This window comes from Cuculus canorus, chromosome Z (genome assembly GCF_017976375.1).
Source record: "Cuculus canorus isolate bCucCan1 chromosome Z, bCucCan1.pri, whole genome shotgun sequence".
NCBI lineage: Eukaryota > Metazoa > Chordata > Aves > Cuculiformes > Cuculidae > Cuculus > Cuculus canorus.
This window is the reverse complement of record NC_071441.1, coordinates 55,441,760-55,563,655: the sequence shown is the minus strand read 5'-3', so window position 1 is coordinate 55,563,655 and position 121,896 is coordinate 55,441,760. Positions and strand designations below refer to the sequence as shown.

Here is a 121,896-nt window from a genome sequence, read left to right as displayed (position 1 = left end):
CCAGCTTTCTTGAAACTATCACAGAGGAATCTGCTCAATAAAGCTTCAGGTTAAGTTTGGGCTACAAGCATGTCTGAGGGCCCTACACAATGGCTGGGTACCCAGTGGGGCACCCCCTACCTCAAAGGAGTAGTACTGAAGAAACACAGAATTGCCACTACTGTCCCACAGCAGCACTCCATGCAGTCTGCTGGGAGGGAAGGTGGCGTGACAGTAGTGCCACGAGTCCCTCACAGCTACAGTCTGCAGGAATCAGCAGCTCTGAGCCCTCCCTGGCCATGGTTTGCTCTCTACAACTACCTCAAAGGAGGCTGTAGAGACATGAGTGCAGGTCTCTTCTCCCAAGTGACAGGAGACAGGACAAGGGGGAATGGCCTCAAGCTGTGCCAGGGGAGGTTCAGATTGGATATCAGGAAAAATTTTTTCACAGAAAGAGTCATTGGGCACTGGCAGAGGCTGCCCAGGGAGGTGGTGGAGTCACCATCCCTGGAGGTATTGAAAAGAGAGGTAGACGAGCTGCTCAGGGACATGGTTTAGTGGCAGATAGGAATGGTTGGACTCAGTGATCCAAGAGGTCTTGTCCAACCTGGTGAGTCTGATTCTATGAAAAGGGACACGTGCACTGGACAGGGAGGGGTTTGAGCAAAACACGGCAGGGGAAGACTTAGCAACACACCCTTCGAAGCAGGAAATCATCTCGGCGTCATCTCTTCACTGTTCCTCTCTGTTTCGAAGGCTCGTTGCTACAGGCTGAACTGGAACGAGGCTCATTGCTCAATTTGTAATAAAACCGAGCCGTTGTTCTTTACCACCAAACAACTAAGATTAGCCCCTCAACAGCAGCACAACAAAACCCGGACTCCACACCCCTCCCATCCCCTCTGCCCCTCCCGTGGAGTGGTGGCTGCGGCACTTGCGGGCGGGGAAAAAGGCGGGGCGACGCCAAGCTACGCCCCCTCGTCCAGTTGCACCGTCTGATTGGGCAGAATTTGGCCCCGCCTCTCTCGTCACCTGGCACTCCTTACAGGGTGCTGTGGAGGGGGCGGGGCGATGCCGAGCCAGGTCCGTGTGTCCCGTCCCCCCCCCTTCCCTCGACAGTCTGATTGGGCGGTGCTAGAGGCGGGGCGAGGGCAAGCCACCCCCCCCAGAGTGCCCTTGTCCTGTGGCACCGTCTGATTGGTCAGTATAGGGGAAAAGGGCGGGGCGATGTCAGGCCGCGTCCCCTCCAGCGCAGTTGTGCCACCATATTGTCTGGTGGGGTGGGGCAATGCAAGTCACGCCTCCTCCCGGCGCCCTTGTCCCGCAGCATTGCCTGATTGGGTAGGGCTGGCGATAGGGGCGGGGCAGTCCCAAGCCACGCCCCCACATACTCGTCCTGCTGCATATCCTGATTGGTCTGCACGGGTCACGTGCGGGAGGTGGGGCTGTGCGTCACGCTTGTGCGTCACGCTTGTGCGTCGGTCGCCGCCTCTGCGTCTCGGGCGCGCGGGGCCGCGTGCAGAGCTGCCGCCGCTGCCCTCCCCCACCATGGCAGCAGGTGCGGGCCCGGTCCGGCTCGGCCCGTGGGGCGCGGCCTGGAGGTGCTCGGCTTCGCCCCGCTCGGCTCGGCCCGGCTCGGCGGGGCCCGGCGGCCGCGCAGGCGCTCCGGGCTCCCCGGCGCGGTTCGGCCGCCCCGCGGGGCTGACCTTGGGTGGAGCCGCCTGGAGCGGCGTGCGGGGAGGGTGGGCGCCGTCGCCGTTCTGCCGCTTCCCTGACCCGTGCCGTTCGCTTGCAGGTCGCCCGGTGCCGAGCCCCGGCGGGGCGACGATCACTCCCGAGCGGCCCTGAGGCCTCCTGGCCCCGCCGGACCCGTGGTTTGCCCCAGCGACTGCGGGGCGGGTAGCCCAAGCCCAGGATGCGGTGAGTCGTGAGCGACGGGCCTTTCCCGTGGAGCTGAGGCCGGAAACAGGGCGTGTGTCGCGGCGGCGGGCGGGGACGAACGGGGCAGTCTAAACCCGCCCTGTCAGCCGGGACAGCCCTGTGCCCTCGGAACTCGCTGGCTGTTTGGGAAGAGCGCATCCTGTAGCTGGTGGTCAACAGGTGTGGGTTTGCGGTATGGCTCTGCTCTACCGGTTGAGTGAACATCCAGTTACCAGAATAATCTTAAACTGTGTCTGGCCCAGTCTTGGAATCGTGAAATCATTGGGGTGGGAAAAGATCTATCAGTTCATCCAGTCCAACCATCATCCCAGCATCACCGTACCTACTAAACCATGTACTGAAGCACCACAGCCACATGTTCTGGGAACCCCTCCAGGGATGGAAACTCCACCATTGCCTTGGGCATCGTCTTCCAATGTTTCACTACTCTTTCAGCAAAGGCATTTTTTCTAATAACCAGTGTATACCTCCCCTGATGGAACTGGAAGCAATTTCCTCTTGTCCTATTACTTGTTCCTTGGGAGAAGAAACCAGTACCCACTTCATAACCTTTTTGCTGGGAGCTGTAGAGAGCGATAAGGTCTACCCTCAGCCTCCTCCAGGCTAGACAGCCCCACGTCCCTCAGCCACTTCCAGAAACCCTGGGCTCCAGACCTGTCCTTCCCTAGCTCTGCTGCTCTTCTCCAGATGTGCTCCAATCCCTCCATGTCTGTCTTGTAGTGAGGGGCCCAAAACTGAACACAGGATTCGAGGTGCAGCCTCACCAGCACTGAGTCCAAGTGAATGATACCTGCCCTGCTCCTGCTGGCCACACCATAGCTGATCCAAGCTAGGATGCTGTTGGCCTTCTTAACCACCTGGGCCACTGCTGGCTCGTGTTCAGAGCTGTTGACCAGCATCCCCAGGTCCTTCTCTGCCAAGCTGCTTTCCAGCCACCTGGAGCATTGCATAGGGTTGTTTTGTGCCAAATGCGGGACCCAGGACTTGGCCTTATTCAACTTCATAGAGTTTAACTGTGCCTGTTGATCCAGCCCATCCTGGTCCCTCTGCAGAGCCTTCCTGCCCTCCAGCAGATCAAGACACCCACCCAACACTGTGTCACTGCAAACTGACTGAGGGAGCACTTGATCCCTTTGTCCAGATCATTGGTCTCTTCTCCCAAGTGACAAGCAATACGGCAACAGGAAATGGCCTCCAGTTTGGGAGGTTTAGATTGAATATTAGGAAAAAATCCTTCATGGAAGGGGTTGTCAAACACTGGAAGAGGCAGCCGTCACTGGAGGGATTTAAAAGCTGACTGGATGTGGCTCCTAGGGACATGGTTTAGTGGTGGGTCTGGCAGTGTTAAGTTTACAGTTTGGCACTCTGATCTTAAAGGTCTTCTCCACCCTCAACAACTCTGTGATTCTGTGTTTGACTCCGTAGGTAGCACATTTCATGCAACAGCAGTCAAGGATGACAGCAAATGCTGGTCTCTCACCAGTGTTACAAATACCGAGATGTCACAGAACCCAGAGAATCACTAACTGTTGAGGGTGGAAAAACAACCCAGGACAGTTCATTTCAAATGAAAGTGTCAATGTCAGATAACAAACGTCCTTGTCTTCACTCTGTCTGTGATGTTTTTTCTCACCCAGTGGGTTGTGTGCCAGCGTTTTGAAGGCCTTTGTGGTGTCTGTAGGTCAATGGGCTGAAGTCCTCAGGAAGCGCTGGCTGTGCATGCCGGGAGATGGAGGACGTGAGAGTCCCTGAGGTACAGACCTGTCGCCAGGGAACACGGTGTCCAAAAGGATCGCCAAAAGGAGCAGGCAGCTTCTGCAACTGAACTGAAGGTCTCACTTTCTCCTTTTCTTTTTTTTTTTTTTTTTTTTATTTACTACAAGTTTCATTTGAGAGAAAAATATGTTTTGGCTGCAGGCAGTTACCGCCCATGTGAACAGTGAGTTGTCAAGGCTTTCTGAATCATCTCCTGAAGGGTGTTGGCCCTGGTGAGGCTCTGCCACACTCTCTTAGTGGAATTGGCATGACCCACTGTCCCATGTCTGAGAAGAGTCCTCTGCAGTTGTGGCTTTTTTAGTACACGCAAGTAGAGCTGCAGCAATCAGAATAGAACTCCAAACTGGAGCATACGCGCAGTGATGTGTGAGCCATCAAATATGAATCTCCATCTGATGTTGCTTCATCTTTGTAAGTTATTGAGGTGGTGTTTGCACTTGCCAGACGTGGAGGGATTAGATACTGTATAACTGTAGGGCAGAAGCCAGCCCAGGTATGTACAGGCTTTAAAAGTAAATTGTGCACTAGGTCACAAAGAGTTGTTGAGTTACATTGAGCAGTCTGAGTTTTTTCTGTACAGCTTCTGCCCTGCATTCTGCACCGGGCAGGAGTTTGGATCAGCTATAAAGACAGCTTTCTATTGCTGTGGAGTAAGTAATCACATTTTAAGTGACAAACAAGTGTTACTGAGTAATGGTTGCTTCAGAATTTCTCTGCATGACCTGGTAGAACTGTGGATGCGTCCTGCAGGACCTAAGATCCAGGCAGACGTCAGGTATGGCAGTTACCTGCAGCACAGGAGAACACAGTGTGGGTTCAAGATGCTGTCTTTGGCTGCAGATCAGGCTGGTACTGCCAGAAATCTTCAAACTGTGTTAGAAGTATTCCTGTAGTTCAGTTCAAGCCTGTGATGACAATTGTGTGCTGGTTTTGGTTGGATAGAGTTGATTTTCTTCAGAGTGGCTTGTATGGGGCTGCATTTTTAGATTGGTGCTGCAGAGTGTTGATAGCACAGGGATGTTTTTGTCATTGCTAAGCAGCGCATGCACAGTGCCAAGGCCTTTTCTGCCCCTTGCAATCCCCAGCAGCAAGGAGGCTGGGATGCACACAGATTTGCGGGAGGTACACATCCAGAAGAGCGGACCCCACTGACCCAGGGATTTCCCACACCAAATGGCATCCATTCAGCAGTAAAACTGGGGAGAGGTTGAGGGGCTGCTGCTTGGGACTTGCTGGGTACTGGCCAGTTGTTAGGAATGACTGATTTCGTTGGCATCGCGTGCGTGGAGTTTGTTTTCCTCTCTTTTACATTTTTTTCCCTTACTAAATATTTTTTAAAAACGCCGTTTTCATTATTGAACTGTTTGTCTCAACCCACAAGTTTTCCTTACTTTGACCCTTCCTGGTCTCTCCACCAGGGCAGGAGGGTGAGTGAGTGCTACATGTCACTCAGCTGCTGACTGGGTTAAGCCACGACAAACTGTTATTTAAATACCTACTGCTTTCCGCCACAGGGAAAGGCAGAGTGGAATGATTGGAATTTGCGATACTACTGTGTTTCATTGCCTTTTTTTCTTAGACTCCCCTGTCCCCACCACCATCATCCTGGTGATGTGTGTTCTATTAGTGTAAGAGCAGACCTTCCGGTCTTTGAACTCCTTAGTGCAGGGAACAGGGGAGTCTAATGCAGAAGCTTCCTCTGGTCAGCTGTGCTGTAGCACTTGTGGAGTTTATATCTCAATTTTCTTCCCAATTTATTACTATTGTCATTTGAAAATGTACAGAGGGAGAAGCTGCTACTTGTTCAGGCCTCTGAGACTTGAATAGAAAATAGCAATATCCATCATATCTGGCCTTTGTTGCTTTCTCCCTTCAAATTTTAAGGGCTTTCCTCAAGTGTAGGATTCCAGGTGCTGTTTGAATGATCCACAAGTGTGAAAAACGCTGGACTTGGAGTTCTGCTCACATTGGCCCTTTTCTTTTTTTGATGCAGGGGAGGGGAACTAAGGCATACTGCAGTATGAAGCACGGTGTAATGGATTCAGAAGGTTCTGCCCTGAGGAATTCAAAGGAGTATCTAAGGAATGACGTAATGGCTACCTCTGGTAAACATTATCTCTGTGGCTACTGTGCGGCCTTCACAAACATAGCAGTCACTTTTCCCATCCAGAAAGTCCTCTTTCGACAACAGCTGTATGGTTTGAAAACAAAGGACGCAGTGCATCAGCTGCAGAAGGACGGCATTCGCAATCTCTATCGCGGCATCCTTCCTCCATTAATGCAGAAAACAACCACACTGGCTCTGATGTTTGGCTTGTATGAAGATTTCTCCTCCCTGCTCCTTAGGCATGTGAGTGCTCCAGAACTCCTGACTCGCAGCATGGCAGCAGTGCTTGCAGGGACCACAGAAGCTGTTCTGACACCCTTTGAGCGCGTTCAGACTTTGCTTCAGGACTACAAACACCATGATAAATTTACAAACACTTACCAGGCATTCAAGGTACTGAAAGCCTATGGGGTAAGAGAATATTATCGGGGATTGGTGCCTATTCTGCTCCGGAATGGGCCCAGTAACGTACTCTTCTTTGGGCTGCGGGGACCTATCAAACAGTGTCTGCCTGAGGCAACCTCTTACAGCGCTCATCTGGTCAATGACTTCATCTGTGGAGGGCTGCTGGGTGCCATGCTGGGGTTCTTGTTTTTCCCAGTGAATGTTGTGAAGACTCGCATGCAGGCTCAAATTGGTGGTGGATTTCAGTCCTTCTCTGAAGTCTTTGTGAAGATCTGGGTGGAACGTGATAGAAAACTGATCCACCTTTTCAGAGGAGCCCATCTGAATTACCACCGTTCTCTCCTGTCTTGGGGCATAATCAATGCAACATATGAGTTCTTGCTAAAGCTGTTGTGAAACCACTGCCTTCCGCCAGCGTTCTGTTCATCTAGGCATTGGCACAGGCGATATCGCTCAGTCCCAGGGAACAGGGCCTGCATATCATGAGAGGTAATTAGTCTTAGCCTTCAATATTTATGGAGTGAATGGTGATGCATCTGAACCTCAGTGCAATTAAGATGAACTTCTAAAAGTATTTATATGCTGGCAGGTGAGTTTACCCATAATGGAGCTACTCGAGAAATACAAGGTTTTTTAAAAAAAACCAAACTTACATTAGTCCAGCGGCTTATTCTGTATCACTCCCAAAGTCTCATAACGCTCCATGGTGGAATGTGCTCTCCTGTCCACATTGTACAACATGAAAATAAAAAAAGAGCTGATGAAAATTGATTCCTTTGACTGATAAGCTTCGAAATCTCAATTTAAGAACTGCATTTTCAGATGTTTTGGGGTCGTAAGTACTCCTTATTGTCTAAAGCTAAAAGGACTGATGCAGATGAGGATGACTGAAGTTTAGAACTTCAAGCTTACAGTAAGCCTGCACAAACTCTTCTGCCAGCTATTCTCATGCTCGGCTTTAAGGTGAACGTTTCATTCAGCAGTGTAAGAGCGGTTACTGAATGTTTCACTTCGGTCTAAGTGGACTCCAATTCTAAGTGGGAATCTGTGTGTGTATACGTGTGTGTGTGCCTTCATGGGAAAAGGGAAGAGTGGAAGGAATTAAACTGTAAATGTACTAGAGCTTTAAAGTGTCCTTCCTTGTTGAAAAAACCTTCTACTTGTAAACATGGAATTTGGCCTGCCTTTTTTTCTGTGTGCATTGTGTATTTTTCTGTTGCATACAGCTGTGGGGCCAGAAAGAAGACGGCCCTTTCCGTAATGATAACGGCTTCACGCTATTATGAAGTAGTTCACAAACACATCTTTTTCACACTGAGGTATCTTGTCTTCTGCAAATTAGTTCTTTTCTGTTTGTGCTGTGGAATAATGGATCACAAGGAGACAAGGAGATATTTTTTACCTGAAACTTGGAGTTCTGCCAACTTGATGTGTACTCTTGACAGCTCTGTCAAACAGAACTGTACAGCAGCACAGACACAATGCGTCTCGGGGTGTTGCCGGGGGTCTGTACGCGTAGCAGAGATGAGAGCCAAAGATGACAGAAGCAGCTGGGTGGGAAAGACGCAGCATTTGGAGACGTGTGCAAGGACTTCTGTGGGTGAGTATTGAAAAAGACTTGCAGAAATACAAAGTGTTCTGTCTTACAGACTTGGGAACTGAGAGATGTAAGGCTTCAGGCCTTAGAGAAAGGGACAGAAGAGCAAGCATGACCATAAACCAGGTGAGGGTCTTAGCAGAAAGCACTTGATTCTCCCGAGGGAGTTTATTTTATGAAACTACATTAAAAAAATATTTTGGACGATGAGGAGCAAAAAAAGCTTTCCAAAACTGGTCTGAGTGGGTCTTTTCACAAGTTTTTGAGTGGATATTACTTTTTTGAGTTTTCCATTTGCTAAACTGCCCTCAAATGTTGATTCTAATCAGTGTTAATGATTATAATCATTATATAGTCCCTAGCTTCACAGTAAAAAATTGGCCAGGCACAAGTGGGCGTTCTTATATCCCAATATTGTGATTTTTTGCATTTCAATAAAATGTTCACTCAATGTTTGTTACTGGCAGAATCTGATTTTTACTGGTGTTTTGGTTTTTGTAATCAGTCCTTGATGGAATAAAGAAATTTGCATCCTGTTCCTCTGTGGAAAATACTATGTACTCCTCTGTTGTTGGGAGATCTGATGCGTTGTGGGTTGGCGTTTAACTGGTGAGGGCACTGCTGTAGCAAAAAGAAGGGAGTGCAGTTCTGATCTCTGTTTCTGTAGCTCAGCCAGACGGAGTGCGCTGCAGGTCTGTTGTGGCAGAGCTGTGCTGTGCCCTGTGACCACTGACAGCTCTGCCGCGCAGTGAAAGGAGCTGTGTGCAGGTATTTGATGTATAAGAGAACAGAGACTAGGAACTGGTGGAAAGGTTATGCGGCGATTGTGGGACACGGGTTACTATGAGGGAATGTCACTAAGCAGGATGCGTCTCCAGTGCAGGCAGAGCACACAGAAGGCATTGCAATGCTCCAGCTGACATGAAAACCACTCTGCTCGTGAGTTTCAAGGTAGTTTCCAGTCCTAATAGACTGACTCAAACTAGGCTGACTTGGTTCCATCCTTACTGAAGACAGCTAAGAGTTTACAGACTGACCTAAGTTGAAAGGGACCCACAAGGAACCCACAAGGATCTCAGAGTCCAACTCCTGTCCCTCCCTGCACAGGACACCCCAACAGTCGCACCATGTATGTGAGGCTGTTGCCCAAACACTTCTGGAATATTGACAGACTTGGCACTGTGACTGCTTCCCTGGGAGCTGTTCCAATGCTCCACCACCCTCTGGGTAAAGAACTTTTCTATCCCCTGGTATCTTCCTCCCATTCCCTTGGGTCCAGAGAGGAGAGCTCAATGCCTGCTCCTCCACGTGTAAGGAAGCTGCAGAGTGCAATAAGGTCTCCCCTTAGTCTCCTCCAGGCTGAACAGATGAAGTGACTTCAGCCCTCCTCACCCACCTCCCCTCCAAACCCTTCACAAACTGCACTCCTTGGGACCCTTTCCAGTAGCTTTGGATCCTTTTTATACTGCAGAACCCAAAACCGCGCACAATACTCAAGGTGGGGCTGCACCAGTGTGGACCAGAGAAGGATGATGGCCTCCTTCCCTGGCTAGCAATACCGTGCTTAATGCACCCCAGGACACAGTTGGCCCTCCTGGCTGCCAGGGCACTGGTGTCTCATGTTCAACTCGTTGCTGACCAGAACCCCCAGATCCTTTTCTGCAGGGCTGCTCCCCCACCTCGCGTTTCCCTGGCTGTCCGTCCACCCAGAGCTGCTGCGTCTCAGGTGCGAACCTGTCACTTGTGCTTGTTAAATTTCGTGTGGTTGGCAATTGCCCAGCTCTCCAGAGGGCCTCTTTGCCCTCAAGAGTGTCAATAGCTCCTCCCAGTTCTGTGTCATCAGCAAACTTGGTCAGTAAACCTTTGAGTCCTGCATCCAGGTCATTTATGAAGACAGTTAAAGAGCACTGGCCCTAAGATGGATCCCTATGGAACCTTGCTAGGGACTGGTTGCCAGCCCAATGTAATCCCATTCATTACAACACTTTGAGCCCAGCCCATCAGCCAATTGTTCACCACTGCATTGTGTGCTTATCCAGCTGGGTGCTGGACATTGTGTTCAGGAGGATCCTGTGAGGGACAGGATCAAACAACTTGCTGAAATCCAGAAAGATTACATCAACTGGTTTTCCTTGGTCAACCAGGTGAGTAACTTTTTCACAGAATAAGTTTGTCAGGCAGGACCTTCTCCTTATAAACCTGTGTTGGCTGGGACTGATGACTGTGTTCTTTCAGGCATTTTCCACTATCTCCCAGAATAATCTTCATAATCTTGCCAGGCACTGGAGTGAGACTGACAGGCCTGCAGTTACCAAGGTCACCCCCTCTGCCCTTCTTGAAGACTGGGATATTTGCTAGCTTCCAGTCAAATGGTACCTCTCTAGGTTCTCAAGAACAATTGAAAACCATTGCGAGAGGTCTTGCTATGACCTCAGCCAGCTCTCTATGTACCCTCAGACAAATCCCATCAGCCCCCATCAGCATATGAAGAGCCAGCTGGAGCAGTAAATCCCACGCAAGTTCAGGGTTGATTGGGACTTTATCATTTGCACCATCTTGGTCCTCCAGCCCAGGGCTCTGGGAGGAGGACCCAAGCCCATCATCAGTATTGAAGACAGAGGCGAAAGCATTATGTGCCTCTGCTTTGAACATATTGCTGCTTATAGGGTGTCCATGCTTATCAAGTAGTGGGCTGATGTTATTTTTGGCCTGTCTTTTGTTATTAACATATTTTAAAAAGCCCTTTTTATTGTCCTCCACAGTGCTGGCCAGCTGCAACTCTAATTGAGTTTTGGCCACGTAAGGGATACTTGGCAAGACTCAGGAAAGATGGGATTTTCAGACTAAGCCCAGGGATCCTCATTGTTTCCCTTGTGCCGTCTCATCGCTGTGTTGTGACAAATGCAAGGGGAACTAAACCTGGACACTGCCTGGACAGCCCCTTCTCAGCTGCTGCCTCCCGAAAATGTGCAGCTGGAGCTCTGCTGTGTCCGGCCAGCCTCTAAAGCAAAATGTTAACAGTCATTGCTGCAGCCTCGGTTGCTGTTCTTAGTGGACCACAATAATCGCTTCCAGCTAAAGAAGGGAGGAGTTCCACCAGCAACGGTAACAAGAGAACTGCCAAGAGAAAGACTTCGGGTAATGAGTGCTTTAGAAGGCAATACTAAGAAACACTGCACTAACCCTTAAGGCACAGCCATTCCAAAGACCTTATATACGGGTTTTATGCTAATCAGGAAATCAAGTCTGGCCAGATCTTAGCTGGTTGTCTGTGGGGAGAGAAGGCAAGGGGCAGAGAACACAGGGTTTTGCAGTGGAAAGTAAACAAATATGAAGGTGACAGCACTCGGCAGTTCTGAAATTACTGAAAAAGCAAGAGGGTCTGGTTAACAGCTTCGAGAAATGAACATCAGGTGTCAGTTGGGCTGTGATAGTCCAGTTAGGATTTTCTTACAGAAACTAATGCCATCACATTGCTTAACAACTGGAGGGACAGCTTCCCCGTTATTTATTGTGCACTGTATAATGAGCAGACAAGAAAAAGCCAGAAATGCTGATGAGCCCAAATGGCATTTTTGCAATATGAAGGCAGGTAAAACGGATGTAGTGTACAATTTACCACTGCCTGTGCCAGTGGTTGGCATCAGACAGGGCTGTCGCACTGTAAGAGGTTCAGTTGAATTCTGACTCCTCCTGTCTCCTTCAGATGAAAACTTGATGCAAAAGCACTACAGCAGGGTCTATGACCCACAAGCTTGAAAAGTGGCCACGGCAGCTCTGTATGACTGCCTTTATAGCAAAGCAGGGTGTGTGCCCCTCTCCTCTACTGCTTGGTGTGTATTCCTCTGCCCCAACTCAGACACACCTTCTGATTTAAACCCAGGTGTGATGCTTTCCTGTGTGCGTCAAGGCCTCCTTAAACAGGAAACACAAAAGCAGATAAACAGGAGATGTGTGCAGCGTGCCCCAAGCATGCAGAGCCTCACATGTGCCTTTGGTCCTGCATGACACCGCAATATCCATCTGCTCCTCAGTGACGATGAGGAAAGGTGGTTTTGTGCAGATGCTGCTTCTGTGGTGCCCAAGGGTAAGTGGTTTTCCTGGGGCCAAACCTCCCCACGCCAGGGTGTAACAGGGAAGTGCGTCAAGTCTTGGCACAGCAACCCACGGCCCTGGACTGCAGACACCCAGCAGCACACAGGGCTGTTCCCTCTGTGCAGTCACCTGCTCAACACTGCCTTCAAGGGTTGGTGGTTTGAACAAAAGAAGCTCCATACCCCTCAGGCAATGGAGTGGTTAATTACACTTAGTTTGTAATTATCATACCAGCCTCAGCATATGTCCTGCTCTCCAGGCCCCTTGCTGAGGACAAAAAGAAACCTCTGGGGGGAGAGCGAGATGAACAGAAGTTGTTTTGCTCTAAACACTGGGGTTTTTTCCTCCAAAGCTGTAGGGAGCAGGCAAGAACCAGTGGGTGTTACAGAACAGAGCTCAGTGTAAGATGAATACAGTAAAATAGATTTTAATTCATTGAATTATTAAATGTTTAATTTATTATGCAAGCAAGAGAAACTGTCCACAAACAGTAAGTTACTGTACGGCTGTAAGTACAATATTTTCAGAGCAGTTCTGATATTTCTATATTGTATTAAAAGGCTACAATTTTTCCTATGAAATCTCAGGTATTTCAAAATATTCTACATGCACAATTTGTTCTTGTATTAAAAACCTTATACTTAACTGAAGATACTTAGTGCTTTAGAAAATGCACCTTTGACTAAGATCAGGAAATGAGAAGTTTCATTTTTTTTCCTGCAGGACAAAAATATTATGGGCTGTTGACTTTTTCCTTTTACTCCAACTTTTAAGAATCTTCTAAACTATATTTTTTTATAAGCTTTCATTTGGCAAGTCTATTTCCTTTTCCCAGGAGTTCACATTCCATAGAGCAACAGACCCATTTTTTATGGTATCAGGATCTTCTCCACATGTGTTACCCAAATTTAAAAACAAAAACACACCAACGAACCAAGCAAATATCCCCATCAAAATCAACCACCCCCCCAGAACCCAAGAAAACCTGATGTTTACATTCTAATTCTGGTAGAAGTAGGCAACTAAAGCGTCCTTCCCAAGACTCCAAGAGTGCAAAGAAAAGCATGAGTGTGTGTGTCTGCCTGCACCACTTGTCCTCCTATCCCCAAAAGTTGTGTGTGGAGGTGACATGTTTCCCTGAACTTAAATACACTGAAATACACACACCCTCACACAAAGACAGCACACGCACACACAAGTGCCACTGGACAGTCCCGTTAATGTCCTTCTCCCCTCCCCACAAGCGTCGAACTGCACTGCAGTGACTTACAAACTGATCTCTAATAGAATACTCAGAAAATGCATTTACTCCCACAACACATGTTCTCCGGACTGTTATGAAAGGATTACTGGCTTCAAACACTAGTTTGGTTCCTGTAGGTGCTGTTATACATCGACAATCCTACAGACACCTTAACCACACAATTTACCTGCTTCTGCTGATCTGCCATGCTGTGAACGGAAGAGTTGTATGCCTACAGAAGTTAATGAATATGAAACCATGCATTTAAAAAACACACTGCATGCTTCACAGTCCAACAGAGCTCTGCCCTCAGCAGATACACTGCAAAATTTATCAAGTGATGCAACGCTTGAGTGGTTGAAAGCAAACCTGTTTAGAGAAACCTCCACTATACGCAGCTCTACTGTTAGCACAGTCTTTCACCTACCACTTGAAATATTTTCTTATATTTGTCTCAACTTGATATAATTCTGGAAGGTTAAGAGTTAATATTTTCAAACATAACAGGAAGATAAACTTTTTTTTCACTAGCTAGAAATAATTCAAAGTTCACCAACAAATTACTTCATTATTTCAATAAGGCATGGTAATATTATTCAGAAAGACAACTGAAAACCACTCCTTCCACCAACACGCAACTGCAAGGCGTATCAGTTATAAACTACCAAATAGTGTTTCAGTATTATGTGAACATCATAGGTAAAATAGGTTTACGTTGATGGAAAATGTCCAAGTATTGTCAAAAAGGAGTAAACAAATAAAATCTAGGACAACCTACTTATTCTAATTCAAACTTACTACAACCATAATCAGAAGAACTATGTAACACTTCTACAGCGTCCACGGACAGAATCCATCCTAACATGCATCTGTGGGACAGGCAACAAAAGCACCAACAGTTCATCAGAGCCTTACCCAGGTCAGACTGCAGCACCAGCCCACGCTCCTGCTCGGCGTTGGGTGCTGCGGCAGCATCTGGATGTGAACATACGTCACGCTTTGGAGCGATGGCTTGTTACGCAGAAAAGTCAGCGTCCAGCGTTTCAGCACAAAGCTCTTGTGAAAAACAGCACATTGTGAGGTAGAATCAAAAAAGTAACACTCAGTGCATATTAACAGGCATAGAATTAAAATCATGAGTCATCTACCAGCTCAAGGAATTTCTGATGGGGAAAACCACAACCACCCACGGAAACAAACATACAAACACACAGCCCCATGCACAGCTTTGATTTCATGGGTGCTTCTTCATCACACTGGGAAGAGATGCTGCATTGCGACAGCCTCCAAACTAAACACAGCTCAAGTTTGCAAGAAAAGTGTTTAAGGTTTCCAGATGTTACTGTAGTCCTTTCAGTGATGTTCAGTAGAACACTAAAGGTGGGAAAATAGCTGCCTGGAGCAGGAAGAGTGAGTACTTGCGGGAAGAGCCATCGTGGCCTGGTGCCGGGACATGGAGAGCCTGTTTGTGCATTACTAATAGCCCATAACTTCTAACAGAAGGGAGTGCAGGGAAACATGAGAGTTCATACAGACATGCTGCACTCAGATTCACAAAAATCCAGGAACAGGAAACTTAGCATTTCCACTGGACTTATATCAAAAAACACAGAATCCCCAAGTTTTGCCACACGCTGCTGCGGTTCTTTTGCAAACAGCATGGCCAGTTAAAATCCCCTTGTAGCTTAGCTCCTTCTTTGCTCCTTATTTGTCCCCAAGTTTCCTGCATGTTTCATTTCCACCACTTTCAGTCCCAGTCCAAGCCCCCCACAGCTGTTTAACACCTAATCAACCCGAGCTGCTCCAGGGGCAGGGGCACGGTCACAGCCCATCACACCCATGCACCAGGAGCTGGGTGCGAATGACAGAGATGTTTTTCTGACAGGTCCCTGGTATGCCTGCAGTCTTCATTTATTTACTCATTAGCCCCCATTTTTCACAGCTTAGGCCACATAAAGTGAAAAAATTCCTTTTTATGAATTGTGTTCCATGCATACAGTTCCAAAAGCATTCAAAAGGTACAAGTGTTTGAATTCAAGAGTCAGTGTTTTAGAAACAGGGGACAGCCATTCATTTACGATTTCATCAGTCTGCTTTTCAGTTCAAGACAACAGTTCCAGCAACAACAGAACTACTCAGAAGATACTAAAGAACGCTTTAGTCTGTGAGCTGCTCTCTGAGATGACTGTGGCCACTTATTTGCATTTTATGTTAACTGAATACATCTATTTAAAAAAATATTCTTTCTCTTCCAGCTGGGATGATGTTCTACTGAGAGGCCCTCAACCAAATAATTCTGTTAAACACCCATGAGAAGAGAGAGTTTAGGACTTGAACCAAAGAGCAGTAAGTCTTTCAGCTGCGCATTCCTGACTACTAGAATACAACACAATATTGAAGGCTCGTATTACTAACAAAGTTCTTCAAGAAAGGAAACTCGGGATTCTTTCTCTCATAATGTAGAAAAGCTCTAAGTTTCAACGTCTTCTCCACCAACACCCAGAGCATGCTACCTACAAGAAATCCAAAACTACAGGAGGATCATCAGGCTCCTGCACTTCCAGCTATCTCATCTTCACAGATGTCGTTTTTTTCCCCAAACACATATTTTTGCAAAAGGCTTTATAAGAGTCAACATTACAAAGCATGTTCTGTTGAGCCAGAGACAGTGAATCTGAACACCAAAATACAGCAGTCCTTTTCAGATAAAGTCTCCTGTTGAATTCGGTGTGTGATTTGTCAGCAAGGCCTTAATGAAACACTGGAGGAAAAAAAAAAGATCTGAATGTGTAAGAGATGAGAATGTTTTAAATCGATATGGATGCACAAGACTGAATTAGCTGCATTTACAAGGTTACCTATATTAACTAGAGAGGTAAATGGTGGCAATCATAATGAACACGTGATTTTTTTTTTTTTGGTGAACATTAATGTGTTTCAAATCTTACAATAAGCCCAGTTTAAATGCAACGAGATCTTACTGCAGACAGGCATGCTTCTAGTCTGTTCCCACGCTGACAGTACATTTAAAGAGAGGCTCATGTGCTGACACTACAAACACATCCTATACTAGCTGGTGGCTGAAGAGTCAAAGCTGCCCAAGAAAGTCCGACCCAGGACACTGTCATCGTATGGACATTAAAACTGTTGGCCTGCAGTAGTTACTGGGGAATGTCTTTGCCCATTCAGCTTCTGCTTCCCTAGACCCAGTCTTTTCCTATTAAATTCTCTGGGGGAAAAAATGCAGCTATGTCTCCATCCACAATCTCTTCCTTCTGGCACTGAACACAAGGTATGCAATCTTAGAAAATGAGGTGTTCTAACTACAGCAAAACACTGAGAAGTTGACTCATTTTTCTCGACAGTCACAAACAACCAAATTAATATAAATGAAAACCACCATAGAGCAGTTCCAGCAACAAAAAAGGCCAAGGAAGCATATGCGAAAAAGTCTAGCTCCTTTGGAATAAGGAGGTGCTGTACCCAGGCAGCCAGGGTGAGCCTGGGATGAACTGCTACCCCTGCCCCCCTTCTATGTTTGTTTCAAATAGCCCACTTCAAGCTGCACTGAAGGAAATTATGGTACAAACAAACCAGAACAACAACTCAGTGGCACAGGATCAGCAGGAGCAGAGGTCTGCTTGGAAGGCTGAAAACACAGCGCAGGGAAGCAGACTTGTGGATGCGGCACGAGAACACATACAGTGCTGTGCCAGAAACCTGTTCCACTGCTGTGTTGAGAGATCATAGTAACTATGACCTTATCAGAGACTTCCAAAAGAACACACTTCAACTAAACTGAAGTAAAAACCACAAACATCTGAAGGTCCTGTTGATGAAAGATGTGCCTAGAACTTTGGCTGATAGAGAGAAACGCGTCCACTAAGGCACCCCGAGGCAATCTGACAGTGTGTTGGAGAAAACTTGGTTGTCAGTACCACGTCGTTGTGAGAGTACAGGGAACGGATTTCTTTCAGGGGACTGGCTTCTTTGGGCAAACAGTCAACGAGTTCGCTGCAGTGTGCATCGAATCCCAGCAAGCGGATCCCAAAGCCATGCGGGGATGAAATCATCCGGCCATCGGGACTGAAGCAGAGTTCTTTGATGTAGCCCCGGCCCACATTGGCTTCTTCAATGCAATGAGTCAATCGCAGGGAACAACGTGGTGAGACCGGGCGCACAGGGGCTCCTTCCTGGAATTCATACACACAAGTCCACTGGAGAAGAGGCAGAGAAAGAAACACTGAAATAAAAGTAAAGCATTCATTCCCACTGTATGCTGAGTAACACAGGAACGACCACTGCTGTTCTCATCTACTCTTCGATAAGCATCTGCTGTGAAACACTGAACAGGCCAGCTCCTTGGCCTCTCCTCCTCTTTGAACTGTGCAAGCAAAACAGCTGTCTAGCATCAAAGCCGCTTTTTTAATGAAATGGATGTGAGATACAATCTAGTTTTAAACCTAGTTTTTATCTGGAGAGAGCAAAGCCTAATCCTTTGGCCAGGCATCTGCTCTAATTTAGTAACCATTTAAATGAGATCTACAGTGAAGTACGACTCAGTCTACTGTAATTTATAACTGACCATTGGCATTTTTTGCCTTGAACTTCAAAAGGAAGGAAATCTTAAAAGAAAAGCGACGTAGCTTTGGAGGAGGTGTTATGAACAGCTCCACAGCCAACTTGTTACTTGTGAGACAGCCAGCAGTTTTGATGTGTAATCTAATTCTCTAATCTCAAACCAAATGCAAAAACAGCTCCGTGACAAAGTCTATGTCATGTCGAAAGATTCAATTTCTTCCACAATACAAAAAAAGTGCTCTTAGTTCTGTTCCATATATCCTACTGAAATAAACATGAAGAAAACAATACTAATGAGCATTAATACAAGATACTAAGGTGGATACTAGGACTATGGAAAATTAAACCCAGGTCAATCATCAGTAGCAATTAATCCAATATCACATTAGCATTTTCAAAAAATTGTGTTTGACATTACAATTACAGAACTACTGTTAAAATTTGTAACAAGTCTGCTAAGCTTCCATTCAGTCCTCTGCACATCTCTAAGAGGCTACCACTACAGAGTGGCTTTCTTAAAAAAAAAAAACAAAAAAACCCAAACAAAACCCCCAAACTAAATGAATCCAAATTTCCATCAGCTATCAAACTAATTAAACTGTTCACTATTGGTCAAGTATACAAAGAATTCTTTGTGGTTTTGGAAAACAAATATAAAACCTCTGTGTCTTAAAAACAGTGTGGTCTGCACAAATATCACAGCACTAATTTTGAAACAACCCTAGGGAAAAAAGCGCTTTCAAGAGGACTATCTGGAGGTATCCAGATGTACCGAAGGCTGTGGCTGGCCTTTCAGTGAACTTGAGTTAACCTGGAAGTTATTTCTTCAAAAGCAAGCGCTCCCAAACACAACCTACAGGCTCTTGCTGTTTGTGTATAGTCCAGGGAGAAGTTTTTCGTTATTCCCAAGTGCACTACAGACGTCTGGTTGTCCTAAACCAGGGTTCCAGTACAATACAGCAGCTATTGTCTGTGATTTTACAAAAAAAGATCTGCCAAAACATCATCCAGCTCCAGCCTTAAAGTCAACCGTTACTTCTTTAAAGTAGTGTTTAGGGAGGGAAATCTGCAAGATCCAGGTGAGCTGTAGCTGGTCTTACAGCTTAATACTTCAAAGAAAAGCTTGAAATGTATTCTGCCAAGGAGATCACCGATACCTCCTTTATATTTGAGCTGCAGAGCTTTAGGATAAGAGCTGAGACCAAGGCACTTTGAAGTTAGATAAACATCCCTGGAGCTCATTATATTCAGACCTACAGCATGGCAGTTTTAAGCACATGCAGATACGCCATGAGCATTTTTTTCATGGCAGTGTACGATGAGAAGGAACCTCCGGAAAGTGTTCATCAGCACAGCAGGAACTCTTTATCCTGGGAGCACCAAAGGAGGAAGAAAACATTCCAAAGGTGCTTGGGAAATTCAGATAGCTTCCCTGCTCAACTTAAACCACGTTCACCAGTACACAACTCTAGTTCTCTACCTTTTCCTAGTTCACACTTCTGGTATTTTAGCAGGTACATATTTCTAAGTCTTGTATTTGGCAGCACAACTACTGTTTGAAAACTTTTAACGGGGCCATGAACTATGAAACCTATCCTGTGAAAGAGCTGGGCAACAGGAGTACTCAATGTTGGATATGAAGTCATAATGAGGTCATTGAAACATAAAAGGAAAAAAAATTCATAATCTAGATGTAAAATCAATGCATTTGTAAGCTAAAATAACTTTTTTCATTTATTCTAATGCAAATTTACTCCCAAGCAAGGAAATTTCAATATAGCTGTATGATCAACACATCTTACACAATTTATTTTACAAAAAAGTTTTTTATTTACCTCCTGGTCATCTGTATTACTTGAGCACCGAAGAAGTGTAGCCCATCCTTTGGGATGCAGCTGTAGTGATGTAATGCAATTGCCTCGATCTCTTTCCCCAGGAACCTCTGGTGTTAGGACCTCCAAACTATTTCTAGGAGATCCACCTAGAAGTGAAAGCCAACTGCAAGTCTCAATGAAGTCTGTACATCAACCTTCATCTTTCTCATCAGTCTACTGGTAAGACTAGGTCAAATGTTTGACGCTTGTACCTAGTTGCTAGAAAATACTGTCCCTTTATGAAAGGATAAATCAAAAGAGGTTGTACAAACAGCTAAGGCTCAGTCTTGTTTTCAGACCAATGGGCTCAGTCTTGATTTCAGATAGCTGCTTCTTTGAAATGTGTCTCCCAAGATCTGCATTTGATCACCTCATGCTGTGCACTACCAGAATTAACTTTTCACACACACGCTCTTTGTTATCATTAAAATGAAGTCCAAGGAGTGGGGTTTTCTGTAAGAATTATTGCTTCTTGATCTTGTTTGATGTCCTTTCCAAATCCTTTCCAAAGTTTGCCCACCTGCATGCAGCTTGCCTCCCTTCTCCCCTGGAATGCTCTGCATAGATAAATCACACACTGGCATCCAGATAAGCCTCCCTCTTTCATAAATATCTCTGAGAATCTCACAGCTGTGAGCAGTTAAAACTTAACACTACAGTTGTTTTAAACTGCATGTGATTCATGAAGTCTTTACCAATTTGCCAAGTTCACACAGACTCCCTGGAAGTGTATCCTGAATTCAGAGGAAGGCCATTAAAGACAGAATCATCAATTTTCATAGCTCTGCAGTTAGGTAGGAGCCTGCAATCGGAACTTCAGAAAACACCCTGTCCACATTTAAGACCTGTTTGCATACTCTTTTCCCATGCTACTGACTCCTTCTGCAGATGCATATTACCATAATTAATGAAAACAAAATGCAGAACGTATCTTTGTTCAGGTATGGGGGTTTTTTGCCCCTAAAGGTCATTCACATAAGGAAAAAACACAAGGGAAAGGGATCACCTCTACATAACAACATTAATGTGCTAATATAAAATCTTGTTGCAGTGATCAGATTTCTTGAGAAACACTTGACCACATCTGCAGCGTCTGGTGTGCAATGATATCCATTAGTTTAACAGAGATGATAACACTGTTCTTCTAAAAGTCAGAAACAAAACCACAGTCTTTTACTACCATACTCCAGCCTCTCCCAGACATAATTAGTCAAAGACCATCATTTATTCTGTTTTTTTAAAATATCTTTTCCTACCTTCTCTCTGGGAGGATCGTGACATGTGTTTCTCAGACAGCAGACCTGAATCATTCTGGTGACACAGTGAACTAACACTTCGAGGACCAGAGGAACCTGATGACGTTATGTCTGCAAATGGCATCAAACACATGAACAAAACAGCTTAGCACGACAAGCTTTCTATGCGTGTCCCTCACTTAACCCTCCTGAGAAATGTTAAATGAAGGGTAAGGTGCTCTTTAAGAAAACGCTTCTCAAGGTATAGTTGACAGTCCAAAAGTACTATTCTGTTTGTGCCTCATACAAATAAACTGCCAGCACAACAAATTCCATTGGGACTACGAGGTTAACTGCATTCCTTCATTCATATCCACTATCTCTACTGGAAGCTAGCACATGAATTTTTCCCCAGGACACTCCCTTAATATCCTGACCCCAAACAGCAGAGTTTGTCATTATTTTGATCTGTCACTGCCATAAAGCAGGAGGCAGCAAACAGAGAAATTTAAGAGTATGTGACTCTCCCAGGTCTACTGTCAAGAGCAAACACACCACTACCCCACAGTCATTGGTGGCTGCCAGAGCTCACACGCAGTCAGCCCACTCAACATGGGTTCAGTTTCTTTTATTACAAGACTAAGGACAGGGCTACAAAGGTAGTAGGGCAACAAAGGTGATCAGAGGGCTGGAGCACCTCCAATATGAGGACAGGCTGAGAGTTGAGGTTGTTCAGCCTGGAGAAGAGAAGGCTTCGGAGAGATCCTATAGCGAACTTCCAGTACCTGAAGGGGCTACAAGAAAGCTGCGGAGGGACTGTTCACAAAGCCCTGTAGTAATAGGACTAAGGACAATGGTATAAACTGGAGATGGGCAGATTTAGGCCAGACGCAAGGAAGAATTTCTTCACCATGAGAGTGGTGAGGCACTGGAACAGGTTGCCCACGGAAGCTGTGTATGCCCCATCCCTGCAGGTGTTCAAGGGCAGCTTGGATTGGGCCTTGGGCAGCCTGATCCAGTGGGAGGTGTCCCTGCCCATGGCAGGGGGGGTGGGCCTGGATGATCTTTAAGGTCCTTTCCAACCCAAACTATCCTATGATTCTATGACAACACACACATACAGTTAAAGATTGACAGCTCAAAGCACTATATCCCATAGTGCTGAAGTCTGAATACCAAAAATCATCCTGACGCTTGAATTACACCTGAGTCAGACCACTCAACACAAGGGTACAGATGTGAGTGATCCCTGAACGACAGAGCAGCCACCATGCCAAAGAGTTCTTTGGCAGAATTCTTCTGACCCCATTCTCTGCCTTCTTTTGTTACCTAAGAGTATCCCGTAAAACACCTCTATCACAGAAGGTGCCACAAGCATTCACCTGAACTTGATGTAGTCCTTCTGGCTCTTAAAATTGGGTAGCTGCCAACCTCTAGAGATTTGTTTAGGTCGAGGTCATGCAAAATCAGAAGATATCCAGACGAGGTCGAGATCAACATTTTGGAACAGTCTGGTGTCAGCCTCATTCGCATAAGAAAACGGGTGTGAAAAAACTTCTTGTGAGGACATCCATCTTCAGTGCACCTACACAGCAAAAAAAAACCACAGGAAATGGCTGCAATTAGCTTTGAATCGACTTTCTAAAGACATCCAGAAGAGATGAAGATGTGCTAAGCATCTTTGTTCACCCCAAAATTTTTCTGTTACTTTTCTTATGCTCCTTAAATCAGATTTTAATGATATGGCAGAAGTCACATTTTCATGCTACCACAGTTATGAAGAGAGAACTTTTTCAAAAAGGAAATTTTGGCATGTGAAGAAAAAACCCTCCCTTGTTAGCTACCAGACTATTACCACACAAAGGTGACACAAGGTCTTGATAAGGTCTACAAACTAATTACAGTATTTAAGAATGCTCTATAGCACCATTCAAGGAAGCAGGTTTTCCTGTCTTGTACAGAACCAACCTGCCCTTGTGTATCTAGAAACATAACAGTACCAACAGCCACATACCTGTTTGTGTCCCAGATGATCACATTTCCATCAAACCCTGACGTCACCAGCAATCTCGTATTGGTGTCATACTCGATGTTCTTAACCCAGCTGGTGTGACCATGTAAAGTGCACACTTTTGTGTTCAGTTTTCGCAAATCCCAAAGTGCTATTGTAGTGTCATCAGAACAAGTCGCAAACAGTCGATTATCTAGAAACCTGAAAACAGCAGAAATACTGGGGCTGCTTACCCTTTTGTAATTTTAATTTAAATCTTAAGCAAGGATTTAAGCTAACAAAGAAATTAATGGATTGGTCACATAAAAAAAAAATCAGCACATGGCAGTTGTAGATTTGCCAATAAAACAGTTCGACTGAAAAGCAGTCATACTGCTGGGCTATGAACCTTAGGAATATGAACCAGTAGCACAACAACAGTTGCACACTAGTAATCTTGTAGAAGCATAAGCAGCTGCTAACAGGCATGGCAGTAATGGTATATATTGTCGGTGGCATCTCTGTAGTACTACGGCGCCTGGAGTCCTGCTCATTAGGCATAAACAGCACACCAGATAATGCTGCAGATAAACAGCACACCAGCCACGTGTTATAGAATATAGTTCAGTTCCTTGTAACTAAGTTTATAACAACAAACAAAAGGGGACATGCAGGAGAACACAGCAAAATATATCAAAAACCTACAAAGTCAAAATAAAGCTATAAGAAGCTTTTCAAAGGAAAGCAGGAAGTTTATTGCACATTTCTCGGAAGGACCTTGGCCTAGTCATTAACACTGGATCTGAATTATCTGTGTGGTGGCAGTACTTGTATTTTTCATGTAAATCTGAAAAGACACTTAAGGACCAAGAACAGACTTGTAAAGCCTCAGAGAGAGACAAACTGAAAAGAAAAAGAGATCCTCTGAATAAGAGGAGACAGTGGCAGGAAGTTTCAATGCTGTCCTGAATCGAGGAATGAGAGAAATTTTCAAGACCGGCACAGCTGACAGGAACAGAGACAGCCAAAGGAGTCTGCAACAGAAAGCTCTTTGTACAACATGGCCCAAACTGACTCACTGGAAACCCTAGCAAGAGCAGTTTGAATGCAAGGATCAGATATGGAATTAGGGACGTATAAATGTCAAAATAAATCCTGTTTGCCTTTGCCTCCTAATATCTTGATAACATGGCTTTATTTCTCACCTAGCTTTGTCTAAAAGGACAACCACTGGCACACAAAACATGTGAAAAGCTGTATTTCCTTGCAGAAAAGCATGTTCTCAACATCTCCTATTTGTGTCAGCTAGCCTGAGCTCTTTAGTTTTCCTGAAAGACACCCAACTGATGTAAAACTTCAGGGTCTTCTAAAAAGGACAGGCAGCTTGTGAAAAACGTCAATCTGTCTGGTGAATGTGCAAAGATGCTGGCACTCCACGTTTTATTCAGCTCTTTTGAGGGGAAATGCTCAGATTGCTTCTGCAGTTTTCTTGGTTTGGGTTTTTTGATTGGTTTTAGGGTTTTCTTGGTAGTGGTTTTGGTTTTTTTTGTTTTGTTTGGGGAATCCCAGTGAACAGAGGCTGCAATATTGCCCACAAGGTTAAAAAGTGCCCCAAGTTCACCAGTCATCATCAGACCCAGAACAGCTAAAAAAATTGAAATTTTAAAGGAAAAACACCACACAATAAAAATACTGATGATTTATGTTGCTGTGTTTGCTGTTTCTCGCTTCATTCTGAGAAACAGGCAAAGGAGTTAAACCATAAACACTGAGTTTAAGTTGAATTGCAGAAGCCGTTTTGGTTTCCCAGCTCTTCTATATCATACCTGTACTTAAACCAGCCAATTTTTGTTTGGAAATTGCTACGCATCTACAGCAATTACTCTCACAATTCAAAATACCTGCCATATCCACATAAATACCTGATCATGCTACGGTCTTGGACTTACACTGTAAATGTAAATCACACACCACTTGTTAGACTCTGATTTACTACCTTCATTCCGGGCATTCTAAAGACCAGTTAAAACAGACAATAATACTTTGAGACTCCTTCCCCCTTCCATAAAGTGAAGCTCCTCCATTAACAAAAGCATCACCCAGCATTATATACCAGCATCACTTTCAGATTCTTCCTCCACTTTCCAGCCTTTCCTCATCTCCAATACCATAAAGAAGGAAAACGGCACAAAGCACACTGCACCCAAACATCTTCACAAAACCCATTCCCCCAAAGAAACTGCACAATACAAACTCACCATGCTGTCATAAGAAAAACACCTATGTTAAGTCAAAATATGAGGTCTTTTATCCCTTCTGACCTACCTGATATTATTTACACAGTCTTCGTGAGCTTCAGAGAGAGTTTTGATGTGCTTTGAAGACACTGGGTCAAAAAGCAGCACTTCAGTCTGTTCACATGCAACAGTCAACACCGACCTGCAGAGGAGCACAGCAAAGCAGAAATATTCGTATTTGGTGAAAGAAATGGCATCTGTGCACATACTGCTAACCTCCATTTCTTGTCCCCACAGAAACACAGCTGCACCATCACCTAGTCACAATACAAAAACTGCAGCAGCTTTTATGTTTCTTATTTCCTTCCTGCAGATGCCTATTCTCAAGTAACTAATACAAAAAAGATGTAGAAGAAAACAGCATGTTGTTTTATTCTGGAGAAGTTACCTTCTCTAAGTCCTTTTTGAGGTACCAAGACCTTCCTGCCTGACTGCTGGCATAACAAACACAATGCTGGTATATGTGCCGGACAGACCACATAATCTCCCAATTCATTTTTTTTTAAACACACAAGGTGTTTTTAAAAAACACACAAGGTGTTTGTTCTGTAATGGCTATGTACTTCATAGATCCAGTGATGGCATTATTTAAATCACACAGTTAAGTGCATTTACATTAGTGGTTTTTTCAGACATTACTTGAGGGTGATTTGTCCCATCACTAGTGGAGTGCATGAACTCTGTTGTTCTTCTCTGTGATAGAAGTGGAATCAAATTCTGACACAAAACCCACTGCTGCATTCAGGTGAGGCTATTTGCTTAATGTTGCACTAGAGGGGAAACAAAAAGACAGCAGTAACCAAGAGTAACTGGAAAGGCCTCTACTCTGAAATTCTACTGCAGATTTCCCATCTGCCTGTGCCAATGCTATGGTCCCCTCCCCATCTATCCATTTTTTGGGGTACTCTAAGGCACCACACTTTGCTTTTCAGGGTGCCAGACAATCAGCTGAAGAGCTGTGCACAGGTCTGAAGAGGCTGCACTGAGAACAGTGTGCAAGCCTGGCCAAGCGCCAGCAGCCTGCTCATACCTGAACCAACCCATTGTCCGCCACCTTTTGGGGAACCGACACCAACCCTCGTCAAGGGTGACAGCCCCCTCTGACCTCCCTCCCTCACCCACCACCACAATGCTCCCCTAAGACCTTTACAGACGTGACCCCAGCTACACCACCAAGAAGTATCTAGCACTGAAGTGCAACCACTGGCTTTCCCATTTCCTCACCTCCTTCCCTAACACTTAACTTCCATGGATGTCTTAGCTTGGCACCCACCCAAAGCAGCACAATGATAACATTAAGACTGCATAGCAAGGAGCACAACTTTTAAACCAAACTCTAAAGGACCCTTTCCTGATTATCTGACTGCTCAAGCAGCTCTGCTGACTGTCTGCATTTTTCTGCATCGGAAGAGCATGAAGCCAGAAAATGCTAACAGCAGAAATGAGACTGACTCAAAGGTTTATTTAAAATAACTAGCCTTCCTGCAATTGAGTCATTTTTTTCACTAAAAGCTTCCACTATGAAGTTTGGATTTAGAGGTTTTATTTTTTAAAGTAGCAAAAAGTTAGGGGATTGCTATCACACGACACTAACAAAGAAAGAGTTTTCTGATGAAAGGTGTTGTTCTCCATATGTGGTTGTGTTGTTATGGAAGTGATAGGCAAAGACAGCAACAGCAGGGCACTGGCACCAACCTAAATTCAACATTAGCAGAGACTGAGGCTGAGAGCACAGCTAATCGTTACCCATGTTTTCTGAGACTCAACTCACAATGGACCCTAAGCCACAGTACCATTTTCCTCTGAGGACACAGAAAAGTCTGGAGCAAGATTTCGGATCTTACTACACCATGCAATTCACTTTCCAAAACCAGAACAACTTCTAGGAACTACAGTTTCAAGGACATTACCTCTTTTAAAATAAAGCACCTTTTGTTCCCCATACGATGACCTCTGTGTACCCATCTACAGGTTTTCACAGAGGAAACAAAATCCAAGATCTTGTCCAGGACAGACATTATCTGTGAATGAGAGCAGAGAGGTCTCTGCAGAGTTCACGAGGATCCCACAGGCACAGAAAATATGGACTGGATCAGCATCAGCAGGCTGCCCCACAGTGCCCTCCCGCAGGCAGAACAGACCTAACCAGCAGTGTGCATGTGGCATGCTGGCAAGATCCCTGCCACAGCCCCAAAACAGTGCTCAGAGGAGACAGAGGCTGACAGAAGGGTGAGGAGAGGGGACACAGCATCACTGACTGGGGTCAGTTCCCTTGAGGGAGCCTAAGAGAGACCAGAAGCCTCCATTGCCCAGGGGATGGCCAGCACGGCTCGGCGCAGGTCTGCAACTGCTCTGAGCTGAACCTAACCAGCAGAGTCCTGCAGAAGTGAGCGTGGTTTGGGCTGTTTCGTTTGGTTTTCAGGCAACTGAAATCCAGTGCCATGGATTTCTGTGGTACACCTGCAGTGTACCATAGAAAGAACTGGTCTGTCTCAACATCACCCTTACCCTGAAGATCTCATCACCCAGACAACTGAATGCGGACTGCAGCACTGAACAGGACAGGTTCACAGGGTCCACTCTAATAATGGATACTCACACCAGACAAAACAATTGCCACAAGCTGAACATGCCCAAACACGTGCACATTTTTGGTTGGAAAATAAGGGGCAGTTAGTGAAATGAGCCTATTAGCAAGGCATGACCCTAAGCATACAAAACGATGAAGCAAAAGTGAAGTTTGAAGGATATTCTCCCACCAGACTAGGCATTGGACTAACGGGGTGCTGCAGTGCTGTAGTGGTAGCTACCTTTACCCTTAGCTCACTCTTCCTTTCTGTCATTCTTTCTTTCTTTCAATGCATGTTTCATAACCAAACCAACAGTGGCGCTTTACTTCGTTTGAGTCTTAATTCTGTGTCTGAATACCCCAGCCAAACGTACCTATATCTTTACGGCACGTACCACTAACCTAGGCCCAACACCATTTCTGGTCCGCTGGGCCAAGCGATGCCACCACACAAAACACCAGGTCCACACACGCATCACTTTGACACAACGGCGTTTTTGCCGGGTTCAGTTTTGGAGGGGGAAGGTCCAGCTCATCATGCAGCCTCATAAGCACCAAACACGAGGGAGGAATAAAGAACTACACCTTTTGCCAGAAACTTGCACAAATAACCTTAAACCACAGCTCAGTTGTACTGCTGCCGACGCTTTCTACATCAGCACAGAACACCCACATGTGGGTATTGTTCCAATTCAGCCACTGTGGCTGAGCCAGCAGAGCAATTTTCCTGGCTCATTTGCTCCATGGACAGCCGAGAGAGTCCCACACCTCAGGAACCATGACCATACCTGCTGGGGATAGAGAAATGAGACCACCTTTCAGTAGCAGACACCTGAGAACAGTTTTGATAGTTTCTGGAACTTCAAGAAGAGGAGGAACAGATAAGGAGCCAAAACTTGGCTCTGTAATGCAACCCTGGCGAAACTGTCATGAGTTCAGATGTTTAAAGACACCTGAATTCTGTTCTGATGAAAGCACATTGAAAAAAAAAAGCTGACAAGACACCAAGGGTAACAGGGACTTCACTGCTGCCTACCAAAAGGGAAAACACTGGTAAGACCTCCCCAGGCTGCAAAGCCCTTCTGCCAGGGAAACTTCACATAGAGTTAGCCTGGAGAAGGCTCTCAAGAGATCTTACAGCAACCTTCCAGTACATGAAAGAGGCCCACAAGAGAGCTGGGGAGGGACTGTTTACAAAGGTTTGCAGTGATAGGACTAGGGGCAATAGGTGTAAACTGGAGAGGGGCAGGTTTAGACTAGACATAAGGAGGAACTTCCTCACTATCAGAGTGGTGAGGCACTAGAACAGGTTGCCCCATCCCTGGGATTGGATGAGGCCTTGGGCAGTCTGATCCAGTGGGATCATAGAATCGTGGAATTACTAGGTTGGAAAAGACCTCTTAGTTCATGGAGTCCAACCATTCCTATCTGCCACTAAATCATGTCCCTGAGCACCTTGTCTACCCTTCTTTTAAACACCACCAGGGGCAGTGACTCAACCACCACTCTGGGCAGCTTCTGCCAGTGCTTGATGACTGTTTCTGTGAAAATTTCTTTCCTGATATTCAGTCTGAACTTCCCCTGGTGCAGCTTGAGGCCATTCCGCCTTGTCCTGTCACTTGGGAGAAAAGGCCAGCTCCCTCCTCTCTACTACCTCCTTTCAGGTAGTTGTATGAGAGCAATAAGGTCTCCCTTCAGGCTCCTCCAAGAAGACTGCCCACTGATGTCCCTGCCCGTGGCACAGAGGGTGGAATCAGGTGATCTTTAATGTCCCTTCCAAACCAAACTATTCTATGATTCCACAAATCTCTGAATCGCAGAAGGGTTTGGGTCAAAAGGGATCTTAAAAATCACCCAATTCCACCCTCCCTGCAGCACCCCTTGGATCAGGGGCTACAAGCCGGCCCCCTCCCCCGCACCCCTGTGCCCGCCCCGTACCCGTCGGGCGAATACTCGAGGTTGAAGACGGCGCCGTGCGTCCTGGTGCTGAGGTACACGGAGTCGGCGGGCTGGATGGAGCCGTACAGCGCCGTGGTGGCGCGGAACGTGTCCCGCGCCGGGTCCACGGCAGCGCCGCGGCCCAGGCAGCGCCCGCGCAGCCATGCGAACAGGCCGGGTTCCGTGCGGCCGGCGGGGCCCGGGGCCGCGGGGCGCTCGGCCGCGCTCATCGCGGGCACCGCACGGGGACGCGACGCCCCCCGCGACCCCCGCCCCGCGCAGCCAGCCCCTCACTGCGCAACCACCGCGCCTGCGCCAACTTTGCACCGCCCACCGTGACCCCCACGCACGCGCGGCCCCGCACCGACCGCCCCCTCCTCCGTGCACGGGCAACCGCTGCCCCATCCCGCGCTTGCGCAGCCCTCCCTGGGCCCAAGCACTTGTACTGCGCCTGCGCGGCCCCACTTGCAGCCCCCTTCCTCCCTCAATGCGCATGCGCAGCCCAGCCCTGCCGTCTAGTCCTCTCCTTCCGATACTCCGCCTGCGCAGCTCCCGCCCGCAACTCCACCCCCTCCCTCAGCACCACCCTGCCCTCCCCGCACCGTGCCTGTGCAGCTCCCGCCCTCAGCACCGCGTTGTCCTCCCCGCACTGCGCACGCGGAGCCCCGCCCTACAGTTCCGCTCTCCCCTCCTGGTACTGCGCCCGCCCCATCGCTCAGCGGGGCCCCGCGCACCCCGCCCCTGCCTTTCTCCCCCAAATCCCGCCCGCCCCCCCGCCTCCTGAGCAGGCACGTGACCGACCGCCGCCATACCCCCCCAGTGGCACGTGCAGCGGGGAGCGGGGCCTCCTCGCCACCGCCCTCGTCAACCGGCTCTGGCTCGCAGCGCGGGGCACGTAACCGCCCCTTCCCCCCCCCCCCCCCCAGAGCCCCGTTATCCTGCCAGGGCCCACGGAGTCCCATTATTCCAAGAGGGGCCTGCGGAACCCCGTTATCCCAACAGGGCCCTGTTATTCCACTTGAGACCCGCAGAGCCCCATTATCTTGCATGGGCCCTGTGGAGCCTCATTATCTCGACAGGGCCTTGCAGAGTCCTGTAATCTTGCGAGGCGCCATTATCCCGCAAGGGCCTGTGGATTCACTGGCACTGATGCAGTATGACCCAGCGCTCGAGGCTCCTTCGGCTGCGCCAGGAGCACTGGTCAAAGGCAAAGACGTGGCCTCCCACAACCACAGCCCAGCTCCCCTTCGTAGCCCTTTCACAGGTTCGAAAACAGCCACATGAGCGTAAGAGCCAAGAGCCTCTTTGAGGTGAATGGGTGCCCCAGAGCTGCGTCAGGTGTCCTCCACTCCCCCCGCTCCCCGGGGCATCCTGCCCATGTCATAGAACTCCGTGTTTGGGCGCAGGTCAATAAAGTGAGCAATGCGATTGGACATGGCAAAGAAAGCAGAAATCATGCCTATGTCCCAGGCATCTTCACGGTCAAAACCATGCCTCTCCAGCCTCTCGAAGTGCTCCTCGGTGATATTATCGGCTCGACAGACCGCAAGGGCAAACTCCAACATCGCCAGGTCCCGGTCACTCAAGTTGGCAAGTTTCCAGTTCACAATGACCTGTGAGAAGGCAGAAACCAGAGGCAGCACAGATGGGCCCCCAAACACACTAGCTGCTGACCACTACCTTCTCTGCTCTGCTGGCCAGAAAGATGGCAGCACACAGGCTTTTCTGAGTCCCTCTGCCAGGCAACCTGTCAAAAGACTCCCTGATGTTCTCATCTCTGAGACTGGAAGCTCTGCTGAGCAGGCTTACAGAGAGGTTCTTTAAACAGGACCAAATACCACTAGGATGCTGCAGCTCACCACTGGCAGCGAGTTCCTCCTCAGTCTATGTTAAAACAGCACAGAATGTGAATAACTGTTGCAGCCCCACTGACCTGGTCAGCCAGTGTTGGCTGCTTGGAATATATCCGATGAAGTGCTCCATGTGCAACCACACAGTAGGGACATCTGTTCACAACACTAGTAGCCACAATTATGAGCTCCTTGTCTGACTTGCTGAGTCGCCCTGCAGGGACAGCAAAACATTTAGCACAGTTTGCTATTAAAGATGTCCACCAGAGCAAGTATCACAGGGAAACACGGAGCAGAAGGCTCCAGATACAAGCTGCCTGCAGTACAGCTCTGAGACAGACCTTCAGAGCACACAATGAAACACTGCAGACAAAGCTCCTAGCTGACAGGACAAGGGGCAATGGCTTTAAACTGAAAGATGGTAAGTTTAGATTAGACATAAGGAGAAAATATTTTACGTTGAGGGTGGTGAAACACTGGGACAGATCGTTCAGAGGAGTTGTGGCTGTCCACAAGTGTTCAAGGTCAGACTGGATGGGGCTTTGAGCACCTTGGTCTTGTGAAAGACGCCCCTTACCATGTCGGGGGTGGGGTGGGTGGTAGATGATCTTTGAAGGCCCAACCTAAGCCATACTGTGATTCTATGATCTTCTAGGCAACCAATTTACCAGGATAGTTGCTCGTGAGGCATCTAATTAGGATACGGAACATGAAATTTGGTCAACAGGGAAACAATTCTACATAACAAGAAAACTCAGAGGAGCAAATTTACTTGCTCCCCAAGTGGGAAGCTCGATTGGTGCTTCTCCATGTACATCTCAGAGGCAAATGCCTAGGGAAGGTGTTGCCTCTTCTTCCTCTGACGCTTTATTGCTGCTTTCACTGAAAAGTGCAATGTTCTAAAACCTGATACAAGAAGCAGTTACTATTACAAAAAGCATAGTATTTTTGATTTAAGCTAGAGTTAAGTTTCATCTAAGTAATTGCATTTTTTTGAAAGTTAGACAGAGTGTCCCTCTGATAGCATGATTTCTTTCAAACTGTGTTTTTTCAGATGCTGTTCATTCTTTGGAGGTGATAACATCTTATGTGAAGTACAATATCTGCTAAATGGATGTCTCTTCTTCTGTAATCACCTATGTTTGCAGTGTTTTCCTATCTCACCTGAAGGTGAGACAAAGAGCTGGCTCCAAAGCTCCATATTATCAAGAGTTTTAACTGTTGTGAAGTTCATAATAAGTAATAATTAAAATGAGTCCTTGGAAAGTAACAGAATATGGATAAGATTTCTGGGAAAATGTACACATAGGCGTGCAAGTGGGGAATATATTCTGTAAGCACCTTTTGTCTCGTTGCACATGATTGATGATCACTCCCTCCATTGCCCAGGCCTGATAAAGGATGCTTGCTTTCTAAACCTCCAGAACGAGTCTTAGTTAATTTCCCGGCATTTTTGGTATCAAACCCACTAAACAGGTTTCAGGATGTAAACATTATCTCCAACTTTTGAAGGCAGAAAGAAGAAAATACAAGGAACAATGAGGTACCCTAGGACTGGGGCTTTGTAAACTCCTAGCAACACCAGACAAACCACAGCTTCTACAAAGTATCTAGTCCTATGGCTGCTCTAAAGAAGCTGTGGAAAATGTGGCTGTGCTTGATTATACTCAGGATCAATCCTAATAACTTTCACAAACAGGTTCACAACAGGACTGTGCACAAGATCCTAGTAACCAACCTGGCTGCATATCAGCATTCATGCTCTTTGCCTTTTTTAAGATAATTAGCAGCAGGTTTCTTTTGAAACTACACTTCACAGGGAAGGTCAAGGTCCCTCCTCCTCCCCACAAAAGCTACTGCTTTACTGGACTTTGAAAATACTTCCATAAAACCAGTGTCTTCTAGGAGCACCAAAGACACTGCTGAAACCCCCAGGGTAAAGTGAAGTCAGGAAAAGAGGCCTTCTTGCTCTGGTTCCATGCTAAAAGGTCATAACTCTGTGGTACTGCAGGAGAGATGCTGAAAAAGGTGGAGAAACAGACACTTGTACAGCTAGGGGCATGGCTTCACTCTAGCAGCACAAGCAAAGCACAAAGCTTCACACAGAGATTTGCATGCACCCTGCCTCCACTACTCCCCAGCCCTCATCTCCCGTAAGCAGGAGGAGCAGCCAACACATACCAGCTTGATACAAAAACTGGGTTTTGCTAATGTACCTTCAGAACAAAAGCAATGAGGAGAAGCCTCTTGGAGCCCAGTGCCACTGGAAGTATGAGCGAGGAACGGGCGGTCCTCAAACTGCATTTCCCTGAAGGCTGGAGAGCTGTGTAGCGTTCCCTACAGCCCTGCCCAGTAGCATACTGCAGCCATCCCTCCCTCACACCCATGCCAGAGCACCTGCTGGCTGCTGTTATAAACACCAGGTTCAAAGTCCCCCCAGCACAGCTTGTTAGGTCTCAGAGGGCACAGCCTCCCATGCAGATTTTGAGTACGGCTCATGCGCAGCTCATCACCAAGAACTGTGTGAAGGAAGAGCTGCAGGCAGGCACAGCAAGGAGTTGCTCCTCCCTTGGGACCTGTGTTAGACTAGGCTCTCGGCTGTGACCCCACCAGAGCCATGTGGTGGCTGCAGTGCCTGGGCTGCGTAACCCTGCTGGTCTGGAACCTGACTGATTCCAGGCCAACTTTCTGGCTTCATCTTGGATCTGCCTCATCTCCATGGGCTTGCCTGGGAAATCTGGACTCCTGGCTGGCCCTGGTCACCACTGCCAGACCTCCCCTGTACTCTTTGCTCCAGTAGTGTGCGGCTGCAGCCTTGCCCATGGAACTACTGCCTCTGCCTGCATCCTTTTGGCACACGCGGCTCCCAACTCATCTTCCCCTTAGGTAGTGACACAGAGCAGGATGCAGCAAGGCAGCAGAGCTTGCTTTGAGAGCAACTTTGTAACCATAGACTAACGAGTGTGGAGCTGTAGGCAACACAAACGAAGCCAGAAGCAGTTGTGCAGTTCCAGCCTCTGCCAGAGGTTATTATGGGCTAGGAGAAGGCACAGTGAGGCAACACATCTGAGGATGCCAGCAACGTCACTTATAGGAACTTTCTGGATTGACAAAGGGTAGGGCAGTTTTGATGTGGTTGCATGGTTTACCTCCGTCTTTGTTCATAATGGCGTTGTAATAAGCAAAAAAAGCTCTGAATTCAGCAGGTCTGTGAGACATCGCTTTGAACACATTGGGCAGAAATCCAGTCTGTTCAAGGTAAAACAAAAACAAGTCAAGAACTGTAACTCCACACAGAGGACGACATTAATGCACTACACTTAGAGAACAATTTGTTAGCACAGAACTGCTGGCCAATCTCTGCAGAGCCATTTTCTTGCCCTTTGAGACCATTTTTACATATGACTGAACATATAATGATGTGGTTCTTAAGAAGTGTTGCTGCAGCTTCATAGCATGAGATTGTCCTGCTCATTTCAGCCACAGCAGTAATGACCACTATTAGAATACATTGGCACACTCCTTTCCAAATAGAGAGGCTGTCTCCACTTCCTCTCCCTGCACAGACGCTGCTATGTCCACTTGACTATCCCAAACCACCTGTAACCCTCCTCTTCTCTCCAAGCTTACAGGATGAAAGACATGGCCAGCCTAATCTGAACAGCACGCTACTTGGGGTCCTGGCACACCATGGATGTATATGCTGGCATAACAACACTGCTCTGCTCCTCTCCCCATGCTGCCCCCAGTAACCACTGCCTAGTCCACCCCTGCGATAGCAGGTGCAGCTGTCTGTCCCAAAGAATCGCTTGCTGCACTGGTGAGACTGCATCTGGAATACTGTGTTCAGTTCTGGGATCCTTACTGCCAGGATGTTGAGGCTTTGGATCATGTCCAGAGAAGAGCAACAATGCTGGTGAATGGGCTGGAGAACAAGCCTTACGAGGAGCGGCTGAGAGAGCTGGGGTTGTTTAGCCTGGAGAAGAGGAGGCTGAGGGGAGACCTTATTGCTCTCTACAACTACCTGAAAGGAGGTTGTGGAGAGGAGGGAGCTGACCTCTTCTCCCAAGTGACAGGTGATAGGACAAGGGGGAATGGCTTCAAGCTGCGCCAGGGGAGGTTCAGACTGGATAGCAGGAAGAATATTTTTCACAGAAAGGGTCATCAGGCACTGGCAGTGGCTGCCCAGGGAGGTGGGGGAGTCACCATCCCTGGAGGTATTTAAAAGACAGGTAGATGAGGTGCTCGGGGACATGGTTTAGTGGCAGATAGGAATGGTTGGACTCAATGATCCAAGAGGTCTTTTTAAACCTAGTGATTCTGTGATTCTACGTGCAGGATCAGCTGATGCAGGACCCACCAACATGCATCTCAGCAGTCGGCGTTTACCAGGAGGGGTTCAGCCTCAGTGCCTGGCTGCCTCCTGCAGTTCTGTGCAGTCTGGGTTCACTGTGATTGTTGCAACTGCCTACAGGTTCCATCAGTTTACCAGCTACTGTTTCTCAGGGTGTTTATGAAAAAGGACATCAGCGGTTTAGCAACCTCCCTTCATTGCCACACAACTGCCTGTGCCTTCTTCCTGTCTCACCATCTGTTTACTGTTCCTTAACCAAGGGGAGGCTCTTCCCCCTTTGTCCACAACCCATTGGTTACTTGGGAACCTCTGGCAACAGAGGCTGACATGCTGTTTGGATATCCAGGTCTGCTAGGTTGATTGGATCCTATACATACGTATCCTGATCCCTTTGGTGCACCAACACTCAGGGGTCTGTGTCACAGAGTGTGAAATTGAAGCTGGCTCTTTCTCTGGACCTGGTATTTACCCTCAACTCTGCTGACTCCTCATCACACAAACTTCATTACACAATGTTCATTGGGGCCACTGCAACTACAGCAGAGGACAGATTCAACAAGCCACAGGACGGACAGGGAGGAAAGGATCAGCAGTCCTCTGCAAGGAAGCTCTCGAAAGAGAGAAATCTCTATAGAGCTGTGGCTGGTAAAGAATTTTAGCTGTCAGGAAGGACTGTGTGGCATTCCTTCTCAGCAACAGCAGAGAAATAAAATTTTGTCCAATTCCCTCTTTTTCCCCTGTACACAGTTTGCATTAGGCTGACTGTTCTGCCCATTTGGCTTTGGCGAAAAAAGGTCAAAGCTCAAATGAAGAAATAGCCCCCGAGCCTTTAAATGCTGTCATCAAAACAGATCCTCCCCTGTTTCTTTCTACATTAAAAGTCTTAAGCACAGATGCCCTCTAAGAGAAAGAAATACGTGTTCTAGCAAACCCCTTGCATAAGGTGCCATCTGAAACAACCACTAGTCTCATGGAACCAGGGAGACCTAAAATCCTGCCAACACACTATATCATTTCCAATAAAACCCCCATCCTGCAGACTGGAATGAGCCTTGCAGGAAGCGCTGCTCACTGGCCTCCTATCAGGGTTGGGTCAGACCTAACTGGACCAGAACTCCTCTCCTAGGCTGTATGACCTCCTCAGAATCTGGACTCTTTCCACTGGCAGAATTTCGCGGCAGAACCCCTCTACCTTCAGTTCTACTTCCTCCATGAGTTCCACGATGTCATATGGCAAGTCCTTCTTGTTGGGTACCGGGTAGCGCCCAACAGACCTTTTCGTGCTCTCCTCCTTGGTGCTGTATGCCGCCCAGAGCTGCCTCTGGAGTCCCTGGGAGGCCAGGAGAGGCAGAAGCTGGGAGAAAGGAGGGCAGAAAGATTGTTACTTGGAAGGACGTGCATCATCTCAGCAGCCTAAGGAGGAAGAGCTTTTCCTCAACTACTCCTGCTTTTCTGACAGGACTGGGGCGCCTCTTTAAGGCACTTGCTGCTCCATCAGCAGGGCACTCTGCGAAAGGAAACCCAAGTCCTGAGCTGCTGTGGGGGCACCCAGCAGGCATCAGCTCGCCCTGCTCGCTCCGAGGCAGTTCCTGGCCAGCACCTACACCAGCACTGAACCAAGCTTACAAGTTGTTTTCTGCCCATTTGGACCGGCCACATCACACGGACACTCAGCAGTGACCCTAACAGAGCACAAAGGAGTGCAAAGCATAAATTCAAGGTCCTGCCAGCCAGCTTTCCCGCAGGCAAAGCCGCTTTCTCTCAGAACAGCCAATGGGGCGGAATCTGACCTTCCGGAGGCCCGAGGCGAAAAGCCGGAGCCACCGGGAAGAACCTCCTTCCGGCAAACCCTTTGCATTGCCCCCTCGTAACGCTCTGCTCCCGCACGAAGCCCCAGTCCCGCAGCCCCGGGCGGTGCGGGCAGGGCAGCGGGGCAGGGCAGCGGAGCCCCGCACCGAGCGCCCTCCGGCCGCTACTCACGGGCGGGCGCAAGGCCCGGCACAGCCAGCGGACCGCGACGCCTCCTCCCATCGCGGCGGATGCGGTTACAGAGGGGGCGGGCAGCCCGCCCCCTCCCGCCCCCGGCGGCGCGGCGATGGCGGAGCCGGACGGGGAGGCGGCGCTGGCCTGCGAGGCGCTGCGGCTCATGCGGATCGAACCCACCGTTGAGGGCGGCGTGGCGAGGGCATCGGTGCGCGCTGCGGGACGGGGGCGCTGCGGGGTTGAGAGGGCTCGGGGAGGTCGATGGGCGCTGCGGCTCGGGGGACGCTGGGATGCTTGGAGGGTATCTGCGGGGGGGGGGCCGGGGCAGGACTGGGGGCTCGGGCGGGATTGAGGGCTCGGGGGGAGCTGCGGGGCGGGGGGCTCAGTGCGTTCTTCGGAGCTCGGGGGGCGCTGTGGGGCTCGGGGCTCGGTGCGGGACGAGGGGCTCGGGGGGTTCGATGCAGGGCTGGGGGCTCAGTGCCGAGCTGGGGGCTCGGTGCGGGGCTCGGGGGGAGCTGCGGGGCTCGGCACATGCCTCGGGATGCGCGGGGTGTCGCCGCCGGTGTCCCCGCATGCTGTTGCCCGCGCCCCGCAGAGGAACGCGCTGCGCAAGCGACGGCGCTGGGAGCGCGTCCTGGCGGCGCGGAGGAACAAGCGGCCGCAGGAGCGACAGCGGAGCCGGGCACGGCGCGCAGCCAGTGAGCGGGGCCAGGCGGGGCCGGGGGGCGATGCGGGTCCCGGAAGGTGATGCAGGTCCTGGGGAGGCGATGCGGAACCCTGTGGGGCGATGCAGGTCCTGGTGGGACAATGCGGGTCCTGAGGGGCGATGCGGAGCATGGGGTGATGCGAAGGGCTATTCGGGTCCCTAGGGGCAATGCAGGTCCCGGGGGGGCAGAGGAAGATGCGTATCCCGGGGGCGCGATGCGGGGGCACGGGCCGATGCAGGGCGCAGGGCAGTGCAGGTCCTGGGAGGCGATGCGAGGTGCGCCACCTGCCCGAGCTGCCCCTCCGCTTCTCTCCTTGCAGGACCCACGAGGAGCCGTACCCCGGTCCGGGAGCGGCTGCTGGCAGCACGGGCAGCGGGACCGCGGCTCTGTGTGGACCTCGGCGTGGCGAACACCATGACTGAGAAGGTATGGGCTGCGCAGCCCTTGGGACCCAGTCTGTGCAGGGTCCCTGGGTGCTGGGGCACTGCGGGGGCGCACACGGCAGCCCCAGGGATGCCTGGCATCCGCTTCCCGCACACCGTGCTCCAGTGCCGGGGTTGCAGTTGGGTCCCTGCCCTCTGGTCTTATGGTCACTGCACTCTGTGTGTTGGAAGGAGACGAGCCGCCTCGCCTCCCAGATCAGGAGGCTCTATGGTGCCAACAGACGCGCCGAGAAGCCGTTCTGGCTCTGTCTAACGGAGTTCACAGAGGGCTCGCTGATCTACCAGGAGTGTGTTCGCATGAACGACGGCTTCTCCAATTACTTGGTAAGGTTCTCTGGCTGTGATGCCTTGAGCATGCAGCACCCAGCGGCCGCGGTACTCACCCCACGTTTTGATCCGTAACGGGCTTGGGCGGGCTGCAGTGAGAGCTGTGAGTGGTGTGGGAATGCAGCTCAGTGACAGCGGTTAAGGTCAGATCTTCTTGCTCTTTGGCAGGCGAGAATTGATGGGTAATGAGTGGGGCGATGTCCAAGGCTTTCCAGTTAGAGCTTCTGTCCGTCCTGCCTGCAGGAGTATTCCTTCTATAGATGCAAAGAGGGCTGTGATGCTGAGGACAGGTGGACGCATAGGCTTGAACAGGCTTTGGGTAGGTCATATGTTCCTGCCTGGATTTTTTCTTCGAAGCTCGGTCTGACTCGAGCTTATGACCCACACGCACAGGTTGTGTTGATGGCACAGGCGTGTGTTCCTCACCAGATGGGGGGCTGCTCCTGATGACAGTGGAGGGAGGAAACCACCTGGAGTGGAGATTCCTGAATGTCTCAAGAATTAGAATCTCATTGAAATTAGGTAATTCTTGTTGATCTCCTTTCCTCAAACCATGACTAGGTATTTTGAGGAGAAAAGAACTTAATGGATTTTGAGATACGTGTTGTTCAGTGCCCTAATAGATATATTTTCCAATTTGAAAAAATACTCCAACCCTAGGAGTTCTAATGCCTATAGCAGTAGTGTCAGTTCCAGGATGTTTCTGTGTGTGTTTTGCTCTGGCAGATGGACTTGGGGCTGATGAGCTGCTTTTCCCCATCTTGCATTTTTTAGATGGATACAACACCAGGAAGTTACCTGGACCTGTTCCCTTTGGATGCAATTGTTTATCTCACTCCAGATTCTGAGAATGGTAAGTATTTTGCTTGGCACGGGGAAACTAGGGCAAAAGGTTCATTTTTAAGCTTGCTTTTTTTTTTGATACTATTTTATATTTCAGATGATTTGATTCCAAGTATTCACTGTCTCATATTGCATGGGATATGCTTAGATATGGTGCTAAATCTATCCACATATCTCAGTTGGTTTTGACAGGGTTTCGAGTAATTTCATTCTAAGTACAAAACACAGGTTTTATGAAACGTATTCTATATTTGCAGTAAAAACATATTTGCAGTAAAATAGAGTTTTCCTGTGATTGCTGATGTTGGCTCAGTGACTAGCAGCAATCTTTTAGATGCTCTTTTGACTGCTTGAAATTCACAAGTGTGCATTAATTACGTATAATCAAAATATGCCTTCCAGCTCTGTGCTGGAGCTGTTAACTTCAGTAAAGTGACCCATCTGAAAAGTGTGAAAAAAACTGCTGCTCAGAAGCGCCTCTAGAGTAATATCTACTTAAGAGCAATGTTTAATCGCTGAAACTGATTACTGTCCTTGCAGATTTTGAGGTACTTTTTATAGTAAAGTTAGGTAAGAGTAATTTCCTGTGAGATGTTTTTTGTAATCTGTGTTCTCAGTGCTGCATTCTGTAGTTTAAAATGCAAGTGTATTTTGATGGTGTTTCGAGTCAGAGCTGTGTGTGATCTGCAGCAGTCTTACCTTAAAACCTGTGTGCAGATACCCTGCAGTTTGTGACAGTATCAGGTGGCAAAGAAGAGATGCTGTGGCAGTTTTGGACACAGCCTAAATATCTTTCTCTGAAATAACACAGTAGCCACAACATTCCTTTCATCACTTAATATGCTGCTGTGTTTATTTTCTTCTCTTCTGTTTCTATCCATACACATGTTCCTGGGGACATAGATAATTTTTTTGTTTTTCGCAAGTGCCTTACTCTCAAGAATATAGCGAGGGCAGAGGAGGGTTTTAGAAGGTCACCTTGACCATGAAGAGGCATCCACGGCACAAATTGGCATCAGATTCACCAGATCAGCCACATCACATCTGGCTAAAGAGAGCACTGTGTAGCATTTCCAGCACTTCATGCTCTCAGCCTACATCTGGTCTCCCCCTTTCAGTCTGACCGCACATTCAGGCAGACACATCTGTGCCTGAAGCCTCAGCCACTGCCATGGTCTGAAGCTCCAGGGTGAAGCGGGGCTCTAGCCACAGCTTTCTCACGAAAGGGGGTCTTGCTTAGAGAATGGTGTAGTGCAGGATTTTACTATCGTGTGGTGGTGAGCCAGTGCTTATCTTGTTCCTAGTTCTTGAAGATATTGATCCAAATAAAGTGTACATCCTCGGAGGCCTGGTGGATGAAAGCATTCACAAGGTGGGTAGCAGCCTGAAAGAACCTACAGATGCAGTCTGCCCCATTCTCTCATAAGAGCAGAGATGTCCTATCTGTAGCACCCAGAGTGCTGCTGTCCCCATTTCAGACACTACTGTTGTGCCAGCATCTATTTTTTGTCAAGGTTCTGCCTGGATCCTGTGCCAGGCTGAGCGTGCCTGCAGCAGGCTGGGTGAAATGAGCCTCAGGACAGCTGCTGGCTTTGTAGCTGCTTGCACCAAAAGTGATGTGCATGCTAAGTATATGCAAGTTTGTGCATGCTGGGCACTCTGTTCTTGTTTCCCTTGCAGAAGCTTACTCTGCAGAGGGCACAGGAGCAGTCTTTGCAAACAGCCCGCCTTCCCATTCGTGAGTACATGGTGAAGGCCGTGAACACCAAGAACTACCACTCAGAGACACTGGCGATCAATCAGGGTGAGAGGCTGATGGTGTCCTGTCTCTGGGCTGGGCTGGAGGAGGGGGAAGCTGCCAACTATTGAAGCAGCGGCATTTTCAAAATGTGCATTGTAAAGGGGAAAACACTGTGAGCAGAGGTTTCTCCTGCTGGATTTTGCCCTTGCTGCCCCTTAAGGCTCCTCTGTGCCAGCCTATTCTCAGGGGAGCAGAGTGTGCATTGCTCTAGCTCTGCACAGAGCAGAGAACAGTTGGCATGGGGAGTTGTGAGGAGGCAGTTGTCAGATGAGGTCCGACACAAGGAAGAACCGACATCGTCAGGACTGAGCTAGGCTCAGCTGAGGCTAGGCTCTCAGCACAGAGTGGGTGTTGGTGTGCTGGACCACTGTGATTGTTCCGTGTCATCACCGTGGGCTGGGCCACCTGGTCTCAGCAGTGGATGTGCCCATGCTCCTCCTCTGCCACCAGTCTGGCCTTGCAATATGGATACCTCTGTGCTGGGGAACACAAAGGAGCTCACATCTATCCCAGCCCCACTAAGTCCTCACCTCTGGCATAAGGAGTTTGTTGCCATCTCTGTCAGCACAAGGCAGAGGAGGTGGTGTAGGGCTCTCCAGAGCACCAAGCCTAGCTGCTGCAGACCACTGTGCATCCCAAGGGAGCCCTGACATGGAGACACGGCACCCAGAAGCGCTGGTGGAAGCACAGTAGGTGTGATCCCCCATGGGTATACTGTCAGCAGGACAGAAGGGTGGTACACATTAGTCAGAATGGTGACACAGCCTCTGCTTTCCTTAGCTAGAATTCCCCAAAGCCATTTTCAAAACAGTCATCTGCTTCTAGATGAGCTGCCTCAAACACTTGCTCATGAGGTTTTAAGTGAGAGGGAATGCAGTCTCTAGGCTAACCTTCTCTGGCATCAGCTGTTACCATTCCTCATGTGCAGCCAGTGGGGTGTGTATTCTAGAGCTTCCTACTGATCCTGGTATCACAGCATGGTACCTCTCTCTCTTCCTGACAGTCTTTGAAGTCTTATTAACTTACTATGAGACCCGAAGCTGGCCAGCAGCCTTGAAAGCTGGAGTTTCTTCTGGAAAAGGCTACGTGTTACCAGATGCAGTGAAATAAGTGGAAATACCTCAGCATGATGATGCACAAGAAAACTTTATTTCGTGATGTTAAGGAGCTGTGCAGACAAGAGAGATAAACTCCCAATTTCAAGCAGAGGCACCAGCATGAATATGCAGAGAGAAAACAGCTCTGCTTAAACCTTATTTAAGGACCTTGTCAAAAGTGACACATTCTACCTCAGCGGCACAGTGCTGGACATTACTTTTCCCCTTGAACAGAAAACAAAAGCAAATGGAATCCTGCGATCAAGTGAAAACTGACAGGACTTCAGTTTTGCTTCCTTGCAGACACCTGTTAGAGCCTTTCTGACTCTTGCATTTACACTTGTTCTGGGACAAGGGGAGAGCTTTAAGGTATTTCCTTCATCTTGATTGAAGAGAAAGGTGTAGTTAGAATTGCAAACCTGTCTGCAAAATTCCCTCCACTGGAAAAGGACAGTGCTGTTCCAGTTGGAGAATGCAAGATGGGAAGTGATTTCCCCTGTGGAGAAACAGTTCCAAGGGGCACCAGGTCTGAACAACTTTAAACCAGCTGAACTGAAGACTTGCTGAGTTGAAGCCTGTGCCTAAACCTGTGCATCTAATCTAAAAAATCTAAAATAAAATGTTTACTCTTAAGCTCCCATTGCATCCTTACATTGCTGATGCATGGTACATCATCACACACTGACGTGAAGTTCACTAACCTTCATGTTCCTCCTGGGCATGTACCTGGGATTTGACTGTGCCCTGCACGCAGAGCAGTGACATATTTCACAGCCACAGCAGAAAGCATTTTTGATGCATTTAAGTTGATATGTTGCCCCAGCTATTGTTGCTAAAAAATAAAAATCCCCTTCACAGTCAATGACAATGTGTACCCACCAGCAGGACTTGAAAGCCTTCTGAGGTAAGTTAATATCTTGTTTGCTTCTATGTTTTCATTTCTCCTTCCCGTCCACAGGTTTTCACAACAGCAGGAATACAGTGCCCATGAGACAGTGTCCATAAGGCCTGCAGCAGCTGCTGCTGTTTGCAGAGTGTTGTTCCCACGTAGGCGGAATTTTTGTTTGCCAGTGCCTGTTGCTCTGTGGTGCCCTGTGGGCTCTTTCTGCATCTCACCCACTCAGCCAGCTTTTACTCTTCAAGTCCTCCTGCTCAGCAGCTGCTACTGTGTGGTCAGAGGTCTGCACTTGGCGTTTGAGGCGTCAAGGTTCCAGTGAAGCCCTGGCTTCTGCTGCGCGAACACCAGCCACTGGCAGTGCCGCTATCCCCATGGTTGAAGGCACTTTGGCCACCTGTCCCCATGCTCCTCTGCTGCCAGGTGCAGACCTCTCTGTCCTGAATGTACTCTGCCAAAACCAGCCATCTGCAGCAACAGCTGTCACGCAGCACACGTGCTGCAGGCATCTCTCAGACAGCCTGGAGCTCCAAAATGAGCCCCTCCGTTTGACACCAGCAATCGGTTACCTGCCTCTGCATCAGAAGGTGCCAAGATTGTGCCTTTGGCACCAAAGTGCTGATTAATTCAGGATGCACACCTGGATGACCTCCAAGGGCAAACAGCTCACATGCAGCTGGGGATACAACACATATTATGGAAAAACACCTACTGGCAAGGTTGTGAAAAGGGGCTTGTCCTCTCCTAGGGGCCAGCACAAAGGCTCCACAGCTGTGAAGGTGGCCTATTGGCCTTGGGGCTTACTCATTCCCTCTGGAAGACGCAGATCTGTAAGTAAGTAGCATGGGTGTTATTCAGGGACTTTCTCAAGCATCAGCAAATGGGAATAGAAGAGCTAGCTGACACACGAACCATGTCAGAAGAGTAGGATATGGTGTTGTCTCCCTTGTGTGGGACAACACTTCTGCCCTTGCAAGGAAATGCAGTTAAATATAGCATAGTGGTGTTTCCAAAAAGGTTTCCATTATAAGTCCACACACATCCTCAGCCACAGATGGTGGACAAAGCAGCCTCAGTTCCTTCGTGTCAGGCCAGGGTGGGATTTTACAACACTCTCTGTCAGAGTCTGCCTGGAGACTAAGGAGCACAAGGGAAGGCAGGCCAAAGGGCTACCACCTTTCTCCATAGGTGACAGAAGAAAGCTAAGACAATGCTTTGAGACTGGCCACCTGCAAGGCTTTTGGGAGGCGAGGGATAACCCTCAGGCAAGATACATAAAGCCACTGACGTACTCTACAATTTGCGCATTACATACGAGTTGTGTATGCAGCATTACACAAAGCTAGGCTGGCAGGCGGAGTGCCCTGTCCCACGACCACACCATGGACAGGGTGGCTCTTGGTGGAGCTAAGCTGACACACATGGACACATCCTCCCATGATCATTCTCAGGCTGTGGGGCCAGACATCCTGCAGGAGATTGCCGGGTAGTGGACAGAGGGAAGATGGCTGGGCTCTTCCCCACTAAGTGCCCCCATGTGTCACCTAACAGCCCCGTCACAACAATGGGGGTACTCTGAACTGCTGCAGGAGATAAAACATGGCAGCTGTAAGGGCCATGTGTTGGTGGGCAAGGAGCTTGGCACCCAGATCTGGGCAACCTTGCCTGCAGAGCTGCTGGTGAACAGCCTGCACAAGCTGGTGGTAGGTGCCCACTACATCCACGAGTGCAGCCCTGAGCTCTGGCTGCCTCTGCCTGCACTGCTGGCAGTGTGTCACCTGGAAGCAGGCCACTGCCAGCTGAACCAGGTGGTCGAATGTCACCTTCAGCACACCCTGCAGCTCTTTGAGGGGCTGCTCTGTTTTCAGGAGCTCCTGACAACTGGAGAGCAGGTCCTGTGAGGCTAGTCCAAGGGCACCTTTGCTCTCAGCACCCTGCTCTGCACATTGATCTTGCACGTGGGTTCCTTGTGTCCCAGAGAACTTCCCCACAACCTCCTGAAGCTCTGTGGTGTAGTCTAGGAAGCAGGAGAAATCTGCAGGGCTCATCCGTGCTTGGTCCTTCAGATGACTGAGGGCTTGGACATGAGGGTCCCACCACACCATGTCCCTGGCAATGGAAACTGGGTAACTGCCCAGTGGAGTCCCAGAGAGACTGCAGCTGCTGGATGGTGGGATGGTGAGGGGCGCCAGAAATGTGCTGCACACGGGAACAGTGGTTTCATGCTCCCCCTTGTCATCAGGCCTGTGGAAGCAGCTGATGTAGGACAGCCGACAGCCGCATTTGTCCATCCCAGGCTGTGGTGATGTCTTTTTCATCATGGAAAAACACAAGGATCTGGTCATGGTGGGGTCAGAAGGGGTCTGCTCATCCTTGTGGTTAAAGCAGAGGAAGGAGTGTTTTGAAGCCTCATTACCTCCTGCTCTTTTCCCCAGTGATCCCAAGAGAATTGAGCCTGGGATGGAAAGCCCTACAGATGAAGCTAGAGGAAAGTCCACCTCAGTAGCCTGTTCACTATGAAGAGGAGTCTGAACAGGCTGTGGCTGTCTGTGAGCAACATTTCCTACATCTTTTCTGGGCTCTCTTTCATCCAGCCCCTGGCTGCTTACCAATTTTTTCTCAAGGGGTGGTCCAGCTGGGGATGTTTGCATCTCCCTTCTGACAGCATCAGCCCCTAGGCACCCACCATTCTTCTGGGAGGCCAAATCCTCTAGTTGGATATCTGCCCTTTCCTGAGATGGGCTGGGCAATGTGAGGTCTGCCCTCACCCCAAATGAGCGCAAGGAAAGGCGAGTTATAACCCCTGAAGTGGTGATGCAATCTGCTAAGAGCTGGGTTGCATCGGGAAAACCTACATGATTTTTATCATGCACTTTCCGTAAGGTCTCATGGTTTATCACTTGTCTGGTTTTTGCCTGTGAGAAGACACCGTCACAGCTGTTTTCAGCAAACTGGTCCTGACTAGCTTTTTCTTCACAGGGAGCCAGAACAGCCTGCTCACACGCTGCTTGCCTCCCAGCAGTGGGGAGCAGCTCCTGGGGCACCTCTTGGGGAGAGACCATGCTGGAGCTGTGAGCCAATGGTGGCAATGCTTGTTCATTAGCATGGCAGGTCACCTCTTGGCCCAGGAATGGCAGTACATCACCAGCCTTGTGCTGGGCTGGCATCACCTCACCCACCTCCTCCTGTGCACCTTGAACCACACTGGTCTTCTCATTTGGCCACCCAGCATTTGTCCTCATGGAGAAACCTTCCTGCGCAGCTCTGCTTTGTCCCCCAGGAAGCGGCACATCTTCCCCCAGACACAGGAGAGGTGGATGTACAGCATGTACAGGTTGGAGACCACAGTCCACAGGTGTGGCAATGCCTGTGCTCTCCTCCCTGTGCCAATCACCCTGCAGGCGAAGAGCTGAGATGGAAGAAACCACTGAGTCAGTCACTGATTTTGTTTCCATGGTGTCAGGCTCCATTTCCATCAGGTCAGAGGATGGACTTGTGCTAACAGTATCCCTTTGTGCCTGGATGGCAGCAGGAAATCTCAGCTCTGCATCCTTCCTCATGTTCTCTGAGGAGGATGGAGCCAGGGGCTGAGCAAGGAGTGGGGCGGGAGGTGGCCATGAGCAACAGCTCTGCAGAGAGCCTGGCAAAGCCAAGGGGAACGTGACCTGCGAGGTGTAATCTGTTTTCAGGAAAGATCTCCTCTTCCTCAGGCTTTTGGCATATGTCAGCTCCTTCTCCTTTCTGTGTTTCTCTCTCACTGTCTGCCTTGTCATCATGTTTTCCCCCAAGCTGTAACACCTTGGTTTCTTTAGGATGCAGGAGTTGTCATCTGTGCCCTCCTGGGATGTCATATTGTAGCCTGCTGACAAGAAAAAAAAAACATGCAAGTCAGGAAATAGCCCTAGGCAGCAGAATACCCATGCAGCCATGCAGTGGGCCAAAAAGCTCTTCCACAGGTCCTGGCACTGCAAACATAAATGTTTGCCAGCAAAGCCTAGCTTCCAAGTGCCAAACTTAGCTGCCTCTTATGCTACAATCAAGCACCTACTTGGAATTGGCTATGTCAAGAAAAATAAAGCAGTCTGGGTCTGTGGCTACACCAAGTGAAGTTCAGGATTAATGATAAAGAGCGCTGTGTAGCCTCTCCCCTTGTTTACTGGAATCACTCCATTCAACTGCAGGTAAAGCTATAATTCCCGAGTTAAATTTGGTGAATTGGCAGCAGCTGCAGAGCACCACCGACAGATTTAGTAACAGTGAACAGAAGCATTATCAGAAATTCCCAGCCTGGATATTCAGATGATAAAAAATTGCAGATATTATAATTTTGTGCCTGAACATGATATTGTTACTGTGCATGAATGCAAAAGCCAACATTGCTCTAGCTACACAAAAGAATTCTGAAGAAGTTCTGCTAATGTTGACAGAGCTAATTATTTCAGAAATCAGAACCTTCTCTTTTCTGAGAAAATACAACTACCTTGGAGCTGCTTAGCCACAGGGTTCCTTGACCCACCCTGATCCCAAAATTGTTTTTAGTCTTGGGGTTACAAGGGACAATAATGTTTCATAGGTTTTCACTCTCCTCATCTTGCAAGAAGATAGGAGAGTGGAGGTACTGCTTGACAGTAGGAATAGCTGCCATAAAGCTCCACGTCAGTGCAAGGACACTCATTTCTCTCCTGTTCTGTTTCTGGGACTCATCGCTCTTCTCATCACAGAAGATTCAGCCTACGTGGAAGGATGCACAGAACTTACTTATGCAGCATATTGGCTTCAGGACTAGGCAGAGCCAGACAAAATGGAATTCTGGAATTCTTGCAGAAACCTGGGGACTTTCCAGAATGCCAAACTCACTTGAAAACTGACTTTTTTTTTTTTTTTCTGGGATGCAATGCTTGGATCTGATGACAAATCTCCTTGCAGAGTTGCAGGTCTGACCTGTGTGCACATCCATGGTATTTCTGCTGAAAAGTGGCTTATGAAGAATGGGTGTTCAAAGATCCTTCAAAAATCTTGGGAAAACTATGAAAAGCTGAAAGATGATCCCCCTAGGAAGACTGACATGGGGAAACAGACAACACCCAAGCCCAGGAAGGAGATCTGCAATGAGTGGGTGAAGGTATACCTGCCAGGACGTCTGGAGGGCTGAGCCTGTCTGCAGCATCATAGAACTCCTCCTCAGAGCTGGTATCTCCAAAGCCTGGGGGTGGCTCCAACGTGAAGTCATTCGCCTCTGCCATCAGCTGTGCTCCACTTGGTGCCTTCTCCTGCACAGATTCGTCTTTCCAAGGACTATTTTGTGGGCTGTGACTGGTGTTGCTTCTGGCCACGCTGCCTGCAGGGGATATGCTGTAGCACAAACTGTAGTAGCCCATGGTGTTTCCCTCACACAGCTTGGCCTCCAGTACAGACACACCAATGTCCTCCCCTCTCTGCTCAGAAGGGCCCTCTTCACACCCAGGCTCCTCTGCACATGGTACCTGCAAGAAACAGAAGTAGTCTCCAGTTTCTGCCCTGCTGGAGCCTCCTGCAGCACGAACGGGGAAGAAGCTCTTGTCTGAGCTACTCATCTCCTGCACTGTTGGTGTGCAGAACTGGAAGAACTCTGGCCTGGAGGAAGAGCAAGCTTCCAACTCATCTTCCTCCAGTGCATCCATAGAGTCACTGGAACCACTTGTCTTAAATCCTCGGCTCTCAGTGTTGGCTGAATCTGAAGCCTCGGATGTGCTGTCTGTTGCATTGTCACCTCTGTTGCCTTGGTCACTGCCTCCAGCTTGGGGCTTTGTGCTATCCTTCTCCAGGAGCTCTGGTAGCTCCTCCTCGTTGCACACAGGATGGGTGCTGCTGTATGCTATGGCAGCGTCCAAGCAATGCTCTGAGGAGGAATCCAGGTCCCAGGAGTCTTCAGAGTCACTACAGGTTCGAGATGCGTACCCTAAGGTATAAACAGATCTATAAGCCTGTCCTTTGCAGTGGCAAGGAGGAACAGTCAGACAAGGGTTATGAGCTTGTCTGCACAGCAAGAACTCAGATCTAAGGAAGCTCTGTCCCCACTTTCTCATCAGCAAGCAAGGTGAAAACGCAATCTGGGCTGCTACACTATGACCTGTCAGTGGAGGCTCCTGCCTGCTCCGCCATGTTCTACTGCACAGCAGTACCAGACGCAGCTGCAGAACAGCAGCCAGCTAAGTTGGCGCATAAAGCCACAGTCTGCAGCCTCTATGAGGCTGGAGTTACCCTGACAAGAGACAGGACAGCATGACAAACAGATCCTGCCTCTCCTCGCTGAGGGATATTAGCAGAGAATTGTTCAGGAGGCTGGTAAAAGAGCACAAGCGCTCAGTGACAGGTTTGCTGTTTTGATGACAGGCACTCAGACTGCACTTCTTGGGAAAAGCTGACAATTACTGCTGTTCTTCCCCTGCTCAATATGTCTGGGGCTGATGGAAATCTGGCACTGCCTGCACCAAGACAGAGCCTTAATAATTTGCCGATGCCACTGCACACCCCTGGGCTAACGTTCTAGCATGATGCTATCCCCAGGAGGGAATAACACCTCTAATGCTGAAGGATCCTAACACTTTCATCCCATCCTTTGGAAAAAAAAAAAAAAAAAAAGGCTGTTTTTTAAAAACCTTCTTCAGCAGAGACACGGTGTGGTTGCTGTTTTTTCTCTCTCCAGGTAAATATGGAGACATTTGCATCCACGAACAGTCTGTAATAGCCAGTGATGAGGCAGACAAGGTCTTTTGCACCATTTGATTCCAGCAGCAGAGTCAGCACCTTTTTTTGCAGGGGAGAGCAGGAAGGGGAAACAGTAAAAAATGTTAGAATAGACAAATATTGCTTGTACCACAATCTCCAGGAAGGAAAATACTGCACACTAAAAAGCCATTCACTCTCTCCTTTACCACCATCAATGCAAAGTACTCCGTTTCTACATGAAGAACCACTTTTCTTCAGTCATTTTGTATTCTTCCTATGAGCATTCCCCTCTAAGACTGTTCTAAACCTTTTGTACCGATGACACCATCAGCTAAATGTCAGATTTTGAAAAGAACAAATGGTGTGACTGACTGCCCCATTGTTCTTTGGCTCTTACACAGCCACACACTGGCCATCACAGAAGCACTGCTTACCTTCAGATCTTGCAGGTAGATTTTCACCATGCTCACTCTCTCAGACTCTTCTGCAAGCTCCACCCTGCTGATGTTTGCAAACTCTGCCAGACTTGTTATGATGTTGAGCTTATTATTGATAATCTGGCTCACCCCATACTTGGCACCCACCAACAAGGCAACATACGATTCTCTGTCCTGTAGCTGTAGAGGAAGAAGTTAAACCTGTAACCACAATCTGAGCAGGAACCCCATTCACCTGTGCTGGGCAGGGACTCCTCAGCCACCCAACCTTTTGTTTTATCTTTTAGTGCTGAACTCTCTTTACAGCTGGGCTATAACCAGCTGCAAAGGAATCTCCTTATTACTTACAGGCTGTCAGGTCACTTGCTCCCGGCTGTACTCTTCTCTGTCTCAAGGACTGCCAGTTTCCCTGGGGCACGCAGCCCCAGAGATGCACTAGCCATCTAGCAGATCCAAAGAGGTGGTCAGCAGCAGGTTGCTATCACAGGGGTCACCTGGCAGGCTATGCCAGATGGACTTAGTGGGACCTATTGGAGCTGGCTGAAACTTCAGGAAGGTGTTTTTGGTTTTGGAAGAAATGTCAATGCTTTCTGTTAGGATCAGATACTTAAAATGAATTAACGCCCATGTAGGTTGGCAGAAATATTTCAATGTGCACACAAATGTAAACCCAGACATTACTGCATTCCATCAGTAAGTTCCTCCTCTGATACAGGCCTACCTACACAGCTCAGTTCTCTGTACGAAACAGCGATTGTTCCACAGTTCAGTACAGATCCGAGTGGGGATAGGCAAAAAAAACCCAAGAAACCTCTAGTGAAAAGACTAGTGTTCCTTTTTTGCAGTAAGGTTTAAGCATGGCCAATACCTTTTCAAGAGTCTTTGACAGTGTCCCCACCCTCAACCTCTTCAGTATTTTATGACACACAAGTTATAGACAGAGCTCATCTGAAGACCAAGAGTCAGGGGTTTCGATTAGAAAAATTACTTGCACAACTACTGCATGGGCTGGCACTTCAATGGAACCCTGTCCTGGGCCAGGCAAAAGTGGTATGGCTGGAGATGGCTGAAACAGCATCACCAGAGATAATGTTATGTTTTCTATGAGTATCAAAGCAAAGACGGGGAAGGAGACTCAGTGAGAGGTTGCTAGTCTCACATCAATCAATTTAGAAAAATATTTGAATATTTCTGCTTTACATAGGGTTCACCTGGTTAAGACATGATCTTATGCACTGCTGGAGACAGAGGATTAAAACTGCTTCTTGTGCCCTATCTTTGCAGCTTTCATCTGAATACACTGCTATAAGAGATGCACAAGCAACGCATTAAGACAGTATGCCAAAGCCCAATTACATAAATAAAAAGCACTCATACCATCATTGTGGCATTAAAGATCTTCCCATTGTACATCTTCAGGTCTCCCAGTATTTGCAAGTAGCACAGGCGCACTTGGACTGCTGCAAGCATATGCTTTGTTTTGCAAGAGAAGAAATAATGTTTAGAAACATGACAGACAAATAAGATTTGCCAGGAAGCCTGTAGGCTAGATTGTGTTCTTTTCATATAGGATTAGTATTTGACCAACACATCTAGCTTGGCCTGGACAGGTGCTACCACATCTGCCATCTGGCAAACCCACAAGCAAACTGCAACAGAACAGACTATGCAGGAAAATTATGGTGTGTGCGCAGCAGAGGAGAGTACAAGACGAAAGGATGAGAGAAAACCCACAAAGAGAGGAGGCCCACAGAGGGAAGACATTGCCTCTTTGGCCCCAAGAAATGCTGCTGCCATCCTGGGAGGCACCTTGAACCCAGGGAATGCACGTTACCTTCTGCCGAGGGTCCAGCAGCACCTGGTTCCGCTTCATGTGGTAGCTGATGGCTTTCTTGATATCCTTCCCTCTCATATTTCGAAGCAAAGTTGGTGAGACGAAGTTTTCAATTCCCCAGTCCCTCCTGCCAGGAAGATGCGAAGGGATTAAAAGGAGTCCCAGCTATGCTGTCCCCCAGCAACAGAGGAATGTGCAGAAGGGCAGCTGGCTAAAGGCAGGGAAGGGGAAAGGCACCAAGGAAGTCCAGGGTCTGACAAGCTTCAGGGTAGGTGATGTTACAGGTCTACACAGCTGATGCAACATGACTACCTTACTCAAATTCACTTCTGTGCGCATCTGCTACTGATTCAGGAGATGGGGTTGGAGGAACACTCATTTTCATGCAGAACGCCTGTTTTAACATGGTAATACAAGAGACAATCTACAAGCTTAGTATGGTCCTAATCTGTCCTTGCCACATAGAGGATGAAGATTCTCTTTATGTTACTTTTGTTACAAGATTATTACATTTTAACATCTCTAGTTCCCTAGAAGAAAAAACACCGGCCATCTATTCCGCTGAAAAGTTTATTCAGCCCAAGCTTTAATTATCCAGGAAATAAGAATGCTGCAGTTTTCTATAGTCACTTCTCACTCTCCACGAACTGCGTGTGGTTGGGTATGGCTGGTTGTAGGCAAGGAATTGGTGGTGCTTGCATGGGCTCGCAGAAGCTCAATGGTGCCGTTACCAGAGAAATGTCCGTTACTTAATGATTGGCCCATCACAAGTTCTTACAGCAGGGTTGCTCTTTAGGGCAGGTGCAGTATAACAGCATTGACATGCAGCTCAGCACACCTGCTGCTTGTGAAAGCATTCTTCTGTATTTTTTCCAGATCCCGTTACTTCACAGGAGTTACCACATACACTGAAATCATGTATTTCTGAAATAGTTCTTAGCAGATGAAGAGCTGTGAAGTACGGGCTGTGCAAGGCTCATGATCCTCTCTCTCAACTACAGCATGAAATCTCAGTTTATTGGCAGGAGCAGCCTGGTAACCGTAGTTATGTGAGAGACTGCCAATTTCTTATTCCTGCTCTAGCTACAGATCAGAACCTCTCTGCTTAGGCACATGCCCAGTTGTTATACTGTGAATACTATTTGAGCAGCCCAGCAGATTAAAGAGAAGGAAGCTTTGTGAAGCCACCTTGACTTCGAATGACTGGCACAACTAAGAGATTGCAGTCTCTTTGGGGCAGAGATACTCTTCTATCCAAAGGTTAACACTGGGCAAACACAGAGGTGATGCCACTTTTAGTTGGCTCCTTCTTTTGCCAGGCTTTGTCACAACTTACCACAGAAATTTTGGAACTTACTCAATGTATTTCAACGATACTTTCTGTGGCTGAGCACAAGCATAAATCCTCTCTTGTATGTGCAGAGCAGCCAGACGTAATGCCACACTGCATTTCATTTCCACAGCAAATCTTTCCTGGAGCACATCACTGCAGCTCTAGAACAAACAGAGCTGAGTTAGCATGAAGAGAGAAAGTACAGAAGTCAGGATAAGACCTCTGAAACCATGTATCAAATAAAGGGAACCACCCAGCTCATTTCAATCTCATTCTGATAAAAACTGAAGCAGGTAATTTGATTCAAGAATTTAAGGCAAGTTGAACCCAAATGGTCAGTTCTTAAGTACTCTGCATTCCATATCCATATAACTGAACTATATGTTCAGTATATAGTCTGAAGTATGTTTTGTTTTAAAGCAGAAATGAAAATGGAGTGAGTAGAGTTCCTGCAGCATGGAATGCCTCAGTTTCACCTGCAGATAGAGATATTCGAAGGCAACTGGGTCGTCCTGCAGAAGGTCTAAGGGATCCTTTGGGACAAAGCAAACTCTGAAGAGGCACCGGTAGTCATGAGATTCTCTTTTTTGGACCACCTGCAACACACAGAGAGTGTCATGCTACAACGACTGCTGTAGTCTCTCCTTTCATAAATGCATGGTAAGCCTTCTGCCTGTGTGAACTCACAGAAATCATTTAAAGTTTGACACAGTTTGACACAGTTTCTCACAGCATTCTGCTTCAGAAACCGTCAGCCTCTGGCCTGGACAGGCACACACTCTCCTGGGTTGAAAACTGGTTGGATGGCCGGGCCCAGAGAGCGGTGGTCAATGGAGTTAACTCCAGCTGGAGGCCAGTTACAAGTGGAGTTCCTCAGGGCTCAGTACTGGGTCCAGCCCTGTTCAATGTCTTTATCAATGACCTGGATGAAGGCATTGAGTGCACCTTCAGCAAGTTTGCAGATGACACTAAGCTGGGAGGAAGTGTCGATCTGCTGGAGGGTAGGGAGGCTCTGCAAAGGGATCTGAACAGGCTGGACTGCTGGGCTGAGACCAATGGCATGAGGTTTAACAAGGCCAAATGCCGGGTCCTGCACTGGGGGCACAACAACCCTATGCAGCGCTACAGACTGGGGGAAGAATGGCTGGAGAGCTGCACGGAAGAGAAGGACCTGGGGGTAATGGTTGACAGCCGACTGAACATGAGACAGCAGTGTGCCCAGGTGGCCAAGAAGGCCAACGGCATCTTGGCTTGTATCAGAAATGGGGTCACCAGCAGGTCCAGGGAGGTTATTCTCCCTCTGTACTCAGCACTGGTGAGACCGCACCTCAAATACTGTGTTCAGTTCTGGACCCCTCACCACAAGAAGGATGTTGAGGCTCTGGAGCGTGTCCAGAGAAGAGCAACAAAGCTGTTGAAGGGGCTGGAGAACAAGTCTTACAAGGAGCGGCTGAGAGAGCTGGGGTTGTTTAGCCTGGAGAAGAGGAGGCTGAGGGGAGACCTTATTACTCTCTACAACTACCTGAAAGGAGGTTGTGGAGGGGAGGGAGCTGGCCTCTTCTCCCAAGTGACAGAGGACAGGACAAGAGGGAATGGCCTGAAGCTCCGTCAGGGGAGGTTCAGGTTGGATATCAGAAAAAAATTCTTCACAGTAAGAGTCATTGGGCACTGGAACAGGCTGCCCAGGGAGGTGGTCGAGTCGCCTTCCCTGGAGGTGTTTAAGGAACGGGTGGATGAAGTGCTGAGGGACATGGTTTAGGGAGTGTTAGGAACGGTTGGACTCGATGATCCAGTGGGTCCTTTCCAACCTTGTGATTCTGTGATTCTGTGAGAGCTACTGGCAGGTGGGATGGCTCCATAATAGCCCTTGTCCTTAGCAAATACAAGGAGACATTGCTAGTCTTTGTAATTTTATCTTAGAGGCGGTTTTTTTCTGTTTTTTTTTTTGCTTCTCCCTGTGGTAGCTTGGAAGTCCTTTGACAGCAAAACTTCATTAAATATCCATTGATCTCATATACTTGCAGTATAATCAGGACAGAGGCTTCAAGGCTGTATGATAATGACAGAGGAAGGGTCAAGCTTTTCTGCTTTTAAGTTGTCATAAGATGCAGCAGCCCTTAACAGACACTTGGATCATCATCATAACGTCAATACAATGTTAAGACCTCTGGGTTATATCTTAGCATATTCTATTCTGAGCAAATCCCATACAAGCTTACTAACTGAAAGGAAGCAGAAATTCTCAGGCACATGCGCTCAGTGGTTTGACAGTGTTAGTTACTGAACCCTCTGTATCACAGTGGATCACCAACCAACAAAGTGAACATCATGGAGAATAGACTCCCAATTAGGCATATTCTCACAAATTAGATTAGCACAGAATTACTAGTAGAGCAACAGAATTACTAAAAGAGATAACCTCATGTTCACAGGACAGAAACTTTTGATTTACAATTTAATCCAAGTGTCACCTGTCTGGGTTAACTCTCTGACTACCTAGGGAACTGTAAATAGCTGGATACACAGCTATTTAAAGACTCTCAAACAGTCGTCTTTAGATGAGCTTATCTGACCCGTAGCACAAAGCACGTGCATCCCCAATTGCTCACCACAGTCCAATAACAGCCCGTGGGTACTGCTTGGTGGGCTTTCTAAACAGTGAGAAGCTTCTGAAAGTGCCATTTCTCCAGGGGGTCTGGTTAATGCAGTGGTAACACATGCAACAAGCAGCAAAAAGAGGACAGCAGCTCTGGAGGGTGAAGAGCTGAGCTCTCTTTGCACCTCGCTGGCCACAATTCACCAGTGCTAGTGCCCCCGAGCCCCCAGAATGGCTACAGGGCATGGAAGGGGCTCTCCTCACCTGCTCGATGAGCTCCTCCTCATGCAGCAGGTGGATCTTTGCCACATTGTACTGCTCCTCCAGAGCAAGGCCAAAGTGCAGAATGTTCTGGATGGACAGCTTCTCCTTCAAGGTGAGAACAATGTCCTAGGAAGGGAAGGCACATAGATGGTCAAACAGAATTCAGACACAGTTGCTGAGCACTGTTAGCACACTGCATGAATGTGGATGATCTTAGCCTGCCTGCTGAAAGGGCAGCGGCCAGACAAAATTCTCTGCAGCCAAGAACGTGCTTGATACTACCACACAGAACAAAATTTTTAGTGCTCTTTCACGGGAAAACAGTGCCTACATGGAATACTGCCTTTATCTCTTCGGTGACAGCTTCTGAACACACTGACTCAGACAAACAACAAGGTTAGAGAAAACCTGCAAGTTCATCAGAAGTGCAGGTACAGGAGATGGCAACCTGTTTGGGAAACCAAGCACAAGCTTGGCAGTTAGCTGCCAAGCACCATTCCTAAGCAACAAAGGAATATGCCAGCCAAGCAGTTGGCAGCATGGTGGTCAGCAACACTCGTGTCTACTGATGCAAGCCAGATGGTAAGGAAGAGAGTTAAGAGAACTGCAGAGGAAACAAAGGAAGGGCAGATAAAGAGAGGACAACGCATTTCAGTACATCAGGAACACAAGGCAGGGAAACTGCAGCTTGCTGTGTTAAGAGTGATTCTGTGATTCTGTGATTCTGTGAGTGCAGTAAGATGCAAACTTTGATGCAACAGGCATCAAAAGCCATTTCTTAAGAGTTGCATGTCCTGGGCTGGTTCATGCTGAAAGTTCTGGCTTTACAGTTGGCAGTTTGGTGGTATCAAGCACTTTTTGTCATCCTTGATCCAAATGCTTGCAGTTACCAATTCTAGCTCTCTAGAACTCTAAGACACTTTAAGAAACTATAAAGAGAAAACTACCAGATAAAAAATACTTCTCCTCAGCAAGAAACAAGAATTTGAGAGCATAATTGAAAAATATTACCAAATATGACTGAAACTGGTGTTTCAGTTGTATGGAGAATTCTGTTGGAATACTGTGTCATGGAAGTGACTAGGTTTATTTCTGACAAACAGAAAATACTACATAAGGCTTGACTGAGTACAAATTGAAAGAGAACTCTCTGACTCACTCAAGCCTCTTGAGGTAAGCATAAATGTTTGAATCATCTCAAAATTTAGGCAAAGTTCTTTCAAACAGCTGAAGAATTTTGGAAGACACCTAACTTAGGTTATTTTTAGGTAAATTTTACCCATCTGAGTGTTACTGTGAAGACACTGATGAGGGTTGTACTCAACTTCGGTACGGAAAAAGTTTGCTGCAGATCAGACATGAGCAACTCAAGTCATGCATAAAGAGCTAATCCATCTTTTAGAAATTCATCTCTTGCAAGTGGGCACTCAACTCTTTCCTTACAATTAATCTCCCTTCTTCTTAGTACCTCTTTGCTTTATTTCATTATTTTCTTCTCCTCTGCACTGCAAGTACGAGACTTAGAGAGACATAATTGCATGGGAGACCACAATGGTTTTGTAAACTTTGGATGAACTAGACAATAAAGCACTTCTTTTTGAGGAAAGTTTTTAGTACATTATAAATAAAATCTCCTTGCTTTTCCCCTTAATATTCTTTGAGCCTGTTAACTCCAGAATGACTGTCCATTGTGCATCTTTTCCACAGTAACTGCACTGCTACAGGTCACGACATATCTTTTAAAGAAATTATGGCCTCTAATCACTGTTTACAGGCAAATCTTATTAACTCCAACATAAATACTGAGCAACTCTAAAGATCAGGCTAGAAAATCTTGAAGTTTATATGCCTATGTCTAAACATGACAATTAGAGAAAGTGATAGATTAATGGCTCAGTACCTTGTATTTTGAAAGTAATTATGGTAACCTCTCTATGATGCCTCCAAGCACAAGTCATCCTAGAGAGGTGACACTGCTTTTCCATCTCAAGGGTTAATAATTTTTTATGTTAATGCGTTCACCAGTGCAGAAATGAGACTGGAACACAGCCACTTTAAGTAACAACTGCTACAATTTCACTTGCTGAGTTCACATCACATCCAGACCTGGACTTCACTGTCCAGGTCCCAAGCCAGGAGATTTTTTTCTCCTTCTCAGGGATTCACATTTTCACTGCTACATTAAGCAATCTCCTCTGTATTCTGCCATGTGGTTTCCAAGGAAAGCAAAGTTTGTACGGACAGCTGCTGATATGCCACTTCCCCACCAACCTGTCCTCCTGGCCAAATTCAGTCACACTTCACAAAGCTGTAGTGGTCTCACAGCCAAGTTCCACAAGTTCTGTGAAAACTGGTTGCTGAGAAGAAAACAGGTGAAGCAAAGCAATGCCTCCTCTGCAGGGAGGGCATGGAATATCTAGGAAGCTTAGCATCAGTAGCCATCCACCTCCCACTAGCTGGTCATTACACAAGAAGCTGCAAGTTCCACTGCATACACCTTTGATACTGGATTGAATTCAGGTGGTGGGAACAAAGAGACAATTGAGCATCATTACCTTCACAGTAGTGCTTGTCTCAAACCTGAATGCCTTCGTCTGTCCGTTTTCCAAGTATACCTTGAGAACGTTGGGCATACAAAGAAGAGAATTCCCCTGCAGAACAAAAGCAACAGCAGTAATCCTTGGATGTTAAGCCTTTGGGCACGAGGCTGCTCTGCCTGACGCAGCACATCATGGTGTAAATGAAAATCTTTCTCTGCTTTTGCTATCCTTTTCTGTGGCACCAAGCTTTACTCCTAGATTATGCTTCTGGCACAGAACAAAAGAAAGAAAGCAAAAGAAATACCTTCACCATAAAACTCCAGCCAGTGCAATAGTTGCATAGATATACCCATTGTTCAGTTCCCACATGAAGATCTGGCAGAAACCAAAAGCTGGGAGCCATCCATCCTACTTGTTACCAGAAAAGCATCGATGTCTGCTGGAAAAGCCATCTTCCCATTACCAGGTGTAAGGCAGCACTAACCCCCACACTGACACCTTCCCACTGGCAGCAGCCATGAACAACTCAAGAGCTACCCAAACCCTTCATGCTACCACGAATAGATCTTGCACACCATGGGAAGGCTGTAAGATTCAGCTAAACATGTAGTAGTACTTTTAATGAGCATTCCCCAAAGATTTGTGACTCTAGGGCTTCACAAACAGGGCATGATGTCACCACAGTTTCTTCAGGTAGGTCTTAAATGCATTAGACAAGACAATGACTCCCAGATGAAAAGCACCTCCATTGGGTGCTCTGAGAAGGGCCTAGGAAATTGGCCTCTGTCCTTCTGGGGCTTCCTCCTTCCACCTAGAGCTGGAACTTTCAGCCTTCCACCTCAGTCCAATAGTAAAGCTCATCTGCACCTTTCTTCTTGTTTTCAGCCTTATTACTCTTATTGTTCAATGCTGAGAAGGTTCACTCCTCCAACCTTGGACTTCTTATTCAGTATATCTTTCTTATGTTCTTGGACCAGCACATTCCTCTAATCTTAAACAGTTTACCTATTTGTCATGACAGTCTCAAGCTGAGAATGGCATTTCTAAAATGGTCTCTCCTATGTTACATTTTCTGTGCAACACTTCATAAATCTCACAGCCTCCGCCCCTATCAAGTCCATGGGCACTTGATAGAGTGGCCAAATACCCTGGAAGTGCTACCAGAAAAAATACAAAACACTTCTGAAAATTGTTCCTTTTTCCTTCCCTGTTTTGTGGGGTTCAAGCTGCCTACAGTCACCACTGAGGAAAAAAGAGTGAACACTGTCGTTATCCCTGAGCCCAGGCTTTAACTCCTTCATGTTAAGCAGAACAGATATATCACATCTTTGACAGGCTTTGGGTGCTCCATCGGTTTCAGAACAGTGATGCTGGTTTACACTGCACATTTCCCACAGCTACAGATTATCATGTGAATGGAGCCTTGCATAGCCAGCACACACCAGAACTTGGAATCTATATAGAAATTCACATACAAATTAAGTATCACCACTATCTTGGTCAGATCCAATTAGCTGTCCAGAACACCCAGATGGGACTTCTCTCCTTTTGCACAGGCTCCAACAGACTACTATGAATTAATTCTGAAAGCTTCTCTTATGGCTTAAGCACCTGTACTCTTCTTATCTCGTCTGGTGCAAGGTTGATTTACTCCATGTTACAGCTAAGCCCATACTTCTAATTATAATCATACACTGACTGATGCTGACCAGAGCATCCTGAGGGACCCGCCTCTTGCATACCATTCAGTTATATGGAAATATATAATAAGTTTGCAACAGAAAATGGAGGCTGGATAACATTGAGGCTTATTAACAATTTATGTTCCTGAACTGGAGTTTCAGGTTTCAGCTGCAAAAGGCAGTCTCTGGGTTCCTTCCAGTTGCCACAAAGATCACTTAGTAATGCTCCATTAAGACGACAAGAGTAGTATATTTACTGAAACAGGAGGCTTTGCAGTTTTTCAGGGCTATAATAGCAATTTTGGCTGTCTTGATACATCAGTCTGCTGAAAGGAGATCAGCTCTAAAACACTCAAGCAGAGTAGCTGTTGTCTATGGTGTCTTTTCCAGAAAGATGTCATAAATATACAACAAATTTATTTACTCTTTCTTTGTGCTAATCTCCTACTGTTCAAAACAGTGTCCATATCCAACTAGTGAAAAGGGAAGCTAACACCAGTGAGACCCCAACATCTGAATTGATTTCTCTTATCTTTATGTTCCCACTAAATGAACAGCAAACTATACATTGATTGTGCCCCTCCTCTGCACTCGCAAAGGTATGATTAATTTAGCTCAGCAGAACATCGATAGAGGGAGGCTTTGTAGTAAGTGCAGAGTACAGCATCATCTCAGGCAGTGCCTTCTTCGGACCTCTCAAGACTTACGTTGCAATCAGTAAGCGAATGGCACAGATCTGAGACCTCCACGTGCTGCAAACCTAGCACCCAAGCTCTGGCTAAAACAGCTCCACGGAAGCTCTCAAGCAGATGCCAGTGTGAACCCTCAGATACAAGAAAAAGTAGAGACTGTTGGCATTTTCAGGCCTGACTGTAACCCATGACCAGCCTTGCCCAAAGCCTCTCGGTCATCTCTGCTTGGGAACACTTCCAGAGCACATCCTCCTGCTCCCTGTTCTCTGCCTTGTGAGCTCTGCAGCCTGTGTGTCATCAGCTTGGTAACAACTTGGGACCAGATGCCTGGATGCATACACAGGGCAGACTAGCACAGCGACTGCTCTGCAGGTCCTGGCCACACTAACCCAGCTTGGCATCTGTCTGCAAGTGACCCATTTCTTCCTAGCCTGTAGTGCTCGTGGCGTCTGTTTGCAGCCATGCCCCACTGACCTGTGTGTGTCCATTCACCAGCACCTCCTCTGCGAATCGCACTTTCACAGGGTTTGTTTTCAGCCTTGCCCTCTTCTCTGCAGTAAGAAATGATGACTTAGGCCCGCCCTGAAAATGAACAGTATTTGGTTGGCAGCTCAGTCTGTTGCAGTTATGTACAAGAGGCAGAGGCTCACAGTGCAGGAAAGGGCATGATCATGCCCACACTGAAGCTGCTCGCTGCCTCACACTCACAGGAGCAGGTGCTGTCAGGAGTCTCAGCCTCCAGACTTGCCACAGCCCTTTTTAACCTGTCTGGGAGGTTGCTGCTTTCCAAATCCAAACCTGGCTGTCCAATACATGGATACGTATGCAACACATGCAGTACACACTCGTAATTTCACTGCATGTTAAACAGCTACTGTGTTTAACAACACAACCGTGTATGCAGCACTTCCCAGCTCAGCTGAAGCTTCTAGAACATACTCTCATACCATAAAAGTTTAAGAAAACTGCACAATGATAAAAAATCAACACAACTTCACTGCAATGTTGTCACATAACCACGCTCTCATAGTGATGGAGACCTACCAAGCTCAAAAGATGCCACATGAACAAGATGCCTAGGAACCACTGTGTTCTTGTGCTGAAATGTCTTGCCCTTGTAAGGCATGATATTCCCTAAGAAGGCAGTATCCTCCTAGACAACTTTGAGTGGAGCAATTCCTACACTCTTGCCAGAGGCACAGGTGCCTCCCAACTTGCAAGAGCCTCATCTTGCCCTGAGGCCATTTGGCAAGGACAGAGGAAGGGAGGCAGGCAGGGGTCCCTGTGCCTGACCAGCAAACCCTTCCAGAGTCTGCCAGGCTGTACAGGGCATCTTGCCTCACAGCTGCCCTGAAGAGGGCCAAGGCCTTCCACAACCCTTCTAGTATGGCCAGAGCAGCCCCGGCAGAGGCTCTGGTATCCATCAATGGGAGGCGTTACCTCTCAGCTATAAGCACAGCTGCCTTCAGTGTAGGGCAAGAGCCAACCCCAAACCCAAGATCAGCCTTGGCTGTATTTGGACGTGTCCTTAAAGTGACCTGCAAAGGAAAAAACAAAAATGGGTTCGTGTCCCATTTGCTTCTCAACAATGCACGAAGGCCTATGAAGGGTGTTCCAGCTCCTGTGAAGGTCTTTGCAAATCCTTCTCTCTCTGAAAAGCCATTGTATTTTTCTTCTTTTGGCAGGCATTCAGTTCTTACATAACTAACTCTCACTTTTTTCCTTGATCTTCACAGACAGATCAAGCACTGGCAAGACTGACAGCCAACGTACTATGCAAGGCAGATCAAATTAACAAAAGAGAGAAGACGCTGTTCAGTCAGTTAGCTTGAAGTTTTTATGGTCACATTGGCCTTGTGCACATCCATTGAGTGCCAACACCTGGGAAACTCTGGGCAGGAAAAATATATTTTCTCTGTAATGTATCTTTACAGAATGGCCAAGAAACCGTGTGACCTTAAGCCTGAAAAATCCAGTAACTCTTTTGAAGGAATTATCATTCTTGTTTCTAAGAATAAATTGAAGTAAAAAGAACCTTCAAACAAATGAGGGAGAAATCCCCCTCAGGCCACTTTCATACATTGTAAGAAGCCAAAAAGCACACAAACCCAATTTTGTCCTTGCTTTGCAGCTCAGCTTTTACACACATTGAAATCCATGTAGATAAACACATTATGATGTTATACAGGCCTTCTGGGGAATTTTACACTACAGGGATGGGCAATCAGCACCAGTTTCAGAATAAAACTTCGCTCTTGCTCCCAAAGTATGATTAAAGCCCACGTCTTGGCCCTTAACCAGACAGAAATTGGAGAAAAAGGGATAAGCTTCTGCAGTTTTCAGTAAGAAAAACCTCAAGAGCTTCCAACAAACCAAATGCTGAGCCTGCAGCCTCGGCAGCCTTTCACGTCCAGGGGTTCCTCATGGCCCAGAGAGCCCCAGCACATGGGAGGCACTCCAGGCTGTTCTTGGTGGGCTGGCCACAGCTTGCTGAGAAGATGTGCCCCCATCCCACAGGTGGTGTTGCCTCGCAGTTACTGATGGAGCCTGCAGCTTCAGGGAGCACAGGCTCAAATGCTCAGCAGGATCTGCAAAGCAACCCAGTCTCTGCACCCAGAGAAGCTGTGAGGAGTTACCACCGATTCTCCCCAAAACCTCCTCAAGGGCATGCATAAAAGCAGACGACCCTCGCAGCTCCCTCACAGGTTCCGTTGTGCCCTTGCATCCTACATGCCAGCTGAGCCACCCCACCTTCCCTGCGGGCCTCACTGCTGCCCATAGCCATCTGGGGCAGTGCTGCTGGGAGTGCTGAGAGTGCTGAAGAAAGGCCATTTACCGACGTGCAGCGCAGGATGGTTAGAAGGAGCTCATCACCGGCCTCCCTGTAACAGAGACATGCAGTCAGCCAGGGTCAGCAGCTGCCTGTGCCTTTCTCCTCACTGCTGCAGCAGACAATGCCTGTGAGGCGCCTGACCTCTCTGACACCCCTGCAAGGAAGGCTCTCAGTGAGGCAGGGTGCAGCCGACAAGCGCTGCCATGGCAGACGAAAGTGGGGGAACCCACTCTCCTGGGCTGCTGCGCCTGCCTCGTCCCTCTGGGGCAGGTGCCCACCAAGCGCAGTGCCCCAGGTGTAAATGCACCTTTACAACCCTTGGAGAGACTCGTGCCCCACACCTCTCCTCTCAGCCCTCTGCCACCCCGTCCCTGCAGGACCACACCTGATGATGTCTGCTGCTCGTTCGACAGACACATCATCCACCGACGTAGAGTTTATCAGGAGGAGCTGGTCACCTGGTTGTAGCTTCCCTTCAGCGGTGCTCCCTGTGGGCAACCAGCACACTGTTAATCATGACAGCAGTATACTGGCAGACTTTCTCCCTCCAAGGGTGTTCACTGCAACCTCCTCTTCCACTCAGCACCCACTTGCCTCAGCAACTGACTCTGGATGGCAAAATAAAGAGGTCAAAGGACATCGATGCCAGCTGCTGCAGCACTGCCTGTGTCTATGACACCCTGCCCGCTCTGTGTACTGTGGCCCCACGAGCTGCCCCTATGCACAGAAAATCACTATTGTGCGTGTCTGTTACCGTGTCACAGCCCACCACAAAGTCCTCAACACTCCCTGGCCGAGGTGCCGCAGGCTCTTGGGAAATCACAGGACAGCAGCATCACCTTGCCCTTCATCTGCCTGTGAGCCCACAGAGGCCTCTAGGGCAGCTGCTGCAGCTCCCTCTTTGCAGGGTGTGCAGTCTGGGCTGACCCTACGGATTACACCCCAGTGGCTGACCACTTACGGTGCACAGGCCAGAGCTCAGTGCTCCCGCCATGCTGCCACCCCGATGCTGCAGCAGTCCCCAGGAGATGCGGGCTGGATTCCCAGCATGGTGGCTTCCCTGTGAAACTCTGGAGAGCACAGAGAATGCCTCTTTAACCATGCTGTCTGTTGAGAGGACCCACAACATGGGAAAAAGATGGTTTCTGAGATTTGCTTTCTAGGAGAGCAACAGACACAAGACCCAAGAGGCTAAAGTGCAGGTGGACCTCTGGTCTGAGAAGGAGGCGTGTGCATACAGCCCTCAGCTCCACCAAAGCCAACCTGCTGGCTGTGGCACACTACTGAATTTCTCTGCCAGACAGATTTTCCCATGCACCTACCTAGCATCCGCTACCTGTCCCTCAGGAAAACCTCAGCACCGAGCAGCATACGTGAAAGGCAAAACAAAAGAACAATCACGTAGAATTAAACAAAAGGAATTTTAGCTGAGTGCTCCACAGCAAGGGACAGGACTTAAAAGAACAGCTTTCTTTGTGCCTCAGTTTTAATAAAATGTTGATTTCTTCCGATTAGGTAAAAAGAAAAGTGTAAAAGAAAATCTCTTTCCCCTCTTCTTAGTCCCGAAGACTCTCAGCTATTTTAGCCACTTTTCACATGGGAAGGTGTATAAAGAAAAAATTTACTCAAAAGCACTGTGAAAAAACAGAGACCATACTGTATGTAGTGCCTTTATGCTAAACATCCTGCAAACAGGAGCATTTGGACAGGCTGTTTCTCTAGGCAGATACGGAAGCCACAGCCCACGTGGCCTGCCAGAGGCAGAGCACAAGCCAGCCCTCCAGCTGCTCTACCCACAAATTAAATAAACAGATTCACAGGTTTTTATTCAAAAACCCCAAAACCACCTAAAAAACAGATTTATAGCCCTCCCTTTTATAACTGGAAGACTTGCACTGCTTCATTTACGCAGATTTTCACCTGAGCAGATTTTCACCTTTCTCTGTAAGCCCAGAAAGCATTTTCAACAACAGATCACCAGGGCCAACACAGAATAAGAACTCTAGATTAAATCCTTCCTTTGCATTTCAGATAAAACACCAAAAAGAACTTTACTTGGAAGCAGCTCTTTGCATCCCTAAAGGTCAGCCGTGTCCAAGCACAGGCGAAGGATTAGTGGTGAAGCTGCAAGTGACTTATATTTCTTCCATATCATCAGAATCAGGTAGATGCTCAAGCACTCTGCACACCAGGCTTTTGCCCCTTGAATTCAAGGATCACATGCCAAGCAGAAATGTGTGAGAAACTCTTAAATACCTGACAGGAGTTTACAATTAAGGCCATCTGGAAGAGTTCATGCTTTTCACACCTGTGATTGTAGGGTGAAGGAAACAGTGCTTACCTGCAGTGACAGATGCAATCGTCAGAGGAAGGTTTGGACAAATCTCAAAGCCGAAGTGATGGAGGACCAAGTCTTTGTATACTGTGACAGTAAGTTTGACATGGCTGGCAGGCTGGCCATTGCCATCACTGGTGCTGTCTGTCACAGACATTCTGCCCCTGTGAGACAAGAAACTAGCAATTAAGTAAGATTTAGCCAGAAAATACTTTATGGAAGGGTCATAGATATACCCTCCCACCCCCTGCCCTTTCAAGTGGGCTGTGCTAGTGTGCAGAGATGCCAGTACTTCTCTGGGACCCACAGGTGACTCTGCACCATGCAGGCCAGCATTGATCCTCCACACTCCAAAGAAAGCTGAAGATATTACATCAGAGGCACCAGCTGGTTGTAACCACAACTCTTTCAGCCAGGAAGAACGTCAAGAGGAAGAACTCTGGGCATGCCTTGCAGCAAGCTTTGACTTCACAGATCACAGCAATACCTATACTCAGCAAGGCAGTGAGAGAATTTACAGCTCTCTGCTTCTGTCAGGATCCAGTCCAGCTCAATTTTGACTCACGGACCTTAGGAGGGTAAAGCAGCTGTATGCCAAGACCCCTGGTAAACGAAACAGTCCTGTCCTAAAAACATAAGCCAATGGCAAGACACAAAGAAAAGTACAACCCTATTTTCAACAGAAGTACATTACGTGTTAAGCAATATCATATTTCTAGAGACGTGGCTCACAAAACCAGAATGTGTGAAAGCAGGAATATCTGTCCCTGGAAACACAGGGGGACACTTAAAACCACTGTTTTTTCCTAAGGACTACTGCATGCATATTTCCCAGGAACATCTGAAATAATAAGTAAGATCTGCAACCTGTTATTGTTCCTCTTTATTGGGAATGAGCTTGTGCTGCCTCTGATCAAAGCTGATCAACAGATATTCCTTTCCAACACACAAAAAAAAAACCCTAAATGTTTACCTGGATGCTCCATCTCGAGAGCGATGAAGCCATTTTGCTACCATTTGCTCTATTCTACATATTTTGCGTGTCTGGATTAAGTTAGTCTCCAAATCTTCCATTTACCTGCAAGTGACAGAAATCACAGAAAAACTGAATGATAAAAGATTGAAGAAATCTAGACACTGTTCAGTTACCAACACCAATTCACAGTTATTTTGCAATAGAGACATCCATTGGCATCCTGAGAAGACCAGCTGCTTTAATAGAGGATGCCAACATCCGTAACACTTACTATGTTTCTTTCTGTCCATCCGGTCTTCCCTGCCTGTTGGGTGCCTCTGGGACAAGGGCCACCTGGAAGACTGCCCTCAAGGACAAGGGAGCAGAACAGAGTTGGCAGATGTTTAGGATGGTATCATGGAGCACAAGAGCTCTAAATCCCCCACTGTAAGAAATTAGGAAAGGGAGATAAGAGACTGGCATGGCTGAGTCAAGACCTGCTGGTCAAACTAAAGGGCAAGAAGGAACTGCACAAGCAGTGGAAGCAGGGACAGGGAACCTGGGGAGAGTACAGGGACACTGTTCAGTTGTGTCAGGATGGGGTCAGGATGGCTAAGGAGTGGTTACAGCTGAACTTGGCAAGAGATGCAAGAATAATAAGAAGGGCTTCTACAGATATGTCAGCCAGAAAAGGAATGTCAGAGGATACATATCTCCCCCAAGGAACACAACTGGTAAACTGATAAACATGGACAAGGAGAAGGCTGAGGTACTCAACAATCTTTTTGCCTCAGCCTTCACTGGCAACCTCTCTTCCCATGCCTCTGGAGTGGATGGACCACAAGACAGGGACTGGGATAGCAAAGCCCCTCCTGCTGTAAGAGAAGATCAGGTTCATGACCATCTGAGGAACCTGAATATAAGTAAGTCTATGGGACATGATGAGATGCATCCCAGAGTCCTGAGGGAACTGGCTGATGCAGTTGCCATGACACTCTACATGATACCTGAAAAGTGATAACAGTTGGGGGAAGCCTCTAATGGCTGGAAAAAATGGAAACATCACACCCATTTTTAAAAAGGATAGAAAGGAGGACACAGGGAACTACCAATCCACCAGCCTCACATTTGTGCCTAGGAAGATCATGGAACAGATCCTCCTAGATTTAAGGCACATGGAGGATAGGGAAGTGATTCTAGATAGCCAGCATGGCTTCACAAAAAGTAAGTCCTGCCCGACTAAGTTAGTGGCTTTCTACAATGGAGTGACAAATTGGCTAACGAGGAAAGAGCTATGGATTTTGTCTATCCAGTCTTCTGTAAGGCCTTGACACAGGCTCCCACCACATACTTCTCTCTGAATTGGAAAGATACAGATTTGATGGGTGGACTGTTAGGTGGACAAGGAGTTGGTTAGATGGCTGCATCCAGAGGGTAGTAGTCAACAGCTGGATGACCAGGACACTGGTGATAAATGATGTCCCTCATGGGTCCCTATTGGGACCAGTACTGTTATAATATCTTCATCAGTAACATAGAGAGCAGGATCAAGTGCAGCCTCAACAAGATGGCAGACAACACCAAGCTGAGTGGTGGGACTGACATATCCAAGGAAAGTGAAGCCATCTTGAGAGACCTGGAAAGGCTGGAGAAGTGGGCCCACATGAACATCACAAGGTTCATCAAGCCCAAGTGCAAGGTCCTGCACCTGGGTCAAGGCAACTCCCAGTATCAATAAAGGCTAGAGGACGAAGGGACTGAGAGCAGCCCTGCCAAAAAGGACTTGAGGACACTAGTGCATTAAAAACTGGACATAAGCCAGCAATGCAGACTTGCATCCCAAAAAGCCACCTCTACCCTGGGCTGCATCAAAAGAAGCATGGCCAGCAGGTCAAGGGAGGTAATTCTGCGCCCTTAATCTGTTCTGTCAAGACCTCACCTGGAGCCCTGCATCCAGCTTTGGAGCTCTCAGCACAGGAAGGACACAGATCTGTTGGAGCAGGTCTAGAAGAGAACCATAAAAAGTGGTCAGAGGGGTGGAACACCCCTCCCAAGAGAAAAGGCTGAGGGGTTGTTCAGCCTGGGAAGAGAAGGCTCTGGGGAAATCTTGAAGGCGGCTTGGGGAAATCTTGAAGAAAGACAGGGACAAATGTTTTAGCAGTGCCTGTAGCAACTGGACAAGTGGTAATGGTTTTAAGCTAAAATAGGGTAAAATCAGACTAGATGTAATAAAGATTTTTTTTTTTTTTGAATGCTGCAAGTGGTGAGACACTACCACAGGCTTCCCAAAGAGGTGGTGGATGCTCCATCCCTGGAAACATCCAAGGTCAGGTAGGACAGGGCTCTGAGCAACCCGACCTAGCTGAAATTGTCCCTGAAAGTTGCAGGAGAGCTGCACTAGATGGCCTTTCAATATCCCTAATAACCCAAACCATTCTATGATTCAATGATTTTTGCCTCCTGTGTAGCTGATGAAACATCGTCACACTGTGCAGTTCAGAGACAGAACACAGCTAGTCCCTGCCTGGGCTACACCAACTCATCAGGCATGGTCTTCCCTGGAGCCCAGTTATCTGCTGTGTGCTGCCCTCACAAGCTCTGAAAAGCAGAAACCACAGCAGCAGGATGTTCTCTTTCACCATGTGGCCAATCTCCATGGTTTGGAGAAGAGCACAGGGAAACCCTTCAGCTCATGTTCAGCCTTTCTGCTGACAGCAAGCTACCCTTTTTTTCCAACTGCTTCCAGAGATCAGCAAAAGAAAGGTTCAGCCCAGGTTCTTGTTGAAGTCCTCCCCAGCCAATGAAGACCCCTGGCTCAAGAGAAAGCCTGGGCTCTCGTGGGACAAGAGACATGGTTTGTGGTCCCTTAGACAAGGAAGGAGTCTTCACCCTCAATAGCAGAATCAGGTGTGGAGTTCCTTGGGTCAGGCAAATGCAGGTTTCACCAGAACAGGCAGGTTCTCACACAGTCAAAAACACACCTCTGCTCACCTGTCAGAGGACCTGGGTCATGTAAGGGGTCAGCTACAAGGTAGGGAAGTATTGATAGAACTGGTGATGTCGGCTCCTTTAGCTGCCCCTGCTCTTGTCCAAGTACCACCAGAGGGTAAGAATGTTCTTTGCTTCCTAGGCAGGCAGCAGAAAACAGAAGTTCAGTCTTGACTAATATTGTGAGCCTTGGCTGCATCAGAAGACATTTTTGGCAGGACTGGGAATTTCTGCAGCAAAGCTTTTGAAGGTCAGCCAGCTCTGACAAGACACTGGGACAGAACAGTAATTTAGAAGCTATGGTATGGAAAATTTGTAAAGATGTTCTCTGAGATATGGTCAGGGAAGATAACTGAGCCAGAGGACCAGGATTAAAGCTTCCGCAGCAATCTGCACTCCCACCAGAGCAGGAGCAAACCCGAGCTGGGAAGAAGACACTAGCAATCCCTCTAAGAATGCTTCTGCCTGTGTAGCACCTTGCCCACAAGGGCTCTCATCTTCTTAGGATATGTTTTACCCAAGACACCAACCCTGAAATTCTACTGAGATTCCCAGACCAACAATTTGAGTTCTGACCAGAAGCAGTAGCAGTTGGATGGCACATGGTCGTGGAGGCAGAGCACACATCCACAAGTGCAGCCAAACAGCCAGCATTCGCCCATTATCTCCCAGCTTCCACATCCTCCGTGACTCTCCCCAGGCTCATCTCCATGCAAACACAGCCTTCTCTTCCAATGACAAAGTTTGTTTTACAGAAATTAAGGATTATTAGAGGCCAGTGTCATGGATCCCATCTCCAGTCCCCGGGGCAAGGGAGGACAGTTAAGGAAAAAGGAACATAAGCACATGGGCTGGGGTGAACAATGCTGCTGTCTTTATTTGGCTGCGATTGAGCTGCTGCTGTTACAGTTTCCATAATCAGTTAATTAAATAATGTAATCCTTGCAAAATAAAGAAAAAAAAAGAAAAAAGGGAAAAATCAAAACAAAATGAAAAAATCACCGTGATCACCTTGTCTCATAAGCCAACACTATACAACACAAACAGAAATTTTCCTTGAGCAAAGCTGTGATGTTTCCCCAGGAGATAAGTTGCATTCACACAGGGCTTATCCAGATCAAAGGCCAGCCCAAACTGCCCACACAAAAGTTTCATGGGCCCCTATAGGGGTCCTTGTGCTGACCAAGGAAGAGGGTCCAGAGCAGCATCCTCCCCATGGCCACAAACATCCTCATGTGTCTTGACATCAGTCCCCTCACCTTACAGCACCACTGCTTCTCCTCACAAGGAAACCACCTCCATGACACCACTCAGTTTTCCAGATATCACTAATAGGATTATGGTCCATTCAGCAGAGTTTATCTTCTACGTTCTTACGTCAGCTCCTTGTCTGATCACCTCTGTGGCCCTGGCTATAATTGTTTTGGTACTGCAGGACGACTTTCTTAACAAGGACTTCACAGCCGAGCTGACGTCCCTCTAATCACATGACACTTTGACCATGCTCTTCATGCTACAAAAGCTGAGCTGGGACCAGAAAATGATCAGCTTGACTTTGTTAAAAGGGGAAGGAGACCTTACAGTACCAGACGGTGGGTCAGCAAGCTCAAGACATAGCGCTGTGCAGAGTATGGGCCACATTCCTCCAGGCTGGACAGCAGGCAGCACACCAGCACAATCCTACACAGTCTTCTGTTGATTCTCTGGTTCATCTACTGCCATTGAGAGCCAGAGGAGAATCTGTGCTGTACCAGAAAAACACAGCCTTGTCTGCCAAGCAAAACCAGGCAAGTCCAGAACCATTCGATTACAACACCACTGCACACAAGCCTTCTCCAACCATTCAAGCAAGCAGCCAGCACTTCGGATTGCCATGCTTTCAGTAAGCAGGTGTAAAAGTATTGATCTGCCTTAATTAGTTTTTCATCAAATCATCAATGCATCTTGGGTTTTAGTCTTTTGTTTCTACAACATGAAAATACTTCACACTTGAGTGGTTCATCACAGATCAAGCAACAAAGTGACAGCCACCGCAATGCCCCCTCATCAGCCCATCCTCAGAACCAGGGCAGCCTCTGACCCCAGGAAAATGGAACCATCTTTGTGATACGATTGCAGGAGCCTGAAGGAGTGTGATTTCCCATGCCTCCTGAAACTACTTAAGAAGTCACAGTCCTTGGATCCGCTACATGCTCCAGTCTTAAAAGGAGAAATAGCACATCGCGTGGGTGAACTGTTTCAGGAGGTGCAATCCATGTCAGAAACATTATGTGCTCAAGCCACAATTCCCATAAAGTGCTGCCAAGTCATAGCATTATTTCATTCTCATCCAAAATGGAGAAATCTTTGATGTTCAGCACTCTTTGTAATACCGGGCAAAGAATTACCACCACTACTGCCTCACTCTCCAGAAAAAAAAAAAAAAAATTTGAAAAGCACCATTGATTTTTAGTGTTCTTGGAAACCCATTTTTTCACCTACAAGCACCAGCTGCCAGGAAGAAAAAAAAAAAAAAAATATATATATATATATATATATATAAACTTGCCATTTGCCATAAGTTAAAAACAGTCAGCAGGAGAATTTTGAGTACTTCACAACCGAGGGAAGAGAGGAAAGATTCTGCTTCCTCCAAAGGCACAGCTTGTCTTGCCTGTACTCACACATTCTGACTACCCAAGTCCTCCAACCTTCCTCTTTCCCACAGCACTTGTCGGGTTTTACACAGACACAGTCCAGCTCCAGAAACCCACAGGCTCTCCACAGGAGCACGCCATGTGCGACAAAGTTTCTTGGAGCCCCAGCCGGACCCTGCAGGTGCTTTTCTCAGGGGAACCTGCTGCGCAGCAGATGTGTCACTGGACAGGCACAGCCTGGGGTCAAGACGCCCATGGAGGAGAGGAATGGCATAAGGCGCCACGCAATCTGTGAACACACCGTTCACTGGCAGGGGCACAGACTCAGCACTGTTGGAAAGGTGGCTCCACACCCAGCCCCGGAGAAGGGCCTTGTTGCAGCAGAACAACAGAGGAAGAGACCAGAATGAACCTGAAGCTCCAAATGAGCTACACCCTTCACAGCAGTCACCTAGCACAGACGTCTTCCAAGAGGCCCACAGGACTCTGACATGTGGCATCTTTACGTTAAAGCCAAGTGACACCTGACCAGACTCAGGGAGCCAGGAGCATATCTTATAGTTGGAAGCCAGGAGCTCATCTTATAGTTAGGCTGAGAACAGATACAAATACCAGAGGAGCAGGATGACTGGCACTGCCTGATCATCCCAGACACTCATGAAGATGATCCCTTTGTCTCTTTTAGCTTAACCAGACAAGCCACTGGTGGCCAGACCATACGCACAAGCTCACTGTTACTCTCCCCAGCCAATCTGCAGGGCAGCGTCAGTCGAAGCAATTTGCAAGTCTGGTCTGTACATCCTCATTGTGCTCCGGTTTCCTGCAGACATGATGGGATTCATGTCTGAGTTAGTTTTAAAATAAAAGGTTCTGGACATAGTATTCAAAAAGTTCAGGTACCAAATAAAAATTGTGTTAGCAAAGGTGTTACATCCTTGCCTGGCTCATATATTTAGAGCAGAAGCTTCGTACACAGTCCATTACACACAAACTAAAGAAAATTATAAACAGAACGTTCGAGGTGGAAAGGAGAAAAATCAATACTTGCCCTCTTGAATAGCTTTCACGTCTAAAAATAGACTTGTGTGGAAGTGTGTGAAGTCTTTAATCCCTTCAGCTATATCTCTCTGGACAAGAACTGCCAGCACAGGAGGAATGTTCCCCTCTAATTTCCTGGCTTAGCTTTCCAAGAGTAACTTCTTTTCATAGTGATGAAAACAATCGCCTCTGCGTGCGCAGTCAGATATTCTTCCCCAGCTCCTGTATGCACAATACCAGAAATTAAGCAGTTCACCTTAGCCACACTTTTGTACCACTTGCAATTTGCACAACAGGGAAAAAACAGATTATGTGTAGAATTCCACATACTGGCACTGATGTCCATGTCCTGGTGCAGACCTTGAACCAACAAACATGCCTGTAAATTTCACCACTCTGGACTATTATTTCCAGTGTCTTCCTGGGCTTGTTTGCACAGAAGAAAACTCACCTCAGCACATACAAGTCCAGGGCAGGCAACGCAACAGGTTCCTCCTGACCTGTCGGTAAAGACAATGTTTATGTGTGCCTCAGATTTCACTGAGCATGAAGACTACACACTAGGAAACAACTTTTCAGGGAAGTGGTTGTGCCCCTGTACCCAGCACTGGTGAGGCCACACCTTGAATCCTGGGTTCAGTTTTGGGCCATCACTACAAGAAAGACATTGAGGTCCTGGAGTGTGTCCAGAGAAGGGAACAAAGCTCGCAAAGGGGCTGGAGAACAAGTCTTATGAGGAGCAGCTGAGGGAACTGGGGTTGTTTAGCCTGGGAAAAAGGAGGCTGAGGGGAGGCCTTATCACTGCCTACAACTGCCTGAAAGGAGGTTGTAGTGAGGTGGGTGCTGGCCTCTTCTCCCAAGCGATCAGTGATAGGAAGAGAGGGAACGGCCTCAAGCTGTGTCAAGGCAGGTTCAGATTGGACATTAGGGAAAACTTCTTCACAGAAAGGGTTCTCAAGCACTGGAACAGGCTGCCCAGGGAGGTGATTGAGTCCCCATCCCAGGTATTTAAAAGATGGCTAGATATAGCGCTTATGGATATGATTTAGTAGCGGATGGGTACAGTTGGACTTGATGATCTCAAAGGTCTTTGCCAACCTAGGGATTCTATGATTCTATGAACTTCTGCACAGTCTTTTGGCAAATGTCAAGAAAGGAATAAAAGACAAAACATATGCACTTGAAAAATATTGATTTGGGAATTTCATGCTGCACACAGAGCCATTTCACAAGAAGACTAAAAGCTTCTCCTCAGCTTTAAAAATGGCTGGCTTTTTCCAAGCATTACAGCCCAGATAACTACACAGCACTAAACACACTGCTCTATTTGCTAGCAGCTTGCTGAGCAAGAATATAGAGGGTAATTTACCAAAACTAAGAGGAAAAACTCAGGATAGCACTACACTTGGAAATGTGTGCCACATGCCTGTGACCAATGGCTAAAGTAGAGAAGCAAAGGAGCCTCCACACCAAGCTCCACACTTGGCTGCAAGCCGAGCTACACACAAACACTGCCATTTCTGCTGCTGAGCCACTCTTTTCCATAGCAGCTGCCACCAGCTGCAGCTGGTACAGGACATGACTGGAAAGCTTTGGGGAAAAAGAACCTCACCTGCATTTTCCTAGAGAGGCCTCATTAGTTTCTTGCAAGCCTCTGTCCATACAGAGCCCTCCTACCCCTCTGGAAAAAACAATAGTCTCTATTGCCTTTCTAGTACCACCGGGCTGGACAGAGGGGCCAGCCTCTTCCTTTAAGTAGTGATATGCCCTTGCAGATGATTCCAGCGCATCCTTGACTTTGGCCTTACATTCAGTTTGATTCCAGAGGATGAGACAAGGGTTAGACGATCTCAGCAGTAATTCATGTAGGGAGAATGAAAGACTCCCTTGCAGACTTCCAGATTTTCTTGTATTTTCCAGCTTGGATTTTTATCAGCTTGTATGACAGCCCTCAGAACACTTCTCCCTCGGCCTTGCTACAGAGAACCCCACATGGCAGTGTGAACAGCACAAAGAAAGAGAAAAAGTGGGTGAAACGGCTCCCCAAAGTGGGAGATGGCATCCTATCTAATATCACTACCATTTCAATCTCCAGTTGTGCAGGTTCTTCTGAGCAAGCAGGACTGCTTCTCCAGAACAAGACCCCCATGACTAACAGACTTTCTAACATTTCTTGTCTTACAGACCCTTTCGACCGTTCAGCCTTATCTCCCACATCTCACTGGTGGGTAAGTCTCACTCAAATCTGTCAGCAGGAAGAAACTTCTGATACCTTCCCACTACTGTAGTAAACACTCTTTCAGTAAGGGAGGCACAGACAAGCTGTTAGCAAAAATACATGATGCTCAAGAGATGGAGACCCAGAACAGATTTCCCAGGCGGAAGCTGGCAGACAGGCGTGTTTTCAGTGGTTAGATAGCAATCATGAGCACGCAGAAATGGAGCAGATCTAACCACTTCATCCAGCAACACAAATCTGTAACACCTACCTGATGAAAACGCAGTGCCACTGGCGCAGGAACTTGACCTTATCCGCTGTCCTTCACAGAGTTCTTATCCCTGTGCTCCAGCTGCCCCACAGGAAGCTCTCCGCAGAATGCTGCGCCCGATGCTTGCATGTTAAAGCCTTGCTGACTTCGCTCCCCCAGCTTAGGTGAAATTTCTCTCACAATATTTTCCCATTGTGGTTAAAGAGCCAAAATAACCGAGTGTGAATTCCACAGCAGCGAGGTGCCGGCGTTTATTGGTTGGCTTGTCTCGTTTTTAGAGGGGTGCGTATAGCTTCCTCCCACGAAAAAGAAACTTTGCTCACAGCATTTGGAACCAGGTCAGGCCAGAAACCACTAAAAAAGACACCTAAATGAAAAGAGAGGCACACGAAAATCAGGGTTCTGAGCCCGGGGTGCCGGAGGCAGCACTCCGTGTGGCTGCGAGCAGCGCTTCTCCCGGCTCCGCAGCCACCGGGCACCGCTGCTACCAACCCCTGGACCCGACCTGATCCCGAGCATCACCGGCAACGGGACCCGATCCCGGGCTTCACCGGCAGCGGGATCAGATCCGACCCCCGGGCACCGCTGCTCCCGACCCAGGGCATTGCCGGGACCGGACCCGACGCGACCCCGAGCATCACAAGCAGCGGGACCGGATCCTATCCAACCCCGGGCATTACCGACAACGGGACCAGATCCGACCCAAGGCATCACCGGCAGCGGGACCGGATCCGATCCGGTCCGACCCCGGGCAGCACTGCTCCCGAGCCCGGACCCGATCCGATCCCGAGCATCACCGGCAGCGGGATCCGATCCGACTCTCGGGCACCGCTGCTCCCGACTCCGAGCATCATCATAAGCGGGACCGGACCCAATCCGACTCAGGGCATCACCGGCAGCGGGACCGGCCCCAGCCCGACCCCAAGCATTGCCAGCAGTGGGATCCGACCCGATCCGACCCGACCCGACCCGACCCGATCCGATCCGACTCGACCCTGGGCATGGCTGTTCCCGATCCCGAGCACCGCAGCTCCCGTACCCGACTCCTGCACCTGCAGCAGCGAGACTGCCCCGCCGCGCCCCTCCGCCCGGCTCCCCCGCTCCCCGCGGGCAGGCGCCCCCCAGTACCGGCAGGCGGGGCCTCCCCGGGTCCCGCCCCGCGGTGCTGGGGACGCCGGGTGGAGACCCCCGGCGGGGAGCTGGGGGCGTGCAGCCGGGAGAGGGCCCCGAGGAGACCTCAGAGAGACCTAACAGCGTCTGAAGGGGCTGCAGGAAACCTGGGACGGACTGTTCACAAAAGGTTTGTGGTGATAGAAATAGGGGCAGTGGGTGTAAACTGGAGAGGGGCAGAGTTAGACTAAGCGTAAGGAAGAATTTCTTCCCCGTGAGGGTGGTGAGGCCCTGACACAGGCTCCCCAGGGAAGCTGTGGCTGCCCCATCCCTGGAGGTATTCAAGACCAGGTTGGATGGGGCCTTGGGCAGCCTGATCCAGTGGGAGGTGTCCCTGCCCATGGCAGGGGGGTTGGAACTGGATGATCTTTGAGGTCCCTTCCAACCCAAACTATTCTATGATTCCATGTTTCTATGATTCTATGAAATATTTACTTTTTGGCTCATGGGATGTGTTCAGAAGGTGGATGGAATTATGTAAAGAATCTCTCAATGCGATGCTTAGTGTGGCGAGCAAAGACGTTTCATTTGCATATGTGTTATCCCTGGCTGCAAGGACCCAAATAACCCCTTTTCACTTATTACAGTTTTGCTTCATCCTAAAGCAAGATAAATACGGCCCAGGAAGCCAGAAGATAAATGACCAGTTGTAAACCAAGAACCAAGGAACTGTACCCCTAGCCCTTCTCCTTCTATCAAAGGAAGGTTCCACCAAAACAGCTCTGTCTATGCCAGTATTCCTCTCAGCTTTATGAAATCTATTTATTAGGCAAATGCATCATTTTGTTCTGATTCATTATTAGTAGGAGATCATTTTAATCAGTATATTTGCCTACATATTATGAACCGAAATGTTATCACGCTCAGTTAGTGAAACAACAGTACATACCATTACACACACATCCATGCATGCGCTCCATAACAAAGTCTTTAGAAATGTTCCTGAACTCCTACAGTATCAAAATGACTTGCACCACTTGTCACTTGGGTCCTCCTATCTGACCTAAACGTGGCCAAGCTCCCATCCTCCCCAGCTGCTCTGCCTGGCTCCTGGCTCCATGCCGCGCTTCCTAGGAAGTCCAAGGTTTTCCCAGCTTTTGCAATGTTTTGGAGAGGCCAAATCTGGCAGCATGATAGGGACGAGGCTGCTACGCCTCCTTGCCCCCAGGTTCAGGCAGCAGAGAGGTTGAGAATGTGTTCCCAAAGGCAGGTGTCAAAACACCTACAACACACAACGACACCAACATGCACTCAGCGACCACACAAACAAACAGCACCAGCAGACCCAGCTGTTCTCTCTGGCTGATCAGCATAAAGCTCCTGCAGTGGGAAATAGATACGAGGCTGGACAGAAAAAACCCCAAGACTGTGCCTGTAACTCTTTTTGTTTAACAAATCAAGAAAATTAACTATGATCAGCTTCAAAATATTTCCCTTCTGATACGGCAATCAGCTGTATACGATGCTGCCAATGTTCAAAGCAATTCTGCAGATCATTTTCTGAAAGTCTGTTGAAGATCTCCATAAATTTTTCTTTCATATTTTCTACTAACAGTGGGTCCCTTTGAGCACTGACTGGATCTTTGAGAAGACAAAGCCAAGTCTGGTGAACGAGGTGAATGCTGAAGCACAGTGAAGTTGTTAGTAGTTAAAAGCTGTTTCAAAGACAAAGCATTGTGGTCTGACGCAGTGTCTTGATATTCACTCACTGTTCATTCATTCTTGCACTCCAACATTTTCTGACCAACGGAAAGAAAACGTCTATATTTGAACATGTGTCTGCTCACACTGAGTGAAGCAATCGAGCTGAGCGCCTTCTTACTGTGACAGGTTAGAGCATGTTCTATAACCAACTCTTTGTCTCTCCCTTCCACTTTTTGTTCCTGAACTATAGAGTTAGTCTTGGGGGTTTTTTTTTGTGTCAGACCATATGTATATATGTATGTATATGCACGTCTGTGTACAACATGTGTCTCCCTCCAGCCCCTGGGTGACAGTTCCCCAGCTGCTGGCAGCTACAAGCATGTATGAGTCCCTGAAGCCATGGCCCCGCTTCAGCTGCTGGAACAGCCCCTGTTGCACACACCAGCACGGATGCACAGAGATGTCCAGGACTGCCCTGGTCCCCACAACAGCCAACCCCTCCAGTGGTCTTGGCTATAGAGACGCATACCCCCCTGACTTCCTGGCCATATCACCTCCTCGCTGCTTGTCCAGCTGGATCATCACTAGCATGTGCACAGTCACTTGCACACCTGCACTGCTCCAGATGCTACACTACTGACACATACGCTGTTCTTAGATGTGCACACTAGAGAGTCCCTCACTCAGGAAAACCACTAGAAGTGGAGCTGGATGAGGGGGCAGGACTGACTATGCTGAAACAGTGCAGGGCATGGCCAGACAAGCATCGAGAAAACTGTTTGTAAGCTTCTGGCTCTTTTTTATCCCTAATACTTCTGCTTTCCCATGTTTGTTCTCCCAAACGATGTTGATGCCTGCATTTCTCCACATTTGTTTCCTCCCTTGGGCATCCTGTAATAAGCCTTGTGTAATTCTGGAATGCTCTTCCCCAGCACCCTGCAGAATTTCTTCACCATGAGAGTGGTGAGGCAGTGGCACAGGCTGCCCAGGGAGGTTGTGGCTGCCCTATCATTGGAGGTGTTCAAGGCCAGGCTGGATGGGGCCTTGGGCAGCCTCATCTAGTGGGGATGACTCTGCCCATGGCAGGGGCTTTGTAACTAGACGATCTTTAAGGTCCCTTTCAAGCCAAACTATTCTGTGATTCTGATTCTATGATTCTATGATTCTATGATTCTATGATTCTATGTCCCATGTTGATGGTGGGGACCTCTCTTCGTCCCAATGGTGCTCAAACATTGACTCCTTTTGATAGATTTCATGCTGAAACTGTGGGGCTGAGCCTTTCCTGGCTCAGGACAGGATTTCCTTTCCTCTGAGTCCCTAATTTGCATTCCCAACTGCCTTTGTGCCCCTGTGCTCCTCTGGGCTTGTCAAGGTGGGCCTTGAATGGGGTAGTGACTTCTGTGTGGGCCTTGAGGTAGACAGGTTAAGATATTATTTGGGTTTCCCATCCTGCCATGGCTTCTCTGTGCTTCTCTGTAGGTGTGCAGAGAAGCTTTTATCACACCGCACAGCGTGCAGTGCTCTTGCTGCTGGTGTTCTGGGCATAAAGGGCTCGGTGATGCTAAGGACAAGAAAAATCGGTGCAAGGGTGCTTGGAGATTGCCTGGCGCTGTGTGACTTTCATTAGACACTGCACAAATGGAGACACAGGAACCCACATCCACTGTGTCAGCTCTTCCTTTACTTCTCTGACACCAGCCTTTGCTGTAAAAATGCCCTGCTCTGTGTTTAAACCCCTCTGTGACTGTCTGCTGCTCTTTATTTAGCACAGGGCTGGGCAGGAAACGAAGACTCACCTACTGAAAGGTATTGATTTTTTCTGTTTTGTGCCTTTCTGGTTTTGCTCTTTCATACTCCCTAATTAGCCGGAGTACTTCTGCACTGCGGGTCCTTCTGCCTTTACCTTTGCTTCTTTTTCTGCTCCTTTCTCAAGGTCTGCTCTTCTCCCAAACCAACTCCCCCACAGAAACTATGGTTATTTTTCTTTTCTGCTGATGTAAAAGCTGAGTTTTTCTGGCACCTTTCCTGATCAGTACTACTTTGTGGTCACTGAACTTAATAAAAAATGAGGTTGGGTCCTGACATTTGTAATTAATATAACATTAAACAGTGCCAAAAAAAAAGTTTTGTATCAACTGCTGACTCATGCAGCTTTCCTGGACAATCTGCATCACATTTCCCTTCCTACTAATGCCCTTGGATGGTGTTTTGAAAGCAATCCACACAGGAAGCAGAAGCTTAATTAAAAAAAATAAGAAATTAAGGCATAGTTCTCTTTCCTGGGGATGAAAAGTGGTATCCACTAACAAGAGAAGCCAGGGCTTCATGCCAGGCTACCAGAGGTATTAGATTTGTACCTGCATGTGTGGTGGAACTAGCATGCGGTTTTCTTCTTTCTGATTTCAGAAGCCCAGGGAACATTTATGCAGAAAATTACAGGACAATTTTTCTCTGAATACCATTCTTCATTGTCCATGTTTTGATCATGTCACAGCTGACATATAAAAGCCTTCTATCTGTGAAAACATTTCAAAATATTTGGAAGCTTCCAACTCGTTGCTGCTTGCCTGCTGAGTAGCTTCTATGAAGAATGCAAAAATATCAAACCTCTGTGAGCTCATCCTAGTCATGAGCTGAACCTGTGAACCCATCTCCATGTCCCATGATCCAGATAATTGCTCGGAAATTGCCAGGCTTAAGGATCCAGAAAGCTACGTTTGCTGAAGAAGAATGACTAAGATTTCATGAAGAAGAAAAAAACCTTCACATTTCACATATCTGAAAAATTGAACTTAGGGGATTAGTAAGTCCTGTCTCCAAGTACCTCTATCTGGATGTGGTGGGGCTACCTGGCCTTGTTTGAGTGCCTTTGTGCTGCAGGTTTTTGGTTCCATGAGCTGTGCAGAAGCAGATCCAGTTCCCTCACATTCTGCCTGCTTTTCTGCAGGATAAACCTGCAGACAAACAAGGCACTCATTTATTCTTCAGCTCTGTCTGTGTGGCCATGCCACTTTGCTGGTGCTGCCCAGCCCAGCTGTCTGATGATGTTTAACCCATCAAAAGTCATAGAACATTATGTGAGTGACCAAGACTACCTTAGACTTGTAGAATGGTTTGGAAAGGACCTTTAAACGTCATCTAGTCCAACCCTCTTGCAACCAGCAGGGACATCTTCAACTCAATGAGGTTGCTCAGAGTCCAATCTGACCTTGAATGTTCTCAGGGATGGGGCATCCACAACCTCTCCAGACAACCAGTCCCAGTGTCTCACCACCTTCAACATAAAAAATTTCTTCCTTATATCTAATCTGAATCTACCCTCTTTTAGTTTAAAACTATCACTCTTTGTCCTATTGCAACATGCCCTATTAACGAGTCTATCCCCATCATTCTTGTAAACCCCCTTTAAGTATTGAAAGGCCACCACAGGACATCCCCAGAGCCTTGTCTTCTCCAGGCTGTACAACACCAACTCTCTCAGCCTTTTCTCATGGGAGAGGTGTTCCAGCCCTCTGATCGTTTCTGTGGCCCTCCTCTGGACCCACTTTCATAGATCCATATCTTTCTTGTGCTGAGAGCTCCAGGGCTTCTGAGAGCTCCAGGTGGGGTCTCACCAGAGCACAGCAGACAGGCAGAATCACCTCCACCGCCCTGCTGGCTACCCTTCTTTTGATGACACTGTCTTAAAATATAACATGGCATGTGTGATCAGAGGGAGACGGAGCATCTCAGAAGTCAAAAAAGGTGAGAAAGACATGTTGCAGAGGTGGTTGCACTGAAGTCCATCCAGAGGAATGGAGCTCACGAAGAGGACGTGTGTCCATCTAAGCCCTCTGTGAGCACTAGCTCTTTGTCCCCAGTGGGAAGGCTTGTCTGGCAGGACAGACTGTAAGTTGAGCCAGGGCCTCTCTCAGAATCTTTCCTGTAGACTGCCTGCCTCTCTATGCTTAAGAAGGGCATGTCCTGTCTGTTTACAGCCCACCCTGACACATGCTAATAGTTGGCTTCTTAAGTGTGGCTAACAAACTGGCCCAAGAGACAGTGCTGAGAAGCTTCAAAGCCTGCTATGCAGGCACCCCTCACTGAGCTGTTTGTAAGGTAACACTTCCAGGTTCCTCAGCGCTAAGTGGACAAATGAATCCATGAAGCCAAATCATTCAAGTAAATGATAGCCAAACTATACAGTCTACAATTTGCCCTTGAAACTTATGTCTTCCTTCTTACATCTTTGAGAACTTTTCAACAATAGAGAGCTCAAAAAGGAATCCACATTTTTCTGTCTGTACTAGAAGGCAAGGCGGAGAGAGTGTGACAGGAGAAACACTTCTGATAAGGATGTAAGCAACCAGAAAACATTTCTCCTGAAGATTCAAACTCACTCAAACTGTGCAGACAGGTGGCATCATGTTCTGCTACATGCTCTAATTCTCCTTTCAGTAGCAGTTGCTTCTTAAAGTGAAACAGACAAATGATGCAAATTATGTAGCCTTTCTGTTTTCCTTCAGCATAAAGGTCAGTGCATTAAACCTCTTGAAGATACCAGAAATCAAGCTTTACCACCTAGTACATGTGCAGAACATGCTGTGGTTATGTCACAGTTTTGGGGGGTATCAAATTTCCTGTTAGTTCTTTCTCTCCCTGTCCGAGATCATAGGTAAATGAGTGGCAAGTCTGAAATACTTGCCTTGAGGCTTTTTAGCTTTTTTTTTTTTTTTTTTTTTTTTTTTTTAGCCTCTGAATGAAACTTTCAGGGCTGGTTTCACCAGCTGAGCATACAAAGAAGCACAGAGGGGTGGGTGGCATCTTGTGCAGCTGTATAAGCAGCAGGACCAGTTGTTGGCAAGGCGATATGCTGCTCCTCCCAAAGTTAGGAGGAAACGGCAGGAAAAGACTTCTTCACTTGGAGTGCCAGGGTACCCTAAGCCCTTTGTGTTATAGTCTCAGACCACGACAGAAGAACAGAACTGAAGGGTAATAAACCAGACCTGGAGTGTGGGGGACATCCCTAGAATACCTGAATTGAGAACTGATGTGTGATTTCAAACTATCTGGCCTCACATGGGCTGAATCAGGCAGATTCCAATATGACTGGTCAATTAATACTGCTTATTAAACTCAGCACTGTATTTCTTCTCAGAGAAGAAAGATCATAGCTTGGGAATGCTAACTTTGGTGCCAAAAACCTGGTCTGGACACACAAGAAGAGCCCTAAGTGGCAGGTGAACCCCAGTGACACCCTCAGAGCCATGAGCTGTTGCTCAGCTCCTCCCATTCCCAGGGGAGCTCAGCTGTATGGGACACCTACCCTCTCCTGAGCACCTCACAGACACAGAAGTCACTGACAGTGGGATGCACTACAGAGTGAAGAGGGAGAGCATTTCAGGATCCCATGAGGCTTATTACAGGATATGCAAGAGAGGAATCAAATATGGGGAAACGCATGCATCAACATGGTTTGGGGAGAACAAACGTGTGAAAACAGGAGGATAAGGGGATAAAAAGAGCTGGCAGCATATACATGGTTTTCTGGGCCAGATGCTTGTCTGGACATGCCCTTCACCAGGTCAGTGCAGTCAGTCCTGACACCTCATTGAACTCCACTCCTAGTGGTTTTCCTGAGGGACTCTCTACAGTGTGCATGTGTTTTCAAGGTGGTCTCAGGGCAGAAGGGGGAGCAGGCTGAGGCTGCTTGTGCTGTCTGCCTTTGAGGGAGTGCTTAGGATGTCTGCGTTAATGCGTGTGGCCGTCCATGTATGTACATGTGCTTGTGTTCTGTAAGGGCGTGCATATGTGTCCATGCACTTTCTGGTGATACCCACTCAGCCTTGCTCTTGGCGGGGCTTGGGTGCAACCCAGGCTCACCTCTCCTGGGCTGCCAGATTCAGCCTCCCATGACAGGAAGCAGTCAAAGGCTTAGTCAAGGCACAGGAAGAAAATGGATCTGTTGGAGCGAGTCCAGAGGAGGCCACAGAAATGATCAGAAAGCTGGAGCACCTCCCATATGAAAACAAGCTGAGAGAGTTGTGATTGTCCAGAATGGAGAAGAGAAGGCTCCAGGGAGACCTTGTAGCAGCCTTCCAGTACTTCAAGGACCTACAGGAAAAAATGGGGAGGGGCTTTTTATGTGAGAGTGCAGGGACAGGACGAGGGGCAATGGTTTTAGGCTGAAAGAGGGTAAATTTAGATTAGTTCTTAGGAAGAAATGTTTTACCATGAAAATGGTGAGGCACTGACATAGGTTGCTCGGAGAAGTTGTGGCTGCCCCATCCCTGGAGCTGTTCAAGGCCGGTTTGGATGCGGCTTTGAGCAATCTGATCCAGTGGGAGGTGACACTGCTCATGGCAGGGGGTTGGAACTGGATGGGCTTTGAGGTCCCTTCTAGCCCAAACCATTCCACGATTGTATGATTCCTTCTTTGCTGGCCAGCCAGTTACAGCAGTCTTGAGAGAAGCAGACAGGGGAGACCAAAGCATGACCACCAGCCCACTCCGTGCTGCAGCTTGAGGCTGCTGTGCCATTCTCCTTTCAGCTTCGGGAAGCAGTCACAACAGTTACAGCTTCAGGCTTTCACAGAAAGGCCAGATGTGGCCTGAGTTTTGCATGTAGCAGTGACAGGAGAAGCAGAAGAACCCCTTGTTTGAGATGTGCTTCCTCTGGAGGAGCAAACTCAGCTCTGCTGTGTGAGCACTAACCTGTTGGCCAAGCAGGCAGTGAGGAAAGAGAGGTGGACTAAAGCCACGCCCTTATACACCAAGCTGTGTTCACTGGGATAGGGCTGGCAGGCTGTTGGCCTGGGTATGAGTGGTGGAATTGTGACCTCTGATGGTAAAGGAAATCCTATCTCAGAAAGCCAGCCTGTGGTTTTCTGTCACAGTCTGATGCCTGAGATGCTGCCCCAGGTGTCCAGACATGGTGTGAGCATGCAAGAATCTCAGGGCAAAGGCCAGACCAGTGCTCTAAGTAAGTGCTGTCCTGCTGCTCCTTCTCTTCCTGCTATGCATTAGGAACTGTCCTTCTGCCCAAGGTTCCCCTCTTGCAGGTGAGCTGGTGAGGCTGCTGGTGAGGTAAGACTCAGAGCAAAGGGGATCAGGGAGCTATGGAGAAGTACAGTACTTCTTTGAAGTGGGAGACCTTCTTGCCCCAGGTGCCCTCAGGATCCAGTCATTTGTGTGGTTTGCACTATCTCCTCGCACAGTGCCTCCCTGGGCCCCGCTGTGCCTTTTCACAGTGTGCACGGCAATGCAGAGGTGAGGGCATGTTCCTTGTTCTTCTGTGTTTTAACAGCCCTGTGTGAATTTACATTGCTGGAGTGACTGTTCTGGTATGGGTTTGCCCCTTTTTATCATCCAGCTTATATAACCCCCTGGATACCGTGTGGGCCTGAATGCTGCCTTGTTCCTCGTCACTTGTTCTGCAGAAAAATAAAATCTTTCCCACAGTCCTAGTGTCAGCTAAGGGTGTTGCTCTCCTCTGTAGTACTATCTGAATGTACCCCTGCATTAGCATCCATGCAGTCTCCTACCTTGAGCCTAGAAGAGGTCAGTGCAATATATTTTTTCAAATCTTCCACTGCTTAAGCTCCTTGCCATTTTGCTTACCCTTTGATTAGCCATCCAGTGACAGCTCTGCTACAGCACAGTGTTACAAGGAATAGATGCAGTTTCCATTTTGAAGTCTGTCATTCAATGAAGTTATGTGTGCCAGAGAGTTTTCCCCCTTGTACAGTCGCCAAGAGTGCTGCTGGAAAGGTGTGATTGGCACTGCTGACTTTATTGGCCCTAAGTCACTGCCATCAGCTGCAATCCATGCCAGAGCTTCTGGCTTGAATTAGTTGAAAGGAAAAGACTTCTGACTTGACAGAGCTCTAACTGTGTATATTCAGGTGTCTATCTTGAAGACTTCTCCAGCAAGACGAGCGTGATGTTACCTTCCTCAGAACTGAGGAGAGGAGATGAAAGGACAGAAGACCGTGGGTGTCTGTTACCATAGACCTGGACAGTGTGACTGCTGAGTGAGCAAGGATCTTGCTGTACAGCTGCCCCAGACAGAATGCACAATAGCTGCATTTAGCTGTGCACCCCTTGACTAGACAAACTCTCTGGAAACTTGAAGAATGCTGTACAACAAACCTTGTCTTGTTTCCTGAACTTCACACCAGTTTGCAGATGCAGGCTGGAAAACCAAGGAAATAAATAGGAATGCTGTTTGCTAGAGACTGTCCCGAAAGAAAACAGCCTGTGGACTGAAATGGCAGACCAAGCTTCAGAGGCAATACTGCCATGGCAGTCCTGTTTGCCAGAGCATTCTTCTTTACGAGGGAGACCTGCCTTGCGTTAAATGAACCAGCCTAAGGCAGCCTAACTCAGACAGTCTGCGTGGGTTAAGCCTAGCTTAGATACCCATATCTTCTCATGTGCATCACTGCCTTCAGTGGAGGCATCTGTCCTAGACTCAACCTACATCTCATATTTAGCTATTCTGATTTTAGTCCAGCTGAACTACCAGCAGGGGGTGAGTATGGGTGCTCTGGCTGCAAGGTACTAGGAGGCTAATGCACTGAGCATCAGACTGCAGCAGCAAGGGCTGTACATGCTATTTGTGCACCCATGCACTAGGACAGATGGCATCACCCTCTATACCAGGCCTGAGAAGGTGGAGGACATCCATGGGGTGGATTGGAATGGTCACTTCAACTTGAATTGGCAATCACATTAATTTGCTTTTCAAGCTGTTTTGATGAAGCCCAGATAATGTATCTTTGCACAGCCTGACTGCCTGTGTGGAGCCCATAGACAGACTACAGAATGGCAAGATTAGATTTATTGGCCAGACAAAGTCTTTTTGTTTGCATAAGGACAAATACTGCCATTAGTGTATGTATCAATATTGATTATTTTGATGGGCTGAAAGGGTCAACATGGTAGGAAGCACCAAGGCTCCAGCACTATTTACTTTGCCTCCCTCTAGTGCTCCTGCAAGGCTTCCCCTGGGCCTCTAAAATGCCTTTGGTATGCATCAATGATAAACATCCTGATCTCACTCCAGAAGGGGAGGTTTCTGGCACTTCTCTAAAGCTTACCCTAAAGCTTGACAGTAGATGCTGAAGGGGCGAGGGCTAGCTAATGCTTCCTTACCTAAGGGGAAAGCATACTGTCCTTTCAGCTGGCTGATATGCCATCTCCAGGATGTGGGAGCAGCTCCAGAGAAAGATCCCAGAAAAATGTATGGAGGATCACTTCACAAAACATCACTGAGGAGGATCAAGCCATCTTGGTGAGCTCCTTTCTGTCACAAACCAGCCTGAGGTCTCAAAAAGAGTGATCAGGGCAGATCTAATTTCTGAGAACTATGTCTTGCCTGCCCTCTGCACTAGCTGTGTCTTATCCCAGTGTTAGTGCCAGCATTTCACGGGAAAGAGAGAACTCCTGGGGCAAGAAGTCTGGATTTTCAGTAGTGTGTCCTAGCTTGGGTCACGGGGCAGCCCTGCCCAGACAGCTCCTCTTCTCTGCATTCCCACTCAGCATGCAGCCATGCCACTTTCACCTGGAGTCTCTGTTCCTTGGGCTGTAGATCACGTAACAAGTTTTGCACCTAGATTCTGCAGTTTTCCAACCACTGCAATGGCCAGAACCAAAGCTCCGCACTCAGGCACAAAGAAAGTCATCTGAATCACAGGCACAAGGGAATGTTTATTTATTGTGCACGAAGTGGGATGCCTACACCTGGACCTGTTTCTTGGTGGGTTTGCCATTGGGGTAAAAAGGCAGCCAGACCATGCCTGCCTTCAGTACCTGACATGTGCCTTGGCTTATGTGGACCTTAACTGGTTGACACATGAAATGAACTCTTTCCCTTGCTAGACTGACGTGTAAACCAATGCAAATTCATATTCTGTGTTACCTTGTCAGTCCTTTCTTAGCAATGCTAGAAGAAGCTGAACCTGTTTATAAACTCTGTTAGGAAGTTCTAGGGAGCTGCCAAAGCTATCACACCTAGAAGATGTCTACAAGGTAATGTCAGTACAATCCATTCATCTAAGTGTTCTCAAGTCTGTTATGGAAAGCAATGTGGCTTCCCCTTCATCCTCCTGACCAGGACAGTGAGTTTGATATGCATGGTTTCCCCAAAACAACCCATTTGGTTTAACATACTTGCTCCGGCAGTGGTGATCACACACCACTCTGCTTGGCTGCTTCCTCTATGCAGCACTCATTACAATATCTCTGTACTGTTCTACTGCCTTTCTACTGCTTCTTTTCCTGCTCCTTTTCACAATCCTTGTACTTCCTTTGTCTGTCCAAGTTTCGTCTCAAAGGAACAAGTGGTTTCCAACTATGTTTTCCCCATTGGTATCATGGTGTGTGAGTGTGTAAGGTTAGTTTTTTTCTAATGCTGTTACCTAGGTAAACTGGGCATTGTGTACTGCTACTGACACAGCTACTGAGGAACTGCAGGCCTTGTCCCAGAAGAACCCCAGAGTTTCTCTACAGTTATCTGTGAAGTCTGCCTTCTTACTCACATAGCTCCTTAAAAGTATTTCTTTTTTTTTTTTTTTGTCTTCTCCATGGTCCAGTCTCTTTTCAATACTGTGTCATTTTGATTCATCTTTGCCCAGATTTGCCAAGTTCCTTTATCTTCTCCAGAACAATGCTTGGGAATACAGCATCACTTCTTTTCAAATACAAACCAAGCCTGGGAGGACCAAGAGTTTTGAAATACAGGATGAGATTCCTTGCTTTTTGGGAAAGATGGGCTTAGAACCTGCCAGTCTCTTTCTGCTAGCAAGGATCAGAGAAACCCACCATTCAGAATGAAACCGAGTAAACCAAAGCAATTTCTGGAAAATAAGAACAAGGTTAGTTTATATCAGCTGCCGATCTGTGTAGCTCTATTCTGTTTTCCTTCAGCAAAAAGCCTTACAGGGTCTTGCTGTAAAGCTCTCAGGAGCACAGTCTTACAACTTCTGTGACCAGAAGAGGTTGCCCCTTTATTTGCACTGAGGATGGGGACTGAATGTCCTGCAAACGTGCTGTGAAAACCCCGAGCTGGAGTAGGGTGGCTTGAGAACACTCCTCTTTGGCCATCTTTTGCAAAGCCAAGGAGGGCGCTTGAAGTAGCACAGAGGCAGAAAAGCTCCCCCAGGCAGTGGAAGATGCAATTAGCCCTGTTAATCACCGGCATACCGAAAGCAGCTACGCTGTAATTGGCTTTGCCTGAGGTCATACACAGCTTAGCTGAGAGAAATATGGCTTTTTTTAATCTGCCTACTGTGAATTGCCTTATCCCGAGGAGCACAGGGAGAGAAGGGTGGGCTGCAGAACCTAGGTGTTCTTGTGGGAGATGTGGGCAAAGCCACAAGACATTGGCTGCTTGCTTGGTCCTCTCCAGGCCTTGCTAGTGCCTATATCCATCTCCAACAACATTCCTGGCATTTGAAGAGTGCTCCTGAAAGCATTGCCGGCTGCCTGCCATAGGCAGGAAATGTAGGGCTTGGCTGCCTGAAGCCTGTGTGGTACAGCCAGAGCTCAAGAGTGAGGACTGAGCGCTGCATACAATTCTCTGGGTGAGCCTGGTTCCAGGCCTGAACAAGCTCCTATTCCTGAAAAACCAGCGCAATTCAAGTCAGCATTGATGGTCATTCACTATCTTGACTAAAACTTATCCACTGCTCAGCTTCTCATGACTTCCAGCTCCCAGAGAGAGGGCTTTGTGATTGGCAAGGGGCCTTTCCAAAGCAAAGATCCCTTGCCTTCTCCGTCTTTTGTACCGCTTAAATATCACTGGCCTCCGACAGTCTCCCTGGACTTGTTTGGGAGCAGGGGCTGCCTTTGTGCTAGACCTTGCGTGTTGGGGTTCTGCATCAGGGTAAAGGCTCCTGTTAACTAAACAAAGCAGCACAGATAAGTTAGTTAGTAGCTGAAGCAGTAACAAACTCTGCAGATTAGCAGTGGTACCAAAGATAATGGTGCATGATTCAGGAAAGGAATGGGAGTGAGATGCACATTGACTCACAGACACACAAATTCTTCACTGCAGTTAGAAACTAGCAGGTATTTATTAAGTCCATTGCACACAGATTACCCAGAATGAAGGCACCGGGAAGAGTTTAGAAGGGCCAGGCAGGCAACCTCTGCTCCTGCCTGCTGTGGCTATAACCCCTGCTGAGCAATCAAGCACATCAAGTCTAGTTTGCTCTTCAAGACTGTGTTCTCACGCACAGCTCACACAGAAGTACTATGCAGACTGGGAAGCCAGCGGTGTTTGCAGCAGAGGGTGTAATGATGTGCCAGATCTGCCGAGCTTGTGGCTGTTGTGTTGTGACATGCTTCGAAGTGTCATTAAGTGTCATCTGCAAAAGCAGGCTCTTCTTCACGTGTGTGCATTGCCCCTAGACAGAGCTGTACAGTGCGTTCCCATTTTCAAGACAAGCATCTGTTACCCATTGCTCAGACTTGAGCTCCAGCTCCTTGGGAACATGATTCAGAAACCTTGTTGCTAACAGATGTTCCACCCACTGTTACTAGCAACAGAGTTAACAGGCATTGTAAGGTATCTCTGTGCCTTCCTAGGTAGGGCTGAAGTGGCAAATGTTTAAGCTTGTGTATTGGTCAATAGCAACCATCTAAGTCAGTATGTCTTAGAGTGGAATGTGCCTTGAGAAATGTTTTTTTTTTTCTAAAAGGGGACTGAATCACAAACGTCTGAACTTGTGTCTTGATCTATATCAATAGTCTAAGCTTGTATATCCCATAGTGGTATGTGCCTTGAGGGATGTATATCTAAATGGGGACCAGCTGTGCAAGGAACAGGCATCCCAAGCATCCTGCAAGATGAGATAAAGAAGCCTGCAATCCACACTACCATGCCAGCAGAAAAAGGACTTTTTTTCCCTCAAAGTCTGGGCTGCAACCCCCTTACTTCTAGCCTTCATCTTTGGACCCCAGCAGGAGGTCCTCAAACCCTCAACAGACTGTGCATATGACTCTTCCAAAAGGAATGACTATGTAATACCTTTTCAGGTGATGAAAGGAATATGCATAGATCTGTAATATAAAAGACAGTTTTCTTGCTTGGCATGTGTGTTTTTGAAGGATTGATTCTCCCACACATCCTGCGCTGCTAATAAAGGTTATATGCTTAATATCAACTATCCAATTGTTATTGAATTACTATCTTGGAATCCTTGCCCAGTTGCACCTAGCCTCCCACTTCGGTGAGGAGTGTTAGAAAGCAAGGGGACTTGGAAACTTTGTCCTTTGAATCAGGCCATTCTGTCTGCTCCCTACTGTGCCTGCTGAGGGAAGGCACCCGGCTGAGAAGAGAGCTACCTGGAAGTCTGCACAACTCTCCTCCACGACAGCTACGCTTAATCACAACCCCTGTTCCGTGCAACGCTGCCAGCACAAAGGCCCCCTCTCTGACTTCACCCACACCAGGCAGCTTCCAGGCTGCTTTTAACCCTGCAGAGGAGCAGTGACTCAGATGGCACAGCTCCCTGGTTCCACTCTCTTCACCACGAGATCACAGAATCATAAAATCACAGAATAGTTAGGGTGGGAAGGGACCGTAAAGATCATCTAGTTCCAACCCTCCTGCCATGGGCAGGGACATCTCACTAGAGCAGGCTGCCCAAGGTCCCATCCAGCCTGGCCTTGAACACCTCCAAGGATGGGGCAGCAACAACCTCCGTGGGCAACCTGTGTCAGGGCCTCACCTCTCCCATGGTGAAGAAATTCTTCCTAACGTCTAGTCTAAATCTGCCCCTCTCCAGTTTGTACCCGTTCCTCCTGGTCCTATCGACACAAGCCTTTACGAAAAGTCCCTCTCCAGCTTTCCTGTAGGCCCCCAATGTCGCGATATAGCCTGGCGAGAGCGGGAGTCGCGCGCTGCTGGTGGCGGGGCAATAGGGCACGGTCAGCCGAGGGCCTCTCGTGTTCGCGCCTTCACGGAGGTACCAGCAGCAACCCCTCAGGCTGAGGCAGCGCATCCTCTTCCGGTATCGGACGGAACCACCGCCCCTGCGAGAGCCGCTTCCACGCCTACGCATGCGCCGCGTCCCATCCCGTGATCCCCCAAGAGCCTCCGCTGTCACGTGACCCGGGCTCCTTCCCGTCATGTGACCCGTCCGCCGGAGGCCGCGCGTGTCCTTGTGCGCGATGTTCCGCATCGAGGGCCTGGGGCCGAAGATGGACCCGGAGGAGATGAAGCGGAAGATGCGCCGCGACGTCCTCACCTCCGTCCGAAACTTCCTCATCTACGTTGCGCTGCTGCGGATCAGTAAGTTCCCGGGCCGGGCAGGGCCGCGCTGCCCCACGCGGGAGTGCCTGGGGCAGCCTCCCTTCCCCCAGACTGTGTTTGGGCGATCGCTGCCCGCCCGCAGCGCGATTCCCGCCGTGAATGGTGCTGTGCAGGGAGGGGAGGGGCTGCGGGGGAGGCGGCGGGTCGTATCGCGCCCCCTGGGTGTGTTGGTTCCATCGCGCTCGGTGCACGCTTCTTGGTTTTCTTCAGCTAAGTTCACGCTGTTTTGTTTCTCTCTTCAGCTCCTTTCATTCTGAAGAAGCTGGACAGTATATGAGCACCGAAGAAGATTTGATACATGAAAGTATGAAATGGACTGTAGCTGCTTTTCCCTCTGTTAATTAAACGTTGTGCCAGAGGCAGATGTCCAGTACCAAATGGTTCTAACATGTTTCACCTAAGCGTATCTGACCTGAGAGTGATAGCCTAGCTGGGACTGTGGGGAATATTGTCTGTTGTCCCTGCAGGTGAATTCTGGGCACGGGATACTCTCTTCATATCGTCGGGTAGTGTTTTATGGTTGAATATTTCTTGTACTGTTTAAAAAAAATTCCATCTCTGTTTTGTACAAATTGTTCATCACTAGCAAGTTGCTTTGTTATGCAGCTACCTCTGAACTGCCACGTGCTATGGCTGTCAAACTTACTGAACCCGTCTGTGAAAAGTGAAGTCTGTCATGAGTCCAGTTCACAAGCCGTTTGATTTGAAATAAATGGAAAAGCAGTTGGTCGCGTAACTCTGGTAGTGATTTATTTTTACTAATAATCACTTAAACTAGAGATCACTTGGTATTATTTCCCTGTCTTTTGTCTTAAGATCACTCTCCCTTCCAATTTAAAATCAACTTGGATTGATTTAAAGCAAAGGAGAGTGAAAAAGACAAGGCAATGATGCATCTTCCGCATTGCTAAATGTGTAGTACCTCAGCTGTGAAATGTGTAGTCAAGACTCAGAAATAAAAGGGAGGAGGGCAGCTCAGCTTTATCCAGCAGACTTGTGCCAGTTTCCCATTTGGTTGGAACCTTATGGATTTTGAATTTATGCAGTGAAGCAGGAACAATACCATATTTCTTCTGTGAACTTCTAACTGAATTTTAGTCACAGCAGACTTTTCACAAAGTCTGTTATGTCCTCATGGCAGTACTTGGAGTGTTTTGTCATATCTTGGATCGAGCTCTTATTGCCATGACAAATTGCTGTATTCTAGTAATTCAGGAGTGTTTACTTTTAGGCCACCTGCAATATTCGTAACTCGTACTGCTCACACTAATGTCAAAATAGGAAGTATTTCTGTAGAGAAGCAGCTTGCTTTGTGAAGGTTGCAGTTTTTCTCTCTGAAAGGGATTTCTTAACCTCTGAGGCTGATGCTTATTGGACCCTGAACTGAGTTTCCAAAGCAGGAATTGGATGTTCAGCCGTTTTGGGTTAATCCTCTGTTTGCCTCAGTCTTAAAATTAGGATTTAATTTGTTATACTTAGGTGCTCACAAATCTCCAGAAAGACTTGTACCTCTTGGAATAATTTTCAACAGGTGCTAGAGGAGTGCCTGTGGTGCCACTTGCAGCAAAGGCACTGCTTGCTCTTTCCTATTGTTTGCTGACGCAGCTGAAGGAAGTATGTCCTGTTTGCTGTAACCTTGGCTGAGAGCGCAGGACATGTATGCAGCATGGCGGAATATGTGCTGTGCTTGTCCAAATCTTGTGATCTCCAGTCTTCTGTGAAAGCAGGGAAGGAAAGGCCAAGTTGGCCTTGGGCAGCCTGATCTAGTGGGATGTCCCTGCCCATGGCAAGGTAGTTGGAACTAGATGATCTTTAAGGTCCCTTCCAATCCAAACTATTCTATGGTTCTATGAAAGATTATTAGGTCAGTGTAGACAGAGGGGCAGGCTATTGTTGGCTGGCATCAAAGGAAAGAGACTGATCCTTGGAAATTATTGCCCTTCCAAGCTTGAGCCTGCCTGCTCTTGATCTATATGTAGGTTTGAAACTGGAAGGGGAGGAGTGGAGACGAGCACCGAGGACTGTGTCATGCCTCTGAGCTTGAGGCATGGTGTGTTGTAGGAAGGTTCCCAAATACCCATCCCTGAGACAGGCAGGGGTTGAAAGTGCAGGTTAGGAAGCTGCAGTATTTAATATTAATTTGCAAGCATAACCAACAATTCGGAGACTTCTTAGCAGAGCTGATGGAGTGGCCCTGGAGCCTTGGATGCCCACTGCAAACAAACTAAATTTTGTTGAAGAATGAAAACAAGGGTATTCCTGAGCTCATTCACTGAGGTATCTTTGTAAAATGGAACAAGTACAATTGAATAAATCGTGGGATTGTACTGTCCAGTTGACAAATTAATGCAGTGGGTAACTGCATGGAAGTTAAAACTTGTGTGGTGGGACTAATGCTATACATAGAAGAGTCTGACTGTGCCTGTGCCTGTGCCAGCCGGAATCCTCAGCCATCCTATCTTCTGCCCAGCTTTGGAGAAAGGGATATAGACACCTTTTTGGGTTTTGGGCCTTTGTGCAGGGTGGGAGGCACAATGGCAGAGTCTTCAGGAAGTACAGGGATGTGACAGTTTCTAGCAAGCCAATTTCACTTGACTATATCCTTAAAATTGTGTATAGAGCACCCATTTCTATCCACTTGCAAGCACATCTCAAGGCTTAACACGGCTGACCTGTCCGCAGTTCTGCATACCTCTAATCCTAAAGAAATATGCTTGCTGAAGAGTGGGTTCAGAGCAGTTGTGTTGAGCTGTTGAAGACTCTTCTAGGAAGTTGTTTTAAGGCACATTGAGAGAGGAAGCCATCTCCTTATTAAAAGAGGTGATAAGAAATGTGTGACTGTGGATTTCTGATATGCCAGGCAATTGCATGTTTCTTCTCCAAGGAGAAAGGAGATGTCAGGCTGCAGTCAGAAATCCCATCTATAGCCCTCACTTCATGGCCTAAGGCCCAGGCTCGCATAGCCTGGCGTCAGACCTGCCCACTCCAAGCCCAACTCCTTAAAGGGAGAATCACCTCCCTCTCCCTGCTGGCCACACTTCTTTTGATGCAGCCCAGGATACAGTTGGCCGCCTGGGCTGTGAGCACACGTTGCTGGCTCATGTCGAGTTTCTCATCAACCACCACAGCTGGCTTTTACCTTCTGTGCTGTTCTTATTCTATATTTGCCCGTTGTCTCCCCCAAGTATTGGTACTTGCATTCTGGCGCAGCTATCCAAGTCTTACGAGGAGCGGCTGAGGGAACTGGAGTTCTTTAGCCTTGAGAAGAAGAGGCTGAGGGGAGACCTTATTGCTCTCTACAACTACCTGAAAGGAGTTTGTAGCGAGGAGGGAGCTGGCCTCTTCTCCCAAGTGACAGGAGACAAGACAAGGTGGAATGGCCTCAAGCTGCACCATGGGAGATTCAGGCTGGACATCAGGAAAAACTTTTTCACAGAAAGGGTCATGGGGCACTGTCAGAGGCTGCCCAGGGAGGTGGTTGCGTCACTATCCCTGGAGGTATGGTAAAGATGGGTAGATGGGGTGCTCAGGGACATGGTTTAGTTGTTGATAGGAATGGTCAGATTCCATGATCCTAGTGGTCTTTTCCAACATAGTGATTCTATGATTCTATGATCCACTGATCCTTCCATCTTACAAATATTCTTGCCTTCTGCCATGCATCTTTCCAGCGATGTACAGGCCCTTCCATTCCCATGGCTACTGGATTATGTGCAGCATAAGCATTTTCCCTTCCTTCTCTGCTTCTCTCCATTATTTCTACTCTTTGTGTCAAGTTTCTTCTCACAACACAAGTACCGTCTCACAACACCCTCTGCAGCTGCCAGCTACCCCTGACAGGTCCTAAATCTCTCTTACTCGTCCTAAAGGTCTGCACTGCTGTCTCCTCCATATATCGTCTTCATTTTACCTTGCAGGTCTGAGTCTCAATCCTGCCCTCAGGTGTGTGTGGCACCAGGGTGCAGGAGCCTGGGGGTACCCCCCGGCCGTCCCCTTCTGCAGCTTCATAGCAAAGTCTGGGCAGATGCCCACAAGCGGACGCAGATGATGGAGCAGATGCTGTGCCAGGTCACATCAATGTCATCATGTGACACACCTGGGAGAGGAGGGACCAAGGGCTCCAAATTCACTCACAGGGCACACAGTGTCAGATGATGGTGGGCCACGGCAGGGGTGATGTCATGGGGCATGATAACACATCACACAATATCCCACCTGGGGAAGGGGCAGAACCCAGGGCTGCTGTGTGCCCCTACCCATGGTGGGGAGGTGGGACACTATCTGTGGTGACACACCATGACATGGCAGGGGTGACTTAATGGAGTGTGACATCATATATGTCCCTGCCAATGAAATTGGAGGTGCCATTGTCCCTGTGCCATTGCAGGTGTCGATCATGGAAGTGAAGGACATTCCCCACTGCAACTCCAGCCTATGAGTGCCACTGGCAGGATTGTGGTGGCCTGGGAGGGCATTGGGAGGCACTGGAGTGTACTGGGAAGCACTGGGAGAACAGTACAGGGTGCTGGGAGGCAGTGGGATGTACCAGGATAAGGCTCTGGCCAATACTGAGACTCACTGGGAAGCACTGGTCCATACTGGAAGGCAGAGGTCTGGGGGACTGGGCTGTACTGAGTCATTAGGAGGCTTGAGGATGGAGGGAAAGGAGAGAAACGGTGGAAATAGGGCAAAACCATGAAGAAAAAGGAAGAACTGGGGAGAAAGAGAAGGAATAGGAAACAGAAAAGAAATGGAAAAATGGGCAAAACTGGGAAAGAGGAGGGAGAAAACAGGGCACAAACAGGGCAAAAAAAGATCACAACCAAGGAAAAAAGGCAAATATGGGGCAACATCGGGCAAACCTAGCCACTTATGGGAGTTGAGGCAAGAATGGTGGGAACAGGCAAAAAATGGCACAAATGGGACAAAAGCAGGGAAAAATGTGAGGAAGCCAGGAAAAAGTTTGGCAACATGAATATATAGGAGGAAACAGGGTGAAAATGTGCAAAATGGGGCAAAGAGCAAACCCAGGTTAAAGTGAGGCAAAACAGGACCAAAAAGCAAAAATGGGGCAGTGATGGGAATTTGGGGTTGTTATAAGGCAGGGAAGGTGTCTATTGAGCAGCTAGAAGGCAAACTGGGGGACACTATGGGGCACTTTGGGGTAATTGAAGGCAGTTACAGGGCAGCTGGGAGAATTAGGGTCAGTTATGGGACAGCATGGGGCACTTGGAGGCAGCGGTGGCTCAGGCCCTTACTGTGGGTCAGACTTCTGAGGTTTTGGAGGTGCGGATAAGAGGCTTGAGGGTGTCAACAGAGATTCCCCTGGTCCTTGAACACACCAGTATGGCACAATACCAGACAACCACCCTCGCTCACCCACCACCATCCCAATACGGGTCCAGTGCTCCCAGTATAATGCTAGCCTGAACCACAGGTCTTCAAGCATGATCGCAGTGTGGGCCCAGTGTTCCAGTAGAAGCTCCAGTGCTCCCAGTACAATGCCAGCCTGGGCCACACCTCCCAGAATACAATCCCCACATAGAACTGTGGCAGGTGCAACCTGCCCTGAGGAGGACCGGATGAAGATCACGGCCTGCTAAAGACCAGTCCCCAGGACTCAGCGCCCTCATTCTTCTTTCTGACATTACTTCTTCTGGACATGCTCTTGAGCAAGTCCTCACCCCTTTGGGTGAGCAATTCTGTCTTCTGGGTACCCTTGAGTGAAAGATTTCCTTTTGTGAGTCAGTGAGTGTGTGTGTGCACATTTTCGGTCAGCCTCCTGAAGGATTGTTTGTGAAACTTCGGAATTTGTAAGGCAGTTGTGTATGAACAATGCTGGACTGTCATCCAAACACGTGGTTTACTTTTGTTTGTTGGAGCACGAAGTAAATCCTCATTGTTTTCAGGAACTGATGGGCTGTTTCGTGGGTACCTTCGCAACAAGGACCGGTGCCTGCAGCATGATGCCAGCCTATGCCACGGGTCACCAGGCATGACTCCAGTATAGGCCCAGTGTTTCCAATATAGCTCCAGCATTACCAGTACAATGCCCGTCTGGGTCATAGCTCTTCAAATAGGATTCCAGTAAGGCCCCAACACTCCCAGTATGGGCCCAGTGCCTTCAGTATGACATCCAGCCTGAGCTGCAGCTGTTCAACCCTGTACAGACCCCAGTGCCCCTAGTATGATGCCACCATGAGCTACAATTAAGATCCTAGTATGAGCCCCAGTGGTTCCCAGTACAGTGCCAGCCTGGGCTGCAGCTCTCTGAAGAACCCCAGTGTTCCTAGTACGCAAGTGTCTGTCTTCCCAGTAGGAACCCTGAGGGTCCCAGTGTTCCTAGTACGCATCCTAAGGCTCCCTGTACAGGCCCTGAGATTTCAAGCACAGCTCCAGTAAAACCCCCAAAGCCCCTAGTGCCCCCACTATGGGCCCTGAGGCACTGACTGCAGCTCTAGTGCATGCCCAGTGTGAATGCCAAGGCTCCCAAGGCACTCCCAGTACAGGCTTCAGTGCTCCCAGTACAAGTCCCACCACGACCAGTATGGGCCCCACTGCTCCCAAGCATTGCTTGCCACCAAGAAAGGTTTTTTGCTCCAACCTGTCCAGTACCTACTGGGGCTGAGGCCCCAAACCCTCAGAATGACCCCCAAAAATAAGGCCATCAGCCTACTATTGCCTTTATTGGTGGGTTGGCACACAGGGTCACAGGATCAGGCCGCCCCCAGTCAACTCCATCCGCTGCCGAGGGAAGAGAGAGAAAGGGTGTGAGTAGGGGGACCCCAGCATCGGGGCCAGGCAGAACCCTGGCATGGGGGGCAAGCATGTGTGGGGCGGGGGGACCCCAGCATCTGGGCGCACCTGGGGAGGGGCAACGAAGGCCAGCCAGTCGGAGGGGCGGGTGGGCAGCAGCCCCATGGCCTGGCACTTGTAGAGGGCCAGCGCCAGGCCCAGCCCATTGCCCACCAGGAACACCAGCCCCTGCAGTGCGCGCCTGCTTGAGCTCTCCAGCGCTTTCAGTGCTGTGGGAGTGAGAAGGTGCGACAGGGGCCTTATCACTGTCACCCACATGCCACACAGCCGGCACTGGGAAGGACTCGAGGTGATGATGGTGGTAAGTTGTAGGGGAGCTCCAGGTGGAAGGAGAGGGGAGGCGTGGGGTGGATGCCTGTGTTGGTGATGTGTGGGAGGTGCAGGCCTGACCGACATGGACCTCGGTACCACAGGGCCAACTGTAGAGGGATGCGTGGGAGACAGTGATGTGGAGATGACTGTTATTGGATACATGGAAACAATCAATGTGGAGAGAGCTGTTAGGGCCGTGTTGGGCAACGGATATAGGGGGTGACTGTCACAGGAACCACTTCTAGGGACACAGGGGAGCAGATTACATGAGTGCAACTGTTGCAGAGGGACACCTGTAGCGGGGGTGTTGTAAGGATGACTGTGGGGATATGCGGGGATGGCCGACAGGATGACTGGTGCCAGTGGAGATGCAGGGCAGCGGATCACCAGAGTTATGTGGGGCAACTATTGCGCGGCCGGCAACGGCTGTGGGGACACCCGTGGAGCCACCACCCACACGGGGCTGTAGCACAAGGCTGTACTCACTGGCAGAGAGGGACATGAGGGCCTGCAGCGGCCGCCAGGCCATCATGCAGACCATCATGGCGGGGAAGATAGAGATGGTGTTGCCAGCCATGTACATGATGAACAGGTTCATGGGGATCTGCTTCAGCGGCGCCAGTGCCACGTCCCAGCAACGCTGCGGGGAGAGAGGGGATATGGTGGGACCGCTCTCGAACGGGACCCAGGCTGGCGGGACAGGGACCGTTCCCCGCACAGCGGACGCGGGGATCCGAGGAGTTTCCCTCCCTTCCCTTGGGTCCCCCCGCCCACCTTCTCCATCAGAATTTTGTCGCTCTCGTGGACGCTGCCCTCCCCTAGCTGTCGCTCGGCGAACCCCACCGGCCCGCGGCTCTCGGCTGCTCCGCGGGGCCTGGGGGGCACAGAGGGGAGCAGGTGAGGCCGGGGAGGCCCCTGCACCCGCGCTTCCCCCCCCAGCGCCCCCCGGGCCTCACCGCCCGCCCGGCGCCGCCGTCAGCTCCAGCGACCACTTGAAGCGCCGGCCCCGAACCGCCGCCGCCGCCATCTTGGGAGAGATCGCCCGGCAGGGTTACGTGAGGATCACGTGGGTGACGGGATCACGTGGGCGTGATCACATGAGGGCGACGCCGGGAGCTCCGCGCAGCCCTACCTGCGCCCTAGCAACACTCTAGCGAACAGCCTAGCAACCGCCCTAGCAACCGCCATGCCCCTCGCCCGGGCCGGCTTCCCCCGGGAACTGCGGCGCGGGGCCGAGGGTTCCGTCCGCTGCCCGGTCCTGCTTACCTCTCCTTTTCTGCCTTCTCTCACTCTCCCCCTTTGGGGTTTTCTTTCTTCCTCAAAAGTTTTTGAGGTTAGTGTCTTGTGTGTTTTTATTCTTTACTCTTTTGGGAGTGATTTTGATTATTTAAAAATTTCTTGGGTTTGTGTTTTTTTTTTCTTTTTATTTCTTGGGGTAGTTCTTGGAATAACTCATTAAGCTAAGGGAATGAATTAACTTAAACAGTAATAATAATAATAATAATAAGAGAATAAAATCTTGGCCAGCTTGCAGTAAGAAAGAATGTTAGTGTAACAGGAGTTTAGTTTGTTTACTAGTTGAAACAGGGACAGTCCCACAGCAGGAACAAAGGACAGACATGAGCTCAGCGAGAGGGCATAATGAGGAAGTGAGTCTTGTTGATAGATACCCTATTCTGACTAACCTTGGTAGGAAAGCATCCAATTCCAGCCATTTCTTGAGCTCGGTTACTGTTTGTTTTGGCTGATATTGTTCTGTTTGTCAGCTTTTGGTCCTATTCTGATGCCTTTGCAGTTGTGTAGCTGATACTTTTCTAACAACATTCTTCCCCTTCACTATCACATTCCTCTGCTGTGGGACTGAACGTTTCTCAGTGCACCCATCTTCAGGAGGGAGGGGCAGTGACTGCAAACAGTAGTGTTACCGTCTAAACGCTGCTTTGATTAGTGCTTGAACACTTCCTTATTTACGGAGCACACTGTCTGGTTTGAAAACTATGTGTGGTCTGCCTGAATAGGTGGTTTACATCTGAGAGTCTAGGGATTAAGAATATCCTGCTTCAGAATTGATTGCACTGACAAAAGCAAATTTCAGGCAACCTCCTTAGTGCGTGTTTTATAAGACAGCCCCATGAGGCTGAAAGCAGGAAAAAAAGCCTGAAAACATTTTTGCCTGAAAACAAGGTTTTGTTCCAGGTTAAAGGCTTATAACTGTCACTGACTTTATTCCTTTTCTGTAGAGTGTCTTGTTTCCCGTTGGCACAGGGATGACTCCTCTTGTCAGTGCTCTATTAGTGAACTGGACAGACTGTTCTTCGGTGCTTGGTTTGTTTATAAACTGGCCATCCTTGGGGTAGTTTACTCCTGGACTGGAGTGGAACAAGGACCCTACACCATCCTTCTTCCTATGTTTTGCCCAGTAACAATATTCTACAAAACTGTTTTTCTGCTTTGAAAATCAACCTAGTCTGTAGAAGAGCACATTTGTGTCATCAGTTCTTGTTTGGAGTCCTTCTGAGGGAGCAAGACTGTGCTTTGCAGTGATCTGGAGCCAACCTCATCCTCTGGTTCTTGCTTCACTGCTCTGTGCCCTGGTAAGGGTCACAGCTCTTCTTTGCTATGCCTGGTGAGGAAGGGGAGGGCAAATCAATTGCTCTCAGGAAAAGCTTTGCACTTATTTACTTTAAAAAAAAACAAACACAATTCTAGCATCTAAATGTTACAGTTCACAGATAAGGCAGAAATTCATTCTCAGGGTGCAAGAGGAGAGTTCTGCAAGCACTTGCTCACATTTTCTGGAATAGTGAGATTCTGGGTGAGATTCATGCTATTCCATGAAGTCCTCCACTTGCACCACTGCAGTCCTTTAGACAACAAGCATTGGCTGCCCATTATAACAAACCCTAGCACAGGTGCCAGCTGAGTCATTCTCCCCCTCTCTTCCACTGCACATTTTATGAGACAGCTGCTGGTATAGCTTTTGGTACATTTTCCTGTCTTGTAATTCACAGCCTCACAAGAAATACGGGTTTTGATAGTTTTGAACCTGTAAATGCTAACAGAGGCAAAACTTCCTTAGCTGTGCCAATCAGCAGTATAATAAAAAAGACCAGGTTTTGAAGGTTTTCTTTGTAGAATCATAGAATAGTTTGGGTTGGAAGGGACCTTAAAGATCATATAGTTCCACACACCCCCCACCATGGGCAGGGACACATGTCTCACTTGGGATCAGGCTGCCCAAGGCCCAATCCAAGCTGGCCTTGAATACCTCCAGGGATGGAACATCCATAGTTTCCCTGGGCAACCTGTGCCAGTGCCTCACCACTCTTATCGTGAAGAAATTCCTCCTTATGTCTAGTCTAAATCTGTCCCTCTCCAATTTATACCCACTAGCCTGAGTCCTATCACTATAAGCCTTTGTAAAAAGTGCCTCCCCAGCCTTCTTGTAGCCCCCTGCAGGTACTGGAAGGTCATTCTAAGATCTCCTTGGACCCTTCTCTTCTCCAGGCTGAACAACACCAACTCTCTCAGTCTGTCCTGGTACGGGAGGTACTCCAGCCCTCGGATCATCTTTGTAGCCCTCCTCTTAACCCATTCCAACAGTTCCATCTCCTTCTTATGTTGAGGATTCCAGAAATGGACACAACGCTCCAGATGAGGTCTCACAGGAGAGGAACAGAGGGGCAGAATCACTTCCCTCGACCTGCTGGCCACACTTCTTTTGATGCAGCCCAGGACATGGTTGCCTTTCTGGGCTGCGAGCTTCTCATCAACCAGCACCCCCAAATCCTTCTCCACAGGGCTGCTCTCAATCACATCATCCCCCATTGTGTATTGAAACCATGGAATGCCCAGACCCAGGTGTAGGACCTTGCACTTGGCCTTGTTGAACTTCATGAGGTTCACACAGTCCCACTTCTCCAGCCTGTCCAGGTCCCTTTGGATGACAAGCTGTCCTTCCAGTGTGGCAACTACACCAATCAGCTTGGTGTCATCCGCAAACTTGCTGAGGGTGCACTCCATCTCACTGTCAATATCATTGATAAAGATATTGAACACACCGGTCCCAGTACGGACCCCTGAGGGACATCACTTGTCACAGATCTCCACCTGGACTTCGAGCCTTTGACCACTACTCTCTGAATATAACCATCCAACCAACTTCTTATCCACGTAACCATCCACCCATCAAATCCATATCTCTCCAATTTAGAGAGAAGGACAATGTGGGGGACCTTGTCAAAGGCTTTACAGAAGTCCAGATAGATCACATATGTCGGTTTATCCATGTCCACTGCTGTGGTTACCCCCTCATAGAAAGCCACTAAGTTGGTCATGCAAGATTTGCCCCTGGTGAAGCTATGCAGGCTGCCATTAATCATCTCCATGTCTTCCATGTGCTTTAGCATAGCTTCTAGGAGGATTTGTTCCATATCTTCACAGGCATAGAGGTGAGGTACTTCCCAGGGTCATCTTTTCTACCCTTTTTAAAGATGGGCACAATTTCACCCGTCTTCCAGTCACCAGAGGCTTCTCCTGATTGCCATGATTTTTCAAATTTCATAGAGAGTGGCTTGGCTAACACATCTGCCGATTCCCTCAGGTCTCTGAGATGCATCTCATCTCATGGACTTATATATGTTCGGATTCCTCAGGTGGTCACAAACCTGATCCTCCTCTGCAGTGAGAGAAGCTTTACCCCCTAGCTCACCATCTTGTTGTCCATTGACCCAGGAGGGGTGAGGAAGGCAGTTTCAGACTGAGGCAAAAAAGTTGTTGAGTACCTCAGCCTTCTCCTTGTCTGTTGATATGAGGAGCAAATAAAAAGGTCATAGAAAGAAAACTGAAAGTCATAGAAATAAATACAGTACCTAACAGACAAGAAATAATTAAAAATAAATACAGTGAACTGGATAAAAGCAGACATTTAAAAAATTGTAAAAGCAACAGAGTACAGAACAGGTGGGAAAATGTTAAAAATTATGGATAGACAGCTTGATAAAGCTAGACATAGAAAGAAAATCTAGAAAGCAATGGGGTTTAGAACAGACAAGAAAACAATTTAAAAAAATAAAGACAGCTAACTGGGAATTTTAAGAAGCTACAGTATTAATGCAATAAAAGAAAAAAGTAAAAAAAAAGTAAGAACAGCAAACTAAGTAAATGAAGACACAGAAAGAAAATGTAAAACATGACAGTATAGAATAAACAACAAAAAATAAAGATAGTTAAGTGGGTAACTAGACATAGAAAAAAAATTTTTTAGCAATAGGGTACATGACAGACACAAAAGAATTAAAAAATAGGGCCAGCAAACACTAAAAGTAAGCATCGAAACAAAATTTAAAAGCACAGAAATTAAGAAAAGAGAGGGTTTTTTTTAAAAAAAAAGGATAGAAAACTAAATAAACTGAGAAAGAACATTTTAAAAGTGACAGGGTACCAGACAGAAAGAATTAAAAAATAGGCAGTGAACTGGATATATACACATAAAAAGAAACTTCAAAAAGCAACAGGATTAAGGTAGTAAAGGAAAAAAAATAGATAAAATTAAATAAATGACGACAAAACTTAAAAATTGATGGGTTACAGGTTTTTTGTTTTTTTTTTAAAAAAAAAAGAAATCAAGATAACCCTCAAAGGGCTAAAATATATGAGGGGGAAGGCAGGAAAAAAAAATAAAATAACCCATAAGACAATACAGGAGGGGAAAAAAAGAAAAAAACACCCAAAGAAATGAAACCCACCTCACAGTGAATGGGTGATCTAGACTGCTTGAAGAAACACTGTAAAAGGCATTAGGAAAAGTGGTTTTTATTGAAAAAAAAGTTGTAAAAGTCAAAGTTAACAAAGTTTGATGGCAAGGTTTGCTCGATGTTGCAACAGCTGGGGGTTGCTTCAGGAAAACCCCCAGCACAGATCAGTTGATAAAGACAGACGCGCTGGAGCCTGTCCGCCACAGGCCCTGAGAGGGAGTGAGACAAGAACTTTTAACAAAGATTGCTGGCTTGATCGCGGGTACTTATTGTTGAATGGCAGGAAATTGTCGTTAAGTGAGGCAGAAGACCCTTTTGTATTAGCCAATACTGAGCTTGCTTTTTGTAATATGTATGAGCCTAAATTAGCTGTAACTGGTATAAATATAAGTTAGCTACACAATAAAGACGACATTTGCTTGCATCAAGCTGCGTCCCGTCTCTTAATCGCGGCAAACTGGTGCCCCGTGTGAGGCAGGCTGATAACCACCTATCTGTGTGGCATGCCGCGAGTCCCTCGGAACTTTGAATGAGCTGCTGAAAGGAAGCAGGATCCTGGCCAGGAACAATCCCTCTGGAGAATTGAGGTGAGCCGTGGGAAAGATGGGGAATCAGATGTCTTCCCCCGAAAGAGACGTATATGAACTCATGAAAGCCCTTCTTAAGAAACAAGGTAAAAATATTTCTGGGCATGATCTTAAAGTAATACTTAAATGGGTACAGGAAACGATACCCACCGTAACCGTATCTGTTAAAAGTGAAATTGTTTAATTAAACTATTAGGGTATATAAATTCAACAAAGTGTGAAGCTCTTCTTTACAAAAATACAGTATATGTAACTTTGCTGTGACAATGTAACTTCTGCAATTTGTTTTGCTTATTTCTACTCAAGATAAGCAAGTTGTGTACTTTGCTTGCCTTATATGGAGAGTGTACGTGATTATTGCTACTCAAGATAAAGAGAGACTCTCGGCAAAATACAAGGAAAGCTTCTTAGTGGAATACAAGGTGCACATGGAAGATATGCAAGAAAAACAAGAAAAATGGACTATATAAAGGACTGCATATACGCTGAAGAGGGTGGCAGCAGTGGAGTGGAGATTTATCCCGTCACTCTGTCACCCAGCGCTGCTTTTGCTCACTTTCCACTTGCTTAATTATTAATAAAAAGGACTGATTGAAATTATTCGGCGTCCAGTCCAACGTTTATTACAATTTGGTGCCGTGACTCGGATTGGAGAATAGTGTCTCGTCGTCTCCTGGGGAGGCGCCCCGAGCACTTTTCCATTTCTCGGCCCTGGGGGCTGACGATTCACTCTCACCAATTCCGACGAACCTAAATTCTGGAAAGTGGAGCAATTGAGACCGGAAAAATCCCATAACGTTTAGTGCACTAAAGTCCGGACGAAGACGCGACGGGACAGCGTAAAGGCGTGAGTACCACGAAGACGCGGGACAGCGTGGAAGCGTGAGTATCACGGATATCCGTTCGGGCGGGATTGGGTTTCCTGGAATATAACGACTGAGAGGCTCGACATACTGAGCCAAGCGAGTGCGGACCCTCTTGTACTACGTTTCCCGTATCCCGCGAGGGACCGGGCTAGGAACGAGGGGAGCGAAAGTGTGTGTGTGTGCTGATATTCCAGAAGATGGGGGCGAAGGAAAGCAAGCCTTCGACTCCCATGGGGAGGGTCCCCAAGGTCCCACAGAATACCCCTCTCGCATTCATGTTAGATAATTGGAAACAATTTCCCGGATCGGCAGGGAAGACAAAGGCTAAGATGATAGAATATTGTACTAAAAAGTGGGGAGGGAAGAAAATACAGAAAAATATTACCTGGCCAATATATGGATCGGATGAAGATTGGGTTAGACAACACCTAAACCTCTGGGTGAATAGTAAAAAGACACTTAACCCAGAGGAAAGCGCATATGCTGCAGTTTGATTAGAAAAACCTCAGACATTATTATTCCCTTTAAGGGAAGAAAAGAAAAACAAAGAGGAAGAGGAGTTTTTAGAAGAACTATTAATAAACCCTCCTCCATACATAGCGCCTGAACCGGCTATCCCAAATGCATCAGAGGGCGCTGAAGGCGCAGATATAGCTCCTGAGAGGCGAATAACTAGGAGCCAAACAAATCGAGTCCACACATACCCATTAAGGGAAGTTTCTATGGGTGGACCCCAACCAGAAATTGGATATGTATCGATACCCTTGAATTCAAATGATGTAAGGGATTTTAAAAGAAATGAGATGGGGAGTCTATTGGATGACCCTTTAGGGGTCGCCGAAAGGCTAGACCGATTTTTGGGACCTAGCCTTTACTCATGGACTGAAATGGAGTCTATACTAAGTCAGCTATTTACAGCTGAAGAAAAAGGCATGATTAGGCGGGCAGGAATGAGAATATGGGAAGCCCAACATGCGCAGGGGCCCCAAGCAGATATTAAATGGCCTCTGCAGAATCCAAATTGGAACAACCAAAACGCAGAGCACCGAGTCCATATGGGGGATTTACGAACCATGGTAATTCAAGGGATTCGTGAAGCAGTACCCCGTGGACAAAATATAAGTAAAGCATTTAATGAAAGGCAAAAGAAGGATGAAAGCCCAACCGAATGGCTGGAAAGACTAAGGAAAGCCTTGCAGCTGTATTCAGGGGCAGACCCAACGAGCCCCCTGGGACAGGCAGTTTTGAAGACCCATTTTGTGGCTAAATCTTGGGAAGATATTAGAAAGAAGCTGGAGAAAATAGAAGATTGGCAGGACAGACCCATGGATGAATTATTGAGGGAAGCTCAAAAGGTGTATGTACGAAGGGAGGACGAGACGAACAAGAGACAAATAAGAATGATGGTAGCTGCGATTAGAGAAGAAAAGAAAGGACGAGGAGGAATGGCGGAGACCAGAAAACCCCAGCGAAAAACAGAACAAAGAACAGGAAGCATGGCGGAGACCAGAAGACCCCAACGAAGAACAGAACGAAGAATAGAAGGCAGCATAGTACGGAAGGAACAAGGAAGCTGCTTTTACTGTGGGAAACGAGGGCATATCAAAAGAGATTGCCGAGAAAAGATCCGGGATGAAAGGATATTGCAAGAAGAATAGAGAAGTCAGGGGCTCTACATTATAGGGGACCGGAGTCATCAAGAGCCCTTGATAAAATTAAAAATAAGTCCCCACAAACAAGAGTTCACCTTTTTAGTAGATACCGGGGCAGAGCGATCTACGATTAAGAGCTTGCCCAAGGGATGCGCGATCTCGCATGAAAAAGTCCAAGTTATAGGGGCAAAAGGGGAGCCTTTTAAAGTAAACAAAATTAAAAATGTTATATTCGAAACAGAGAATAAATTTGGATTAGGTGAACTCTTGCTAGTCCCAGAGGCAGATTATAATTTACTGGGACGAGACTTAATTATGGAACTGCAATTAGAAATTAAAGTGGAAAATCAGAAATTGACCGTCAAAGCATATCCCCTTACGATAGAGGACAGGCAAGAAATTAATCCTGAAGTATGGTACTCTCCAGATACAGTGAGCCGATTGAATATTACACCGATAAAAATCCAAATTGAAGATCCTCAGATACCGGTGCGAATCAAACAATACCCCATTTCCATGGAAGGAAGAAGAGGACTAAAACCAGAAATAGACAGGTTACTTGCACAGGGGATTTTAGAGCCATGCATGTCCCCATTTAATACACCTATTTTGCCTGTGAAGAAACCTAATGGGAAATATCGATTAGTCTAGTTCAAGATCAAACCTTAGAAATGTATATCGCGCAATTATCAAAACATAAAGAAGAATTATGTAAACGAGGGATAGTGGTACAGAGACCACCACTAGAATTGAAAATTCATAATATAAAACCTGGAGACTGGATTTTGATCCGCACCTGGAAAGAAGAAACTTTGAAACCCAAATGGGAAGGACCTTATCTCGTTTTGCTTACCACAGAGACTGCCGTAAGGACTAGTGAACGTGGTTGGACACATGCAAGCCGGATAAAGGGACCAGTATCACCCCCACAGTGGAAAGTCATCAGCTCCCCAGGAGAGACCAAACTGGTGTTAAAACGATAGATGGACAAATAAAATGATCGGGACTTGGGACGAACATCTACCTTTCGCTACGCAGTGTGTTATAGTGTTTGCAATATCGCTTATAATGTCATTCATAGTTTATTACCTGTGGAAAATTGCTAAGTGCGGGAAAGGGATCTGCATTCATGAGTAAAGGACAATCAGATATCTGGGATAGAATTTTACTGTGGAAATTGTAAATAGAAAGTATTAACCCAGAGATAGGCCTTATATAATTGGTGGTATAAGTAATTAGGCATTAGAACAGAAGTTATTTGGGTCAACTAAACAATTACATTTGGCCATACTACGTTAAGATCTTGGTCAGTGGATTGCCACTCTCAGTGCCCAATTAAAATACAGAACGGAAATAAGAAGAGGAGAACGGCGAAACGGTAAACTCCTGCTGCCGAGAAGATGCAAAACCCTGTAGCTGGCTGCAACCCAGTTGACAGGAGAGGCAGAGGAATAAACCGAATTAAGATCTTCCTCCTCTTTGTTCTGATTAAAGGCACGGAATCAGGTAATTCACATGAACCATCTCAAGACGTATGGTCACACGGCTTCAAGAAATATACTGGGAACATGGGAGACAATCTAAAAGGTTTAAACCTGCTGACTGTAGTTATACATGGAAATCAAGTGTATACAAAACAGGAATGGAAATGGGATAAACAACAAAGAATTTGGGAACTTCAGGGAACCATAGGGGAGGAAATCAAAATAGGATGTCGAGTGACTGATGGAAATATTCAGAAGAAAGTAACCCAAATTAGTGTCTCAACCACTCCTACAGACAAACAGAAAGAAATTTGTGGTCATACAAGTAAGGTAGATTGTTGGTATAACTTTACGCTAGTACAGACTGTTACAGTAGTCTGTCTCTGGGGTCAGGGCAGTGTTGGGCTCTCATTTAAATTCCAAATAAATGCCATAGCTACCACCACCTATCCCAGCACTACTCAAACCCAAACCCAGGTCACACCAACACAAGTCACACCAACACCATTTAAACTCGAGCCACAAATCTATGAGATTGGCCCCTATATAGTGAAGAACATAGGCCAGCAACTATTGCTGTTTAATCCAGAGTGGTCTCTTAAGCGTGTAGAATTACTGATGCAAATTAATATTTCAAAGATCCAACCAGCCTGCTCACCTTTAATACAAACATCCCTTAAAGGATGGACAACCTGGTTACAAAAACAAACACCCCCCAGAGGCAGAGGCAGAGCACGAAGAGACCTAAGAGGCAGAGGCAGAGCACGAAGAGACTTAACCGGCATACTGGGAACAGGACTAGGAGTTTTAAATGGGATTGACTCAGAAATATTGGCTAACAAATTAGCCAAAGCAACTAAAGACTTGACCAAAATAAATCAACCCCTACAATCTTCCCTACTAGCACTAGGAAATAGTCAATGGCAAATCACAAAAATACTCCCAGATCTCGCAAAAACCAACGATCAAGATCATGAACTAATTTTGAATGCGCTTGGTATAGCTCAGGACAATGTGTCATTAGCCCTTAGCTGCATACAAGCTCAACTATGGATGCAATCGACAGCCTCTCTAATTATAAGAGAGGGAAATGAAGGCGTTTTTCCTATCGAAATCCGAGAAGCAGTCTGGAATAATGCTACTGAAATAGAAAGAAAACTCCAATCCTGGTGGACCTTGGTAAATTTCACCTATGATCCAATAACCACTCTGGCTACTGCTTTTGTACTTACTATACGTAATGCTACAGTTTACACAATACACCCTATTATTGCATTGGGACTAAACCATGAAGGAACAGTTTTCTACCCCTCTGAACACAGGGTATGGGCTCGAATGGTAGAAGGGAAATGGCAAACAGTGAATTTAGAATCCTGCATCACACGAGAGCAACAAGGATTTATCTGTGAAAGTAATGCAATTGACGCTAAAGACATATGTCTTGATATGAATCAAGGTATTTGTCACTTCGAAATCCACCCAGACGCTACTCCAGGAACGGTACTCATATACATCGGTCAAGGTTGTGTGTGTCTAAGAACGATCTGTGCTTTTATAGTGATAGATGACAATAATATAAATATAACTGCAAAGGAACATTCTAATTTTTGTATTTGTAATTTTACTAAAATTGTAGGGTGTGATTTTTCGTATTCAGCACCAGTTGTAACGCATCAGTTAATAAAGTCCAACTATAGTTTATACCATGAACTGAAACCCACACCTATTGGAATGAACCTCACGTTAGTAAGACAATTGATAAAACATGAGGATCTAATTAAAATTTTGAAAGAACTCCAAGAGAGTGGGAAAAAGACCTTAGTCACTGTTCATCATGACACAGAAGAAATAAAAGAAGTTTTGCGAAGAGTAAAAAAGGACAGTAATCATAACTGGTGGGATTCACTTTTCGGCTGGTCACCCACGGCAACTGGTATTCTGAATACGTTATGTCACCCCATAATTATTTTGTTAATCATGGTGTGTGTATGTATTATAACATCTATTATGCTACTTATTTGGAACTACAGAATACTAAAGAGGATATTAATTCTAGAGCAATTTTATTCCACCACCAGAATGTTAATGAAGAGAGAATATTAAAGAATCAGAAATAGTTTAATAAACAAAATCTTCAAAAGAAAAAGGGGGGAAATTGTTAAAAGTGAAATTGTTTAATTAAACTATTAGGGTATATAAATTCAACAAAGTGTGAAGCTCTTCTTTACAAAAATACAGTATATGTAACTTTGCTGTGACAATGTAACTTCTGCAATTTGTTTTGCTTATTTCTACTCAAGATAAGCAAGTTGTGTACTTTGCTTGCCTTATATGGAGAGTGTACGTGATTATTGCTACTCAAGATAAAGAGAGACTCTCGGCAAAATACAAGGAAAGCTTCTTAGTGGAATACAAGGTGCACATGGAAGATATGCAAGAAAAACAAGAAAAATGGACTATATAAAGGACTGCATATACGCTGAAGAGTGTGGCAGCAGTGGAGTGGAGATTTATCCCGTCACTCTGTCACCCAGCGCTGCTTTTGCTCACTTTCCACTTGCTTAATTATTAATAAAAAGGACTGATTGAAATTATTCGGCGTCCAGTCCAACGTTTATTACAGTATCTACTATATTTACGCGGGAACTCTGGGATGAAGTAGGGTTAAAACTGTGGGATGCAGCAACCACAGGGAATGCTGAAGCACAGCGTATGCTCCCGTGGTGGAGGAGTATTTTTGAGACTTTAAAAGTACAAGAAAAGAGCCCCCGAGACAAGGTGAAAGGGGAGGAGGACTTTCCAATTATCCCTCCGTTATCACTAGTAAAGGATGGACCCTCCGCGGTACCAGAACTGTGCGCCGCTGGCTGTCCTCCTGAGGAGGATCCCTTTGATCCAGGACCTTTCCGAAGGCCTGGATCGTCCAAAAGGAATCTGCCGCCCGACATCATAAGCCTTTGGAGAGATAAAGACGGAACAGGGCTGCACAAAATAATAGCGAGGAATCAGAGGAGGTAGAAGATGGCGTGGCAGAGGAAACACCAGATCTCCGCTGGAAATCAGTTAGTTATGAAGCGATAAAAGAAATTTGAAAGGCTGTAAAAAGAAAGTATTGACTGTTTCGTCACCAAGCTGCCCACCGCCTCAGCGCTCGAAACAGCCACCGGCTCCATCGTATACATGAATAATTCACAGCCGTCATAGGATAGTCCTCTGCCACGAAAATGCTCTAACAACCAAAGACTACTACCTGTTAAACAATTGATACATACCTTATTTTGTGATATATCTGCATGTTTTAAGTGTTGTGTGTGTTCGGTGCCGTGTGTAGTTTGAGTATTCATACCATCATGCTATTCTTATTGACCGGTCGTAAAAAATATTGTATGGGTATATTAAGCTAGCTCTCAAAAGAGGGGTTCTGTGCGTGTGTATGCGTGTGTGTGTTTAAAGCGCTTTAAACGTTTGTAAGACTTGCAAATTGGGGTTTGGTTATATCGAGCCTCTGTTTTGATTAATCTTAAAAATGCAACTCTGAAACCTTTCAATCTCAAACGTCCGCTAAGCCGGCAAACAGGTAGATTTACCTGGGACCTTTGAAGTGAAAGGCTGCAGAGGACAAGATTTTAAAATACATAGCTGTGTGTGAGTCTCCCCCCCCATACTCCTGATTTTGTTTGAAAGTCAAGGTTTTTTTGTTTTGTTTCAGCTTGGGAGTCCTTATCTCTCTCTAGGGGAGTAACAATTTATGAAGAACACTCTGCATTCCAGTGTCCCTTATCAGATCAGCAACTGCTGGGTCCTAGTGCAGACAACTGTAAAGGGAATTTTAGCCAGATACTAATGAAGACATGATTTAAGAGTCCAAAAGGAGTATGCTCTGAGAGTAAAAAACTGCAAAGGAATAGAAAAGTTAATACATTTGCACCCTTGAGAATTTCCATACAGGTAAAAACAGATAAAAGAAGCCAGGGGATAAACCGTTAACATTAAAGAACCAAGGAAACCAGCAACCCAGCATGCAGGGTAGACGTGTGACAACAGTCAATGCTCCTGCTTGGATCTTTTCCACAGCCTCTTCAATAATAAGGGATTGAAGGTTTCGCTGTAAGCTTTTGGTCTTATTGGTAACGGGTTTGAGTGCTTGGTTAATGGGTCATTCGAGTGTCGCTTTGCAGGGTCTTTTTGTGTAGCCTGGTGTTATTAATTCTGCTTTTACTGGACAAATACAAGTTATGGTATATATTCCTTTCCCACCTGTGTACATCACCCAAAGCAGTTGTGTTACTCAATTAATACCATTTCTAAGATTGTGGTAGAGAAAACAGGCCTTCAGGTCGCACCTGGGGGAATTCAAACCTGGAAGTGTTTTGGGTGGAAAGTTTTGAATGCCACAATTGAACCCCTGCAAGGCAAATTACAAATAGTAGTTAAAACAATTTACAAAAGCTCCAAGGAACAATCAATCGAGTTAAACCTTCTTTGGGTATAACTAATGCAGAACTAAGTCCATTATTTGATCTTCTTAAGGGAGGACATGGCTTTAACAGCACCTCTTACTTTTAAGAGTGATGCACAACAAACTTTGAGCAAAATTGGAAAAGCCGTTACTCAGAGAAAAGCTCATAGACGATTTGATGGTCAGGCATTTGGTCTAACAGCACAATTAGTACCTTTTAAAAGTAAAGCTCCTCAAACTGAAAAGAAAAAAAAAAAAAGGGAGAAATATTACCTCCTAGTGAAAGAATTGCAAAGGCGACTTATGTGTTGAACTTTTAAACTTTTTACATTTAACTGGAAATAGAACTAGTCCTCCTATTGTAATCTATCACCGATCCTAGAGTCAGGACTGAATAACCAGGACCAGCAAGGTATCAAAGTACTATACAAAGACCGGGACTCAGGTGAATGGGAAGGACCTGTTGAGCTAAAAATGACAGGAAGAGGTTATGTTTCGTTTGTCATTACAGACAGCAGTCCAAGATAGGTTCCAGCGAAATAGGTCAGTAATAATGGATGCTTGTGTAATGTATAATTGTACCTATAAAATCACTCAAAAAGGTCAGAATGTAAATGCTAGTTTACCTGTGCATAGAAACGAAACAGCCTTGTATAGTCATATCTTTCCTAAAGTATCACGCTCTTTTTCTTTTCCAGTTGCTTTGCATGTAGAAAATTTTTGTCTGATTAATGGAGTTAAAGTGTGCAGAGGAATATTGTCAAAATTTAATTGCAGGCTATGTAGCCTTGGATGGTTTACGTTACTAACTCCCAATCTCACTATGATTTATAACAAGAAACGAAGTAAACAAAACAAACGATCTATCCATCAATTTGGGGCTGACTGTGAGAGTACAGTCACCTTTCTGGGAACCTGGAGAAATTGTAGCTGCCTCGGCATTAGCTCCTGGGGTAGCAACTGCAGCAGCCTTGACAAAGCTGACAAATTTGGGATGTTGGTTGAGTAAGCAGACTAAAGCTACTTCAATGGCTTTGACTGGCTTGTTAGCGGATGTTAATAGTGTTAGGCATGTTACGTTACAAAATAGAGTTGCAAGAGATTTTTGCTTTTAGCACAGGGACATGGTTGTGAGGATTTTGAAGGTATGTGTTGGCATGAATCTTTCCGACCACTCGGAATCTATTCATGCGAGCATTCAACAGCTTAAGACTGGAGTCTCCAAATTACAACAGAGTGGTAGTTGGGACTGGTTAGATAAACTCTTTGAAGGATGGGGACTTCCAGGGTAGTTGAGAAGCCTTGTAAAAATGGTCTTATATGCTTTAGGTGTTTTTGTCTTGTTATTACTTTTATTGCCGTGTTTATTACAATGTTTGCAAAGGTTGGTAGCGTGATCTATGAAAAAGATTCTTGTTGTGCAACAGGAAGGGGGAGATGTTGCAACAGCTGGGGGTTGCTTCAGGAAAACCCCCAGCACAGATCAGTTGATAAAGACAGACGCCTGTCCACCACAGGCCCTGAGAGGGAGTGAGACAAGAACTTTAACAAATATTGCTGGCTTGATCGCGGGTACTTATTGTTGAATGGCAGGAAATTGTCGTTAAGTGAGGCAGAAGACCCTTTTGTATTAGCCAATACTGAGCTTGCTTTTTGTAATATGTATGAGCCTAAATTAGCTGTAACTGGTATAAATATAAGTTAGCTACACAATAAAGACGACATTTGCTTGCATCAAGCTGCGTCAAGCTGCGTCCCGTCAAGCTGCGTCCCGTCTCTTAATCGCGGCACTCTATTACTGTACTGCACAATTATTTGAACAATGATTCCAAACTACCAAGGCGGAGCCAAAGTTACCAAGACACAAATCATAAATGCCATAATACAAAGTTATCAGAGATCTGCTGTTGAGGAAAGGTGTCTCTGCCTCAAGAAGCAACCTTAAGAGATGTCCCAGCAAAAGTGGAGATCACCACCACGTGGCCAGCTACTTAGTACAGAGAGCTCAGATATTTTGGAAGAATGAGTTGGTTTGTAGTGAAAACACATGCAACGGAAAAGGTGTGTGACTCCCTGTGCCCTATCTTCCTCTGTTCCTTTGTAAACCTTCCAAGCCCATGCATGATGCTCCTCTCTTGCTCTGCTCCTTTGCTCCTTGTGGGTTTTCATAGGAAGGACTTGAACTAGAGAAGTTCTTGGTCCACTGTACAACTGAGGCTTTTACCTCCTTTGGAGCCAAACCAGTAGTTTGGTTAAGGAGTCAAGTGCGTCCGTCACACCCCCAGAAAATAAATAAGAAAAAAACTTCAAACACCCCCAGGAAACAAAAGTAAGGTTTGCAAGAAGATGGTGCTGTGAAAAAGCCAAACTCAGTTATTATCAATGCATTTGATTATTAAGCAGGTATTCCTTTAATACGTAATACGATGCCGGACAGAGGGAATCATTTCACCTAATGTGTGTGTCCATTGAGGCTGGTTACAGGACTTCTATACTGGTTAAACATACATATTTATATAGATTCCAGGAAACACTGTTCACATATTCTGAGAAATATTGGTTAAACATACATAGAACTCATTATCGTACCTCATCACTCACTCTAGTGCATACATCACAGTTCTTTTGTGTCTTCAGAATCCTCTGATGCTCTTTATTTATGGGTTTTGTTTTATTTTTATGTTTCATGTTCAAGTTCAGGGTTTTAAGCTGGGATAGGGTTAGGGATGGGGATATTAGGGTTAGGATGTTAGGTTGAGGGTTAAAGTAAGAGTTGGGGTTTAGGGTCACAGAGGCTAGGGAGTGAGGATTAGTGTGGGTTAGGGCTAGGGTTGGGGTTGCTTAGGGTTAGGGCTAGGATTAGGGTTAGGATTTCTTAGGGTTAGGAATAAGGGTTAGGAATTAGGGCTAGGATTAGGGTTAGGAATTAGGGTTAGGATTAGGGCTAATCCTAAGATTAGGTTTAGTGTTAGATTTAGGGTTGGGTTTAAGGTTAGGGTTGAGGTTAGGTTTAAAACCTCACCCTTGTCCTCTTCTCCTGGGGCTGCATCTTAAGAGAAAACGCCCCCATCCTCGTCTAAATCTCATCACAATCCCTTCAGATTCCCCCAAAACTTGACTTTCATCTCAAATCCCCTCACCAGCACCCTAAAACCATGTTTTTTTAACAAAACCTCTCACAAACACCCCAGAAATCTGATTTTTGCCTAAAATCTCACAAACATGCCAAAAATGTGATTTTCTCCTCATAACTCCTTTAAAAGCATGACTTTCACCTCAGACTCTCCCAAAACATGACTTTCACCTCAAAGCTGGTCACAAATATCCCAAAACCATGTCTTTTATTTCAAATCTCCTCACAAGCACATCAAAAATGCAATTTTCACCTGAAGTCTCCTCACAAACACCCTTAAAATGTGATTTTCACCCAAAATCTCCTTGCAACTGTCCAAACTCCCCAAAAATTTGACTTTCACCCCAAATCTTCCCAAATTTCATAGAATCATGGAATGTTATGGACTGAAAGGGATCACAGAATCACAGAATCACAAGGTTGGAAAGGACCCACTGGATCATCGAGTCCAACCATTCCTAACACTCCCTAAACCATGTCCCTCAGCACTTCATCCACCCGTTCCTTAAACACCTCCAGGGAAGGCGACTCGACCACCTGCCTGGGCAGCCTGTTCCAGTACCCAATGACTCTTTCCATGAAGTATTTTTTTCTGATATCCAACCTGAACCTCCCCTGACGGAGCTTCAGGCCATTCCCTCTTGTCCTGTCCTCTGTCACTTGGGAGAAGAGGCCAGCTCCCTCCTCTCCACAACCTCCTTTCAGGTAGTTGTAGAGAGTAATAAGGTCTCCCCTCAGCCTCCTCTTCTCCAGGCTAAACAACCCCAGCTCTCTCAGCCGCTCCTCGTAAGACTTGTTCTCCAGCCCCTTCAACAGCTTTGTTGCTCTTCTCTGGACACGCTCCAGAGCCTCAACATCCTTCTTGTGGTGAGGGGTCCAGAACTGAACACAGTATTCGAGGTGCAGTCTCACCAGTGCCGAGTACAGAGGGAGAATAACCTCCCTGGACCTGCTGGTGACCCCATTTCTGATACAAGCCAAGATGCCGTTGGCCTTCTTGGCCACCTGGGCACACTGCTGGCTCGTGTTCAGTCGGCTGTCAACCAGCACCCCCAGGTCCTTCTCTTCCGTGCAGCTCTCCAGCCATTCTTCCCCCAGTCTGTAGCGCTGCATAGGGTTGTTGTGCCCCAAGTGCAGGGCCCGGCATTTGGTCTTGTTAAACCTCATGCCATTGGCCTCGGCCCAGCAGTCCAGCCTGTTCAGATCTCTTTGCAGAGCCTCCCTACCCTTCAGCAGATCCACACTTCCTCCCGGCTTAGTGTCATCTGCAAACTTGCTGAGGGTGCACTCAATGCCTTCATCCAGGTCATTGATAAAGACATTGAACAGGGCTGGACACAGTACTGAGCCACGACTTGTGACTCCACTTGTGACTGGCCTCCAGCTGGAGTTAACTCCATTGACCACCACTCTCTGGGCCCGGCCATCCAACCAGTTTTCAACCCAGGAGAGTGTGCGCCTGTCCAGGCCAGAGGCTGACAGTTTCTGAAGCAGAATGCTGTGAGAAACTGTGTCAAAGGCTTTACTGAAGTCCAAGAAGACTACATCCACAGCCTTTCCCCCATCCAGTAGTCGAGTGATTTTGTCATAGAAGGTGATCAGGTTAGTTTGGCAAGATCTGCCTTTTGTAAACCCATGTTGACTGGGCCTGATCACCCGGTTCTCTTGCATGTGCTTCATGGTAGCACTCAAGATTACCTGTTCCATGACTTTCCCTGGCACTGAGGTGAGACTGACAGGCCTGTAGTTCCCCGCATCCTCTCTGCAACCCTTCTTGTATATGGGCACAACATCAGCCAGCCTCCAGTCTAGTGGAACAAGTCTAGGGATCTCTAGTCTAGGGATCTCGAAGTCCATCCAGTTCCACTTCCATGCTACAGGTAGGGACACCTTCCACTGGATCATGGTGCTCCAACCACTTCCAACCTGGCCTTTAACACCTCAAGGGATGGGGCAGCCATGACTTCTTTGGGCATTGGGCACACTGGGCTGGTACTGGGCTCACTGAGCTGGCATGGGCCACAGTGACCTGACACAAGAGAAACAGTGCTCCCACATTCCAAGGGCTGCAAAGGGTTGGATTTGACTGTGAGGGTGGCTCTTTCTCTTCTCTCACCTTCCTCACAGTCCTTGAAACCCCTAACAACAGGGAATTGACAACAGAGAATTGGATTTGAACTTTAACTGAGTACTGTGTTCAGTTCTGGGCCCCTCACCACAAGAAGGATGTTGAGGCTCTGGAGCGTGTCCAGAGAAGAGCAACGAAGCTGGTGAGGGGCTGGAGAACAAGTCTTATAAGGAGCGACTGAGAGAGCTGGGGTTGTTTAGCCTGGAGAAGAGGAGGCTGAGGGGAGACCTTATTACTCTCTACAACTACCTGAAAGGAGGTTGTGGAGAGGAGGGAGCTGGCCTCTTCTCCCAAGTGACTG

The 121,896-nt window shown here is 47.3% G+C and overlaps 7 protein-coding genes across 23 annotated transcripts; 3 read left to right on the top strand and 4 right to left on the bottom strand.

The window, feature by feature from the left end:
• Positions 1–1,410: 1,410 nt before the first annotated feature.
• On the top strand, positions 1,411–8,338 carry SLC25A51 (solute carrier family 25 member 51). 4 transcript variants are annotated; one of them, XM_054055258.1, is made up of 4 exons: positions 1,411–1,537; positions 1,775–1,899; positions 3,602–3,752; positions 5,690–8,338. In XM_054055258.1, the coding sequence occupies exon 4, from the start codon at positions 5,717–5,719 to the stop codon at positions 6,602–6,604; it is 888 nt and encodes a 295-aa protein (XP_053911233.1). In that variant the 5' UTR covers positions 1,411–1,537; positions 1,775–1,899; positions 3,602–3,752; positions 5,690–5,716; the 3' UTR covers positions 6,605–8,338. The 4 variants fall into 4 exon arrangements, with proteins under 4 accessions (XP_053911233.1, XP_053911234.1, XP_053911236.1 ...); XM_054055259.1 differs by having other exon boundaries at positions 3,558–3,752; XM_054055261.1 differs by lacking the exon at positions 3,602–3,752.
• Positions 8,339–12,311: 3,973 nt separating this feature from the next.
• DCAF10 (DDB1 and CUL4 associated factor 10) lies at positions 12,312–29,984 on the bottom strand. 4 transcript variants are annotated; one of them, XM_054054701.1, is made up of 7 exons: positions 29,628–29,983; positions 25,149–25,262; positions 22,848–23,045; positions 22,216–22,418; positions 20,855–20,965; positions 19,560–19,705; positions 12,312–17,336 (listed from the first exon to the last, which is right to left on the bottom strand). In XM_054054701.1, the coding sequence occupies exons 1-7, from the start codon at positions 29,855–29,857 to the stop codon at positions 16,992–16,994; spliced, it is 1,347 nt and encodes a 448-aa protein (XP_053910676.1). In that variant the 5' UTR covers positions 29,858–29,983; the 3' UTR covers positions 12,312–16,991. The 4 variants fall into 4 exon arrangements, with proteins under 4 accessions (XP_053910676.1, XP_009561281.2, XP_053910677.1 ...); XM_009562986.2 differs by having other exon boundaries at positions 12,312–17,360; positions 29,628–29,981; XM_054054702.1 differs by lacking the exon at positions 29,628–29,983 and adding an exon at positions 25,760–25,794 and having other exon boundaries at positions 12,312–17,360.
• Positions 29,985–30,907: 923 nt separating this feature from the next.
• On the bottom strand, positions 30,908–37,862 carry LOC104061105 (uncharacterized). Its single transcript, XM_054054815.1, has 6 exons — positions 37,853–37,862; positions 37,622–37,806; positions 37,024–37,185; positions 34,627–34,726; positions 31,561–31,691; positions 30,908–31,240 (listed from the first exon to the last, which is right to left on the bottom strand). Exons 1-6 carry the CDS (start codon positions 37,860–37,862, stop codon positions 30,962–30,964), a joined length of 867 nt encoding a protein of 288 aa, XP_053910790.1. The 3' UTR covers positions 30,908–30,961.
• On the top strand, positions 37,818–45,423 carry TRMT10B (tRNA methyltransferase 10B). Of its 4 annotated transcripts, none has more exons than XR_008447741.1 (9): positions 37,818–38,022; positions 38,410–38,512; positions 38,841–38,947; positions 39,136–39,288; positions 39,535–39,610; positions 39,721–39,813; positions 40,066–40,144; positions 41,439–41,506; positions 41,815–41,885. XR_008447741.1 is itself a non-coding variant. In XM_054054182.1 (8 exons), the coding sequence occupies exons 1-8, from the start codon at positions 37,927–37,929 to the stop codon at positions 43,043–43,045; spliced, it is 837 nt and encodes a 278-aa protein (XP_053910157.1). In that variant the 5' UTR covers positions 37,818–37,926; the 3' UTR covers positions 43,046–45,423. The 4 variants fall into 4 exon arrangements, 1 of the variants encoding a protein (XP_053910157.1); XR_008447740.1 differs by having other exon boundaries at positions 39,703–39,813; XR_008447739.1 differs by having other exon boundaries at positions 39,685–39,813.
• A 52-nt stretch (positions 45,424–45,475) lies between these two features.
• FRMPD1 (FERM and PDZ domain containing 1) lies at positions 45,476–78,412 on the bottom strand. Of its 8 annotated transcripts, XM_054054175.1 has the most exons (19): positions 78,327–78,412; positions 77,288–77,654; positions 70,076–70,140; positions 68,429–68,581; positions 68,155–68,259; positions 67,188–67,345; positions 65,232–65,334; positions 64,850–64,895; positions 62,488–62,595; positions 59,655–59,750; positions 57,100–57,225; positions 54,716–54,835; positions 54,264–54,400; positions 52,907–53,033; positions 52,450–52,545; positions 51,070–51,252; positions 50,566–50,713; positions 49,056–49,865; positions 45,476–47,789 (listed from the first exon to the last, which is right to left on the bottom strand). In XM_054054175.1, the coding sequence occupies exons 5-19, from the start codon at positions 68,253–68,255 to the stop codon at positions 45,484–45,486; spliced, it is 4,665 nt and encodes a 1,554-aa protein (XP_053910150.1). In that variant the 5' UTR covers positions 68,256–68,259; positions 68,429–68,581; positions 70,076–70,140; positions 77,288–77,654; positions 78,327–78,412; the 3' UTR covers positions 45,476–45,483. The 8 variants fall into 8 exon arrangements, with proteins under 8 accessions (XP_053910150.1, XP_053910152.1, XP_053910148.1 ...); XM_054054177.1 differs by lacking the exon at positions 68,429–68,581; XM_054054173.1 differs by lacking the exons at positions 68,429–68,581; positions 70,076–70,140.
• Positions 78,413–94,188: 15,776 nt separating this feature from the next.
• TOMM5 (translocase of outer mitochondrial membrane 5) lies at positions 94,189–95,157 on the top strand. Its single transcript, XM_009562955.2, has 2 exons — positions 94,189–94,381; positions 94,645–95,157. Exons 1-2 carry the CDS (start codon positions 94,261–94,263, stop codon positions 94,677–94,679), a joined length of 156 nt encoding a protein of 51 aa, XP_009561250.1. The 5' UTR covers positions 94,189–94,260; the 3' UTR covers positions 94,680–95,157.
• A 5,912-nt stretch (positions 95,158–101,069) lies between these two features.
• EMC4 (ER membrane protein complex subunit 4) lies at positions 101,070–102,644 on the bottom strand. The gene is made up of 5 exons (XM_054054602.1): positions 102,487–102,644; positions 102,305–102,404; positions 102,017–102,170; positions 101,267–101,427; positions 101,070–101,146 (listed from the first exon to the last, which is right to left on the bottom strand). The coding sequence occupies exons 1-5, from the start codon at positions 102,555–102,557 to the stop codon at positions 101,111–101,113; spliced, it is 522 nt and encodes a 173-aa protein (XP_053910577.1). The 5' UTR covers positions 102,558–102,644; the 3' UTR covers positions 101,070–101,110.
• Positions 102,645–121,896: the final 19,252 nt, after the last annotated feature.

Coding starts and splice junctions, on each gene's coding strand:
- SLC25A51 (XM_054055261.1), top strand. CDS start 5,717: ATGAAGCACGGTGTAATGGATTCAGAAGGTTCTGCCCTGAGGAATTCA.
- DCAF10 (XM_009562986.2), bottom strand. CDS start 29,857: ATGAGCGCGGCCGAGCGCCCCGCGGCCCCGGGCCCCGCCGGCCGCACG. Junction 23,046..25,148: donor GACTGTGTAAATAATATCAG/GTAGGTCAGAAG, acceptor TGCTGTTTTCAG/GTTTCTAGATAATCGACTGT. Junction 22,419..22,847: donor ATCATCTGGGACACAAACAG/GTATGTGGCTGT, acceptor TTTGCTGTGTAG/GTGCACTGAAGATGGATGTC.
- LOC104061105 (XM_054054815.1), bottom strand. Junction 31,692..34,626: donor CATTATGAACAAAGACGGAG/GTAAACCATGCA, acceptor CTGTCCCTGCAG/GGCGACTCAGCAAGTCAGAC. Junction 31,241..31,560: donor AGCCAACACTGGCTGACCAG/GTCAGTGGGGCT, acceptor GCCTTCTCACAG/GTCATTGTGAACTGGAAACT.
- TRMT10B (XM_054054182.1), top strand. CDS start 37,927: ATGGCGGAGCCGGACGGGGAGGCGGCGCTGGCCTGCGAGGCGCTGCGG. Junction 38,948..39,135: donor CGAACACCATGACTGAGAAG/GTATGGGCTGCG, acceptor GTGTGTTGGAAG/GAGACGAGCCGCCTCGCCTC. Junction 41,939..42,938: donor GACACTGGCGATCAATCAGG/GTGAGAGGCTGA, acceptor TCTTCCTGACAG/TCTTTGAAGTCTTATTAACT.
- FRMPD1 (XM_054054175.1), bottom strand. CDS start 68,255: ATGGAAGATTTGGAGACTAACTTAATCCAGACACGCAAAATATGTAGA. Junction 67,346..68,154: donor TCTCGAGATGGAGCATCCAG/GTAAACATTTAG, acceptor CTTGTCTCACAG/GGGCAGAATGTCTGTGACAG. Junction 54,836..57,099: donor AGGAGGAGCTCATCGAGCAG/GTGAGGAGAGCC, acceptor TGTGTGTTGCAG/GTGGTCCAAAAAAGAGAATC.
- TOMM5 (XM_009562955.2), top strand. CDS start 94,261: ATGTTCCGCATCGAGGGCCTGGGGCCGAAGATGGACCCGGAGGAGATG. Junction 94,382..94,644: donor CGTTGCGCTGCTGCGGATCA/GTAAGTTCCCGG, acceptor TTCTCTCTTCAG/CTCCTTTCATTCTGAAGAAG.
- EMC4 (XM_054054602.1), bottom strand. CDS start 102,557: ATGGCGGCGGCGGCGGTTCGGGGCCGGCGCTTCAAGTGGTCGCTGGAG. Junction 102,171..102,304: donor ACAAAATTCTGATGGAGAAG/GTGGGCGGGGGG, acceptor CTCTCCCCGCAG/CGTTGCTGGGACGTGGCACT. Junction 101,147..101,266: donor CCTTCGTTGCCCCTCCCCAG/GTGCGCCCAGAT, acceptor TTCCCTCGGCAG/CGGATGGAGTTGACTGGGGG.